This window comes from Archocentrus centrarchus, chromosome 13 (assembly GCF_007364275.1).
Source record: "Archocentrus centrarchus isolate MPI-CPG fArcCen1 chromosome 13, fArcCen1, whole genome shotgun sequence".
Taxonomy (NCBI): Eukaryota; Metazoa; Chordata; class Actinopteri; order Cichliformes; family Cichlidae; genus Archocentrus; species Archocentrus centrarchus.
The window spans coordinates 24,681,666-24,825,844 of record NC_044358.1 but is presented as its reverse complement, the minus strand read 5'-3'; the positions used below and the strand labels follow the sequence as shown (position 1 = coordinate 24,825,844).

Here is a 144,179-nt window from a genome sequence, read left to right as displayed (position 1 = left end):
CTATTCAATTAGCGGCCCGGGGGCCACATCTGGCCCGCGAACCCCCTTTGACTGGCCTACCCCTGACTGACCCAACGTAAGCTGCAAAAACGCATTTAAATCATATTTGCTGTGACAGTTTTAAAAAATCCCGCCCTTCCTCTTGTACTTGAACGCACCACTAGCAACGCCAGCCCAGAATACTCTCTCCAAGTGCGACAACCGCCAAAATATATCACTGACAGGTCAAAAACGTAAAATTGACAATGAAAATCACCGTTTTAACCCTTGGACTGATAAATCTGTTTATTTTACCCCAAAGACTGAACTCTAAGACTGAACTCATTAAGTCAGCATTACTTTGAATATGCAGAAGAAGCTTTAATTTTACAGTTATTAAGTGTTCACTTGGTGTAATTCTTTTGTTGAAATATTTAATGCACTGCATCAGTTGGTCTTTCTAGTTCAACAAATGCACTTTTGCAAATACATCTAAAATGTTATAGAAGACTTTACTGCTGCAAAAAGTTATTATTACATTTTTTTTTTATTAAACATATGTGTGGTGAATAGATGCTTTGTTAAAAATCTTCTGGTCAAGGTTTGGACCAAATGTTAAAATTTGCAATGCACTTGAATTATTTGCTCATCAATAAATGATGCAGTATAAAGCCTTTATTGTGAATGCCTTTATTTATTTTTATGACTTAGTTCAGGTGTTAGCATATTTAGAGTTAAACCTCAAGAAATAATATAGGTAGGGGTCTTCGGCCCAGTGGCATCTCAAAATTTTCAAATCTCGCCCAGAAGAAAAAGTAATTGAATAGGCCTGGTTTAGAGTCTTAGTTTGTTTATTGTTCTATATTTGTTAGCTATAGTTAGATTTGGTTGGTTTCATTGGAACTCTCACTTTTTACTTCATAAATTTTTATATTTATTTTTTCCCCCTAGAAAATATATGGTACATTATACTGAACATGATAATTGTTCCATGTTTCTTTTTCTGTCCTTCCTTTTGTTTGTTCTTGACAAATTAATGACTGGATTGTTTGGAAATTTAATAAGTGCTCTCTTAGGAAAAGGAAAGGCTTTCATTTTGGTCTCTTCAACCTTTTGATTCACTAACACTTAAATATCTGCACAGCATTTGTCATTTAAAAAGTATTTTTAAAAAAGATTTATCATTCTTATTTAGATATCCACAGCAGATAACCATATGTTAAATTTAATTCCAAGTTTTGTCTTCTTGGGGTGCAGCAGGCCATCAGTTATCCATACCTTGCTCCCCTCTCAATTTTCACACATAATTATGAAACAGTGCAAACCTGTAAGTACACTCAGTACATAACACTCAGTTTGACCCCCCCCCCCCCCCCCCCCCCCCCCCCCCCACACACACACACACACACACACACACACACACAGACACAGGCAAAGAAAAAGCAAACAAACAACAAAAAAAAAACCAAAACAGTATGAAGAGTTTGTGAACTTTTTAGAACTGTTCCTAGTACAGGAATTACCATGAAGGAAAACGATTAATTGCGTCTTTTCCTTTTCTCCTTATTCAACACACATCCTCTGTAAATTCCTTATGGTTTCACTGCACCATGTGAAATCCTGGGAAAGTTCAATGGAAATAGAAATATCCCAGATGTATTTCTCATTAGGTCAATTACAGTGTATCACAAAAGTGAGTACCAATGCACCCCTCACATTCTCACATTATTTTCCAGAAGTGCTTTAACTCTCCTGGGCATGGAGTTTACCAGAGCTTCACAGGTTGCCACTGGAATGCTTTTCCACTCCTCCATGATGACATCATGGAACTGGCGGATATTCAAGACTTTGCTCTCGTCCACCTTCTGCTTGAGGATGCCCCAAAGATATTTTATTGGGTTTAGGTCTGGAGACATGCTTGGCCAGTCTATCACCTTTACCCTCAGCCTCTTCAATAAAGCAGTGGTTGTCTTAGAGGTGTGTTTGAGGTCATTATAATGCTGGAACACTGCCCTGCGACCCAGTTTCCGGAGGGAGGGGATCATGCTCTGCTTCGTTATTTCACAGTGCATATTGGAGTTTATGTGTCCCTCAATGAAATGTAACTCCCCAACACCTGCTGCACTCATGCAGCCCCAGACCATGGCATTCCCACCACCATGCTTGACTGTAGGCATGACACACTTATCTTTGTACTCCTCACCTGATCGCCACAACACATGCTTGAGACCATCTGAACCAAACAAATTAATCTTGGTCTCATCAGACCAAAGGACATGGTTCCAGTAATCCATGTCCTTTGTTGACATGTCTTCAGCAAACTGTTTGCGGGTTTTCTTGTGTACAGACTTTCAGAAGATGCTTCCTTCTGGGGTGACAGCCATGCAGACCAATTTGATGTAGTGTGCAGCGTATGGTCTGAGCACTGACAGGCTGACCCCCCACCTCTTCAATCTCTGCAGCAATGCTGACAGCACTCCTGCATCTATCTTTCAGAGACAGCATTTGTATGTGACGCTGAGCACGTGCACTCAGCTTCTATGGACGACCAATGCGAGGTCTGTTCTGAGTGGACCCCACTCTTTTAAAACGCTGGATGATCTTGGCCACTGTGCTGCAGCTCAGTTTCAGGGTGTTGGCCATCTTCATGTAGCGCAACAATTCGTCTTTTAAGATCCTCAGAGAGTTCTTTGCCATGAGGTGCCATGTTGGAACTTTCAGTGACCCGTATGAGAGAGTGTGAGAGCTGTACTACAAAATTGAACACACCTGCTCCCTATGCACACCTGAGACCTAGTAACACTAACAGGTCACATGACATTTTGGAGGGGAAATGACAAGCAGTGCTCAATTTGGAAATTTACGGGTATAGTCTCTTAGGGGTGTACTCACTTTTGTTGCCGCTAGTTTAGATATTAATGGCTGTATACTGAGTTATTTTGAGGGAAGAATAAATTTACACTGTTATATAAGCTGCACACAGACTACTTTTCATTGTGTCAAAGTGTCATTTTGTCAATGTTGTCCCATGAAAAGATATACTTAAATATCTGCAGAAATGTGAGGGGTGTGCTCACTTTTGTGATACACTGTATCCTTGTGATCAAAGGCGTAGGAACCGGGACGACGTGTCCCCTCCAATATTGGTGGCAGGCGCATTTGTCCCACTCTATAATTACACAGCGGAGGAGAAAAATACCTGATTTTGAAATCTTAAACTTGCGTACTTTTATTTTGAAGGTGAAACATAGTGTCAAGTCACTGCGCTCCTCTGGCCCCCTTCTATACTGGATGGATGGATGGATGGATGGATGGAAGTATTGTTTGTTTGGGAGGATTGCCATGAGAAAGCATCTCTTTGAGGAGAGCATGGGCCTTGCAGCTTGCAGTCACTGCCTTCCTTTAACAGGAAGAAAACTCTGGCAGAAACAGGTTCAGGGTGGGGCAGTCATCTGCCACAAACGGTTGGGGCTAAGGGCAGAGAGACAGGACAAAAGACATGCTGTGGAAGAGAGCCAAAGATTAATAATAATACAGAGTGGTGTATATATAAATGCAATAAAAAAAGAATTACTAAAACAGAACTGGGATGAGGTTTGTGAAGAGGGGGATATAAACACAGCATATGATACATTTCTTAAGATATTTAAAACATTATATGATAGGAATTGTCCTATAAGGCGCTGCAGTGGTGGTCAAAAAACAAACAAAAAAAAAAGCCCATAGATCACTAAAGGTCTGAAAAAATGTCTGTAAAAAGAAAATTACTCTTTATAGGCAATTTATAAAAGATAGAACAACAGAGAAAGAGAGGCAATATAAAATATATTTAAAAATTAACTAATATAATGAGGATTTGTAAAAAGCAATATTACAATGAATTATTAGAGAAGAATAAAAGTAGGATTAAAGGTATTTGGAATGTGTTAAACAGCATTATTAGAAATACCTCAAGTAATGCAGCTTATCCTTAATATTTTGTTGAAAATGAATCATAAAAGACACGAAAGATATAGTTAGTGGTTTTGATACATTTTTTTTGTAAATGTGGGACCAGAGTTGGCCAATAAAATAAATACCTGGGTATCAGCAGGGTTTGGGGGAAGGCTAGGGGAAAGAAATACTCATTCTATCTCTCTTAGAGCAGTAGAAGGAAAAGAAATCATAGAAACTGTAAAACAAAAAAAACAATGCAAGAGTAAAAACTCAACTGACTGGAATTGTATTAATATGGAAATAGCAAAAAGAAATACTGAATAAATTGAAAAACCACTAACACATATCTGTAACTTGTCTTTTTAAACTGGTACATTTCCAAATCAAATAAAAATAGTGAAAGTAATACCTTTATATAAACCAGGTGACAGACACCATTTTAAAAAATTACAGGCCTGTTTCTCTGCTGTCTCAATTTTCCAAGCTACTGGAAAAAGTCTTTACAGACAGATTAGATGACTTTATTGAAAAACACAAATTGCTTACTGACAGCCAATATGGATTCAGAAAGACAGATCAACATCTTTGGCATTAATAGAATTAATTGAAGAAATCTCTAATTCTGTAGACAAAAAAAGTATGCAGCAGGAATATTTATAAACTTAATAAAAGCTTTTGATACCATTGATCACAGCATACTATTCAACAAATTGGAAAGGTATGGTATCAGAGGGGTTGGACTGAATTGGGTATAGAGCTTCTTAAGAAACAGGCAGTAGTTTGTAGAAACAGGTGAATACAAATCAGCCTGCATGGATAAAAACTGTGGAGTTCCTCAGGTGTCAGTGTTAAGTCCAAAACTATTCATAGAATAGAACAGAATGCCTTTATTGTCATTATACAGGATGTACAATGAGTTTGGAGATTATACATAAATGACATATGTAAAGTCTCCAACATACTGAAATTTGTACTATTTGCAGATGATACTAATATTTTTTGTTCAGGTGACAGTTTACATCAGCTTTTAAAAACAATCTCAACAGAAATGAATAAATTGAAACAATGGATTGATATTAACAAATTGTCAATAAATTTGAGTAAAACAAAAATTATATAGTTTGGAAAACAACACCTAACTGATCAAGTACAAGTGACAGTAGATAATGTATGTATAGAAAAGGTGTATGAGTACAAATTTCTGGGTGTAATTTTGGATCACAAAACTACTGGAAGCCTAATGTTAATCATGTGTAAGCCATCCATCCATCCATCCATCCATCCATCCATCCATCCATTTTCTTCCGCTTATCTGGGGGCAGGAGCCTAAGCAGAGAAGCCCAGGCTTCCCTCTCCCCAGCCACCTCCTCTAGCTCATCCGGGGGGACCCCAAGACGCTCCCAGGCCAGCCGAGAGATATAATCTCTCCAGCGTGTCCTGGGTCTGCCGCGGGGCCTCCTCCTGGTGGGACATGCCCAGAACACCTCACCCAAGAGGCGGCCAGGAGGCATCCTAATCAGATGCCCGAGCCACCTCAACTGGCTCCGTTCGAGCCAGTTGAGCCAAAGTAAAAGTAGCAAAAATTATCGCCTTGTTAGGAAAAACAAAGCATGTTCTGAACCAGAAATCACTAGATATTTTATAATGTTCAATGTGTTATCTTATTGAATTACTTTGTGGAAATATGGGGTAACACATACAAAAGCACACTACAGACACTATGCACATTACAAAAAAGAGCAATAATGTCGGATATCTGGAGCATACAAACACTTTATTTTTTAGGTCAAACATGTTGAAATTTATGGATCTGATAAAATTTTAAACTGGTCAAATACTGTACAAAGCAAGAAACAATATGTTGCCAGAAACCATTAAAAAATGTTCACAGACAGAGAAGGGGGTTATGAACTGAGGAAAGAGCTATATATTAAAAGAACATAAAGTAAGGACAACAATGAGAAGCATGTGCATAGTGGTAAATGGACTAGTTCTTATATAGCACTTTTCTACTCAGTATGAGCACTCAAAGCACTTATACAACCTGTTTGCATTCACCCATGCACTCCCATTCATACAAGCACTTCCATTTTTACGAAGCTAAGTGCTTTTTAATTACCTAACATTCACTCTCATTCATACTCCGACAGAACGGTCGGAGATCAACTTGGGGTTAAGTATCTTGCCCAAGGATACATTGGCATGTAGCCCAGAGTAGCCAGGATTCGAACCGCTGACCTTCCGATCAGTAGGTGACCTGCTCTACCTACTGAACTACAGCCAAATTCACTGTGGAGTGAATTTGTGAAACAATTTAGAAGAGAAATTGAAAACATGTACCAATATAAATCAGTTTCAAAAATGAATGATATATATATATATATATATATATATATATATATATATATATATATATATATATATATATATATATATATATATTAGGGGTGGGACTCGATTAAAAAAATTAATCGAATTAATTACAAGCTTTGTAATTAATTAATCGAAATTAATCGCATTTTAATCGCATTTCAATATTTGACATGATAAATATTAATTTAAGTTTAGTTGATGAATGAATCAATATACATATATACACTTCAAAATTTTGTTTATTTTCCCACCAGTCTACTACACAGACCAATGAAGGGTGGAAGTGCTCCTGTGATAAGCAAACTCCTGAAATTAAAGTTAAGCATCATAACTGGATAGTTTTATTCAACATTAATGTCTCACTTGTTATAGCTGGAAATTAATCATTAGCTCAGCTGTATTCCTTGATGTTGAAATGTGTTATGCTTGTTTTAACAGCTTATTTTGAATTAAAGACTTAAAATTAAACCACAAAAAGGAGAAAAAGTTCGTTCTCCGTTTAACAGCTGCTTTTACACAGCTGTGCTTCGCACTCACGGTTGCTAGGCGACATGAGCTACGCAGAGGTGACGGCAGCTGATATGAAGGCTAGCCGCTCACTTCCGGCCTTTGTGGTGTTCGTGGGCTGCGAAAGACGTGGGCCGGGTCCTTCGCAGGATGCGGCCCCTAATTTGGACATTGTGCGTCGATATAATCTGTATGCCGGGAACTCGTGCACTGAGAAATAGCTCTGTAAATAGCTATACAGAGCTATTTAAAACTATTGTATGCTTCTCACCACCATTGTGTGTACTGTCATATAGGGATATAAGGAATCTAAATATCATTCTAAATATCATGTTACTTTTGACCTCTGACCTCTTCTGGATAGAAATATACTTTAGTATAATATTATTCATTACGCTCAATTTATTTACAAATTAATACCTATTATCCATTACCTTCTCCTTCATAATGTTTGTGTAATCAAAGCAAACATCTCTCATACTATCCTTATCTGACTTTTATTGAACTAAAAACTTCTTAATGTACTTTTAAACAACAACGCAAAGAAAATAAATATATACAAAATACTGTTCCATTAAAAGATAGAAGCACTCTCAGAGTGCTTCTTGTTTCATTATTTTTATTTCCTACAAAAAAAGAGACACTTTTTGGGGAGGATGATAGAAATCTTATGTATGATTTTACGTGCTATTACGATTCTCACATACCAAACAAAACAATGACCTGTAGTGCAGGAAGGAAACGCAACAGATCACTGACATGGCAACCGTAATGAGTCACATAAAAAGTCCAGTGTATGCCCTTGGGAAACTAACGTCTAACAACACTAACATCCTTTAAGAATTAGTCTTCAGTTTTAAATAGCCAAAGTGTGGTTGCATCCTGAAGCGATTTTAATCAGTAAGTAGCAGAGTTTAGACAGAGAACAGAATAGTAAGGCAGTTAACTGATTCTCAGAGATGAAACTGGTTTTATGTTTATCTTAGACACAAGGTTGTTATCTATAAAGTCAGGTAATAACAATGTAACCCCCTGCTTAATTTTACCACAACAGTATCACTTCATGGGTCCTATTTATCTGTTGAAGTTTAAAGTATTGTTTCCATAGTGTGTGCTACTGCCTTGCATGGTCATGATGAGATGACAAGCCACGTGGAACTGTGTAATGGGCCAAAGCGAGCAGACAGCTGATTATCCATAAGTGGCTGGCTGAGAGGGAGTAGCTGTTGGCTGGACATGAGTAGAAAAAGCAACTGTGATCTGAGACTTGAAGGGACAAAACATACTTCCTGAATCACCCTGAGTCCCTGTGTGTTTGTAAATTGGGAAAAATTCACTAGTCAAATGCTGGATCACAATCAAGGAGATGTTTAACACACGTCACACGAAGTGTTACAGAGTACTCTGGTTCAGAATTGTCGAAGCTGCCTAATACAGTCAGTCCCTGCAGCTTCACACAAGTCTGACACCGCTCTCTATCTTAGTCCACTCTTATACACAGAGTTCGACAACCCTGTTACACAGTTATTGAAATATGCAAGATGCTGCCTTGTACAGCGGGGTACATGGAGCATGCTTATCAGTTCCTCCTTCTGTGTCCTTTGCTGTTGCCAGTTAACAGCCTCATATTTGTGTCTGTAGACACAAAACATCAGACCAAAAAAAACACACATTCTTTTCCAGTAACTCATCAGCATGTGATTTTGTTGTTTCTCTACTATGCGGTTTTATTTCTGTCTCCTGTGCCGTGTTATTTCAACACCTTCACCTTGTTGCGAAGATTAATGCTGTGATATGCTACTTGATACTAGAGTTCTATTTAAATTGTTATATTTATGGTATGTCTACTGTGTAGCTTATTTACACTCCTTCCTTCAGTCCCCCTTTTGACCTCAGACATCTCTGATCAGTGATGCTGAAAAGCTAATTCATGCATTTATTACTTCTAGGCTGGACTATTGTAATTCATTATTATCTAAAAGCTCCCTGAAAAGCCTTCAGCTGATCCAAAATTCTGCAGCTAGAGTACTGACAGGGACTAGAAAGAGAGAGCAGATTTCTCCCATATTGGCTTCTCTTCATTGGCTCCCTGTTAAATCTAGAATAGAATTTAAAATCCTTCTCCTCACATACAAGGTCCTGAATAATCAGGGCCCATCTTATCTCAAAGACCTCATAGTACCATATCACCCCAATAGAGCACTTCGCTCTCAGACTGCTGGCTTACTTGTGGTTCCTAGGATACTTAAGAGTAGAATGGGAGGCAGAGCCTTCAGCTTTCAGGCCCCTCTTCTGTGGAACCAGCTTCCAGCTTGGATTCGGGAGACAGACACCCTCTATATTTTTAAGATTAGGCTTAAAACTTTCCTTTATGATAAAGCTTATAGTTAGGGCTGGATCAGGTGACCCTGAACCATCCCTTAGTTATGCTGCTATAGGCCTAGGCTGCTGGGGGGGTTCCCACAATAGACTGTTTCTTTTCATTCACCTTATTTACTTTGTTTATACTCCACTCTGCATTTAATCATTAATTGATATTAATCTCTGGCTCTCTTCCACAGCATGTCTTTTCTCTCCCTTCAGCCCAACCGGTCGCGGCAGATGACTGCCCCTCCCTGAGCCTGGTTCTGCTGGAGGTTTCTTCCTGTTAAAAGGGAGTTTTTCCTTCCCACTGTCACCAAGTGTTTGCTCATAGGGGGTCGTTTTTGACTGTTGGGTTTTCTCTGTATTATTGTAGGGTCTTTACCCACAATACAAAGCACCTTGAGGTGACTGTTTGTTGTGATTTGGCGCTATTTAAATAAAATTGAACTGAATCGCTACCTACGTCATCATTGTTTACAAACAGTAAAAGGGCCTATTAGCTGGCATTAGTGAAACTCTCTTTGAAATAGATCTGACATTGTTGGGCTCAGACACTTCGCGCATAAAACCAAATTGTTTATCAGAGAGGGAAAGTTTAATTTTTAGAACATTTGAGCCTAACAATAGCTGCCATAACATCAGCTTATAACCACCTTTTATTGTTGTTTACTAACTGCAACAATATCGGGAATATAAACCAGATTGTTTTTGCATGTTGTCATGTGTTAGAGCCTCGAGATGCAGAGATGAGGCTTGAGGTGAAAAGGAATAAGATGGTATTTTATAAGTTTGACAAGTTTGCATTTTTTTGGAGAAGGGGACCTCTTCTCACATGATAAAACATGGGTAAGATCCTTCATATCTTGAGTCTGAAGGTGGAGATATGAATAAAAAAATGCCTCTACAGCACGCGAATGTCTGAGTTCTCGTCTGGCTTTGGCACACTATTTATTTAGCCGTTTTTAACAACATATATAAAATACAGTCGTGGCTTCCACAAACCTTGCCCACTCCAGTGTATTTTTATTGGGTTAGTTCCTAATTTATGAGAATGCATTACTTTGTTTTAAGATGTAATTACACACTAATTTATGTATATTTCTGAGTACAATATTATTTTTTTTCTATTAAATAAACTCAAAAACAATTGATTGTACCTTTAAACATAAACATATAATATAAAATGTTATATCAGCAAAAGTCACCACACAGAAAACAACAGAGTATCTTGAGTTTCCCAAAGACAAACAGGAGAGACATTTTGTTTTGATGCAGAAGTAGATCAACAAACTTATCACACACAAGAACATTTCTCTGTGAGCAATACATTGATTTCATTGTAAGAAACAATGATCCACTGCTGCAAACACAGAATCAAATCTCTTCAAGAACCTACAGTACAAAGAGAACCTGGGACCCTGAGCAATTTTCAAGGTGAGTATGCCAGCTGTGCAGAAATATGATGAACTAGCTTTTTATAAAGTTCTCTTTGAGTTGGTTTTCACCAACTTTGTTGCTAGCTTTTGCAGTTCTTAAAGAAGATCATGTTTATGTCTTTCCTTCTTTTTGTGTAGGCATCTGTAAGTTTTAGTGTTAGATTGCTAGCCAATGATAGGATGGTGCCCATAAAATTATGGTATTAGGCATTTCTCATTGCTTTTTAATTAATTTTGGAGAAAATAATTTTACATAAATTGTCATGCTAACAGTGTTGTGGAATACATCAACATTGACCATGTATAGATCAGCCAGTAGTCTAAGGTGAACACTTGGAAATAATAAAATGGAGTGACTGAAGAACAGCCATGGATGTTCAAGATTTAGGGTAGGGATCCTCACATCCAAGCCTCGAGAGCCGGTGTCCTGCAGGTTTTAGATGTGTCTCTGCTTCAACACACCTGAGTCAAATATAGAAGTCATTAGAGGACTCTGGTAAACTTGACTGCATACTGAGGAGGTAATTCAGCCATTTGATTCAGGTGTGTTGGATCAGGGATACATCTAAAACCTGCAGGACACCAGCCCTCGAGGTCTGGATGTGAGTATCCCTGATTTAGGGCAAAGACAGAGCTTTCACTTTGGTCTGCTTCCCACAGACCATCAGCACACTCCTGAACACAGTGCTCCCAAAGACACACTTTCCACAGTCCCGATGTGCACTAAACAGAAAGACACACAAGCACATCACATTACAAATCCACGTGTTCATAAACAGTATATGTTCTGGTATTTTTAAAAAAAAAATCTAAATTATAGACAATATTTGACTTTCTTTGAAAAGATTATTTTTATTCTCATTATTCACAGATAGAAGTCTAGATCCTGAAAATGAACATTGTAGACATATTAATGGTAAAATGCAGGATCTGGGCTGTGCCATCAAGTTAAAATGACACAAAATAAAGTTCTACTTTGTGAGAGAACATCTAACATCTAGCAGTTGGTAGGAATACAAAATGCTTTCTTGCTGCCATTGCTGTCAATAAATGTACCTGTGGCTTTTGCAGAACGGATCTGCAGCATTCATGCTTCTCTAATGATGCCAGCTTGTACAGCGTTCCTGCACAAGACTTCATCTGCGGGTCTTATTGTCATGGCCCTGGGTCTCCCTGTGCGTGCGCTGCCAGTTTTTGCTCTCTCCCCCTCTCTCTCTCTCTCTCTCTCTCTCATTTTGTCTCCTCCGCCCTCCGGGCACTCTTCCACCTGGAGGCTAGGCGACTTATCTGCTCCCGCTCTCATCAAGACCAATATTTAAGCGAGCAAGCTGTCATTAGTCTTCACTGGCTATATATATCACAGTTAGTGTTGCTGGCTCCCGTACCAACTTTGTCATTGTTGCTATGCTTATTTGGTTCGCTACTTATCTGCTTGTTTCCTGTCGCTCAGATCATCGGCACTTAGAGAGGAGAAGCCTGCCACGAGAGGAGAAGAAACACTCAAGGATTACTAAATCTGGACTGGAGCAAGAATACCCAGACCCTGGAGGACAACCACATTATCTTTTGATCTGAACTCTGTAAATAAACTCTGTTAAACTTTTATCTGGAGTCCTGCTTTTGAGTCCACCTGCCGTTGGACATGTCCGTTGTACACTTTAACCCAACAGCAGTGAATGTTTTCTGATTTGGGAATGTTTTCGCTGCTGGGATGTCTGAGTGGAAAACAAAGGTAGTAATTAATATCAAATAAGAACAGTGAGATAAAGAATGTAAGTTAATTAGAGAGTAAGTTAGATGAGTCCTTATGTGTACTGTTTCATGTCATTTAGTGTTGAGGAAACTTCTTCATCTCCTCAACGCTATTTACACAGGCTGTGCACTGAAAGCAGACTGTCATCAGGGCTGCAGTTTCAGCTCCCCATCAGAGTCTACACAGAATCCATTCATACCCAGCCGTGCTGTTGTCACCCACACTTTGACAGCTACTGCAACTGGAAACGCACTTGTTGAGAGCAGCTAAGGTTCAGACACAGAGCTAACTATAAAACTAAAACTGAGACGTGACCATGAATAGCTGCTGAGCTGGGTGATCATTCATACATTAATACTGGTTCCAACCCATATGTTGATGCAAAATACTGACTGGTGCAATAACTGATATTCCTAAATATATTAGCTGTATTACAAAAATCTGGAACACATGAATCATGACCAGTATAAACGCAGACAGGCTGTAACAATAAACTTAAACTCAAACGGCACCAAACCTAATTAAAGACCAAGACAGACGGAGACAGAGAAATTCTTTGGCAAGCTTTTAGCTCAGTGGACTTCAAAGGAAACAAAGGTGGGACAGTATTTGTGCATTACTAACAATGCCTGTCTCAGAAACCATTTGGAATCTGTTAAAAAGGATTTTTTTTTCCCATGCCGCTCCAGTGCAAATAGGTACTATTAGATACCAACTTGATAAAAAAAAAAAAAAAAGTAGAAATTTCCTTTCACTGGATTTCATCAGCAATAAAAAGGAATTATAAACAATACACACATGCACACAATCATCTCAGCATGAGGTCAGTAAATTTCTGTCCAACAGCAGCATTGTCCAGCACTGCCATGAAACTGAAAACAATATATAGTCCCTTTCGCTGGGTTGTAAGGCAAACCCGTCTCTGAACATTCCTCTCCATCTTCTCTGTCCTTACCAGGGTTATTATAGTTAACGAAAACGAACGAAATAACGAAAACTGAAATTGAAAAAACATTGTCGTTAACTGAAATAAATAAAAACTATAATTAAAAGGAAAAAACGATAACTAATTAAAACTGAATTGTGAGTTTACAAAACTAACTAAAACTAACTGAAATAATCGATAAACTTACTTTCATTTACTTGTTTTTTGGGGGGGTTTTTTAAGCCTTGTGGATTGATATGAAATCTTTGTTTCCGCTCTCCGAGTTTAAGCTGGGAGCGCCACAGGACAACTGTGTGAGTGCGCATGTGCGTGCGCTCACCGCGCTGGTCCGCAAAGTAATGGCTGCGGTCTGCCTAGTCCCGTATGGAGGTTCTTTGAGTACAAACACCTGCACACGACCACAAGGTAATTAACACACACAATCCAGCTACACAAGCATAAATGCGGACATGAGGTCGGCAACTTCTGTAGGTTGTGTACAGAGGCCGCAAAGACCCTGCAGGTTTAATTAGCGAGCATCTAACCAAGCTAGCTCCAAAACAGAAGCAGCTTCAGGTGGTGAGAACATCAGGATGCAGCTGGATTTGAGCTTTGACTCCTTCAAAGAGTTTGTTTTTGTTTAACACCACATGTAGGCGTTATTAATCTGCTGCACTGATGCTGAAGTTTATTGTGGAGTTTATTGTAGAATTTATTGAGTTTGGGAGTTCATGTTTTTCTTTGTTTCTCCCTGGTTATGCTCATGTGTGTCCTTAATATTACACAAATTTAGCATGTCTTGTGAACAGTTGGTTGTTGACTATATTTCTTTAAACTGTATCTTTTGTCAAGTTTTCATTACACAATAGTCACTTTTGCGCCTTGAATCTTGCACCTGATTAGGTATGAAAATACTAAAACTAATACTGAAACTAACTGAAACTAACTAAAACTAAGCATGAAACCAAAAATAAAAACTAATAAAAACGAGCAAAACCACTCTGAAAACTAATTAAAACTAACTGAATTAGAGAAAAAAAAGTAAAAACTAACTAAAACTAAACTATAATGTAAAATCCAAAACTATTATAACCCTGGTCCTTACAAGATCTTATTACAACAGAGAACTCCGCTTTGTTCCGAGCCATACAGCGTCTCTCCGCAGCACTTCAAGAATCAGAAATAATAAATTAAACTCTGAACATAGAAATGTATGGACTCCTCGCATTAGTGGTAACCACTACCTATGCTTTAGACAACTTTTACACATCAGATAGAAAACACCCTCAGTTAGTGTATAAAAGAAGCGGGGTGGAGCTCCAAGCTGCATGAAAACAGTATTTTTTTTTCCCTGGGATCACTTGTTTTCCTTTGCTGTCAGTTCTCTCCATCTTAATGTCCTTTGAATAGAATTTAATACAAAGTGTATGTGCTTACATTTACAAATTAAGTTCATTAAAAATCTTGTCAGATGACCTTAATACATTTTTTTTTTCTCTTTTTAGGAAAACAATCTTTTCAGCTTATATCTGTAACTAGAAAATATGGTTTGATTTTTCCACAAAGATTGAGAGTAAAACTGTTGATATTTGCACTGCACTGAAACCCAGCCAGCTGAACAGGCCTGGGAAAAGGAAAAAAAAAATATTACTTGATCTCTACCACACGGATACGCATCCATCACAGCTGGCTTGTGCACCTGGGTTATACACAGTGAGTGTGATCTTGCTTTGACCTCAGTGTGAGTTTAGAAAGGTGAAAAAATGTGAGGAGTTAAAGTAAGGAACCTATCAGACTGAATATGTGGGAATAAATGACATCTGGAATAGATGGCTCACAGGGTCTGAGAGACAATAAAATTAAAATTTACTGAGATTAAAAAAAATTGAAAAAATATGCATGTTTACCAGTTAGGGTGCTTACTTGCAGCTGCAGTTTCAAATAAAATAACCTCTTTATTATACACAGCTGAGAGCCTACATGCCTACATATTTTCCCACCATTTGCACCATATTGACTATAAAATGAAGGAATTCAGCTCAATGGTGTCTGTGAAACCAACACCCAGCAATCAACAATCTGATCTTCTATCCCTCTCCTCTGCCCCTGTGTTGTTATCCAACTTTTTGCAATGATAAAATGCCAAAGATCAGGTGTTTTTCTGCTAATGTATCATCTATCTATTTTTTAAGATCCAGGTTACTACAAGAGCAAGATAATTACTGTTTGCAAAAAGCAAGCACCAAGTAATCAAGGAAGGGCAGAGGTTAAGGCTGCACACCCTAATGACATTTTCTGGTGACCCAACAATATTTATAAAATCAGAGACAGAGCGGAGCAGTGGAAAAGTGTGAAAGAGTGAAAAACATCTTGTGGACAGAAGTTAACAGTTGGCTGCTCTCTGGGTCAACATGTCACAAGCATCTGAAGGAGTTCAGATTCTCAGACAGTTTTTGAACAGTCCAGTTGTTGTTTGCAGTGCATTAGTCAACATTCTTTCTGACATCTCTCATTTTTTTTTTTTAAGTTTTATCAAAGAGGTTCATTCACATCCTATCAGTGTCAGTTTTCAGTTCATACTATGCTTGTTTTATCTGAAGGATGTTGATAATCTAGTCAGTCATTTCCTTACTCTTGTACAACAATGCACTTGGTCATTTTTTAAGGATTCATATTTCTCTCTCTCTTAATCTACCATTATTCCTTTTTATTTATTGCAAAGATTGTTTTTCAGGGTGGCGCAAGAACATCCATGTAATCAGTTGTGGTTTTCGTCTAGGCCAATATACCGGGGCCACTTTCGTTGACACGGTTCAGTCCTACACTAACGCTGCACATAATGGCAACATTTGTATTGCAAACATGTTCTCTTAAAACAGGTGCTAAAGGATTCTATGCCTGTATCCATGCAGAGAGAAAAAAATTTCAACATATGTGGGTTTGTTTCCAAATGTTTTTCGGTCTATACGCTGCTATTCATGCATACATCACCTGCATCTTCCCTGATGCCGATCTTGGCAAGACAGACAGTACTTCACTGTCTGTAAGTAGGAAGAGACATACTTCACTGTCTGGACATTTCAGGGGGGTGGAAGGAAGTCAGGCAAAACAACTCTTTCCAACTTTCCTCCTCTCTGTTCATTATTCCCAACAACCCCCCAAGAAACCTCAGCAAACAAAAATGTTATACACAAAACCAAGATCAGTGGTTTGACCCAACTTGTTCCAGTTGAACCTCTTTGTGCAAAAATCATTTAGCTTCCTTTCAAAAGCCATTAACATCCTGGCAGATTTGAGTGGGCAGGATGCTTTCTGGACATGTTTATACCAGTCTTTACTGTTGCTTCCTCCTACATGCTGCTTTTACTTTTTTCTTTAAGATGACATCATAGTTGAATATGTATATGCATTAATTTCATTATAATTAATAGCAGCAGCAGTTCTTAATGATTTGGTGCCTAGAAACAACTAATTTCTACAGTTACTTGAACTCTATTTATGGCACGAAATATTGCTCTTTCTTGAGTTAAAGCATCAAACCACTCATCAGTGCTTAGCGCTTGGGTAACCTGCCCCATGAAAGTCCTATTAATGCTTAAAAAAAAAATAAGTGCAGGATTTGGAGGAACTTGCTACTACATAGAAAAATAAATCCAATTTCTCATTTTCATAATTTGATATACTGCCATGGTATAATTTTATATTTTACTTAGTTTACACACAAGATTAAAAAAAATGCTCTAACTGCTTTACTGGAAGCCACATAGTTGGTACCATAGGCTTACACTAAGTCCCATCAGATAGTAACTGACAGATAAAGCAGCTACATATCAAAACAAACAAACATGGAGATACTGATACCTGAGGCGCAGAAATAATGGTGCTTTTGTATTCTCTCACAGCAGCGATGTTCTTTTGGATTGTAACATAATGACCCACAGAGATGTGTGTTTGGTACAGTACTGCAGATGTACCACATAAAGTAGTATGGACACTTTTTTTTTTTTAAAGTGTAGGCTACTGAATGGAGAAAATATTTATTTTGTGTATTCAAATTTCATGCCACTAAAGTCAAACTGGCATAAATGAAATGTGTAATTGTCCTCTGGTTATGTTTGACCTCTAATAGTGTTATAGATTTATTTTCCTTAAGTAGCTTTCATTTTGCTTGTCTTTTGAAATTGCACAAGGAGTCTAGTTGGGGTGTTTATCACTATTGTTTTGAACTTACCAGTGACACATCTATCACTAATCATTCAAGACATCCCACACTATTCCTGTTCTATTTTTTTCTATGAATATAAAGAGCAAGAATATATCCTTTATCAGAGGCCTGGGAGTTTGAAGATTCTGTGCAGTATCTTAGCTGTTCCTAGGACTGCCCTTTTCTGGAAGGAGACCTCTGTGTTGTGTTATATATAATTTCCACGACTAAGGCCATAAGTTCTGGGACTAAGGCTGTAAATATAGCTTACACCGCTGCACAGCAAGATGAATTCTTTAAGATGAATTCTTCAGCTGTATCTCAGCAGCATCATTCTTCCAACAGCAGCACTCAGTCTTGGTGTTGTACTGGTCATGATGACAGCACTCTTGATCTGTGAAGTTCTTCTTAAAATTAATCAGACCACAACACACGTCATACGCCCCCATGGAAAAGATCCAGATACCCAAAACTGAAACATTTATGCTTTAATCATAGCTAAGTTGATGTTATATTTGTAGGGTGGTGTCCAAGGGCGGAGGCCCTGGCAGACCGATCCCTGGCTATTGAGACTGGCTATTGGGACATGGAATGTCACCTCTCTGGTGGGGAAGGAATTTGAGCTTGTGTGTGAGGTTGAGAGATACCAGCTAGATATAGTCGGACTCACCTCAATGCATGGCCTGGGCTCTGGAACCAGTCTCCTGGAAAGGGGCTGGACTCTGTTCCAGTCTGGAGATGCCCTTGGTGAGAGGCGGCAAACTGGGGTGGGTATTCTTTTATCCCCTTGGCTTGCTGCCTGTACATCTGAGTTGTCACCAGTGGATAAGAGGGTTGCTTCCCTGCACCTTCGGGCCAGAGAATGGGTCCTGACTGTTGTTCGTGTTTATGTGCCAAATGGCAGTTCAGAGTACACACCTTTCTTGGAGTCACTGGGCCGGGTATTGAGGGAGTGTATACCGTGACTCCATTGTCCTACTGGGAGATTTCAACGCTCACTTGGACAATGACAGTGAGACCTGGAGGCGTGTGATTGGGAAGAACAGCCTGCCTGGTCTGAAGATGAATGGTGTTTTGTTACTGGACTTCTGTGCAAACTATAGTTTGTCCATAACAAACACCATGTTCAATCATAAGGATGTCCATAAGTGCATGTGGCACCAGGACACCCTAGGTCACAGGTCAATGATGGATTTTGTAATTGCATCATCACATCTGCAGTCACATGTTCTGGACACTCGGGTGAAGAAAGAAACTGAGTTGTCAACTGGTCACCAACTGGTAGTGAGTTGCATCAGGTCTCGGGGGAGGATGCTGGACTGACCTGGCACACCTAAACGTATTGTGAGGGTGCACTGGGAATGCCTAGCAGAGGCCCCACAGACCAGATAGTGTGCTCCAACTATTGGGGGATCACACTCCTCAGTCTGTTATTCGAACCTCAGATTCAAGAGGAACAATGCATTTTTTTGTTCTGGTTACGGAACTCTGAACCAGCGCTTCATCCTTTCGAGGATATTTGGGTGTGTGGGAGTTTGCCCATCCAGTCTACATGTGTTTTGTGGACTTGGAGAAGGCATTCGACTGCGTCCCTCAGGGTATCCTGTGGGGGGTGCTGCGGGAGTATGGGGTGTCTGGCCTGTTGTTGTGGGCCATTCAGTCCGTGCACCAAGAGAGCTTGGTCCATATAGCCAGCAATAAGTGGGACTTGTTTTTAGTGGATTTTGGACTCAATCATGGTTGTCCTATGGCACCAATTCTGCTCATAATGGCTTAGCCAAGTGGTGGAAGGCTTCCACCTTGGTGGCCTCATCTCATGACTCTCATCTCATCTCTGCTTTTTGCAGATGATGCAGTCCTGTTGGCTTCATCAGGTGGTGGCCTCCAGCTTGCAGTGGAACAGTTTGCAGCCGAGTGTGAAGCGGCTGGCATAAGAATTAGCACCTGTAAGTCTGAGACCATGGTCCTCAGCCAGAATAGGGTGGCGTGCCCAATCCGGCTCAGGGACGAGTTGCTGCCCCAGGTGGAGGAGTTTAGGTATCTCAGGGTCTTGTTCGTGAGTGATGGGAGAAGGGAGCAGGAGATTGACAGATGAATTGGGGCTGTATCTGCAGTGATGGGGATGCTGCGTCTGTCTGTCATGGTAAAAAAGGGAGCTGAGCATGAAAGCAAAGCTGTCCATTTACCGGTCAGTCTACATCCCCACCTTTACCTATGGTCACGAGCTTTGAGTTAGTGACTGAAAGAACGAGATCGCGAATACAAGCGGCAGAAATGAGCTGCCTCTGGAGGGTGGCTGGCTTCTCTCTTAGAGATAGGGTGAGGAGTGCAGTCATTCGGGAGGGGTTCATAGTAGAGCCACTGCTCCTCCACATCGAAAGGAGCCAGTTGAGGTGGTTTGGGCATCTGACTAGGATGCCTCCTGGGCACATCTTGGGTGAGGTGTTCCATGCATGTCCCATCAGGAAGAGGCCACGGGGCAGACCCAGGACACAGTGGAGAGATTATATTTTATATAATGGATGGACGAATGGATGTTTGTTTTGTTTTTTCAAGTGAGATACTTGGTTTACATGTTTTTTTATACATTATAGCTTTTCAATACTTATTTTTCCCAGTGAAATGCATGTTTAGCTCTACGTAGCTTTATCACATTTGTATTTCTGTTGAGACTTGTTAACAACAGTCAGCACAGAGGCATCTAAATAGCATGATCTTTCTTTGACTGTCAACTTTACCTATTGGATTTCCTCAAAAGTGCAAAGGAAAACAGAAAATACAAAAGTTTCTAAAAGCTAACTAATTACAAATCTGCCTTTTTTGACATATTGTAAATCATCTATTACTAAAAGTTATCATTAAGATAAAAACATGCACATGGATGAAGTAAGACTATAATTTTTTTTTATGACTGCATATTTTCTAGTCAATCAAATGGATTTCTCATCTTAGTCCGACATGCCAGTATAACACCAACTGCAATAATTTTCTTTAGATCTGTCCCACACAGTGTGACAAGCAGTTAAGTGCTGAGTTGACCTGAAATGGAGTCCTTGAGGCAGCAGGATGAATTCTTAGATTGTATTTGCAGAACATTCTCCTTATTCGGACAGTAGCACTGAGTCTTTGTGTCATACTGGTTGTGACCGCAGTACTGATGGTGGCTGGAATTCCTCATCAGAATCATTAATCGGACCACAACAAAACTGCTTGTCCTTATCAAAGTTCTCTGTGGAAAAGACCATGGTGATTTTTTTTTTTAAACTTACCTCAACCATTACTCAATCGTTTTTTTGCTAATAGTACTACTAAAAAATAATGTTTCTGCACAGCATCCGCATTTGTTCAACTTGCTCGTGTCTCACATGACATGTAATCTTGAACCAAAAATCTTAGTACTCACACCTTTACCACAATATTCAGCCATTGGTGCAGGTTTTGCTGTGATGGTAGACTGACAGCATATTTCACTGACTGGGCTGTAGGCTTTCAGATCACAGCAGTTGGACACCTTTTCACTCAGGCCCTGTAAAACACTGACTGTAAAAACAAAATACAGACACCAACACCACAGTGTAGCAGCTGGAAGTGTGTTATAAGTGCATTCAATCACTGCTAGGAAGTTTACAAGTTTAAAGAGAAACAAAAAGTTCAGTCTGAATTTTTTTTTCTTTTAGCAGAACTGAGTCATCCACAAAGAAGCCTCTTGGAGACCTGAAATAAAATATGTTGGCTGAGGATTGTGGTGTACTGTGACCTTAAAGAAGCTCTGGGAAAAAGTGGGGAACTAGGAGAAGTAGCTGTCTAATTTCCTTTCCTCACTGATGACTGCATATGATGATGATAATAAAAATGTATGAACAGTCAGACCTGTGTAGATTTCCCCCTTATGCTTTGTTTTACTGCCCTCTAACGGCACAGCAACACTTTAATAGCACGTTAGAGGACACGGTCCATTTAACGCCAAATATTCACTCATTACTCCTTTATCTCTTTAAACTTAATTCTCCGCATGTGTTATTTCTTGCCTGTACAGCACTGACTAAAATCCTGTAGACATCCCAGTTAGAAAGCAAATGCAAAGGTGCACCACTTGGTGGGCACAGGCGAAAACGAACCAAAGCAGCTCTAACATCCCTGAAACTGAGGACAGACACATTTTTCTTTTGTCTGTGTGCTCAACAGTGTTAAATATGTAACTGAACAATACACATTGTAAATGATCACATTCCTTATTTAAAGTTTATTTGGTTTTAAAAAAAAAATGCATTTTCTAATTGTAGTTACCATTAAAAAAAATAAACTGATTATTCTTTGGAAACCAAATGAGCAGAGTCTTAAGAGAAAAAGAAAATCTTTTATTTTCAGATTTCCTGTACATGTGTCTTATATCAGAGCTGCTGAGGGAATATTTACATTGTTGGAGGTTTTTTTCCTCACTTCTGGAACTTCCTTATGCAAGGCTGTTAAACGCAAAGCAGGATAATCCATATGTGAAATAAAATAAAGCATTAGTCCAAGATAGTTTTTTTGTGTCACTTCCACCTTTGTGCCCTTCCCAGAAATAAATAAAGCAGAAACTTCAGGATTTTTCCCCTAGTCAGCATCCAGGAACAGCAAAGAGGTGGTTCAAACTTTCACCAAGATCCGAAGAAGCTTCACAGTTCAACCTACTAAATTTTTCCGATTACGGAGGTGGTTCAGGATGTCACTTATTCTCTATGAGATGTGGTTCCAGCAGTTTCTTGATGTGCAGATCCTCCGCCAGCTTGTCCACATAGACCTTAAACAGAGGATCAGGCTCCTGAAAGACAAGAACAAAAACCACAATCAGGAACTGCAAAACAGGCGAACCACAGATGTGAACATGTGATTACTTTAACTTAAAAGTCAAATACAAAATTAAGAGGCTTAAGGTAATTACATTTCGGTATCACTTTGAACACAGTCTGAATTTAATGTCACCAGGTTCACATCAATGGCTGCAGCAGCACAAAATCAAACATGCAGAGAAGTAAAAGCTGATTTTTTATTTCTGGTAAATCTCCCACCACTTTGAAGAGTACTGTTGCTGTCAATTAGGGAGCAGTAATACAGTCGAGGAGTTACTTGAGTTTAGTCAGGAGTGCAGGAGTTGATGACTTTGAGGAAACAGTTAACTCAGACACATCTGGCCTCATAAACCTTTTCTCTGATCTACTGAGAGCTCCCATAAGAGCCCACACCCATTTCTCCTTGAAGGAAAACTTATTCAGACATTTCAAAAATCTTTTTACAGGGCTTTCAAATTGTTTTGGAGTAGCAGGGGGGCATGCCAAAGTAGCAGGTGCCTTATGAAGCCATGACGGCAGCAGACAATATGAATAGTCACATGGCAGTCACATGGCAGTCGTGAACCAATAAAATGGCTCAGATTGAAAGAACGTAAATATTGCCACATGTGTCCACATGGCGCTGGAAATGGAGACAGCGGGCGGTGAAAAGAAATTTTTTTAGGAAAATTAAAAAGCAGATGGCGCAGAGTGGTGGAGTAGGTGGAAAATGCGCCTGCCGCCGGCATAATTTGAAAGCCCTGTTTTTAATTAAAAACTGACTTCCTGAAGCTTTCCTGAACATGTGAAATAGGTTCTTATGTTAATATGAAACAGAATAATTTCAACTTTGATCTTGCTGGTGACAATGTGGGTTTTAATATAAAAAATAAAAGTCCAAATCCATCAGTAAAGAGTTCAGTGAGAAAACCGGAAACACTCTTCCCTTCTGAGTGCTGTTTTCCTTCTCCCTCTTTTACTGCTGTCTGAATATATGAACACATAAAAACTCTAAAAATGACTCATTACCTTGTGCTCCAGCTGCCGCTGTTTCTCCACAGCCTCCTCCAGACTCAGGCCAACCCATTCCGCCTCCTCTTCTGGGATCTCGAACTGCTGCTCACACAGAAGTGCAATAAATAAAACTTATTTTTTTTTGCTACTTCTTAATAGCAACTATCAATCACTGAGAAGTTTCTCTCTCATCTGACCTACCTTGTATTTCTCATAAACTTGTTCTCTTTTAATGGGGTCATTAGGGTAAAGCTCTGTTTTTTTGCGTGCCAGACGAAGCAGCATGGCCCTCTTCAGGTCCATCCCCAGTTTGGAGTTCAAATCCTCCTTTGGTGTCTACAACCAGCCATTTGTTAGAGACACAAGGAAAGCACAATGGAAAAAAAGTCCTGTTGAACCAGGATAGTTTTCTCTTACTTTGAGAATATAAAAGTCAAAGCCGTAAGCAGCATCGATGAGGTCCAAAGTGCGTGTTGTGACTGTGATGGTGAACTTGTGATCGAGGATCTCACTGTAAAGCTCTCTCTTGAACACCTGCGCTTTCCAAGTCTTCCTCAGACGAGTGGACATCTAAACAAAGAGTTTGGGCAACAGTTAATCAGCGGGATCAAAAATCTGCCAGCTTTGTGCACTGAATAAAATGTTTTTGGGACTTTGAAATAAAAATTAAAAAAAAAAAAATAAAGACAAGCATTTTGGGAATTTTGTTAAACAAAAGAAAGTATGATAAACAGTCAACAAAATATTTAAGCGTTCAGAAGGTGAACCACCAAAGGTTTCTTAAGCTAAATATTGAATAATACCACATGAGGTGCTTCACTGCAAGTATTTTTATTGCCAAGAGACAAATCAATCACTGAACACAATCAGCTGCTTCTCCAGTGAGTCTTTCATCAAATGAATTACAGCTCCACTACTTTAAACTACAGCTAAAATCCTTGCTCTGCAAGGGTGAGGGGTGCCACAATGAAGGCTCTGTCCCCAGAGGTATGGAGATTGGTGCGAGGGACAGAAAGCAGAAGGCGTTAACATCATCAGGGTCCAGACTTGTTGCGGATGGGAGTCACTGAGGCAGTTTTGAACTTGGAGCGTACCACTCATGACTCCAGGGAAGAATTGATTTTGTCAACTGTAAGGGGGCACAGATCAGGTAGATCTGCTTTGACCAGCAGTGTCAGGTGGAAGTACTTGTACTTGGTGACCTGAGAGGAATTCACAGAGAAGAAAGAGGAGAAGGAACACTGAGGTAGATGTCCTACATGGGGGATGAATTCCTGAAGCTGATATACAGATGCCAGAAGCTGCCAATGGCTAGAGTAGTGGTCCAGGAACTTGTGGAAAAATTCAGGGGCACCCGAAGGGTGAGGTGGATCAAAGGGGGTAAAGTTAGCCGGTGGATTGCAGAACAGCAATCTGGGATTACTTTGCTGTTGGTGAATGAGGGGAGACTAATAAATCTTGGCCTGAGAGAGAGCCGCTTTACAGGACTCAATCTTTTTTTAAGCCTCATAAGTCAGCAGCCAGTGGTCTTTAGGCCATGGAGTTTCATCGTAAAGCATGGGGCAGGGTAGGTAAAAGAGACAGTCCAGGTTTTGGGAGGGGCAAGGCAGTTGAGGCTGTTGGATATGGTGGGGTTATAATGGTCAACAAGCCCGTCAAACATGGCGTTGGGGGAGTCTGAGGCCAAATGCCATCGCACCTCAGCCGTCGCTGAGGACTTCAGCTTTTATAATAATTAGCTAGCGATGCGGCCATTAGCATTAGCATTGGTACGCATAGTGGAAAAGATGAGTGCTCGGACCTTTTGTTTGCAGCACTCTCTACAGAATACATTATTCTGCTGTTCATCTGACACTTCGAATCGGAACCATCTCCAAATAATTGAGCTTTGTTTTTCTTTTTACTAACCAGCTCCTGTTCAATAACTTTGTGTCTGTTTACGTCTCCATGCTGTCACTGTGTCACTTCCTGCATGATTTAAGGGTGAAGCAGTGCAGTGCGAAGTTGTACAGAGACAAATTGGGAGAAGAGAAAGGTGAACTGGTGGATCTACAAGTATGATTGTAACGCAGCATAGACATGTATGATAATATATCAATATTTTTTTAAAAACTCGATATATCACCCAGCCCTAGCTTCTAGCAAATCCTGTTAGCTGAAGAGTCTGCTACACCAACAACACACCATTTGGCCACTATCATTTTAACCTGCTGCCATTCAGGATAGCTTCTGCACTTGAGCATTTATAAAAACAAGGACAATGACAGAAGTAGCTGAAGGCCTAGATAAAGCAGTGTGTCACATGGATGATGTGTTGGTCTTGGGACACTCACAAGAAGAATATGATTCTCACCTACATGCAAGATTGGCAAAGGCAGAAAATGCTGACATAACCCTAAACATAGAGAAATGTGAGTTATCACAAAAGGAAGTCAGATTCTTTGGTCACATGTTATCAGAAACTGGGGTCAAGCCAGATCCACCCAAAACAGCAGCAGTCAGAAAAATGTCCAAACCAACTAATAGGAGTGAATGGCGTAGTTTTGCTTGCTTTTCTGGATGGCCTTCAGTAACAACTCATTATGTTTTGATATAAATCAAATGGAGCAAACTCAGTAACACAAGTCTACGATGTACTCTCGAGCTTTTGTCTACATTTTCTGTTCTTCAACAGCTGATGCCTGCTTTCATACAAACATCTGAATGGTTGTGTTCTGATAGTAATTGATCAAAAGAGGAAATCAAAATAAGCGCAGAAAAAAGAAACAAAAAATATCCTTATGGAGACTGACTTTGTCATTGTTGGCATATCTGTAGCCTGATATCCAGCCCTCTCCACCCCACAGGCCATCCTGGGACTCTGGAGGGTAGTAGACGGGAACTGGGACATCCTGCACCCGTTCCTTCAGCCCCGTATTGGGGTTGGCTCGGTACTGGACTCCCAGAGGCCTCCAGTGGACAGGTGTAGGCTCTTTCTGCTCGAGGGACTTGAGATAGTGTTTGGGGAGACGAGCGTAGATGCCCTGCTTCAGTTTAAGGGCCTCCCACACTTTAGGTGAGTACTTAAGAAGAGGCATTATGACCCTTTTTCGCTTTTGACAGTCAAATCTGCAAAACAGAAGGAGGGACAAAACGTGAAACTTAGTTACAATAGCTACTGCGAGCAATAAAGAAAATCAGCAGTACTGAATTGTTTCCAAATGCAACAGCTCTCATACATGCAGAAAATAAACTGGTCCACAAAAGAAAGAGAAAAACATTTCTGCCTCTTCTTTGACAGGATGCATTATTAAAACAATTAAACATGAACTGTGATGAAGATCAAGTAACTATTACTTTCTTCAATTAAAACAGTCCTGTTTCCATTACAGCTCAGTCTATAAAATCCCAGAGAAATCTCTACTGTAATTTCAAAGCTAAAGGTTTTCTTGAAATGTTTTTAAAATAAATACAAATGTACAGGAACAGAATAAAGTTTAATGACATTAGCAGATCGCTAAGGTAAGCAAGCCAACAACAGTTGGCTATTTAATGCCAACACCGGCCTTTTTAGTGAAACAATCCCTCCATATGAAGTTTTACCAGCACGGCCAAAAGCCCTTACCAAGTAATTAGAAAAAGGCGATACCGCCAAACACGGAGAGAGTTTTTAATCCACGTTTTCTCAACATCAAGCAGGCAAGGGCATCGTGTATTCTCCGCTACAGGAAGGGACTTCCGCGACAAGCAAAAAAAGCATGTCGCATGTGATTGGCTGAGAAAGATGTCACTCATTCTGTTTTTCCGGCTAAACCGGATGTACATCCACAGGCAGAAAAGCGCTGCTTATGGAATAAAAATCAACTTTAGATTAGATTAAACCAAACAAATATTATCAGTATATATAAATGTGCAAGCTTATATATTTTTTCTGCTTTTTTGCTCCAAAAACTTCCTTTGATAATAAGGACTGTTTTGCTCAATGTTTGGTGGAAGTTTTCTGAGAATTGAATAAGAGTGTTGCAATCCTTTTCGTTCATTTTTTTTAAATTAAATGTACAGAAACTTTACGATAAACGTACTGAAATTATCAGACACTGAAAGACTTCATTAAAAAATTATATATCAAATGAAAAGAGACAACAATGTCTCCGTAGCAGGAATTTTATCTTATTGTACTTTGTTTATTTTGTTGAAAGCACTCTGTAAAGCATAGTGAGTTTACTTAAAATAAAACATGCTATGTGAAAATATTTGACTAGGTTTTCTGTTAAGTTGTGAGTATATATAACCAATATTTTGGCATTGTAGTTGATCAGCTGCAGCATTGTAACCTGTACTGTCAGTATTTTTTTTTCCAATAGATAGAGAGATAGATAGAAAGTAGTGCAAACGGCATTGATGAATACTACGTACACTATAAAACTAACAAACAGCAGGAAGATGGTTTGATACAGAAATGTGTGTGAGATCGGATGTCCTGACAGGTCCGTTCATGCCAACAAAAGGAGGAGAGCTGTTGTTCAGGAAAGAGTGAAATCTTAATGAGTTCGGCAGCTCTTGCTTTAAGAGTGCAATGATCAAATACTGCAATAAAGAATTAAATTGCCGTACCCTAGTAATAATAATAATAAGAGAAAGTGAAGTCTTTTATGTTGTAGTTGTCAGGCTTTTATTTTGGAGAGCAATGACAAAACTTCACATGAAGTAGCTCCTAACAGCAGAAGATACCGTACGACAATTTCATGCAAAACATGTATCTGTTCACTTAGTTGGTAATTCAAACCTTGCCTTTCACGTTTAGACGCCCGAAAGGTGGAATTGAACCACTCTGCCGCTAAGCAGCTACAGGTTTGAAGCCTGCACCCCGGACCACCGAGGATCATCCGGGCATTTCAAATGTTGCGCTCTACGTGTATAAATACCTCATATGGCCGACATTTATCTAACTCACGGTGTCGCACAAAATGACTGTCTTTGACTTGCATTTAGCAAAGATAGGTGATAAACACAAGTATCGCCCGCATGCTGGATGTTTTATTCATATTTCTGTGAGTTAATCGCATAAGAAAAGACATGTCATCGGGTCTGTGCGCTGCTATGCAAAACAGACGCGTTTTGATTGGCTGCCTGAAAATATAAAGGCGGAGACACACGACAGAGCTACATAACCACAATTACGTCACAATCCAAAACAGACATCTATTTTGCTGTGTGACGGTAGCAGATGACATTCAGATTATAGATAAAATATTAAATATAACAAATACATAAAACGTATTGATGAGATGATGGAAATCAGATTCTACAGGCACAGTTAGAATTCTCATTGAGCTTATTTTAAATAATCTAATATTTACAGCATTGTAACATATTTTCATTTAGTTCAGTTTATACACATCATGGAATTATAGTGAAAAACATCTGTAAAAGTCCAAATCTATCTTTTCAGAATAAGTTATAACTTATAATAGTGCAATTATATTTGGTGTGTCTCAGTAAATTCACTTGCTAATGAAGTAAGTATAGGACCATTACAAGCAAAGTTTTTGCATATAAAATAAGTATTTAAAATACATTCTCATTTTGCTGAAAGGCCTTTAGTATACCATCATATTACTGGAAATATTCAAGTTTAAGTTGTACTTTAACGAGGTATTCATGTCATTTTGGATTGAACAATGTAGAGCAGTGCATCATATTTTATTACATATGACTCCTCAGTTTCCCAGTGTGAGATCATTAATGTTTATAGGATCTTAAAATAAAACAGGCACAGATTACAATGAGGATTTCTTTTATTTTAAAACTTGGAAGCAATAACAGACGTTCCAGGTACAAATGAAGCAACACACCGGATTAAAAACAAAGAGAAAAAAAACTAACTGATCACAGAATTTTGTTTGATATTGCATAAAATGTCTTGGAGTAGCACCACAATACTATTGAAGGAGATTATTCAGGATTCTTTGTTTAGGGTCAGAGGAAGGTGTTTTCAATGACCAAAGTCTGAGGCTCTTCCTTTGTTTCTCCACTTGGTGGCGCCAGGAGGCCCCAGCTCTCCTCATCTGGAGGAGAACAGCACATACTCCTGGCACAGGCCTTTCCACAGGAGAGACTGCAGGCCAGTCGAGGAGGCGGTGAAGGGTCCTCTCTGTGGATAACAGGGGACGCTCCACCCTCACTAACTAAGGAGGAATCAAACTCTGGCTGAACAGTGCAACAGCTCACTCCTACACTCTGCAGAACGTTAGTGACTCCTGACATCACTTCAGCACACCTGGATATATATGAAATGATTCAGTATTAACAAAATGTCCCATTTTTTAATTTAGAAAGATCATATTTATGATAACCAGCCAGTAGTGACATTTAAGTGAACCTATTGTGCTCATTTTGACCACTGTTATTATTCTTAGACTCTACTGCTTTGCACTATGCACAATTCAAAATAATCCTTATTTATTTCATATCGGGCCCCGCACAACATGTGTCAGTGGGTTTGTTGAGGGGCTGTAGCAAGGCCTGATATAAGATAAATTTATATAAATTATGGATAATGCAATGCTATTAGAGTGAAATTCAAGAATAACAGCATGCTGTTGGAAATGAGCATAACAGCTCCTCTTTAAATACATTCAGAACAAATTACTAACCACTGACTCTTAGAAACACCACTGCCTCACCTGTGTGCTGGAAATCCTGCGTAGCAGTGCACATGAACAGAGGCCACAAGAAGTGATTCAGTTAACTGCCAGATGTGGAGATCGTGCACAGCCTGCACTCCAGGCACACTTGCAATCCTCCGTCCGAGATCAGACACACAAATGTGTGGTGGTGTGGCCTGATGTAACAGAAGCCCATACCTGTACAACTACAGAGTGAAGAAACGGTGAGCACAGAGGCCTGTACTAGAAAGCAGGCTGAAAGAATATTACTGTCACAAGGAAAAAGCTGCAATCGATTTTTGTCAAAGAGTCCAAAATCAATATATTTTAACTAGAAAAAACTGGATTGATTATAATGCAGAACACAGAGTAGGTGCAATGATGTAGTTTCATAAGGATACCTGCAAAAAAGATCCTTTCTTTATTTCATATGTGAGCCTTTCTAAATCCTGTTGACCACAGACTAATTACCAATATAAATAAGTTTATTAGACATAAAAAAAAAAATGCAAACATTGACTGTTGCTTTAATTTTATATATAAACCCTTCAAAATCCTGTCGAGTGCACCCTATCTACCAGCATAGATGGGAATATGACACATTTAAAAAATGCACGCAAACATCAACAATCACCATTTTTGGAAGCTCAATCAGACCTCAGCATGGAGGGTAGTGGATGCAACTTTATTCCTTTATTTATTTATTTTCCCTGATGGCTGCAAACAATTTTACAACAGCTTTGTTGTTCTATAATGAATATCTGATCCTAGAACAGAGTACTGATTTGTACTTCCTGACCTTATATCAAATTTACTATGCTGGCATTTGAATTCTATTTTCATATTTATTCTTTATTTGCTCTCAGACCAGCAAACACCACTGGGGCTACATCTGAAAATGGTCCTTTGCACATTGATTTAATAAAATATTTGATTATAATCCACCAGATTCTCTGTATACTGCTTTTCCTCTCACACACTCACACTGCTGATTTGTCTGCAGTAGCTGTATTGCTTTCAGTATGTATTATGTGTTTAACCACGTCGTATTTTTCCCATAATATACTTTAACTTTCCTTTGTAAAATCAGCTGCTCTGTTGCCAGTACACTTATCCCTGTCTGTGATTGGTCAGATGCTGCCAACACTACCCCTCTTTTATGTGAATGGGTGGAAGGAACCATGAGTTATCTTAGTGAGTTGATAACCAGCTCATTGCTGATGTTAGGGTAAGTAAATCCACATAATGGAAAGATGCTGTGGTTGTGCTGAACTCACTTCATAGTATAGGCCTATGGTGTGGATGCAGCAATTATTAAAAAGCTTGATAATGATGATAATTATAAATGTGGTCTTCAGCTGAATGTCTCAGATCAATAGGTAAGGTAAGGTAGTTTAGTATGACATAAACACACAGAGCCTGACCTGTGGCATAGTAGTGCCAATCAGCATAATGACAGCCAGCAGAGAGAGGCCAGGATCCAGGTAAACCAGGAGGCTACAGGCTCCAGAGCTGTTGAGGACCTCTGGGGGGATCAGTAGCATCACCAGACTGTGGATCAGGGCCAGAAGAGACGTAAAAAGTCCCTGACTGACAAAGATCAACGACAGGAGGCTGATGGGCCAATGGCTGCTAGGAATAGGCCTCTCAGTGTGTGGTAAAGACTTGCAGACTGCAGAGGTTTTAGATACATTTTGACTCTCTGAAATGGGACAAAAAACGCACAAAATAATCTTTGGAAAACTTGCTGTTGTTCGGGCACAGCGAGAACACACACAGGACAATGACCAGAAAAAAAGTGGACAGGCTAAAGAACTGAACTCTTACCACGATGTCCCGTGCTGGTGTTGTGTTCAGGGCTCTCTATGAAGTCTCTGATATCACTCTCACACTTCCAAGGCTTCACACCCTCAGCACTGTTCACCACTTTACATTCATGCAGGTGGACTTCTGGCTGTTGAAGTGGGCTTTTGGAGTCAGTGTCAGGGATGCTGGAGGTTACCGGATTGCAGAGGACAAGAGCCCCACTGTGGAGCACATTGTCCATAGCAGACTCGACTTGCGATGGGCTCACGTCTTTGAATTCCTCTTGGCCTATGGATTGCTCATCAGCCAAGACTGTGGGAGTGGAACACAGGAATGAAAAGCAAACATGGACATCGTTTGATCTTCCTTACAGCTACATTGAAGTAACACCTGCTCAGGCCTGTTGATCCATTACACCTCTGGTTTTCTTGAACATATTTCTGAAAATAAGAGTTTTGATGTGTGCAGCAGGATTTAAATGTTTGGAGTATTTAAAATAAAATTATAATGAAAATAAAATAATATGTATGAAAGGGTATCACGATATATGATTATTAAGTATAACTGATATTTAAAAATAAAATATTGATTTATTGATTGGGGTTTTTTGTACAATTACAGTTACAGTCTCTTTACTGACTTTCAGCCAAAATATAAAGTAAAAAAACACACAATAATCAAAGTTAAGAAGTTCTAGTTGAAATTTGAAAAGTATTTTGGGGATCAGGGATGGGTTGATATTGCTTTTTCACCAACACAATAGCAGTCATTATTGTGAATTCCTTTGACCTTGATAATCATATACAGAAAATCAGCAACTGGGACAGCCCTATCAAGCTGTTACAAATGCAACACTCTCCATAATGAATAAATCCTCGCAACCAACATTGCACCAACATATCTTATTGGCCATTAGAGTTTAAAATGTTGAAGTACAGTGAAATGTGTTGTCTACTACTGTGTCATTTGTAAGGGGCACCATTTAGTATATTTTGTTAACTGTGAACTGAGCCAGTCACCCTCTATTGCGTACCGATCTCATTATTTGAAATTTTAGCCATGTTTGATATGTACGTATATGTGAGTGTAATATATATGACAAATTAAGACACAGACAAGCCTGATTAAAATAACAGGTCTCAATTTGTTGTGCAGTTTGAAGCTTTGAATGCAGGATTTATGTGATCGTGCAATAAGCCAGGCAGTCGTGTGAAGGCAAAACAATAATCTTCCCACAACCTCCATTTTTTTGCTCTTCTTCCGTGACTTTTTGCATATGTTACCTTTTTGATTCACTGGTAGGGAAGATTCACTCTCTCTTTGCTGCCTGCCAAACCTGGTCTCCTTATGCTGCAGACTCAGCCCAAATACCAGCATCTTATAGAGTGTGCAGACTGCTCCAACCACCACAGCTAGCTGGGGTTGATGCACTGGGTGTGGCTCCAGGAAAAAGTGGATGATTTCCATGAAGTACGAGATACACAGGGAGGCCAGCAGGAGGGTGGAAATGAAAACCCTCACAACCTGAACCCTGCTGTTGGGGTAGGACAGACCACAGTTCAAAGCTGCAGGGGAGATCTTTGGGGAGAAGTGTTGATGAGTGTTGATCAGTGAAGGTTTCTCATGATTAGGTTGAGTACTGATTCTCTGGGTACCAGCCAGAGGTTCAATGGAGGACTCTGCAGACAGAGAGGCGGGAAGTGCAGCTAAAGATGAGGAAGCAGCTGGAGGCGATGCAGAGGGCTCCAAAGAGGAGGGCGATGCTTTAATTGTGCTCGCATTCTGAGGAAGAGGAAGAGGAAGGGCCAAGTGCATGAGGATGAAAAGCGTGTGGAAACCATCTACGAGGGTGATGAGGGACTTGCACAGCTGACTGATGGCGACCTCGCACATCAGCAGCAGAATGGTCACTCCCAGCATGCACCAGTTTAACACCCTCATACCTGCAATTAAGAATACAGACACATTCAAACACAGAGAATCTGTTCACACTGAGGCATTGTGTTTTTGTGAGTGTGAGATCTCAGGGTTACACGTGGCACAAGTGTCCACTTGGAAAGCTGATTAGAATTTGGTGGTCAAAGGTGGCCCCACAAAACAATTTTTTTTTTTTGCTTTAAGTCAAGAATTCATATGTTATGGCATAAGATAAAATAACCAAGTGATGACAATTTATAGCTCAATCTGTGTGGCGAAGGTACAGTGATGTGAAAAGAAAGCTTTCATAGGAACGCCATGCAGCACTGTGAAAATTTTACACCCTTAATGAAGGAATTAGGAGGTTAAGTAGCACCCCGGTGCTGATAATCAAATGCACTTGATTAACTAATCATCAGCAAGTGTGACCACCTCTATAAAAGCAGAAGTTTTTGCAGTTTGCTGGTCTGGAGTATTTCGGTGTGTTAAGACAATGCTACAATCTTCCCAGGAGTGGTTGTCCCAGCAGATTTAGCCCAAAGACAGACCATGCAAGGCTGAGAGAAACTGCAAAAAACCCCAAGAGCTACATCTCAGACTCTGCAGGGACAAGACTTCTGGAACAGATGACACCAAAGCAGAGATGTTTGACCATGATGTACAGCACTGTGTTTGGTTTGCAGCCACAAGAGCTGGACACCTTGGGTTGAACATAAATGCCTCTGTATACCAAAGAGTCAAATGTAAGGCCATCTGTCCAACAGCTAAAGCTCGGCTGAAACTGGATCGTGCAACAGGACAATGATCCAAAGCAGCCGATCTACAGCTAAATGTTGAAAAAGAAGAATCAAAGTGCTGCAATGGCCCAGTCAAAGTCCAGACTTCAATCTGATTGAAATGCTGTGGTGGGACCTTAAGAGAGCCGTGCTTAAACAAATGCCCACAAGCCTCACTGAACTGAAGCAACTTATTAAAGAAGAATGGGCCAAAATTCCTCCATAACAATGTGAGACTGATGACCTCATATAGAAAATGACAATTTCAAGTCATTGCTGCTAAAGGTACTGAATCATAAGGTGTACCTCTCTTCTCTTTCTTTTCTTCTGAAAACTTTCTTTTTAACATGACTATATGCAGGGGTGAAAGTAGTTTTAAATTCTTGCCGGTACTATGGCAAAACATACACACACATATATATACATACTAGGGGTGGGACTCGATTAAAAAAATTAATCGAATTAATTACAAGCTTTGTAATTAATTAATCGAAATTAATCGCATTTTAATCGCATTTCAATATTTAACATGATAAATATTAATTTAAGTTTAGTTGATGAATGAATCAATATACATAAGCTTAAACATCAAAATTTTGTTTGTTTTCCCACCAGTCTACTACACAGACCAATGAAGGGTGGAAGTGCTCCTGTGATAAGCAAACTCCTGAAATTAAAGTTAAGCATCATAACTGGATAGTTTTATTCAACATTAATGTCTCACTTGTTATAGTTGGAAATTAATCATTCTCTCAGCTGTATTCCTTGATGTTGAAATGTGTTACGCTTGTTTTAACAGCTTATTTTGAATTAAAGACTTAAAATTAAACCACAAAAAGGAGAAAAAGTTTGTTCTCGGTTTAACAGCTGCTTTTACACAGCTGTGCTTCGCACTCACGGTTGCTAGGCGACATGAGCTACGCAGAGGTGACGCTGATATGAAGGCTAGCTGCTCACTTCCGGCCTTTGTGGTGTTCGTGGGCTGCGAAAGACGTGGGCCGGGTCCTTCGCAGGATGCGGCCCCTAATTTGGACATTGTGCGTCGATATAATCTGTATGCCGGGAAGTCGCGCACTGAGAAACGTTCCACGGTGCAAAGTGCGATTAAAATGCGTTAAAATTTTTAACGCGTTAATTTCCCCATAATTAATTAATCGAAATTAACGCGTTAAAGTCCCACTCCTAATACATACATATATATAATATGTGTGTGTGTACTACTGCCTGCCTGGATAAGGCAGATATTAGAATCAGTTGACAATGTGGAATATATTTTTTTGTTTTGTTTTGTTTTGAGATGTTTGCACACACTGTACACTAGCACAACTGATGACCACCTCCACGCATTCTGGCTCTGTCCACCAATACAAAACTTCTGGAAAGAAATAACCACCAAACTCTCTCAAACCTCAGTCCCCTTGGCTACCACTGTTTTGGAGGTGAATGCGGTCTCATGTAGCGAAAATGAAATCTCCGGTCATAAGCAGTGTTTTTAAGCTGTGCTGTGTTGTTGAACTTGAGCAGAATAACATGAAACACAATTAATGAATCTCTCTTTGCTTTTAAATGGGATATTTTATAACAAGCACACCGACATTAAGCGTAGCGATGAACGTTTTAACCTGTTAACTGGCCGAACCAAAATCACCTGAAAAAAATTATTGGCTCTACAAAACCCATGTCGTTACCTTTTAACTGGCCGCGTCCTGTCCGGTATGTAGTGCATTTTATATGGCAGGCTAGACCCTCCCATTGTGATTGACACTTCATTCGGCCAATCATTTTAAGAAATGGGTTTTCCAGAGCCAATAATAACCACGGGGCGTCACATAGCTTTTCGGTTGATTTTGGTGCAGCCAGTTACATGATTGGCCGGATGAGCTGTCAATCAAAATAGGAGGGTCTAGCCTGCTATATAAAATGCACTACAGCCGTCCCACTTACGGGACGTAACTCTCCATGTCTGAGGGGAGAGAAGCTAGAGACTCAAGGCTCTGGCATAGCACGAACAGTTCAGAAACAATTTGAAATGAGGAAAAAAAAAAAAAGCTCTTTGTTAATTGATTAAGTCATATTTTAGACTGCTTATTGCTAGCGGATCTATTGTGACTCAAAGTACGGACGTGACTGGTTATGAATGACGATTTTACAGCAGACAGCCGCACCAACTCTTGCCGGTAAGCAGTACCGGCGCAGAATCTTTTAGTGGTACGCAGTACCGGACAGTACCGGCTTACTTTCACCCCAGACTATAGGCAATTATCCATCCATCCAATGGTGAGATGTGTTACTGATCCAAAATCTATGGAAAAATGGAGGAAACTGTGAAATTCAGAAAGAAAAAAATATACAAAATATTAAAAACCAGCCATGTGCTTAACCACTGATCCAGTTCAGGCCCTGTGATAGCTGGAGCAGCTATCGTAGGGTAAGAGGCAGACTACATCCTGGACAGCTCACCATCCATCGCAGGAGCGTTACAATCATAAGCTGGTAATTCTAGCATTTAACAAAAATGAACTTTTCATAATTAAAAGCTGAAGATCATAATTTTCAGCTTTTAATCTTTTTTCAATCATCTTAAGTTTTGTCCTTGTCCTGAACACACTTTGTGTTTGGATCATCTGTTACACTCAAGATCAGGATGTCAGCTGTGTCAGTCCACACAATTCACCGCGTGCCTCTGTGCCGTCTGATGCACTCATGACTTCTCTCACTGATGAATAAGTAGAGTTCACTATTTTACATGAAACAAAGCACCTTGTGAGTGCTTTTACTTTTACTCATTTGAAGCCTTTCTTCTATTTAACTAAAACTTTGAATTAAAGGCTTTAAGACTTTTCTATATTGGAACAGTTTTACTTTTCCAACCTTAACTTCCACAAAAACAACAAACATATTCTTAAGTTTATTTACCCTGAAACAGTGGACGTCCCGCAGCCAGCAATAAAAGGCAAGTTGGATTCCTGGATGTGATCTGTGCACCAGAACCTGAAATGTGTCATTCATGGTGCTCACCATCTCTCGCTCTCTCTGTCCCACCACACTCCTCCTCTGCTCTAATCACAGTCATGTGAGCAGGGGAGGGTGTGGGTGTGATCGTCCTCTCCGGGGTTATCCCTGTTTTCATTCCCTCTTCAGCTCGTTGGTGGGAGAAAATACATTCACATAGCCCACCCACCCATACTTCAGATACCATCCAAGCAGATCAAGTGAAGCTAATTTGCACTAACTAAACCTCCCATTGTGTTGTCAGGATTACATAATGCCATCATAAGGCAACACCTGCTTAGCTCTTCTAGCCCTTTTAAAGCATTTGGGGTCCAGTAAATATTATAGATCCATTACTGGTGGGCTTGATGCCTTCACCTGACTTGTCTGATTATAGTGGGAAGATCAGGCTGCTTAACACTTTCTTATAATTAGAAATAAAACAAATCAATAATCTGTACACACTCTCTGACACCTATCAGTAATAAAATATTAATTCAGGTTGGCTGTCAGGAAATATTTGCAGAATGTATATTGATTATTTGTTTATTTCTTGGTAGAGTTGTCAAAGGAGGCATAAGCCTCACGTTTATTGGGATTCACATGTTCTTTTATTTATTATATATAAGAATAAGTTTATTGAGCCCAGAGGGAAATTCATAGTTCATCTGCTATTTGAATGAGAATTAAAATGCCTGATGGCTGTATGTCTACATACTACCTAGAGCCCATTACTGGGGGGTGGAAAATATTTTTCGCCAGGAGATCAGTTTTGGTGGGCTACTATTTGGATTCCTCATCCTTTTGGTCCACAGGCGGTGGGGTAAACAAGTCAAACAATGTTCAGATCACACAGAAGAGTTTTGTAATCTCACTAAGAAAGTGAGCACTTTAGTGTACTCCCAATAATTATCAAGTATCCTTTTAAATTCTCCCTGTTTTTGTGTTCATTAGTACTCGCGAGCTCTGTGGATGTGCTGCACCCCCTCAGTCTCCCTCTCATGATCCCACAATGACGCTGCAGTCCCATCGGCCCCTGCTCCTTAGTGTCAGCATGAAGGGGGTTGTTTCAGTCCACTGGACTGTGGATCAACAGGCCAGATAGGGGTTGACACCACAGATAAATCCCTACTGTTTCACCAGCATGCCAGCACATTCCTGAGGCGCGGCTAAGCCCAAGGAAAGACCCAGGAAGGAAGCATTTCGATCACTTGTCGCTGTCGCCACACAGAAAGAGGGAGCCAAATGCCTTGCAGCGTGGTTAGCAGCCACAAAGTTTGACATTCTCATTTCTACCACCTCTATACTTTAATTCTGGGACTGCGCTGGAGTAGCTTTGCATGTTAAACTGACTCTTCAGTACTGTTTTTATTCATGGGTAATGAGGGTTAGCGTCCCACTCATCAACTATCTCATATTAACAGGTTGTGATGACATCAGTGGTTTGCAATCTGCTCAGGAGCATGTGGTGGTACTTTTCACACAATATGTCTGTATGAGGGCACATGGCTGCACAAAGTTTTCTAAACCAATTTTCTGCACTCCACGTGTTTCTGATCAAATACTGTGATTTCCTTTTGGCTCCCCTGACTGGCTCTCGGACCCCCATCCTACTAAAAATCCAGTGATGACCCCTGAAACCTTGGATTTTTGACAAAGTATGCACATTTCAGCCTGTGCAGAGCAAACATGTAATCGCTAAATATTTTACCACATTTTCTTAATAACAACTGAAACATTTTAACTTGGAACATTAAAGTCTTTTAATATTAGATACAGTTCAGCTGGTTTCAGTTAAGTTTTCACTTTGGAATCAGCTCATGACAAACTATAGCTGCTGGCTAAAAACAAGAAGCTTGCTAAAACACATTTAAAAAAATGAATGTATGTGGCATAATTATCAGTATACATTGCGTTATTTATTTATGAAAAATAAACTTTTAAGACCACAGTGAAGTTTTTAGAGGGGTGTAGGTAATCACCCAATATAATACAAATTCAAAGTATAAAAAATATTTTCTATGAAAATGGTCATGCTGAACAATGTTACAGGCAGCATTACGTTCTCCACGGCTTCTCCAGACCCTTTCACGTCTGTCACATGTGCTCAGGGTGAACCAGCTCTCGCCAAAATTTACCTGTTTAATTCTGCATCACAGTGTGCCAGTGAAAAGTAATTTCCTTTGAATCTTTCTTCATTCAAACAAAATGCAGTCTATGTCCATTTATTTATCAAACCACACACCTGGTCCTGGTCCTTGCTGTGGGCTCCTTGCTGAGGATATTAAACATCTGTGGACTGATTCAATAAAACTTCACTCTGATGGATTCTTCAGCCATTCACCCTGAGGTGCACAATCACATGCTTCATACCAAAGCGGCGAGCACCAAGCCTTGGGTGTTTTTTTTTTTTTTCTAGCCATATGATAAGTCACTGAAGAAGAGAAAGCAGGAAGCCAGCAGAACATTAGGAAATGTTTTATTTCAACCAGAATTTTTCCCACAGCTGCAATAAAACCAAAACTCTGTGCAGCGACAGTGTCACACAGTTTGTGTCCCAGCAGAGTCCAAACTGAACAAAACCCACACAGAACACGATCACACTGAACTCACGGTGGGCCGGGTTTGGGTGTGTCGTCGTAGGATGTTTTGTGCCAGCTTAAGACTGATGGCAGTATTCAAAAACGATTCGCTCACAACGTTTTGCTCGAAACACACAAACAGCGATTGCAGGAGAAGAATAAAGACTGAATAAAGACAGTGGCTCCCAAATTTGGGGGGCTGGAGATAAAATAAAAGATTCTTCTCTTTTGAAATAATCAAGTAGTTTTATCGTGTCTGGCCTCTAAACACTGTGGCCATGCAACACTAGCTTTTGTATTAATAATTTGTATTACTATTGTACTATTATAAAACACAAAAATGATTCAGCTGAAATGCAAAGATCAGCCATTTCTTGCATTTCCTTTAGCATTTCAGGGATAAGATCATTAATTAGAAAACCATCACTATGCTCCATCTATTTGGGACTTTCACCACTTTAAAATCCTAACAAGTGGCCCCAATGACTTCAGGCTTTCTCACAATCCTTGTATCGTTGGGCGGGGTGGATTAGAGCAGAGCTCCCATCGTTATCCACACCCTCACTCCAGGAGAACCTCCTCCTTCCCCCCCTTGTGATGTGTCAGTGGGGGAGAGGGGTGAGGCGGTTCACACAAGGGAATAATTTCAGGAGAAGGAATAGTTTCTCCTGGAATCAGAGTGCCTGTATCTTTGTCGTGTTCTAGTAATGACCCCATGACTCATTTTTATTTTATACTTACTTTTAACGGCATAAAACATAAATAACCACAGGACAGGATGAGAAAGAAACAAGGATTTTAAGTAACAGAAAAAGCACGATTTTCTTTTTTTTTAAAGCCCAGTTTTAACTTATAGGCTGTGAAACTCTGCTGTAGAGAAATGGGATGTTTGTTTCTATCAGTCACTCCCCAGCTTTTATCAGCTTGCCATGAAACTTCATTCAGATGATAAATCAAACGTATCCCTAGAACCAACTGGCACATGCCAGCAGGTTCATTATCCACAAAATAAGAGAAACCTTTAGCAAACTGAATAATTACCATGTGGACATACTATCAGAACCATCACTTTATGTCTTCTTGAAGTTATTGTAAAATGCTACTTTTAGCTTCTTCCTTTTTCAGGAAGCTCCACATTTGATTTGGCAGATTATTTTTAAATGCCAGGGATTGAACTGGGGATCTTTTGCTTGTTTTGTAAATGGAGTCAACATGTCTTCTTTTCTTAAGACAGGTGATGATATTGAAGGCCCTGAAACCAACCAAATACTCTCATCATGTCACATCAGTCAAACCACCACTGTCCAACAGTAGTAATATATGCATATGTAATGGATATGTTGTTGCATTTAATCACACAGTATTTTAAATCCTCTGTACTCGTGAAATTGAAACGTGGGAATCTTTTCTCACCACGTTTGCTATGGTCTGCTGTTTTTGTGACAAGCTTGAAAAGTCTGTGGATGCAAATTGAAAGAAACTGATTAAACTTAACGAAACACAAGACCTTCAAAATGCAAAAATAAATAATAATACAGCTCCTTACCTTCACATAGCATCATTATTAGTAACGCGCATTGGTTTAAAGTGCCTGTGAGGAGCCGCTCAGCAGTGCTGGGGGGTTAGGAGGGGGCAAAAAAACCAAAACAGCAATAACACATTTTGTGATGCTTTTAGAGCAGTTGTAATCATTTTTGATTTTGCCCACTCCACTTTTTACCATTTTAATTACCAGTACTACAACATAGAGTCTAGTCTGTTATTACATTATTGGGAATCCTGTCATTCATGCATTCATGTGCAGCATTCAGACATTTGAAGCCCCAAAATGGAGCATTCTCCATTGAAACATACATTCAGTCATATTATTAGTTATTACATGCATTTATTTGAGGAACAAATTTTCGCCATACATATCTTTGTGATTACCAGCACAGTTCAATTAAGTTAACAAATTATTCTCTTAAAAAAATTCTAAAAATTAAAGCATTACAAACAGTGGGAGCAAACTATCTGCTGGGTGGAGAAGAGCAGGAGGGTTGAATGCTGCTCCGTGTGCACCTTCTTGTATCTGCATCAGGGAGGAAACATCAAAGCAGAGAAACCCATTTAACTGCCTTGCTCTGAAAAACAAAGGACTGGGGTTGGACTTGCACAGGCATCAATAGATGATGCTGTTCAGACTGCGGGCTTGTTTAGGCCTGTGGGAAAACAACCAGCACTGCCCCCTTGTGGCCACAGCTTCACACAGCGCAGCTTTAAAATATGATTACTTGTGCCTGCTCCTTTCTTGTTTCATTACTGCACCCTGGCTGTTTCTAATCATTCAATCTTATTTACCTTTCCTCAGATTATAATTAGACCCTCTCCCCTCTCAAAAACACAAAACTAGATATATCCTCTAGTGTAGTATGATATATACATCAAAAACCTTAAAGCAACCCCTAAACATGAAAGGAAAAGTAAAATAAGGGGTGGGTGAAGAAGAAAAAAGGGGGGAAATAAATCAAAAGGCTCATAAAATAAATATGAAGTAACTGATTTCTCAAAGCAGCCAAACAACAAACTCTTACCACCCCCACCCCTGAAAAAAAAAAAAAAATTAATCTGAAGTAGTGAGATTGAAGGCAACATGAATGTGCAGCGAGAGCAGAGGGGAGAGATGGCACCACAAGTACCAGTGGAAGACTGAAGGACAGGACGAAAGGAGAGGGGAGATGACGACTGAGACCAGGCTGCTTTTCTTTACACCTAAACACAACAAAAGACCAATTGAATGAAGCAATCACTGAGCTGCAGAGAATCAAGGAAAAACTGCTTTTCTTCCCTCTAAATAAATCTACTAAAAGCTGAATTTCTGACATTCACTGAAGTTCTGTTTTCTTTTTAGCGGGGAACAAATTACAGACTCAGTGACCTCTAAAAAGCAGTTTTATTGTAGCAGAAGCAAGCGGGAGATGGTTGCAGCTCCTCCACGTCAGATCTGAAAGGTCTGGCCAGAGGTGGGGACGCGGATTCCTGAGGGGCCAAAGTGAGCGGAGGAAGAGAAAACAAAGAGGAGAGGTCACTTTGACAGATGTCCCTTAGAGTTTAGAGGAGAGAGTGGGAGACACGCACAAAATGTTGACACTTAAACAGATACATTAACGCCTTCAGCTTCCTTGGATATAAAAACCTTTAATAGCGACCTACTCCACCCTCAAGTGTTTAAAGCCAGCAGGTCTGATCAGCAGGGTCTGCCACTGTTATTTTGTCACTTCACATCATCACTGTTGTTGTCTTTGTGTTTGTATGTTACAAAAAAAACCTTTTAAATTACTAGTTATTTTTTCTTGGTGGAGAAGAGCGCAAGGGGCTGTGAGAAAGGTCCATCTTTGGTTAGTGTTTCATCCTCTCTCCTTTGTCCACCCCCATCTCACTTCTGTGTAAAGATTGTGGACTGACAAAATGTAGTGACAACAGGGTGAACTTTATTACTCTTTCCCCCCTTTTCGCATATTCATTGTGCATATGCATGTGTTTCAGTGGTTGGTGTAGTGTGGATGTAGAGGGTTCCTTATGTCACAGCTGAGCTCCACAGGCAAATTTTGTCCTTTCAGTCTTTTCCATGATTTGTTTGCATTTTCCTGTATCGAGCTGAGTGTGTAACACTGGGTCTTCTGTCCTTTATGGAAATGCTGTGTTGGTGGTTATGACAAAAACATTGTAGGAGACATTGTAGCAGAGCCAGACAACTTATGTTGTTTTGACCTGTCCTGATAGTCCCTGTGGAAGCAGAAGATAAAAAGCTATATTGACACATGAACTTTCAGTTATCTTTTCTCACATGCAGCAAACACAGAAAATGGTCCACTTCAGATGCATTTGCACTACAAAATATACTCCGTGTGGTTTAGGAGAGGGAGATGCCTGGATAGTGTGTGCAAGACGCAGCATACTTGAGGCCTAATCCCTACCATAAATGAATGTAGCGGGCACTTGTCTTCGCACATCAGCACAATCCATCATCACACACTCATTACTTGGGAGCTGGCAGGCTAATGTCTGATCCGACTACATCCGACATTTGTGTTCTTACATGTATCTCGATTAGGCAAGTCTCTGAAAGCCTGTAGTGCATGATGCACACGTGGCAACAAGTATGTAGGGAAATTTAAAAAAAGAAAGAAATTTCAGCACCATTTCATGACCTGTTAAGTCATGTCAGGTGACAGATCACCTGACAGAAAAGTCTTTGGCTGCACCAATCTGTGCCCATACTGGTGTCTGCAGCCTTTACAATATTTCTGTAGTATTGCAGCTGCAGCTCTGTGCAGCAGCCTCAACAATGGAGGTGCGGAACATGATCCATTCAGCCATGTCCTCAGCCTCCCTTGGAATGGCTGTCAATGTTTTGCCGGAGGAGGGAGTTGAAGATCTCGCGGACTGGGGCCTCTACCAGGCATTTCCAGCACACCGTCACTATATGTTTAGGTGCACCAGGTCTGTCCAGCATCCCCCCCACCACCTGATCCAACTCACCACCAGGTGGTGATCAGTTGACAGCTCAGCTTCTCTCTTTACCCGAGTATCCAGAATATACGGCCACAGATTGGATGACATGATTACAAAACTGATCAACCTGCGACCTAGGGTGCCCTGGTTCCATGTGCACTTATGGAAATCCTTATGTTCAAACATGGTATTTGTTATTGACAAACTGTGGTTTGCACAGAAGTCCAATAGCAAAACACCTGGCTTAACATCAGGGAGTCTATTCCTACCAACCTTGCCCCTCTAGGTATCACTGTCATTTGCCACGCGAGCATTGAAGTCTTTCAGTAGGATGACTGAGTCACCGAATGGAGCACCCTCATCACCTCGCCCAGCAACTCCAAGGAGGCTGGGTACCCTGAACTGTCATTTGGCGTGTAAGCGCAGACAACAGTTAGGACCTGTTCACCAGCCTGAAGGCACAGGGAAGCAACCCTCTTGTCCAAAGGTGATGTACAGGCAGCAAGCCAAGGGGATACAAGTATGCCCACCTCACTACCTCTCATTGAAGGCAACTCCAAAATCGAACAGAGTCCAGCCCCTCTCCAAGACCCCTACAACACCTCCAGCAGGTGATGGGCCTATAGGAGGATGTCTTGGGCGGCCAGGCCCCACAGGCTAAGGCTCAGTCACCAGATGCACCTGATTTCAATGACTTCACTGTTTTAAGTGACCAAAGTTGTCAAACACTGACTCAAAATGAAAACTGTAATTAAAAAAAAAAAAATCTTCTTTGCCACACTTTTTTCATGTATCTGAATATTATCTGCACACTTGCTCTCTTTACTGTGTTGTAAGCTGCTAAAAATGAAACTGTAGAGTGAAATATTAGAATTCCAGAGATAGAAAAAGCAGTTATTTCAGGGGGCATATCAGGCCTTTTGTAATTTTCTGCCATTTATATACCATTCTTCTACCAGAAGGCGAATGTGCTGTGGAAGTGCTACCTACAAATCAAAAGGTTCATCAAAATGCTGCATCCACTCCCCCATTGTACTGACAGATTGTCTGCAGAGGCACATTCTGTAGCCTTTGCTGCAAAGGCTGCTCACTGGATGGTTGGCCTTCAGCATTCACATATTTTAGAGGAGAATACGGCTCAAACAAATCCATAAGTATATGAATAGCTGACAAGTTGTTGAATGAAAACAAGAAGTTGGAAAAAAAAGAAATCCAACTAGCATTCTTTGTTTTGTAGCCTCCAGAGCTGAATGAAGTCTCCTGAAGGGCAGTTTTGAAAGACGGCCGATCAGAACTGACTAGGCTCTTTAGGAGGTAAAACAACTTGTTCAGACAGAGGCTGACATGAGGGGCTCTTACAAGGCTAGCAGACACCCACAACAAAAATACAAAACTGGAAACGTCAATATTTCTTCATCAAAGAAAACAAAACAAAAAAAAACTCCTCTGCTTCCTTAATCATGTGTATTTGCTGATTAGGACATTTGTGTCAAAAAGGAATTTGTAAATTTGTTTAAGGATTGACAGCATTTCACTTATAAGCAGAAGAAATGGTTTGTATTGCTCAAATGATAAAAACTCCTTGAATTCACTAATATGCAAACAGGAATAAGTCTTGAAGTTGTTCATTCTTAAAGTTGTAGTCCCTGCTTCAAACTTTACAGCAGAGTAACAGCATGATGATGAATCTATACCTCACGGTGAGCCTTTCCCAGTCTCCAAACTGGCTTCTAGCAGCAGCTCCTCCAGGTCTGATCCACAGCTGACACTCACTACACGAGTGACACATAAGACACTTTTAAACAAGCTTTCTACAACCAAAACCTAGTGAATGTGACCTTATTTAAAAAAAAACATCACATCAGTGTTCACACATTCTCACCGTGCTCCATCACACAGCTGCCAGGCTTGGGGCTTTCAGTGTCGAGAAGATGGAGGGAGAACTCAGGTTTCAGGCCATTGGGCAGAGAACAACCGACCGCCTCCCCCTCCAGAGCCTCAGCAAAACTCTCTCCCTCATCTGCAGAGCTTTCATCAGCCGATTCCTCCTCTTCGACTGGTGGATTAATTTCAGCGACAGCTTCAGGCCAAGATGGGGCAGGGTTGGGACTCTGTGTTACATCTCCTGCTTGAGGATTTGACTCCTGTGCCCCACCCTCAATGACAGCTGGTGCCTGCCGATCAGTGTGGACAGAGAGGAAAGACTCCATTTCCTGTTCATGTGCCTCTGTTTGCTGCTTTGGTAATGGTTCCTCTTGGTTTGGCTGTTCTGTCTCTGCTAAACTGGGTTTTTCATTTTCTAGTAAGCTGACCGCCACTTCCTGATTCTCTTTCTGTAGAAGTGTCTCTTGTGTTTGGTGTGGTGGGTGGGTCTCCTCTGATGCAGAGACTAGGTCATTCTGTAGCTGTTCCAGTGCAGATGTTAACAGTTCCTGCTGTGGAGGTAAGCTAGTCTGGGGCGGATTCAGTTCATCTGACTGTTTACACTCTTGGTCCATCACTTGCCTATCATCTCCTACGGGACATCGCTCCTCCTCCTCTTTCTTTTTGTTTCCTTCTACACAAGTAGGATCAGGTTGGGGGCTTTTAGGGCTCTCTGTTACCTGCACTGATGAGGAATTTAAAGGTGACTGTAGACTTGGATGTGCCGTGGCTTCTGTGGCTTCAGTTGTAGACTCTGACTGTAGTTTGTGGGTTTGTGTAGTATTTAGTGCTACAGGACTCTGCTCTGTCATTTTACAGTCTGTCGATAGAGCAGGTGAGTTCTCCTTCATGCCCTCCTGTGTCAGTTGTGTTTGTGTAGGTGTTTGAGATACGCGTGGGGGCTGTGTCTGCTGTGTCATGTCTACAGGAGTCTTTGAGGGCTCTTTAGACTGGCTGGGAACAGCAGGTACACTTATCTGGAGCTGCTGCTGCTGCTCAGGGGGGCTCTCTACCCGAGTTACCATGAAAATCTTATGACCCCTCCCAGGGCTTGAGACAGATATGCAGCGCCCAGGAGATGGAGGTGTACCCGGAGGAGCTGCAGATTCTGTGACGGTGACCGAAATTACACTTGGCCCTCCAGAAGATGAAGCTGAGGATGTACGTGAGGCACTGAGTTGGGAGTGTGCAACCCCTGTTAGGGTTTGATGAGCGGTCTGGTTTGAAAGAGTGGAGGAGTTTGAAGCGGGAGAAGACTTTGTTACTACCTCACTTTCCTCCTCATCCTCAGTGTCAGAATCAGACTCCATGTTTGTTTGAGGAACATTCGAGTCGGAGCTCGCTCCTGACTCGCTGCCTGTCTGCACTGCATTTTCTGCTGTTTCATCCTCTGTGTTCCTGCTCTGCTCTGACGCTGATTCTTGCTCCTCCTCTTCATCTTCCCCGGTCCCATCTTCTGTGGCAATTTCAGCCATGGAGGTTGACTGCCTCATCTTCTGCTCGTTCTCCTCCTTTTCTTTAGCAAGGATGAAATTCCTCTTGCAGCCATTCTGGATCTCAGCCAGCAGGGCACGCTGCGTTTCAATGAAGCTCTTCACCTGAGAGACAACAAACAAAAAACAAAACACCACATTTCTAACATGCAAAAGAAACACTGTCAACGGGACTTTATTTCCTTCATCCCTTCCTTTGTACAAACAAGTATTGTGAATACTATAACAAATTTAATCCAAAGATTTAAACAAAATCAAACTCCCTCGGCCTTCTCTACTCAGGCAGCAGCACTCCACATCAAGCTTCTTGTGAAGACATAACTCTTTAGCAATAAGACAGATGATTTCATTAAAATAAAAAACGAATATTGTGCTTTTGTTGACAATCAATTAACAACTGAGATTTGTTCCCCTGTCGAGTACTTAACAGATGCCCTGAGGGAGTATGTCAAACTGGCTTGAAAAATTCAGTGTGGTCAAAGCAGTGCTCATATCATATCATAATATCAGTGTGGATCACTGATTTGTTTTTATAGTTTTTCGACAACAGTAGAGGTCGTTGGCACCATACAACAAGAAAAGCAAAGCTAAACTGTTGCAGGGTCTGGTCTCCTCATTGGAAGATATATATATATATATATATATATATATATATATATATATATATATATATATATATATCAGTGACGTGCAGTCAGGGGAGCAGGTGAGGCACGGCCTCACCTGTCATCGTGGAAATATAAAATTAAAAAATAAATTAAATGGTTATATTCATTCAGTGATTTGTATTTTAAAGATTCTTTTCCATTTAACTACACCATTTTTAGATTAGTTTTTTTCAAAATCGCTGAATTTTCGCATTTGCCGGTCAAATACTAAGAGACGAACGGTGAGGCACCAGCCCGGCGAGCCGCACCACGGATTGCGCAATCCGTGGTGCGGCTCAGTATAGTCATTGCCAATGACTACTAACTGTGCTGGCATGCTATGCAGTGAGACCGGATTACTTTCCCTTTGCATGTGGCTATTAAAATGTTCTAACACTTTTACTATATGAACTAAATTTCTATATTTTAGCTGGTGTATATAATGCACAGTTTTTTTTTGTTGTTTTTTTCATTAACAACTGTATGTGTGTGTAATGCATTCTTGTGTTGAGCGATCATGAAACTGCTGCGAAGAGACACTAGGTGAGGCACGCAGTTCTCGTGCCTCATGGTAGGGGGCGCTGGTGATCCCAGGGACTCTACGACTCCTCGGTGGCAAGCTACCATAAACAGTTAGCAAGGCCAGTTAGTTCTTCCTGTTGCTTGGCCTTATGTTCAACATGGAAGATTACATAACTCAACTGAAAGAATTTTCTAAACTGGACTTTCAATCGAAGCAGAAGATAATAATTAAAGGAAGACCAACACCGGAGCGAAAAGGGGGGCGCAGACGCGGTGAAGGTGAAACAAAACAAACGGGGCCAATGCAAAGGGGAAAAGAGAGAGGGGTGGAAAAGGAGGGGAGGACGGAGGGCCTCACCAGCACGACCCTCACCGCACGCACGGAGAGAATGGAGAGAGAGAGAGAGATATAGAGAGAGAGACACAAGAGAGAGAGACAGAGAGGAGAGAGACACAGAGAGAGATACACAGAGAGAGAGACACAGAGAGAGCACAAGAGAGAGACACAGAGAGAGAGACACAGATAGAGAGAGAGAGGAGAGAGGACACACAAGAGAGAGACACACAGAGAGAGACACACAGAGAGAGATAGAGAGATAGAGAGCAGAGAGAGAGATAATAGAGATAGAGAGAGATATATACCTATATATATGATATAACATATATATATATATATATATATATACATATACATATACATATATATATATACACACACACACACCAATCAAAGATGAAAAAAGTTGACACCTGACTGGTCAGAATCACATTTTCTTTTTTTTTTTTTTGCCAAAACCAGGCGTGGGTGTATGGGTTGCAGTTTTTAACAGAGCTTAAATGTGTTTTTCAGCCCTGATAATGTCATCCCCTGTCCTTTTGAAGCACCAAATTTCAACCCACCACATTGTATTTTGAGGGACTTTAACTCAGAAAAATGTAGTATTGTGGAGGCAGCACTTTGCATGGCTTCATAATATTTATACTAAAGTTGTTGTAGAGAAGAAATCAGAAGAAGAATTTAGGACTGCTCCATTTGTGCATGCCAACAAACATATTTGCACACAGCCAACATGAGATAATGCTGCAGAAATATTTGGACTACATTCCCCCTTCTCTTTCCTTTACCCAGTCCCCCTTCCCCATGCCTTATTCGTGTACTCACAGTTTCTTTCTTGGGCTCCCGGTCAAGGTCGAGACGCAGCAGGGAGGTGTTAACCTTCAGGGCAAGTGACAGGGCCATGAGGCCACCTGTTTTAATCTCATTCTCTCGAAGGTCCAGGCGCAGCAGTCTGGGGCTCTCAGCAATGAATTCAGCCACAGCTACAGCTCCTACAGCATACACCACCAGCGAGGAGCGCAGTCAGAAATGCCAAACTCAAAGACAAGAAACTACAGCTGAGGCACAGATATACTAATTCCCACCTTCACATGACAGCTTGGTGGAAGCAAGGCCCAGCCTGAGCACAGAGCGGTTGGCGATCAGCCCATCTTTCAGCTTGTGGACTCCTTCGTTACCCACCGAATTATGGCCGAGGTTCAGAGTCTCCAGACTCTGTGTGCATGGCTGACAGAAACAATATTCAAATTAGAAGTGAAATTAAGAATGACTCACAAATTCACATTGTTTTGCTGTTTAACAGCACAGGAATAAGCTTTGAAGATCTACTGTAATTAAAAAAAAAAAAAAAAATAAAAAATTAATCAACATTGTACTTTATTCAGGATTTAATAACCAAATAAAGTTTGACCTTTTTTTCAATCACATGAATCTGCCTGCGCTCATCAGGTAGAAGGGGATTATAACAGAGCTGCACTCTACCCTCTCTAAAAATAGCACTTGTCTCCAATAAGATGTCCTTATATCCTCTTTTTCTGAACTCAAAAAGCGCCACGTGACACAAGCTGCCAATCCCCCCCACCCCCACATTAAAGACACATCCACACTAAAAACCATTAACATTCAACCTCACTTAGAGAGAGGATGAATCCTTGATTTTGCCAATTACGTGGGTCCAATAGGAAACGTCTCACTAGCTGCAGAAGCTTTCATGTATTGAATGATGGGAACTGGCCATTAAAGTGAAATTCAAAAGCTAAATTATGGGTTAAAAATGTGTCATAAATGAGAAACACTGAATCTTGACTACCCAGCCCATAATGAACATAATTACACCAAGTCAACAAAATTAAACAAATCTCATTAAATATCATCAATAAACTGGAAACAGTGAGATCAACAAATGTGTTGCAGTAGCTTCACACAATCATCTGTTTTTTTTTTTTGTTTGTGTGGTTGTTTTTGGGGGGGGGGTTTGTTTTTTTTTTAATACTGACAAGACGGAAAATGTAATTACTCAGCAGAGTCTAATTCAAATATTTGAGTAATAACAATAAAATGATGAAAGGAAAGAAAAACTGCGAGATTCTGACATTCAATCACTCAAAGACTTCAGCAACAAATTATCTGTAACAAACTGCTATGAATTTATTCCAGGATAAATGGTTGGAATTGGCACAACCACAACATGAGCTCACATTATTCAGTTAGTGAGATACGACAACACAAAATGTCAGGTGTATTAATGACAAGTTTACACAGAAATGCCCAGTCAAATCAGACGTCATAGCATGTGTTTACACAGCACACTGGATCCACCAACTATACAACTGATGGAAGCGAATAGCACTTTCCCAGAGGATATGCAAATATGAATGCCTACGTGACAATAAACACAAAGTTCTCAGCCTTATTTGCCCAGACATTAAGGGGTGTGAAATGCAGTCTGTGCAACCTGAGGAAAAACTGGATCCCTCCCTGCCTCACTACTGCTACTTCAAGCAAGGTGCTGGATGTGACTCACCAGTATTCCAGTAAAGGCGACATGCTTTATGCGTAAAATCTGTTAAAATAATTAAATTATAGTTGTACCCAGTGACTGAGGTAGAATTAAAATGTGCACATGTGGAAGTAAGCTGAGGCCTGGGTGCAGGACATGAAGAAAAATTAAATATAACAAACAGCACGTGTCTATTTTGATCATTTCTCAAACAAGAAAAATGTTTTAATTATGTCTCCAAGTGCATTTCTGTACCCATAAACTCTTAAAAACCTTGATAAATGTGTTTGCAGACTGGCTTCATTGACACAATGAGTGTGTGTGTGTGTGTGTATACCAGTGCAGCAGCAAGGTAGCCCATGCCATTGTGCGTGAGCTGGTTGTTCCATAGCACCAAGGTGACAAGGCCTTTTCTCTGTTCTTTCAGGCCTTCACACACATAGGCCAGACCTGCGAAGACAGCGACAAACACAAACCGAGTTGTGGTGAGCATATTTAAGACAAGTGTAGAAAACAAAAATGGTGATGAAGAAAGTGCAGTGAGAAATGTTTTGCAATATTATTAAACTGTTAAACTCAAAATAATATCCCTGTGCTGTATCAGTGTCTAGAGATAAAGAAAATACATTTCAGATATAAAACCTTTTTAATGCCACTTTAAATGAAATCTAAGAGTAAACTTGTCACACCCCAAAGGAAAAAATACGGTTAAGTTATGATTAGCAATGTTTTACCTTTAGTTGTTCAGCTAATATCTGTCCACTTATCACAGTAGACTTAATCATTGATCACTATGTGCACTAACTGTGATTCAGTGCTCCCTTTTCCAAAAATATCACACCCTTAAGGATGCAGTAGCATCGTGTGACCTAAATGTGTAGAGGGTTAAAAATAACATTACTGTGTGCTGGAAATTACTGTGGTCCTGTGACTAAAATATTTTAAATACTTTTTTAAGGTCCTGCAGTCACTCCGTGTGCTCAGCAGTGTCAAGACCATAAACCTTTCACTTTGCTTTCACAGCAAGGTTTTCCCTGCGTAAGATAAATTTTGACAGCCACTAAGGAGCTTTTGTCCTTTCCCAAAAGTAAAATCACGAAGATTGTAATATATTTTTACAGTTTCTTTAAGTTGAGTTTCATTTAACCAGGCTGAATTCAAAGACACCCCTAAATTCAAAGTGAAAAGAAAAAAAAAAAAAAAAAAGATGTGGCATTTCATAGCAGCAATTTAAAATGATGCACAGCGGTTTGTATGGCTCCCATGTGCTTATAATGAGATGACAAATGGTGTGCTGGGGGATGTCCTCCCAGATCTGAACCAGGGCATCACTGAGCTCCTGGACAATCTGAGGTACAACCTGGCAGCGTCAGATGGACCGAAACATAATGTTCCAGAGGTGTTCTATTGGATTTAAGTGAGGTGAGCGTGGGGGGCATGTCAATGGTATCAAGTCCGTCATCCTCCAGGAACTGCCTGCATAATCTCGCCACATGAGGCCAGACATTATCGTGCACCAGGAGGAACCCAGGACCTACTGCACCAGCGTAGGGTCTGACAGTGGGTCCAAGGACTTCATCCTGATACTTAACGGCAGACTGCCTTTGCCTAGTCTGTGCTTCTCTCCATTAATATGCCTCCACAGACTGACAACCAAACTGGTCATGCTGAACGATGTTAAAGGCAGCACAATGTTCTCCAGGGTTTCTCCAGCTCCTTTCACGTCTGAGACGTGCTCAGGGTGAACCTGTTTTCATCTGTGAAAAGCACAGGGCGCCAAGGGTATATGTGCCAATTCTGGTATTCTATGGTATTCTCAATAAGTTTGGCTTACTGTGCCGGGCATCAAGCACAAGGCCAATTAGAGGACGTCAGCCCTCGGGGCACCCTCATGAAGTCTGTTTCTGATTGTTTGGTCAGAGAAATTCACACCAGTGGCCTGCTGGAGGTCATTTTGTAGGGCTTATCCTGCTCCTCCTTGCACAAAGGAGCAGATACCAGTCCTGTTGATGGGTTGGTCTACTTGCAACCTCTGTAGGGTCCAGGTATGCTACCAGCAGTGACACTGACCCTAGCCAAATCCAAACTCAGTGAAAAACCAGTAAGAAAAGATGAGGAGGAAACAAATGTCAGTGGCCTCCACCTGTAAAACATTCCTATTTTGGGAGTCATCTCATTGCAAAGTAGCTGAAACTGATTAACAACCCGCTCTGCTACCTAACCGACCAGATCAATATCCTAAAAGTTTAACTGACTTGAAGTTATACTCTGACTAAAGTGTTCCTTTAATTTTTCTGAACAGTGTACATTCAAACCAATCACGCTTAGGTGCACAGTCACACCTTAAAAGCCCATTTTAAGCAATGAAAAAGCCGTGGACTTACGGGTCAGACCACACCCATCTTTGAACTCATACCTCCTTTTGAGCTAAGCTACACACGTCTGTCAGGTTTCATGACATGTGTGGTTATGCTGCTATCATGTTGACAATCTGTTCACAGGCAAAATAAAAGTACTTAAAGATCACCTCTGTGTTTTTCATGATGACACATGTAGCAATTACAGCAGCACAACAATCTGTCACAAGGAATCTGAATTTAACTAAAAACAAATATTCAACTGCGTTAATGTTTAAATCTACCTAGTTATGTTCATCAAGAAGACATGCTAAAACCCACAGTTGCCATTATATGAAAATACTTCTGTCCCATAGCTAATAAATACAGAGTGAATTTACAGACTGGAAATAAGAATGTGCCTTGTTTTAACGGTTTGTGCTAGGCTGAATGCTACAATGGCTTTAGCTTATTTGAACTTTATTTGGCATTTTGTTTTGTTTTGATTGTTATACAAAGTTTAAATATCTACTTTTTTTTTTTTTTTTTAACTTTTGTTGAAACTCCCTACCTTCCTCGCAGGGATTGAAAAATTATATCTGATTTTGTGAAAAGATATTATGGTTCACAAAACAAACAAATCTAACAAAGAATTCCACCCTGAGAAAACAAAACTGTAAAAAAATAAAATCATGTGTCAGAGCGCTATCACTGCTTCTTACCAGAGTCCAGGATATGGTTATTGCGCAGATCCAGGATCTGAATGTTGTAGTTGAATTTGAGCAAGTTGCCAAGTTGGGCTGAGTCCTGCAGGCCATTGAGCTTGTTGTCAGCAAGGTACAACTCCCGCAGGTTCATATTCATCTTCAGAGCAGTAGCTGTACCAGCAAGATGAAAAACAAAACAAAAGTGAGGGAAGAAAAGGCAAAGAGGTTAAAGAAAACAGTTAAAAGAATAATAATTCTATTTTCAATCAGATAAAAAGCTTCTCTGAAGGTGAAATAAGGCTCCACTTGGCCATTGTACATCCCGTCACGCCCTAGCACTTTGGCTGCCTTACCCAATAACATGAGTGGTCTGCCAGAGAGGCCAGCATTCTCCAGGTGGAGGACTGCCAGGCTGCCACTGATTCTGAGCGCTCGTGCTACAAAGGGAGCAGAATGGTCCAGCAGGGGAGTGTTACGGGCATCAAGATACTGCAGAGAGCTCGTCTGAGGGGGAAACACCAACAGAGGTGCAAATTATTGGATATACACACCAAAAGGGTATAAGCCCAAAACAACCCATATTACTGTGATGAAAACAATTTTTGGGTGCCTCTTGAAGTGCAATAAAATACCACTGCAGTGGCCAGGCAGGATAAATATGTACATGACTGTTGAATAAAATACCCAAAATACACATAAAGCATGCAAACTTTCAGTAGGATTGATTTGATTTTAACCAAAGCCCAGACAAAGGTAATGAGATGTTATCATTTATTTAACCCAAGGCTCATCTTTAAGGATTTAAGGACATGCACTTGTCAAAGTATTTGCTAATTAGCTTCTCTTTGCTTTCTTGAAATGAGTTATTACTTTTAATTGACAATCTTCAAGATGAAATATACAGTGGATATGGAAAGTATTCAGACCCCTTTAAATTTTTCACTCTTTGTTTCATTGCAGCCATTTGCTAAAATAAAACAAGTTAATCTTATTTCTCACTAATGTACACTCAGCACCCCATCTTGACAGAAAAAAAAATGTAGAAATTTTTTGCAGATTTATTAAAAAAGAAAACTTAAATATCACATTGTCATAAGTATTCAGACCCTTTGTTCAGTATTGAGTAGAAGCACCCTTTTGAACTAGTACAGCCATGAGTCTTCTTGGTAATGATGCAACAAGTTGTTCACACATGGGTTTGGGGATCCTCTGCCATTCTTCCTTGCAGATCCTCTCTAGTTCCGTCAGGTTGGATGGTGAATGTTGATGGACCGCTATTTTCAGGTCTCTCCAGAGATGCTCAATTGGGTTTAGGTCAGGGCTCTGGCTGGGGCAGTCAAGAATGGTCACAGAGTTGTTCTGAAGCCACTCCTTTGTAATTTTAGCTGTGTGCTTAGGGTCATTGTCTTGTTGGAAGGTGAACCTTCGGCCCAGTCTGAGGTCCTGAGCACTCTGGAAGAGGTTTTCTTATATCTCTGTACTTGGCTGCCTTCATCTTTCCTTCAATTGCAACCAGTCATCCTGTCCCTGCAGCTGAAAAACACCCCCATAGCATGATGCTGCCACCACGTTTTATTGTTGGGATTGTACTGGGCAGGTGATGAGCAGTGCCTGGTGTTCTCCACACATACTGCTTAGAATTAACACCAAAAAGTCCAATCTTCATCTCATCAGACCAGAGAATCTTATTTCTCATAGTCTGGGAGTCCTTCATGTGTTTTTTGGCAAACTCCATGCAGGCTTTCATATGTCTTGCACTGAGGAGAGGCTTCCGTTGGGCTACTCTGCCACAAAGCCCCAACTGGTGGAGGGCTGCAGTGATAGTTGACTTTGTGGAACTTTCTGGAGCTCAGCCACAGTGATCTTTGGGTTTTTCTTTACCTCTCTCACCAAGGCTCTTCTCCTACAGTTGCTCAGTTTGGCTGGACGGCCAGGTCTAGGAAGAGTTCTGGTCGTCCCAAACTTCTTCCATTTAAGGATTATGGAGGCCACTGTGCTCTTAGGAACCTTCAGTGCTGCAGAAATCCTTTTGTGACCTTGGCCAGATCTGTGCCTCGCCACAATTCGGTCTCTGAGCTCCATGGGCAGTTCCTTCGACCTCATGATTCTCATTTGCTCTGACATGCACTGTGAGGTCTTATATAGACAGGTGTGTGCCTTTCCTAATCAAGTCCAATCAGTTTAATTAAACACAGCTGGACTCCAATGAAGGAGTAGAACCATCTCAAGGAGGATCAGAAGAAATGGACAGCATGTGAGTTAAATATGAGTGTCACAGCAAAGGGTTTGAATACTTATACTTACTTCTTTTTTAATAAATTTGCAAAAATTTCTACATTTCTGGTTTTTTTCTGTCAAGATGGGGTACTAAGTGTACATTACTGAGAAATAAAAGGAACTTTTTTGATTTTAGCAAATGGCTGCAATGAAACAAAGAGTAACAAAATTAAAGGGGTCTGAATACTTTCCGTACCCACTGTATGTGTGGCAGTGCTTCATTATTCAGACAGTCAATGCTCATAGAAAGTGAATGCCTTTTGGTGCAAACTCTGATCAAAAGCCAAAGAAGTTTCTCACAGAGTCAAGATTTTGATTACAATACGACTGCTCTACACAGTTACCACAGAATCACTGACCATGATTAAGAATGGGCCATTTTCCCTCTAGGATTGCACTAATGACCCAAATATAAAGATCGAAACAAATAAGTAGGCCACAATATTAATAATAAAGCGTGCAAAGTGATTTGTTGCTCTGCAGATAGATTAGTGCTATTTACTGCAGTACACTAATCCAAAATATGCATAAATAACATACTCAGCCTAATACATTCAAAAACATTACTTTTTCATAGTATTTTTTGTATAGTTGATTTCATTTTATGTTTTTGTCATGACTCTCACCTTATACAAATGTGTAATAACTTTGTTGTTAACATATCCACTCCTCTGACAGAAACAATACCTCCACACGATTTGGTTTTTGAAAGATTAAAACAGCAGCTGTTCACATCCCTCTGTTTTCTCACATACGCTGCTGTCATGCTGATAAATCAGTGTGTTTAACTGGCAATGATTTGGATTCTTAATAGTAATAAGTGATGACTGACATCAAAGGGTGACTTATGTTTGTGCTGACAGAACAGCAGCAATGACATGAAAGGTAGGAGATAAGAGACAATAGGTGCCCTTGTCTTTTCCCCACAGACACAAAGGAATGACTAAAAAACATGGAGAAAAGAAGCAAAAATACATGCAGGCCACAGTTTGAGCTACAGCCTCAAGTACTTTCTCACTTCTCCCAAAGACATTTTACATTTTTCGATCACTTATGTATATTATTTTCAGTGACTTTTATGAGGACAGATTTTTCCTGAGCGGAAGCAAATGGATGGATGGATTTTTCCTTTCAGTAGTTCCATCATTTTCTGTCACAGTTCAACTATTATTTATGAATATAAAAAAAAAAAAAAAAAAAAAAAAAAAAAAAACTAAGCACGCCCTCTTTTAATTTTAAGGTTTTACAAACTGGTTTTACTGGTCCTTGGTGGGTCTTTTTTTTTTTTTAAATACAACTTCAGATAAATAACACCAGGACATATTACACTGTCATTATTTAACAAAAACTAAAAAAAAAAATATAGAAGCTGAAAAACACACCAGTGATTTAACAGCTTGTAGATTTTGTATGCTAAATGTTCAATATTTTTATAGATCTTTAAATATAACAAATCACATTCCCACCCTGATCCGGTTCTCTGCAGACTGTAGTTGTTAGTGTACAGGAAGATGATCTCTCACCTTTCGCATCATGTGAGCTGCGGCCTGCCATCCCCGTGTTCCAATGTGCTTGTTGAAGGAGATGTTGAGATGTGTGGCTGACTCATAGTACTCTATCATGTCAAAGAGAGCTGACGCACCCTGAGGGGGGATTAGGAGAAATATATTACCTATTGTGACAGATTAAAATCTAACAGTTTAAAAAAAGCTCTCACAGCTGGTTCACAGTGTTAAAAATGCAGAAAGAGATGTTATAAGATAGTAAGGAGCAGCTGCAGTTGCCTGGGTAACAGTCTCTCAGGACAGGTGAGAACTGCTGAGGTGTTACAGGGGGCTTCAGGTGTGTGTAGAGGTACTATAGCTGGAAAGACAAGCTAATGTGCTTCTGCAACTGTTTACTCTTGAAAAAAAAAAAAAAAAGATTAAGATTCAGCAGGATTCAAAAGAAGTGAGAACTAACTTTTTTCCGATTAGGGTTGCAACTGACAGTAAAAGAACCAGACAGATTAAAATGCAGCAATATTACACTGTAAACTGGCTGAGGTCATATTAGTTTTCTTTATTTTCCAAAAGCAAAGATTTAGATACTAAACTGAGTCACCGGACCACTGCTTTGGCACTCAAAACCATTTGAACAATTGAGAAAGAAAATATTCCTTATTGGAAGTACAAACAGAATTCTGACAGACTGAAATTTCACAAGGCACAGTGGCTATATGACTACTGTAACTATGAAATATAATGAATTTCATGTAGTAAAAGTATAGTAAAGTAATGTATGTTTCTGTTCAAACATCTAAAGTAAACCTTACAATGATGGAAAAGGTTTGAACCCAAAATTCTGCAACTGACCAGCTGCATTTCACCTGCGCAGAGAGCAATAATCAGCGTCTCTGTAAACTGACCCAACCTACAGCTCTCATCGCTTGTGACTGGGTCATGCACTGTGAATTCATCCCCCAAGATGAGACTGTGCATGATGAGCTCAACTGTAACTCCCTGAGCTGTCAGCTGTGTGTTTGGAGTAAATGACCCATGGCACCGACCCGTTGTCCTCCCTGCAACTTTAACCTTTTAACAAAAACAAAGTTCGAGTTGAAAGGTTACCGTTTTGACACACTGGAGGTGATCCAGCACATACTGCAGACTCACATGTCTCAGTGTAAGTAAAAAAAAAACAAAAAAAAAAACAGCAGCTTTGCTCTAAGCGGTCCATTCCTGACCATGAAGACAATCTTAAAAAGACAGATTTGAGAAATGGATATACACATTTTTATTTTTATAGGTGGACTAAGAGAACTTTATGATCACATATCATGCAATGGAAAAGAAAACTGGAAATATTCACCCTTTGAATACTTTGAAGCTATGGATGTGCTGGTTTGATTGAAAAGTTAAAAAGAAAAAAAGATTAACTTGACATCCAACAAGCAACAGCATCATGTTATTTCTGAACTATATCAGAGTACTGCACAAATATAAGTGCTATGTGACAGTGAGCCTTAAATGTGTGTGGTTAAGAAGAAGACTAAAATAAAATACCAGGTGATTAAGGATAAAGTCAAAGTGCCCTCACGTGATCAGTCTCAGCAATTACTGATGTACCCGCTACATAAAGGTGATGACACTGTAGTGAAGATAAATGTCCGGTTCTTTTGCTTTTTTGCCTTTTAAAACATCAGCATCTTAGCACATCAACAAGGTGCTGGGATGCCAACTCATGACTGGATTCTGTTTCTCCCATCTGTTTCAATGAAAAAACACCATACAATAAACAAATAAATGGGTCCTGCAACTGATCAACCAGCTGCAGGAGGTGATCCAGATTAAATGTGAGATCATCCCTTTCTGATGCTGATAAAAACTAAAAGTCAGAAAGGCTACTGCATAGCATCTCCTAGCCTTTCTGACTTTGCGTGTGTTTATACTGGAAGACTACTGAGTATACACCAATGTGTTTATCTACCGGGTGGGGGAAGATGAGTCATATTCGTCCAATAAAAGCCATCCTGTGATACTGCTTCCCATGCTTGCTCCTCCACAGGCTTCTTAAAGCACTCTCTATGACCATTTTTCTCCTTTCATCTTCTCATTTCATTCCCAACAAGATGCCATTGGTGCAGAGACGAGTCAAATATAAGCCAGATCAAGGCATCTACTGTATACCTCTCACACCCACTCAAAAATGAACCCAACCTCTTCCCCATTCGATTTATTTTCTATGCCATCTTCCTCTAATCCCAGCTCAACCGGCAACACTTGTTCAGTATTTCTCCTTTCAGAGTTTCATTTCATCTCAGCCCAAGGCGAGACACTTGTCTGAGACTGAAAAGCTGCTCTCTGGTGACTCATTCACATTTCTGGGGCAGTGCTCCATGTTGGGTGGAAAAGAAATTTGCATGCATCACTCGGCATTCGTTTAAATTTTTGAAATCTTTTTTCTTTCTTAAGAATTACATGTTGAAAATCTATTCTTAAGCTGGAGCATCGCTCATGCGAATAAATGTTTGCGATTTATTTTGTGTACAAACACAGCAACCTGCTGGTCTTCTCATCAGTAATCTATATCAAGAATTACTAATTTGAATTTTTTTACAAGCTATAATCTATCTCGAATTTATAGATGAATTAAGGATTCCTTTAAATTTTCCTCACAGTAACATAACATCATCTCTGCCACAGGTTGGCCACTTGAAAGATAATCCATTCCCACTGTCACTTCATTTTTTTAGTATTCATGAGTTGTAATATGATGATGTATTTTTCACTGTATCGAAGTTCTGGAGCTGATAATACAGCCTTTAAGCCCTACACAAAACACCTGTCAATATCAGGGCAGAAACCCTTCAGCACCCATAAACACCTGGTATTAAAATATTATCCGTCTGGATGTCTGGATATGTTATCTAGAGTATACTTACAAATGATATTAAAATGTATAATTGTCATCTGGATTGTGTCAACATTGTGATTGGACCTCAGTAAGCAAATTAGTTAGAGCTGGCAGACTTGCTACTGAAGATGGTAGGGCTGTGCAATTAATCGAAATTTGATTTCAATTTCAATTTTGGGACCAAACGATCACAAAAACAGTGTAATCAACAAAAAACGATTATTATTAAAACAATTTTGTCAAATTACATTCTGTATACTCTTGGCCCTGGTTTATTCTGCAGCTTTGTGTCGTTGCGGCCCTACAGCTTAACCTACATAAGTGGCATGATGTTGCCGACACTTATGCTTGTGCAGGTGCATTATGTGTTAATTACTGTTAATTACCTGACCTGCAACCCTCAAGAAATATCAAATAACGTCCATTGTGTCCCTATAATCAAGGGGGCATGATTAGCAAGGGACGGCAGGGAGATGCCCCTACCAATATTTGCTCCGCAGTCGTAATTAGCACCCCACTGGAACCCGATTGGCCTTAGAATGCGTAATATATATTTTATTTATAGATTCTGTATTTTATTTTACATTTAGTATTGATTGTCAAGAAATTGTAGAAATGCACTAGATTTCAAAGTAAAAGGCCCGTTTTGCCAGGCACCCAGACTTCAGTTTTGGAGTGTGTGTCCTCGTCTCCATTTAGACTAGATTTCCAAGTAGTCACTGTTCTTTAAGTGCAATAATATGTGTTTTCAAAAATCAGTAAGTAATCGTGTTAAATTAATCGTGATTTCAATACTGCCCAAAATAATCATGATTATGATTTTTTCCATAATTGAGCAGCCCTAGAAGCTGGTGCAGTTGAGGTCATGTGAAGCAAGTTAATGAATGGATGCATTAACTTTTAAATTGCTTCTGCATGATTTGGAAAACTTGCTAGCTACTATTTGCAGTTTCTTTTTTTTTTTTTTAAGTTTGAAACTGTAATGCAGAACCTACTGCTGGGGGGCAGTGCAACTGCAGATAGGGCATGGATGACGGATGGAAACTAAAGTGAAACCAAGCTGAATGAATAGGATTTGTGTTGTGGAAATAAACAAGAACTTAGTGGTGCAATCATGCTGACCTTTATTTAACTAAAATAAACTTGGGCAACTTTTGTTGTCAATAACTGATAAATATTCTGGGGTGTGTAGGCTAAAAACAGAAACATATTTTAATATTTAAAGTAATCTATGTTAATTCTATATATAAAACACACACACACACACACACACACACACAGACACACACACACACACACACACACACACACACACACACAGACACACACACACTCGTTCCATCCTTCATCCTTTTTTTTTAAATTAATTGACCATGAATAAATAAAGTGAAAGATGTCCAACACCCTCTAGGTTCGAAGTCTTTCCAAGACTTTAAGGCCTGCATGTTAACTAACAGACTCTGCCAGTGTGCTGAAAAACAGCAGGCGACAGGAAGCTAAATTAATTCTGCTGTTAAAGACTGAAAGTACTCACACAGTTTGACAGACAGGAATTAAATAATGAGCACTAATTAAACTAAACCTTCTGGTCCAAAACAAACTCTTCCTGTGTGACTCTGGCAGCAGAGCTGTGTGATGGAGCACTATACATCATTTTGGGGCTCTGAGAGGAAGTGGTCAGGACCAGTGCCCATGTGCTCCACACTACAACACTGTCTATCTGTGCATGTCTACAGCCCAAACATTTTAATGTTGTTTACATAAGTGGACATCTGGGGTAATCAGAAAACTCATGACCACATACTGCATATCCTGCTAGTCCAGTAATCGTGGAAAAGATGATGGGAGTGTAACTGAAAGCAGGAATCCAAAGTGAAAGAAGATGAGAGAGGAAAAAAAAAAAAAAGAGAACCAGATATTAAAAGTATCTTACATCTTCATCCAGGTTGGTTTGCTCCAAGTCTATCAGTTTAAACTGGACCCTCTTCAAAATCTCTTCCAGAGACTCACATGCTTTGTAGTCCAGCTTCTCACCTAAAATGTATCCACACACACTAGTTAAATGTACTATATTGTGTGTGACTGTTGTTGTGGGTTTTTTTTTTTTTTTTGTACTTACCTTTCAAATCTAAGCATTCGTTTCGCTGTGTCAGGTCTTTCAGTTCCTAGAGAAACAAAAACAAGTGGTGTCAGGAAGGGCTGACTTGCTGTATTTCCCTACACTGAAGCAATCTTTGCTTTTCACATGTTGAAGCCCTCACATCATTCAGCAGTCAATTCACTTAATTGCAGGTAAAACAAAAATCAAGATAAACAATTGCTGCAAAAAAAAAAAAAAAAAAAAAGGAAAAAAAAGCATTTGCAGCAGACATTAACTCAAGGCTCCCCTGGAGTATTTTTCTACTGGTTTTGTTTTGGGATCCACTGAAAGGGACTGCTGAGTCAACCTCAATGATGATAACTTTTGCTGGATCACAGCATATTACATAAAGTTTATAAGACTACGTTTTACAATATGGATGGGAACTGAGTACAAACTCAGCTCCCAAAGTACAAACATGTAGGCATGTAAAAGTGAAACTAAACTCTAAACCCCAGTGACTCATTTGGAAAGTAAAAAGCACTGAAAAATACACAAAAATACACACACACACACAAAATGTAAAAATCAAATAATTCCCCATTGAGTGGCAGTAACAGTCTGTTTGCGGGCAGGGGATGATCATGTGCTGAACTGTGTGCGGTAAAGTTTGCATTCACGGCTAAGCGAGTGGAGGCATCAAATGTAAATTTTATGTGGGAACTGATCTTTTTAAAACCACAGCACTACCTGCCAGGTGTCAGACACACAAGTGGGAAGTACAAACCTGAAAAAGTCTTGCGCAGACCTCCTTTAAAAATTAATTAAAATAAAATGAATGAATGAAAGAGGTCTAAATCTAGCACATTACAAGTCTACCATAATTATTTATTTGAGAGTGGTTTGAGGTGATCTTCAAAGAATAATTAAACAGTTCCCAGTGAAAATCAAAGTAGTATTTTTAGCTTTAAATGCACATCTCTACTCTTAATGTGCGTTTTCACCTTTCATCTGTTCTTATGTTATGCAGAAAAGGTGAAAAACTATTTCTCCTCTTGCTAAAGTAAAACACCTAACCACCCACACAAACATGAAAACAAATAGGGTGCTGCCCTCAACACTATGTACCAGCAAACCCTCTCTGTAGCTGACTGCCCAGTCAATTCAGCATGAACTCCATAACCCCAGCCCTCCTTTCTCACTGTCATTACTAGTGTGTGTGTTGCTGAAGGTGATGACACTGGTTTATTTGTACTGGGAATTCACTGCCTAACATATGACTTAACAGTTCCTCAAAACACATAAAAATCATGTGGCAAATGCCTCAAAAATGTCATAATACAAACAGCAGAAAATGAAATGAAACTAAATAATCCAGATGACTAAGCTGTGGCATAAGATGAAAAATACAGATAAATGTCATATTCTTGTTTGTTTTGTTCCACTTTAGCATTAATAAGCAAGCAAAAATTTCACCAACAATTAACACGGGCACCTGTCAGTGAGAATGGTTTCATCAGTGCAAATTCTTTTCTGGCAGAATTGCCAGAACTCAAAATAGTGCATGACGCAGCATGTGCCTCTGCATGAGTGGTTGTATGGGTGTGCACGTTTGTGTTGTGGGAGGACTATATCAGGCTATGTTCCAGTTTAACATCTTGTTCATTACACCCTTTGTAGTCCCCCATGTTATCTATACCTTATACCACACAGTCATCTAGTGTAAGGATTTTCTGTTGACCCAATTTCCTACCAGCCTGAAATCAAGAAATATGACGCTTGTTTTCATAGCCAAGGGGCCTTCTCCAAACCTGTTTTCCTATTAGCCTGATATCAAGACAGATATAACATCTGAGTACTCATAGCCAAAGGACAGAGGGTGATGTATGAGAAAATCATTCACTTCTTCTCTAAATACGGCTGCTACAAGGTCCTTGTTGTGAAATACACACTGACTGCACCATATCACAAAAACAAGTTAAGGTAGCAAAGACTAAAGCCTTTCTATAACAGTGATGCATGTTGATTGAGCTTTGCTGTAAGACAAATAAGTTGATCATTTAACATGTAGTCTAGCAGTGTTAGGAGTTTAATGATTATTCCTTCCACATAACCCGCATTTTCTGTGTTTAAGTGTATATTCAAAACACACAAGCACACACATATAGTGAAGTTTATGCAAGTCTTCTATGACTTGCACCTTGAAGCAACTATCCATATAGACAAGCATATAAATAGAGCAAAGTCTAGAAAGAAATACCTATATATGCCCTATCATATAACATTTTTAGACTTCACTTCATTTTACAGCTATGTGGTCACAAACAGATTATGCGATACCAAGTCGGTGAGTCCATTAACTGAATTATAGGCACAGGTGCCTACAAAGCACATGCATCCTTACTGCAGAGATATGGCACCAGACTTCTGTGCATTCAGAAGAAGCAAGGGTGCATCTTAGCTGCATGTGAGACTTTGTATAATAGGAAAACTCATCCTCCAAGGAACTGCAGGAGAAGAAATGTGACACAAGGCTGCCAAGTGTCCAGGTTTTAACATTTTGGTCAGAGTTAATGCAGGAACAGGCATTCAGCATGTAGCTACTAAATGGTGACATCCCCCCAGCCCTCCTTAAAACTCAAAGTCACACAAACAACTGACCAGAAATTCACATGAAATGAATGTAAAGTAGGGCCACTGGCAAAGTGCCACATGTACCTGGACTTAAGAAAGCCCTAGAGTGAATGAGGAAAAACAGTAAACGGTTGAATACCTCTTGCTAACCCCCCTCTTGCTGGCCAAGCATTTGGTCTGTTTATGTGGCTGGTTACTGCAAGGGTGACTAAGCAGAAATGAGAGGGGCAGGAGTGGACCAACAGCAGTGGGGAGGTGCGGAGGGAGGCCAGACATGAGCAATCAAAATATGAGGGAGGGAAGAGGGGAGATGAGCCACTTCTGTGATGACGAGACATCCAAGTTCAGTCAACCAGTCAGCCAGTGGAAATGTACCCAGACCAAAAGACTAAGTGAAGCTTACAGCAGCAGCTTAGCACAGTGATGTGCATTTCCACAAGTAACTGTGATGTTAGCCCAACCTCTTTCAGCTGACCAGGCATGTGAGGAGCCCTTGAATCACAAATGTGTTTCCATCTGAGTGTAACTTTCCTTTAACTTCATCACTCGCAAACTAGCAAATACAAATGTGCAAATGTCCAGAGGAGAGGCCCACTGAAGGGTTTACAGTTTGTGTGCTGCAGTGACTGAACAAACAGGAGAAAGTGTCTAATGTGTCCCTGCTGCCAACTCCTAAGTCCTGTTAGTCTGGTAATAAGGGAACTCGCTTGCTGATGGGATGTTCCTACACAAATAAAGAGCAGGAGACAGGTATTCACATGTTAATAACATAAATACAGTCCTGAAGTATTACAGCTATCAGACTCACTACTACATGATGACTAGGGCCTTTATCTACAGAAGAAAGTCAATATAAGAGACAGGCCATTACTTGTATGAGCAATTATTCTTTCTGAAGCATTCATAGAAAACACACTTATTATTGTTCAAAAACATTTTAGAGTAGTAGTGAAAGTCTTGTAATACAATATAAATATTGTCAGTCTGACAATTACATGGACAGCTTTCTCTCTTGATTCAGAAAAAGCCCATCCTATCTCTCAAAGAGACAAAACAAGGAAACCAGAAACGAAGAGTCTTTATACTTAAGTATGTAAAATATATGCCCTCCTTTCAATATCAGGTTTCCAGCATCATCATTAAGACTGGTTCATAAGTATTAATTTATGTAAGGGTTTTCCCTTTGGTTTACTCTGCCCATTCATCTAAGTTTCCTTTCTTTTCTGTTCTCTCGAACAAAAACACATCTTAATAGAAACAATTTATACATGATGAATCTTTCAAAAATAGTAACAATACAAAAAAGAACACGTGTACTAACACACATACAAAGGCACGAGGTTGGCAAACTATAAAAAATAACAGCCTCAAGGCTTCCCCCACTGGATCTGAAGAGGGATTATGAGACACATGACTGAGCAGGCTAACCCACAGAAGGCAGCCAAAAAACACCCGTGTGCCTGACAGGGAACAACCACCCTTACGGAAAAAAACCACATCTACAGGATACTATCTCAGCGCTTGTCCAGAGTCATGCAATGGTGCATCACACCATGCCCTCAAACCACATTAACAGGCTTTTTAAGTGTTTTCATGACAAGAAGAAAATGTTTCAGGATGTAATTTTTGGAACAAAATTTTGTTTGACCTCACAAAAGATTTCTGGGTGGAGCCCAAATGTTCAACTGATGAATGTTTTTCCAGTTCCTGGTTGTAGAGCGCAGCCCAGAGCTGCCATAATTTGAACAATTTCAGTTGTTGTATAGTATATCATTTATGTCCTATAGCAATAAGGATTGGTATAATGTTCTTATTAAACAAATTTAGAAAGGCATTATGACACTCCACTAGTAGTGGTGAATTAAACAGCGTTTCCCCCAGTTTGACTACTATTGCCAAAGGTCCATGGGAGGCCAACATTTTTATTTATTTTTTTGGTTAAAACTTTGCATTATTCTGTGCAGAAGAAAACTGGAAGGATTACCGGAAGGCACTTGCTGGGAAGCTTGTCTTTTTTTTCGCCCAGGCATACATCTACTATATAGATTGCCAAAATAATGAGCCAGATGATTTGCTGTTGCTGAACGATACACTGGTTCATACGTACAGCATTTGTATTTTACTTTTTAAAAGTTAAAATTGCTGCTTTTTTTGTTTCCTTACCCTAACGTGGGTTGCTAGCTGGTAACCTTTACTATTAAAACCAACTCTAGAAGAGCTAGAAGGACAGATTGCTGTAAGGTTGCACACACAGTACACATCATCTGGATAGCTGTTGCACTGAATATATATCTATATCTACATCTAGAGACTCTATGGTGAACAAAGGACCCACGTCACACACCTGTGACTCCTTATAGGGAAAGGCTCAGTCGGTTACGGCAGTTGCTCTGCGATCCTGGATAAGTAAATGTTCATTCTCAAGAACTGGGAATCTTCAAATGGCACTTGAAAACACTGAACCCTAAAAATCTCAAGGTGGATGGGGCCTTGTCATTTATCATCCTTTCCTCTGGCATTATTTTTGTGACTTTGTGACCTTTTAAAAAAAAAAAAAATACATTTTTCTTTTCCAACAACAGACAAATCCAGTTACAAAAATATCCAAAGCCTGTGCCGGACAGGATCTAAAAAAATATATACTTTATCAGGACTGGGCTGATAACATCACTGTGTTAATCTGTCTGTGTGTTTGTTTTAAGTTGGGCCTTACCTGTATCTGTTTGAGCACTTTGGGTATAGGTTTACAGTTGAGTTTTTGACAGGCCTGTTTATAGGATGAGAGGATCTCCTCCACGGTCACATTCTGAGCTGCAAAACAGAATACATTCAAAAGGTTAGGATTGTTTTTATGAGTGCTGAAATTCAAAACGCACCACTTTATGTATTCCCAGTTACACTACAACCTCTATAAATGCCAAATGGAGAAGTGGCTGCACCAACATACGCTGTCATACCGTTAAGCAAACTGACACCTATTAATTTTAAGAATTTTGCAGTTGACTCACCAGTAAACTCAATTATCACTGTTGCCAAGTGTCTCTCATAGCAAATTGTTGGATAGTTGAAGTTCTCTCTCCGGTATACCCTAGCAGGGTATTCACATTACAATATAAACTGCCTGGAGATGAGTGCTGTTATGAACCAGTGCCATAATATAAATAAAACTTAACTGACTTAAACTTCACAAAGCTATGTTATTTCTAAAGCCAAGGGTTTTGGTGGTTCTGGTAACCTTTATTAACAAAGCAAGCAGATAAAGCACCTAAAACAGATACAAACACTTAGCCACTTTGTTAGGTACACCTTTTCAACTGCTCATTAACACAAATATCTAATCAGTCAATCAAATGGCAGAAATTGCATTTAGCCATGAGGACATGGTCAAAATCCCCTGCTGAAGTTCACATCAGCACCAGAATGGAGAAGAAACATTATTTAAGTGACTCTGAACATGGCAGGATTTTTGGTCCAAGACAGGCTGGACTGAGTATTTCAGAAACTGCTGTTCTACTCAGATTTTCCCTCACAACTATCTCTATAGTCCAAAACACATAAAAGAAAGAAAGAAAATACCCAGTGAGGGGCAGTCTTTTGGGCAAAAATGCCCTGTTGACATCAGAGGACAGTGGTCAGACTGCTTTAAGCGTATAAGAAAGCTGCAGTATCTCAAACAAGTGGTGCCAGGCACAATAAACCCTGCCCCGGAAGATGTTTTAGCTGATTTTAACATTGTTAGTATCACAAACTTGTCACTGTCCTAACACTAAATCACTTAGATAACACATAAGTCCTATTTGTCCATGCCCATAATTTTCCTTTAACCTTTACCTTAAGGTCAAAGTTGCCAAGAGTCAAGCTCATCCACGATTTTTAGTAAATGGATCTATGGTGTGAATTTGAACATCCTACCTCAAATCGTTCTCAAGGTCACAAGATTTTCAGAAAAATTTGACCTCTAACCCTGACCCAATTACAGTAAAAATTTAATCAGCTGATCTAGTGGTCACAGGCAATCTTTTATGTAAATTTGGTATGAATCACACTGGGAGTTTTGCTGTAATATTGTTAACAAACAAACAGACAAACACAGCAAAACAATACCCCATTCCTGCCTCTGGGGGCGGGTTAATAAACACACGTTACAACCCAAGAGCATCTCTGAAAGCACAACATGTAGAACCTTGAAGCAAAATGGGCTATAACAGCAGAAGACCACATTGGGTGCCACTCCTGTCAGCTAAGAACAGGACACTGGCTACAATTTGCACGGTCTGATGAGTCTCGACTTCTGCTACGACATTCGGATGACAAGGTCTGAATTTTTTCAGATCCATCCTGCTTCGTATTAACAGTTCAGGCTGCTAGTGGTAGTGGAGGATATTTTCTTGGCACACTTTGGGCCCCATAGTGCCAACTGAACACTGTTTAAATGCCACAGCCTATCTGAGTATGGTTCCTGAGTATGTCCATCCCTTTATGACCACAGCGTACTCTTCTGATGGCTGCTTTCAGCAGGATAGTGTACCATGTCACAAAACTCAAATTATCTCAAATTGGATTCTTGAGCATGACAATGAATTTGCTGTACTAATATGACCACCACAGTCACCAGATCTCAGTCCAATAAAGCACCTTCAGGCCATGGTAGAACAGGTGATTCACATCATGGATGTGCATCTAACAAATCTGCACCAACTGTGTGATGTTATCATGTCAGAATGGACCAAAATCTGAGGAATGTTTCCAGCATCTTTTTTCATCTATGCCACAAGAATTAAGACAGCTGTGAAAGCAAGAGCTGGTCCAACCAAGTACTAGCAAGGTGTCCCTAGTGGCTACTGAGGGTATAGCATTGAAATACTGATCAATCTGCCCTGATGCTGATCCTAGACTCGACTCTGTGACTCAAAACTGAACATAAAAATGTCTAGGACAAGGAGACTTATTCTTGTTTCGTGTGAGCTGTTTGTGTTGCTCCCTAAGGGAGCACTCTCCTGACAGAAAGAATCAAAGATTGCAACCCCTTTAAGTACTTCCCTACTTAAGTCAACAAAAAGGAGGTATTGTTCTTAGTCTGTGTGTGGGTCAGCCGCTGTTGCCATCCCAGACTGTTGCAAGGGCTAACTCCAGTCAGATGACTGGGCAGCATTCAAACCTGTTGTTCTGGCTGAGAGGCTCAGCAGAGAAATGAAGTGAGGCATTCAAGCCAAAAAAAAGTAATAGAATATAAGATGAAAAACACCATATAGAAGGGGCTTTGATCAGGACAGTAAATTAAGTTAACACAAACAGAATGATATCCATTCTACTTGCAACCAGTGCATCTGCCCTGCAGAATGTAGTACAGTGACACTTTGGCTGCTCTGACTATGTGTGTGTGTGCGCATAACTGACTTTTGCTGCAGTCAGCATTTTGATTTCTTTTGCCAAGGTGAGAACTTGTCCACTTCACTGTTGGCCTCATCGCCACTCTCCTTCATCTCCCACAGTGTCCCCTATCAATTTAACTTACACTCTCTTAAGTTCATTAATCACCTATGACAAAAAGGATTGAAGTACCAGGAGTATGCACATGACTATAGCATTCACTTACAAGAGGCTATTACCAGGCAATATGGACAAAGAATCAGATCTCTATTTTTAGGCAGGATGGCAAGAAAAAATTTTTTTTTCTTAAAGTGTTCTAAATGTTCAGTCTTAGATTAAATCCAAATATAAGATGTCACAAGCAATTTTATTAAAATTGACTGATCAAAATTCAGAACATAGTTCCCAGAGGCCACATTAAGCAGCTCGTTTCTCATCCAAGAGCAACTGCAATTTTATGAATATTTAATATTCTGAAAATTCTCTCTCTGATTTTATATCAGATCATTTAACATTCTATGATGAACATATTTCACTAGGTACATAAACTGCTTTCAGTCAGTATTTAAGCACCTATTGTGAATACTTTCAGCACCTGTAACATGAAAGCACGAGCAGACATGCAACAAAATCCAAATGTCAGAAGGTGATTTTGCCGTACCCTTATTTTTAGTGATTCCTAAATAAATAAATAAACTAATTCAAAAAAGACTCTCCTACAATTTTTACATTAAAGCGCTGTGAATGGTTAAATGATGGTGTGTGAGAGAGAGAACATTAAAGGGAAAGTTAAAATCACATGAACACAATATGAACAGTAACCACATCAGATCTAGACCAAAAAATACCCACAACTAAAAACAAGTCTAGACAGCAACTGTGCAGCAGACACAGATACACAGATTGGTTAGATGAGAATACGCAGATACATTAAACACTGGTCAACAAAAGCACAATTGTGCCCAAGTACTCGCTGCATCAGATAAAAAAAGTTTATCACATAAACTGCATCACAATCATTTTGTTTTATAATTTTCAGCCACTGGAAAACTGCATCAGCCTTGAACGGTTAACCATAAAAGGTCAAACACTCACAATATCTTTAACTGTTTCACCACTCTTTAATCAAGTTAAAGAAAACAAAAAAAAAAGTGAACAAGTAAATCTAAGTTGCTGGTGTTATGTATATCATTGTGACAAGTCAAGCTTAGCGCAATTACTTGTCTAAACCTTATTACGTTATCCCCACTAGCTGGCACATAAATACTAGCTGGTAACACTAAATATTAATTTTCCCAATGCACAATGCCAGTTAACTGTTAGGTTATATGGGCACCTTCATTGGCTCTGGTTCCAGCCTGCACAGTTCATGCAGCTCTAGAGCCCCAACAGACAACAGCCCCCTCTCTCTGCTCAGGGGTCTAACAAATACGAATAGCTGGTGAAGCAGCAAGGAAGCAGCAAGACAACTAGTCTGGCTTCAAATGTGCAAATCCAGTAAGAGGAAGCTCCCATCCTCTTCAAGACGAGGATGGGAGCTTCAGTCCTGCTGAACTCACGTGCTCTTAAAAATGTATCCTAATTACTGCTGTTAAACATAGCCAGCAACCACACGCTCCACTAGACTGCTGTTAAAAACTGACTAGAGTCCATGACTGTATGAGGATGCCCTTTCATTACCATCATGTCTTAACTTCAGAGTAATACTCCATCTAAATCTTGATAACCCTATAAAGCTGTATCTGGATATTTGACTACTTGGTCATTAGTGCACAGTGAGAGAGCACCTAGATTGAGGTTGGACACCGTGTTGGCAAAAAGTAAAGACTCTTAGTACGAGATATTCTTGTGTCTTCTTAAAAAAAAAAAAAACTTATGAATATAGGTTTTTTCCAACAACAGACTATGTATACTAAATTGAGTGTCTGCATAAAGGGACATATTAACTTGTTTTTTAGCAAAGTGCTTCCACGCTTGAAATTTTTATCAGAAAAATTATTAATTGCAGGTGGATAATTATTTATTTATTTATTTATTGCTATTGAAGTGTTGCATTTTCCCTCAATTAACAAAAAACAAACACTCTTCTTAACATCCTAACTGGCTCAACTTGACATGTAATACATGCGATTTCTCTGCTCCATCTCCACACATTTCCTTAACATCCCTATTCCACCAATCCAATTAAGGCAGAATGTCAAAAAGATAATCCACAGGAGAACAAAGTACAGACACATATCGCTTCAGATACCTTAACAAAATAAATAGCAGAAATCTAAGCCAAAAATACAACAAATACCTTTTTTTCCCCTATAGAAACACTGTTTTACAAACAGGAATAAATTCTAAAAGAAGAGAAATTAAGATATTTTTTAAATGAGTAGAAAAACAGATGCAGCAGGGTAACAGACTGGTCAAGAAAAGAGTTATGTTAAGTCACAATGGGCAATTTCAAATGCCACTTTTCCCACTTGTACCTACTCAGCTCAACTCGACATTGAGGGTTTTTTCCATTAGGTGGTAGTGCCTGGTACCAGGTACTTTTTTTAGTGCCTACTCAGCTGGGGTTCCAAGTGAGCTGAGTCTAATGGCTACACACTAACAGACATTTTTGTGCTTGGTGGCTGACAACAGAATCCAGAGGAAGCTAGACGGAGGGACCGTTTGTGTTTGTGTCACATACAGATGATGTCACAGGACTTCCGGGACAACTTGCTGAGGCAGTATTCAATTGTAATGGAAAATAAACAAAACAAAGTAGAGTCCAGTTGAGTTGGAGGTGAGTCAAGTTAAACCAAGTAGGTACTAGTGGGGAAAAAAAGGCAAAAGACTCTAAAATGTGATGCTTTCTTTTAGGCTAATCATACTTCCTTTGCTCTGCATTAATGGTGTGGCTAAAAAAAGACTTTTGCCAGTGCAGTTTCATTAAATACTGAAGATGAGTTACAATCAAGCACCACTCTTAAGTACACTTTTCCAGGTTGTGCTTTAATTTGACCCAGTTAAACCTAATTTACATTTTGCTTAATCTACAAAAACCATCTGGACACGAACCTGTGGATTTACCCTGAATGTCGCTTCTACCAGCGTGTAAGAGAGCAGTCTTGTAAATTAGTCCAGCACATTATGTGCGCTCCAATGAACACCATGTCCTTGGAAAAGAGTTATTGTGCAGAGTCACAGTGGAGCAAGTGTGTGTAAACATTTCCTGAGGGAAGGTGGCGGTCTGAGGGTGGGGAGGGTCTCATACTTACTACATAGAATTTTTACACATTCATTAGAGAAAGCAAAGGAATAAGAGAGAATAAGATCATCTAGCACTGCTGTACTAAGTGGAAAAGAAAGCTGTGCAATGAGATTTGGGATGAACACCTCAATTAAAAGAAAAAACTGTGTGTACATAAAAACTTTAAAAAGGAAATACATATAAAAAAAATAAAAATGGAAAAGTAGAGATACTTAGGAGTAAACTGCATGAGAGAGACATATGAGATCCAGCCCTGCATGATCATTAGGAGCTGAGCTACAGCTGCTGCCTGTGTTTCTGCATGCTTTGTCTTTGTTTTATAGCACTCCCTCCAGTGCTGCTGGTACATCTATGGAGGGAGTGGCAATGAGGAGGTACACAGGAATAACAAGTAGAAAGGGGAGAGGACTGTTCCAAACATCTTTGGAAACCAAATTAAAAGTTAATGGTATGCAGAAGTTAATGGTGGGCCAAAAACAAACACACACAAGGGGAAAAACACACAAACAGAAAGAGAAATGCTCTCCATGTAAGGCAGCAAATACAAAAACATATACAAATAAGGAAAAACATGCGAAAAGAAGTGCTCCCGGATGCTGTGTGGGGGCAATGGACTTTATTAGATAAGCAAAAACATTACAGATAGATATGCTCAAAGCTGTTTTGTCCCTTAAACAGAAAAAAAAGAGGAAAAATTATATATATAAATAAAAGGTGTACAGTGTATGCAGTGGATTTCCCAGTTCAAGCCCAACTGGCTGGACCTTTGCTGAATGTCATTCCCCTGCTCTGTTTCCCCAAATTTCCTGTCCTTTTCCACTTCCTGAATACAAGTTAAACAAAAAAAATGAGTATACAGTATTTATCTAGATACTGGCCATTCTAAAACCTGCTTAAACACTTGCGGAAATGGGAAGATACGACTGCAGGGTGAGGCAGCCTGGTTATCTCAGCAACTAACAGCTCCCAAGATGATAGATCAGAGACAGAGACATTTAGCTACTTTGATATTTCAGGTGTAGACACAGGAGAGGGAAATGATCTCTGCTCTGACTCAGCAAATCTGCTGAACCAAGCACTACATCCCTTTCACTCTGTTAATGCCATACACTTAATCACTGGCTGCAGCCATCGACAAGGCGGCGAGCTAAATTAAAGGGGTGGAAAAAAGCAAGATGCTGCCACAGCAGCCCCTATCTTGCTAACTAAGATCAACAGAGGTGAATCAAATGCTGCAGACTTTATGATTAAGAATAAGGACGTGCTATTAAACACTAGTCTGTAGGTGGAGATTTACTCCTTAGTAGAGCAAACATTTTGAACATCATCATCAACATCAGGCAGGGGTAAAGCAAAGCCTCATAAATGCATGCTATACAGAAAATGGTCACTGATGTTTACAAGCTGACACGTAAACCATCACATCATCACATTTTCTTTATTTCTAATCTCCACATAGATGCTTACTCTCAGACATGATTTAAATAGAACCAGATGTAGCCAACAGCAAATCAATCCAAACCAGATGAACTCTTCTGACAAATGAGTTCAAGGTAATGTGATTCCTTAGGGCATGCCCCTGTAAAAGCCAAATGTAACACCAGTGTGCCAAAATATACAAGGAATCCAGCTTTACTTTGACCAACTTCTTCGATAAACTGTGTCTATTTTAACAAAGCAACACGGCTGAACTCTGAAGCAAAATGTGGAAATACAAGGTACAATGCACCTGCTTTTTTCAGTAAGTCATTGTAGTTTCAATCATTACATTCAGGCCCTCTGATAAATGTCCTGGTTGTCATTTTGGAAATTACTGCACTGTCAATAAGACCTGAAGGCTTTGGGGTCCATTGTGTGGCTGTTGATTGACAGCTGTGGTTTACAATTTAGTCAGCTCCTGCTTTCCCCCTGCTGCTGGACTTGCCCTGACTCACACTTTTAAGCATCTGTTTGAAGAGTAAACACAGTTATTTCTGTGATCCAGACAAACAGTTCTACTGTGCTTGTCAGGGCTAAAAAGACCCTCGTGGGAAGCCTGTACACAACATTTAGGTAAGGTTAATGTTTGCACTTGATTACAACAACTGCCTTTTTAGTACAACAAAGCCAGAAGTAAGTCACGCTCTGTTACATCTATGCTACAATACACAGCCAGCAGGGATGGTATTTTGGGGCAAGAAAAAAACTGCCAGAAATTATAAATCAATTACTTAACCTGAACAACTGGCAGAGCTGCAACAAGTTCAGGCACATTTGTGTAGAGGAGAGGCACTGAATGTGAGGCACTGCTCAATAAGAAAAACCTGCTACTTCATTTCACACACCTTAACTATCTAACTAGCTCTACAGAGCACAAAGGAAGAGCAAACAATTTTCAGAGCCGGTACTTCAAATAACACACCTGAGGTACGAGGAATAGTTATACCCTCAGTAGGTACCACGTTTTCAGTATACTGCAATTTAATACAAATACAAAAACATCCAACCCTTGTTTTATTTTTTTAACTCACTACCAACCAACCACCAACTTTAGGTTCTAGCTTCAGGCAGCTGGAGCCTAACCCAGCAAGCGACTGGAAGGATTTCCTCAGGACAAGTTACCCATGAAGATGCCAGTACATTGTGTCACGAGTTTAGCCAGCTGTGTGCTGATGAGAGAGGCTCACAAGCCTTTTTTAAAACTCTTGATAATTCTGTTACGTGAACAACGGTATGAAAGTCTTCCAGGAGTAGGGAGGAATCAACTGTTAAAACTGCGATTATTATTTATTTGTGATTCCTTTTGGTTTTTTTTAATAATCTGTCTTGAACTCTGTTGACCTTTAAACTACACTTTAAGTTATCCTTTTTATATATATTTATCCAAGTTTCAAAGGACCCACACATTCAACTGCACATTCAACTTTCAGGGTTTTTTCTGTTTGTTTGTTTTTAATGAGGAAATGTATACCGTTAACACCACTCACTACAGTGATCATTACGCTTCAGTTCATGTTACTGTTGCCATCCTAGCAACTTTTCGTGGCCCTTTAGCAATGTTTTCTACAAAAAGCACCTACTGACGTATCTTCTGGGTCTGAAAAGTTAAGCCAACACAAAAGCACCTTGAGCTTACATTTTTGTCTAATGGCCATCAGGACATGACTCAACTGGTTACAAAAACAAGAGGAAACAAGAAAATAGCCTCCCTTAATCTGTAAACCATTTAAAAAGAAAAATTGCATTCACTTAATATGCATTGTTTATTTGATATTTATTGTGATGTCACATTAATGTTAAAAATACATTTGATTAGTTTCAAACTTGTATTTTTATGGGTCATTACTTTAATTGTGAGACGAGACAACAAGGTGATATTCAGTTAGGCTTGAACAGGTGAGGTAAGATTGGAAGAATCATTGAGTAATCAAAAAATAATTGACAGATTAGTCGACTACCAAAATAATCTTTAGTTGCAGCCCTACTATAAAGAGTGCTGTACACAACTGTGTATGTAGTGACTGAAGGGGCTATGTTAAAGTTTTACCATATGAGCGTGATGCGTCAGATCCACCCCTCATTAGTCACATCCACATTTTAGGGGAAGATAAAAGCACCAGCAATGAAAAGCTCAGGTTCACAGCTTCACACCAGGACCTCACTAACCAGCAGGTAATGTAACGTGGCTACATCCATCTTTTTATATTGAGTTTATGGGTTTGAACTGGACTGACTTGAAGAATCGTTACAACAGATGCTGTTGTATGATCCCCCTGTTAGCATGACCCCTAAATGAGCTGTATGCACAAGTGCAGTGTTGTGGATTGTTACCAACCACACTTTACAAAGTGTGAGACAAAAATAAATAAATAAACTGCTTTACAACATTTTCTCTAACTTGTACAACTTAAATCAGACATATTTTTTCCCAGGTCACATCCAGTGCATGCCCAGTTCCTGCTACTCTTCACTGTATAAACGACTTTCTATGGATTAATACCACCCAATACCTAATAAGCATTCTGCCATGAAAGTATGAAAACCAGAAATTACATCATCATTAATAAATTCAAAATCTAAAAATGCAAGAGATCTCTTCTCATTTGTACCTGCACAACAACATAACATTGCTGCAGTCAAAGCCTCTAAAACCACCCACAAAAGGTCAGGATGGATCGACCCACAGAGTGCCCACAATGCGAGCGTGGGCTTTAGTACCAGACTTAGTTTGAGCTACTCTTACTAGGACAAATGAATAACTATCATGACCACGGCATGCTATTATATAAGATGGAAAGCTAGAATTCTTAATTTGTTTCCACTTTTTAAAAGCAGCAGTGTTTCTACGGTGAGGTAAGAAGCTATTTTTTTTTTTGCACCAGTTAAAGTAATAGTTCACTTATATAAGATAAACATTCCAGTGAAAATGGCCAGTATAATAACTGATATTATTAATCATTGTTACCTCTGGTCAAGATTTCTCTACTAGATTGCTGATTTTTACTAGACGTTCAGCAAAGTTTAAGAGCTCTCATTTTTCTGCAGTTTATCTTCTACCAGACAAATGTCTGGTAAATTGGTCATATACTCTTTCTTACTATCACAAATACATCAGTTTTGCTCCTTTAGCTGTATGCCACTGGTCTACTGTGTAGGACTGTGGGGAGTGTGAGGTAAGGAATTTATGAGGGACTTGGAGCTCTGATCATTTATTTCCCTCATATTCATACCTGGGCAATCACTGTCCAAGCCCTAAGGGCAGCGCACACTTGGTTTTGTAAAGACACAAAACAAACTGGGTAGTTAATTGCCCTCCCATTCCCCAAGCTTTTAGACAGAGGTCACTAGACAGACTAATCTCTCACAATGAGGAGACAGCCTACAGGAGAGAGGTCTCCCGCCTGGAGAACTGGTGCCAGGAGAACCACCTCCTGCTCAACGTCAGCAAAACAAAGGAACTGATCGTGGACTTCAGCAGGAAGCAGCAGAGGGACTACCATCTTGTCATCAGTGGTGCTGAGGTGGAAAGAGTGGACACTTTCAAATACCTGGGAGTGACCATCTCACAGGACCTGTCCTGGACTCATCACATAAACATCACTGTGAAGAAGGCCAGACAGCGTCTCTACCTCCTCAGGCGGCTGAGAGACTTCAAGCTCCCACTCAAGGTGCTCAGGAACTTTTACACCTGCACCATCGAGAGCATCATGCGTGTGAGCATCACCACCTGGATGGGAAACTGCACCAAGCAGGACTTCATGGCCCTAAAAAGGGTGGTTCGTTCAGCTGAACGGACCATCAGAACCACCCTCCCCAACCTGCAGGACATTTACACCAAGCAGTGCAGGCTGAGGGCCATGAAGATCCTAAAACAGCCCAGCCACCCCGGACACTCTCTCTTCTCCCTGCTCCCATCAGGCCGGCGTTACCGCTGCCTGAGGGCTAAGACTGAAAGGTTGAAGAAGAGTTTTTACCCACAAGCCATCCGTCTGCTCAACTCTGAGCCCTAACTGGACCATTATTGCACAATGTAAATATTATAATTTAAAAAGTGTGTATAGTGTATAGTATATAGAGTATAGTGTATAGTGTGAATTACTTTTTTTTTAATTTTTATTCTTCTTATTTATATGTTTGTGTATATATGGTTGCAGGTACAAAATACATTTCACTGTGCATTGTACTGTGTATAACTGTGCATGTGACAAATAAACACTATCTTATCTTATCTTATCTCTTACTAAATTCTTATGAAGCTCTGTAAAATCACTTGATGTTGAAACCAAACCTAGAGGATCCATATGCAGGCCATCATCTTTTAATGCGATTAAATGGCTTTACATTTCACCTACTTAAAAGCAGCTGTCATAGGAAACCCTGCCTAACATAAGTCAACAATCATACAAAATAACCCAATTCTTGATTTTGCTGCACATTTTTGACAAAATGTTGGTTCAGAGACAGTGTAATCTGCACAGACTATCAAGTAGGCCTGTGAATTGTTTAGAAGACATTTTAAGTCCAGCCCAATTTCTATACACATCAAAGTCCATTAATCATCCTTAGCCTTGCCACTGAACTGATGTAAAAGGAAGTACAGACAGACACTGACACTGTGATTTCTCTCCTCACTCCAGAAGCAAAGGGGAAACAGGAAAAGACAAGTGTTTGCGTGTGTGCAGAAGAAGAAATGACAGCATCTGCCGAGTTAGCGAGACGGCAGATTTGGCACAAAGAGAGGATTCCACTGAAACTCCAATGACCCACACAGTGTGTTGAATTTCACTTGTCTGACTTCTCTACACATACTGGCTTTGTCAGCAAAGAATGGCACAACAATATCAGCATAACAACAGCGCAAGACAGACACTGGATCTGACTTGGAATAAGGTGAAAACTGTGTAAGCCTCAGCCAAACAACTGCAGATAAAACTAGCACCTGTACACATCTGTGGCTTTAGCAGAGAATAATGTTAGTTATGTAACAACAAACTAAGAGAGGACTGGTCAAAAAATAAGGTTATCCTGCCTTTTAATTGGCTTACAAAGTACTTATTTTTGGATCTGTTGTTATGTAGTGCATATTACTACCCTACAACAACTCAGAATTAGCTCTCTTGAGGAAAAGTTATGCGCACGATCTTTAGAAAAGATCTAGGGTGGACTGGCTAAATGTGAAAGGTAAGAACTGGGAAACCAGTGCTGACAGGTTACATGCTTCAGAGGAAATTATTCCCAGCTAGCAGTTAAAAATAAAGCTGTGCCAGTAAAGAAGACTGGATACAGAGTGTAGAACACATGGATGCCAGATGCAAAGTGCAGAGAATTGAATCCATATTGTTTCAGCTGGAAGCCTAACAGCTTCAGCAGTCTTTGAAAGATGTGTTGCCCAATTGACCAAATCAATTTAAGTCTGAGAGTTCTTTATAGCCAGTCAGTTATGTTGTGCTTGCAGGCTGCTGTGCCACATTAAAACAAATAGGTGCAAATGTTAAGGGATGGAACACAGAAATACTGCCAGCTCCTACTTAACATCCAAGTGCCAGTGTTCAAAATAACCCCCTCCCATTCTCCAGGTCCATTCGTTCTCATTTCACACTGCTGTGTTGTGGACAGTGGCAATAACGTCATTCACACATGACAACTGCCTGCCTGGTCGTCAGAGGTGTGGCAAAAAGGCACAACTTGAGGCACTGCTGTTGTTTGCTTGTACAAGTCTCCATAACAAGAGGGTGATAAAGCATGCACAGAAGAGATACAAGTCTGATGTTCAAACATGAGCTGTCTTCCATTTAAAAACAACCAAGCCCAAATGTTTAAAATACCAGCTAAACCCATTTTGGGAAACCTAAACCATTTTGTTCCAGCCCAAGATCAGACAGAAAACAATAGCGACTTCTAATTTCTGGTGTAATTATTGTTAAACTGAGACTTAATCTGTGATACAAACGCTCCTGGTCTCAACCCACAAATAAACTGAACTGTGTCATGTGCCATCACACACATGCAGTGCAATGAAAATGCTGAATGTTTTGGCCGCTCCAACAAGTGCTGGCGAATTAATTAAACCCAAATCAGAACCTCTAATTGATGTAATTTTGCCTATGTCGCCCAGTCCCCCCCCCCCCCCCCCCTCCTCCTGTTAATGCTTCCCCCGGCGTGTGTTTAAAAACATACTGACAGGTATTGTCAGATGACTTTGTCCCGTCCACTCTGCAACATGGAAGCATCATGGAGGAAAACTCAGAGTAGACTGTGCAACTCAACCAGCTTATACCAAAGTAAAATGCTGTGTTGTTGTTTGGGCACTTTTTTTTTTTTTTTTTGCGCTTTAGTAAAAACAAACAAAAACAAGAAAACAGAAAACTGTGGAAAAAACTGTTTCAGCACCAAAAGGCAATACTAGCAATCGGTCACATCACTGAAGCACAGTCACATTACTGAAAAAATATCCTACCTTTAATAGTTGAGCATATTTACAGTACAAAGCCTATCAGTGAACTATGAGGGCAAGAAGCAAATAATATTTGTTCATTAATCATAAAGTAAAATGTTCTTTAATAGTGATTTTGATTTGACTGGAAAAGTGCACCAGCAAGTGTGGACAAAACAAGTCCTTTAAGGAGCACTCTAAACATTGCAGAGGTGCTGTGAGCTGTGTTTAAGTACAGTTTCTTACTTTTTGATCACACCACATACTCGAATCTCTAGAGGCACATCTGATATACATGGTCACCTGGCCAGGAAATTATCATATTGTATAACTCTCTGTCATTTAGAGTTCTCCTCTGTCCTAGGTCCTACCTTACGAGGTCAACAACTTTTCCGTGAAAAACCTGCAAGGGTTTCTTAGAAAACAAATAACCCGCACAATACCTGTCCTCATATTTCAGGTCATTGCATTACAAAGACCTCTGGTGTCTTACATTTGTTTGAACATTACTGCAGACAATGCAACTATGCACCTATTTCAACACAGGGCTGCTAAATTATAGAAAAAAAAAAAAAAAAAAAAAATATATATATATATATATATATCCTAATTAGAATTATAGTGGTGAGCATTGAGATCCAAATGAAGAAACAAAAAGAAATTTGCAGGACGTGAACTCAGACTTTTTAGAGAGGTAAAAGTCAAAGAAAGGCATGTGCTGAAAGGCACAACAAGAAGCTTATTGCAAAACAGAAAGCAGCACAATAATGATTTTATGTTGATTATCTTGTTTTAATAATCAGTGGAAAACAAAGTTGTAATTTAAATTAATAATGATCATTGCATATGTATGTACATATCTATATGTACCGTGTCCTCCTTAACAGGTGGGCCAATCTTGAAATTTTCCATGAACATCATCACACATACAGCAATTATTAAAATCTATGTTTAAAAAAAAAAAAAAAAAAAATTATAAATCTCAATTATTTAGATTTTTGTATATATTACATTCATTTCATCATCCCCCTGTGAATGTGTTGCTACAGTTACAGTTTACATTTCTTTCACGTGTCACATTCATCGTACGTCGCCCATGCATTCCTTATTCAGAATGAAGAATTAGAAATAAAGTCTCCAAATATAACAGACATATAGCATACAGACGCCAATTCATTTCAATAAAGCTGAACACATTTTTGACTGAACCCTGTGGCAAGTACTGCTGAATTTCATTTTTAAATGTTTTATGTGCAGTTTGTCTACACAAGCACAAAGAGGCGGAGCTGTTATAAAGACGATGAGCTCAGGAGGAGCGAAAGTAAATGTTTTTCTACTGTCCAAAAGAAGCTTTTTTTCCCCCTGTATCCACCATTAAACCTTTACTGGGAAACAGCTGGAGGTCCTTCATCAACCATCTGATCAGCAAGTCGCAGATCGCTATTTGTTTCACACAGCAAAAAGCTGCAGTACACAAGTTAAAATATGCATAATGCTGTTAATACGAAAAAAGCATTTCTTATCCGATTACTCTAGTAATCCATGGAATAATCAATAGAATACTTGATTACTAAAATAATCATATATCTATATCTATAGATATAAATATATATCAGTCTTTTGGTGTTTATAAAAAACCTATATACAGCGGTATAACAAAGGTATTAAGAATAAGATAAATTAAACACATTTGTGCCACACACGAGTGAAGTGAAAAAGTGCTGCAAGCCTGCCCACAGGACAGGTTTTTTTTCTAGTTGAAATTAATTTTTGATTATCTACAAAGCCCTATCACTACATGTAGATTTCATGCAGAGGCCCTTCTCTTGATCTTTTAGTATGACACCAGAAAAACAAAACAAAAACAAAACCGTGAAGTCATTTTAAGCTCACACCCACATGACTGCCAGATAGAAAGCTGCTGAACCAGATGGACAGTTATGAGAGAATGACAGTTGTATGATCCAGTTCTTTTTTTGAGGGAGCATTTTGTACATTTGTATAGACAGTGTAGGCAGCGTTTTACTTCCAGCCTCCTCACGTGTTAAAAGAAAAGGTATGAGGGAGGGAAGAGCAAGGAATTCCTGTTTGACAAGGATGGAAAGTCTTACGTAGATGTTTGGAGAGGACCAGAAAACCACACCACTTAAACGAGTATGCCTGTTCTGCCATTTATAAGCAATCATCTGCTTTTTTAATGATACAGTACAGATAAGCACAGAGTCAAAGGGCAAGGTTTAGCACAAAGCAAACACAAGCATACAGCATAGACAGTGGGAAATGCATAACAGATGAATTTACAAACTAAAGACACCCTAATGGGCTGGTGTTGTCTTATCACATCACACAAACATCTGTGTAATGTGAGCAGGAGAAAAAAAGGCAGAAAAAAGCACTAATTTTGAAACAATGTGATCATTAAATAGATTTATCCAAGTATCTGTCTTGCTGATATGTAGAAGTACCTAGTTCTTCTGAGAATACTCAGTTCTGCATTTATACGGTCATTCTATCAGCACAAATTCACAACACATGCATTCACATGCACAGGCTTGAAGGATACTAGAATTTAAATTGTTTCAAACAATTTAGGCTATGATCCTGTTCATTTTTCATTCAGTATATTTGCATCTTAACACAACTGCTATCAAATTCCACATATAGTAAAAAGCTAAACCAATGCTTTCAGCTTCTTTTTAATTAAGATTTATTCTTTGCTCCATTGTGAACTCACTATACATGTATATCTTACGGTTTTATAGAGATCTGGATGTTAAGGACATCTACTACACCAGACTTGATAATGTCAATGTGGCTGATTTAATACTCAAATATTCACAGCTATTTGCTTCCATCAGAATGAAAAGGTATCTCCGCACACCTAACTGTACAAGTCTGGCACATCACAGGGTATAAAACACTGTCATCACACAGTCCAATTATTAAAATGGTATGTTATGTTTTGATCAGGAAACAAAATCCTCAGTTGTTCCAGAAAATTCAGCTCGGCTCTGCTGCTCATGCAAAGTGAACTAACTTCTAGGTTTTCAGATCCTTTGTTCATGCTCTACACTGAAAGCTCTGCTTATCAGTTTGTAACTTGGTCCAGAGCCACAACAAATAAGATTTCATGGGTCATGGAGTCTCTAATAATTTGGTGCCAAGTGGGCCTTGGGTCTGACACAGAACAACACGTAGGCCAAAGAGCTTGGTTGCATCCAGAACAATTAATTGTTTATTGACTGCATTGCAATTAGCAGGCTTTAATTTATTTTCACAACTGGATTATAATAAGGCTGCTACAATTTTCCTTTGTAGTACTCACTCTAATGCTATACCTCTACAGTTGCACTCTATTACTAATAATTAAGCTTTGGTTTAGTCATAATGCAACAGTGACTGCAGTGTCTACAAAATGACTTAGAATATACTTTCAATATGATCTAGGACTTGTGTGTTTACATCCATTGCTGAAAAGGTTACCTGCACTTACGCTAATCTGGCTACTCAAGAAAGAGGAGAAATTCACAGGGGGATGTGGAGGAAGGTGGGGTAGCTATGCAGCATGTTGGGAAGTTCAAAAATCTCAGGATATGATGTAGTATTTGCTTAGGCCTTAAGGGGAGAGAACAAACATCCCTCAGGTCTTGACTAAGCAGGACAAAAAAAAAAAAAGTTCCAGGAAAATTACCCAACTCAGAACAAAATGATAATTATATATTTTACATCTTCTTTATTACATTTCAGAGAACCTCAACAGAATCAGAATAGCCCGGCTTACAGCAAAACTCAATCACTATATTTTACTTTTGAAACATCGCTTTGGCGGATTATTTTTACTCTCCAATTAATTTAACTCTCCTGTCACAGCCTTGTGGGCAGTGACTCTGGGCTTTGAGGGAAGGGTGGAGGTACTATGCCATAAACAGAGAGAGCTGACAGAATGAGAGAATCATTGAGAAACAAAAGACTTTATCTCAGTTTTGAATACATGGAAGCTAAAACCTTAATTGAAAATATGAGTCATGCACAGCCCTACTCAAGCAAAATATTACTGCCGTAGCTCTAAGAAAAAGAAAAAAGTGATTGTCAATACTTTCAGGTTAATCCTAAAAGCCACGAGAAAGTGAAATATGACAGCGCAGCTGGCTATCGTCAACCCTCCCGAGAAACCCCAACAGTATATTTTAAATTGCAGACTACATGACGTTCACTCCTTTCACAAGTTAACTTTCTGGCAGCAATAACCCAGGTATCAGTTCCTTTTGTCAACACCAACCTGAAATGTCCCTTCTTCAGCCATCACTCTCACTGCTTACAGATGAAGCTCCAGGCTGCGTGAGTTCATTTCACTTTTAACTTTATGACAGATAAAATAAGACAGTGAACCTGACACCAGATCTGTAGAAGGGTTCAGATGGACAGTGGATCCATTGTGGCATTGTGCATACACTAACAGTGCCTGAGGAGCCGTAGTTAGCATTCAGACAAGATAACTCAGAAAAATATGCCGAACAGAACTAAAGCCAAAAAAAAAAAAAAAAACAGTCAGTTAACTGAATACTATCAGGCTTTTTTGGCAATAAAAAAGAAAAATGGTGTGAAATTAGTGTGTAAATTTCTGGTAATTTACTTGTATTTGCAGCCAGTTTCCAGTTCAACATGTAGAGAAGATCATTTAGTCTGGTGGCAGTCTGTTTTAGCTGGGCCATGTTTCACGACCTGCCTTTTTAGAATAAATAGTGTATTTCAAACTGTCTTTTCAGAGTTTTTACATCCTTCATCCACTTTATGTTATTACATTCTCCTAATGGTTACTTTATAATTTTCTTAATCCTGGATATTTACTGCTCCCACACAGTATGAGCACCATCTCCTTTGATATACCAGTTGTACGACAGTTGATGTACAATAAAGTTGATGTCACATCCGCTGTCATAAGCAACCGTTTCTGTTGGTCACGTACCTTTCGATTTTTTTTAACCTGCCATGCTGTACCGCTGCCAACACAGTTGGGCTGGAAACACGAGTGTACAGTTGTGTTGGTTTTTACTGCTGTTTTAATGATCTGTCAGTACAGAAGCTTAGAGATTCACAGATTATAAAACCATTTGAAAAGATGCGACTTTGTCGAAGGAAACTTTGAAAACAGAAAAAAAAAAAACCTCAATTTCTTTGCTTCCAGCTTTGACACCTTCTCCTCCTGTATCAGCACTAATATGGAGGTGTTATCTGAGGGTCCAAAGAATGCAATTGCTTTGGTCCACACCCAAGAGCGATTACCATGTTCACACCTACACAAGCAAACTGCACCAAGGACCCAAAACAAATCAGACTTCAATTTAAACAGACTAAACACCGTATGAGTGAAAACAACCATAGAACAAGGGTACTCAACATGTGGCCTGTGGGCCCTTGAGCAGGATTATGCATCCATAGTTTATGTCATACTGTGACAAGAGAATATGTCTTAGGGAGCATTGTTCATAAACTTCAACTTGCCTTTATATTGAATAAACCATCATAACACTGACAACAGAACATACAGAAGTATTTTCTGTACAGACGCTTGACAAAAACTAAAAGTACACGACGTGTAGATTTTTTTTTCTGTTTTTCCACCTTGGATAGCCATTGAGAAATGCAGTCATTCATTTGCTAATTGCTTTCTCAATTTCCTGATTAAACATTTTGGTATTCAAATGTCATAAATAGTGAAATTTAAAAATTGCAAATTTCTCAAAAGTAGAAAAGTGATGCATTTTTTTAAAATGACATGAAAAGGAAGAGACTAAAATCCTCGTATTTGACTGGCTGAAACTTGCCAATCACATGCCTACAGTGATTATGACAAATTATCAATGTCATTGATAACATTTCTGTGCACTGCTGCAACTCTTCAGTCGGATCACTTTAGGACTTCACTACCCTCAACTGCCTGCCCATCTTTAAACCAAAAGCACAATCAGTTGGACCTTTGGAACTAAACCTCATGATTAATTGCCTCTGATAAAGAGTCAAACCCCACATTACAGTCATCTAGATACTTTACTGTTAATCATGTGTTTCATAAGGGTGTAGAAACTTGGCTAACTGGCTGAGACTTTGTCCTGATGGAGTCCAGCTAAAGATATTAATGTCCAGTTTACAATCAGCGTGACTGCCTGGCATGTGAACTGCAAAGAAGAGGGGGAAAATAAATAAATAAATAAAATCAACACATCTAAATTCGACCTATCAGGGAAATGGGTTAAAGAAATGTGCAACTTGTTTTAAATGGATATAATCTATAGTTACAAGTGGGTACATGAATGCCACAAAGGAAAACTGTTTTTCTGGGTGGCTGTCAATTGCAATTGAGCTGTTAAAACATTTTAAATGAAGCTGACTGTGCAACAGTACTATTCATGCTCATTAACCTTTCTGGTTTTGTGCTTTATTTCTACCCCTCTCCCTCACATGTTGCATCACTAAGTGTTACCTTGGCCTGGCCTACATTTTTGTTTTTTTAGACCATGAAGGAAAAAAAACCAAAACAAAACAAAAAAGATAGTCCCTGGCTTTGCCTTTAAATATATGTGAATATGTCACAAATAATCATAAGGCTGGCAGTATACAAAATTTGTCATCTTCTCAGACAGCAGCAACCAGTGTAACTATGCCAAATGCAATCACAGTACGTGTAGGTCTGTTTATTAAAAAGCATCCTTTGGCCACACCAGATGAAGAAGCGTGAGTCATGTCAGCTCATGATAGAATAAAAAAATGGAAAAAAAAAAACAAAAAAAACAAAAACAAAACAATACTGTGCACTGTACAAAAATGCATAAAAAAGAACTAGACTGCAAAAACAACAAATTAAACCTGGCAATATCAGATCAGTTAATAGCAACAGACTGAAACTAGTACTGCAGTTAAAAAAAAATAATAACAAAAACATCTTTGGGATTCCTACAAATTTTAATTTAAATACCAACAGAGAATACTATTTTAAACTGAAAATGCTTTACAGTGTATTTGTACTCCATGCAATGACAATAAAGTTAATTTTAATATGACTGATGATGATTTTAATATGTTAAGATTCAAGTAAAGGCAGTTTTTAATCAGGACAGGTAGAGCTTGCTATTGTTTATTTGCATTATTCACATATTCATGCCCAATGGACAGATAATAGTTACTGCTTTCTATCTGTATATATATATAACTATAACTATTCATTTGTTTTATATTGTCTTTAGTATAACATGACATTTATTGTATATTATATCAACTGCCCACATAACACAGGGACAAAAAAAAGTGAAAATATTATTTGATTTCCTTGTAACTTTAAACACTAGCATATGTCATTGTCAAGATGAATCACAGTAAAGGCTGTGTCATGTCCTCCATTAGGTCCCTAAGCATGTTTTCACTGGGTACACAGGAACCTGCTGTGGTAAAAATGACACACTTCAAGGAGTGGTGGAACTCAGTCACAATACTGCATACAGTACATCCCCTGGTTTATATTTAGAAATACTGTGTATGGTACTTTGGCTGCTGGGGTAAAGCCAGACAAAACTGTTTAGTTATACAAGTATTTAAAGTAATAATCCTTAGTTTTAAAAAGGGGCGGGAGTGGAGGTGCTGCCTGAGGACTAAACAGGCAGTAGTGTGACCCTGCAAGAGATGACAGGCTCTGACGAAAGAAATGAAACAAACATTCCTCTGTAAGACAAGTACTCTGGCATGTCTTACATATATGAGTGTCAGCATCTATCCAATAATGTTTAAGAATATGTGAGAATTATAGCAGCATGACAGGACATGCGGACAGAGTCAACTGCTTTGTAGCCGTAGAGCTGAGGGACAAATTCTGTTAAAAAGCCTAAGAATAAATTCCAGCAAACCACAGTGAACTGACATGCTCATACAGGCACAACAAACAAGCATAAATAAGTCATTCACACATTCAAACGGGTAGAAACAAATAAGTATTACCATGTCTCCAGGGGTCCTTTGGCTCCACTGCTCCAGATATTATATCCTCGTCTGAGGGAAATGTCACCCGTTTGCCACTTTTGTGTTTACTGTCCCCCTCCTGCACTGAGGGATACAGTCCAGCTTGATCTGTGGCAGACGCTTCTGTGCTGCATGTCTGGTTTGCATCAGACTGGCTTTCTGTAATGCTGCCAGCTGGGACATCCTGAAGAGTGGACACTGAGTCTAAATTACTGTCTGAGAGTGATCTAACATTTACAGATTCAGCTTCCAGCACACCACTCTCATCAAGACTCAGATCCACACCTATATCCATGTCCCCACCATCATCCCCTTCTTCCACAACAAGCTTTGCAGGATCACTGTCCTTGTTTTCCTTCATTTTATCCTCACCGGTGTCATCCTTGTGCTGCTCACTGTTAGAAAAGATCAAATCAGTGGGATTTACTACCGCGAGTGGGTCCTGGGCACTGTTCTTTCCATTTCCATTGACTTCATCAATTTGCACTACATCTTGTGCCTGCTGGTTGTTCTCCTCTGCTGCCTGAAGGTTGTGAGTGAGCTCAGGCTTCAGGTAAGTTTCAGAGGCCTCCGTGGGAACAATGCTTTGTTTTTCTGTATTACTGTCAGTCATCAGTTCAGAGATCCTGGGGGTGACCCCTTCCGTACTGTTGGTAGTGTTGTGATCATCGTCCACATTGTTTTTCATCTTGACATTGCACAAATCTAGACACTGCTCTTCGATATTCATGCTTTCATTTCCAGTGAAACTCAGTCTTTAACTGTGCCGAACAGCTGGGATATCGGGTTAAACAGTGACTAGGAACCAAATGACATGGATAAGGCTGTCTCTGCCCTGGTTCATAACAATATATGCATTTAAACCCTACCCAATAACTTCTATACAAGTGCTGGTTTTTTACTTGGGGGGGGTGTCACTAAATTGTAGTTTTCACTAAACCCCAAATCAAAGGTGCCTTTGGTGCATCCTTAAAAGTCAGCTCAATAAAGTGCAACTGCACAAAGGTATCAGTAATAGAAAAATGCGATACCTGCGTGAAATAGATACTGTTACAGTAACAATTCATACACCTAGAGAACTTCGCTCAACTATGACTCGGGCAGGTAATCACCATTCAAAAATTCCTGCCAACCGCGTCCTATTATTCGACGAAAGGCTTCCTGGTCGTCAGCACATTGCCAATAGTATTTTAAGACGAGCAGGACAATCAACTGAAACGAACAAGTCACTCGGGGTGCCTCCTTTACGCTAGCAAAGTGCGATTACCGCCCGACAACAAACCACTTCACCTGCATGAATTAAAGCAAGCTAACCTTCGCTAGCTGGCTAAAGTTGTTGACTAACAATGACTTCCAGGCCCTTGTGCGGTCGCATGCCCGCTTCTTTGCGTGACCCCGTCTGATTCTCCCCGACAAAGTTCATTTTCCGTGTCAAGATGAATATATTCCGATTGTAGCTCTCGCCTCACCCTCTGTCGTGCTGCAACTCGGCTCGCATCACAACCCTCGACCAGCGGCAGCAGGGAAAAAAACAGGCGTCACACTCTGAGCAACAACGAGCATGTTTGTGTTGCTAACATTAGCACGAGGGAACTGTGCCGGGCTACACGTGACGATACCAACGTTGCTAATTGTTAGGAGATAATGTATAAAATATTCCGACCGCCCGGGTCTTGTAGGCGCCTTTGTCTCCGTGAAAAGGCAAGCTCAACCTGTTCTCCTCTAGCGTTATCCTTCGCTAGCTTGTTGAAGTCCAACAACTGTTTGTTGTTCACACGTCTTACGTCAGCACGTCGTTACCCACAGGGATACGTTCAGCAGACGCAATGTTACAGAACAAACATAGATGTGTATACATGTCTGTGTCTATAGGGCTGAAAAAAGGGCAATATTTTAAGGTTTTACAGAGAAATCCTTAAATCTTAAGTGTATTGCTTAATACTTACCGTCCAAAAGGAATGCTTAATGCTTTGTGTATAATGCACTTTTTTATTCATTTGAAGTTACACAAATGCAATGATTCCTTGAAAACTGTATATAGGAAAGACTCAAGGATACTGAAAATATTTATTCGAGGAAATGTGGGAGTGCTTTGTTTTATGTCAGCTGGCCGAGGCACGCGGACTTAAGTACAACCAGCAAGGATGTTGACTTGCAATCATAATTATTTTTCTTTTTAGGTGAGTTTAGTTTCTGGTGGTTTTCAGAGTGGGTTTACATTTTTTTCTCCTTACTTGAGTTTGATTAATTTTAATGTAAAGGGTATTCATCAGGGGGCAAGATTTTAGCTCAGATGCCCAACACACACACACACAAAAAAAAAAAAAAAAAAACTGTAGCAGGTAACTAGCTCATAGGGATACCAACCTCCAACCTATACACTAAAATTGGTCTGTTACCATTTTGGCTATTTCTAGTTTAACTATAATAAACTTGAGTAGAGTGAGACTTGAACACTAACCCTTCATAACCAGGCAGCCATTCTGAATTAATTTTTCCCCACTTTGTGGGTTCATCCACACTAATTTTACTTACCGGGTTTCCACTTTGTATAAATCTTATTCCACTGCAAACCTTCTGCAACTAGAGATTTGTAAAGTATGTAGGTTTACATGTTGGCTTGCCATATTTGATTGATTTTGTCTTACTGTGAACACAAGATGCTGGTGAAACAGTCATTGTGGCCCTCCTAAGTATTTTTACAATAAAAACATTAAATGTTAAATGAAGAACTTGCTGTAGTTGATCTTCCAGGAATTTAGTGTTGCAGCTCATTTTGCAAGACAGCCACAGACCCAATGAAAGAGTTGAATTCATACCTTGTACAAATTGGGTTCACAGCAGAGTGCGACTAAAGCTGCTTTTGTTCAAGGGATGAACCTTTCATGGCTACAGGAAGCAGGAAATGAACGTTTCCTTACTGTTCAGAGAAATTTGCTCTGCTTTATACAGCTACCACCAAGACATCTGGTTCCCTGATGGACAGCTAATGTAAAGCTGGGGACTCCCCCAGAGGACTGCTGCTTCCAGTTGGCTTAAAGAGGTTTAAAGACAAACATAATTTATAAAGTTTACTTTATTGAAATAAAAACCTTTATAGAGTGGTACCAGTCATAATTAAAACTCTTGTGACTGCACGTCTTTAGCAGAGTTGTCATCCTTTTGTGCTTTGGTCCTCTTGGGGAGAAGGCTCGCCTGGATATTTGGGATCACACCACCATCTGAGATTATGACCCCTGTCAGCAGCTTATTGAGCTCTTCATCATTTTTCACTGCCAACAAAATGTGTCGGGGAGCGATACGTGACTTCTTGTTGTCACGGCTAGCATTTCCTGCCAGCTCCAGAATTTCAGCACAGAGATACTCCAGGACAGATGACAGATACACTGAAGCACCAACACCAACCCGGTCAGCATAGTTGCCTTTCCTAAGCAGCCTGTGAATGCGGCCCACTGGAAAAGTAATACCTGCTCTGGAAGAGCGAGACACAGAAGATTTCGGTTTGGGTGCAGCTTTCTTTCCTCGGCCAGACATCTTGCACTTGAGTTTGAAGAAAAACAGTGACTAGAGTGACCAAGAAGACAATATGTGAGTTTTAAGCCAAATTACTATTGCTCAGTAGCAACACAAACACCAGCTTTTACTTCACAGCTGAACACTCACCAGTACTTGTGAAACAGCAGATATACAGTGAAACACAGGATAGTGCTTTTATAGGAGTCACGCAGGAGGTTGCTGATTAAAGGCACCTGGGTACTCTCTTGCACCTGTGTGAGCTGATTGTGAGGGGCAAATGAAGGTAACATAAAATACTACTTAATTCTACATTTAGAGTATGAGAGTGGTAGTAAAGTTAGCAGGCTGTGTTGAAACATAATGTTTAATAATTGGTAATAGTGGCGATGAGTGGGTGGGGGAAGGGGGCCTTGCATAAAAAGAAACATTAAAATTTGAAGTTAAGCTTCAGTTGCAGTGAATGAGGGTCAGACTGTGCCTTTTAATCAATGAATGAATAGAACGCCAAGCAAAAGTTGTATTTATAACAGGAAGTGCTGGTATACTAAAAACATTACTACTGTGCTTGAAGTATTTAGACACTTTCCATACTTGTGTGTATGATTGCTACACTAACATTCAACATTTCAGTCCCAAGCACTACTAATTATTAGAATTTAATACACCTAACATATATTTTACATTTTATGACTTACTAAAGCACTAAACTCCATCCCCTAAACCAAATGCTCATTGAACTGATCACTCTTGCTGATCTTATTTATTTACTTATTTTTTGCAAAGCTCTAAGTGCACTCTCACTCACTCACACAGTGGTGTGCTTGTGATGGTGGTAAGGTGGCAGAAATTAAATACAGTTACAGTTAACTCACAGTTGTTCAAGCTGTTTGGGCTGGCTGTCGCTCAGGAGGTAGAGCAGGTCATCTACTAATCAGAAGTTTGGTGGTTTGATCAGTCAGTTGGTACTATAGTATGGAATTCAGTTTCCTGTTCTTAGCTGACAGGAGTGGCATCCGGTGTGGTCTTCTGCTGTTGTATCTGCTTAAAGGTTCAACATGCTGTGTGTTCAGAGATTGTCTTCATACCTTGGTTGTAATGAGTGGTTATTTGAGTTACTGTTGTCTTTTTATTGGCTTAAAGTATCCCGGCCATTCATCTCTGACCTCTGACATCAACAGGACATTTTCACTCCAAGAACTGCCACTCACTGGATATTTTCTCTTTTTCAGAACATTCTCTGTAAACCCTAGAGATGGTTGTGTGGGAAAATGCCAGTAGATCTGCAATGTTTGAAATACTTAGACCAACTCATCTGGCATCAACAACCATGTCATATTCAAAGTCAAAACAAAGTCTTCCCCATTCTGATGCTCAGTTTGAACTTCAGGGTGTCTCGACCATTTCTACATACCTAAATGCATTGAGTTGCTGACTGATTGGCTGATTAGATATTTGTGTTAACAAGCAGTTAAACAGGTGTACCTAACAAAGTGGCCAATAAGCTGTTACTTTTCCTGGCTGTGCGTTTGACCTGAAAACGTTTGATTCTAATTATTTGGTTTTGCTGGAGAATCAGAGCTTTCGAGAGTGTGGTATGAAAATTAGGTTTTGTGTTAGCAGTTTTGGCTGGTATTAAGAAATCAGTTGTTTATCAGGTGTGTTAAACAATAACTAATATGAGGAAGAAATTATGGTACATGTGTCATCAACAGGACACAACAGCAGGGAAGGAAATTAACAGCAGATGGCAGCATATACTTCACATTGAACTTGGAGCCTCTGGTAGAATGTCTGCTACTTTTTTCCTAAAGTCACAAGGCTTTATCAGTGAGGGAGCACCTATAAATCCACATTTAGTGGTGTCATGAGCTTCCACTTTATGATTAGGTGCTTGCTGTGTCTGGTTCCCAGAGTGCCTGATGTGCTTACTAACTGCTTGGGAAGGAGTGATTGCTCATCTCTTGCCTAAAATGCAACTGTTTCATTACAGCATTTTTAGAAACAAAGATAAAGTTTAAGGTTTGAAGAAGGCAATTCACGACTGGTCATCCAACTTTAAAAGTCCATGTTATATATCAGTATTTTTGGTGACATCGCCTTTTCCAGTCGAAAAAAAAGCACGTGATCCATTGCTTTTACTAGCTTTTCCAACCAAATTCCATGGTCCTGTAGTAACTTCTTTGTATATTTTATTCATCATAGCATATCAACAGGTCATAGCCTCCTTTTTAGCTCCTAAGCTGCATTTAAGTAACACAGCTTTATATGGCTGCTACCATGGCAAGGTCTCGCTTGTAAAAGAGAGTTTGATTTCAATTTTACTTCCAGAAAAGATAAAATTTAAGTCAATAAAATATAATCTGTTCCATCAGAATGAAAGATTTCCTCATCTGTGACATGGCTAAAACCTTAAAACCCATACACAGCTTGTTGATGTGACTGTGATATTAATTTGTTTTCTTTCTGATAAAGAATTAGAAACCATATTTTTATATTTTTTAGTTAATGTGTACCTCACCAGACAAGGTTTTCAACTGCCTGTGACACACATGAATTTAGCAAAATGGAGAAAGAAAACCTAATCATGTTATTTAAAAGTATTTAAATGTGTGATAAATATCCTTTAATTGAACAATGGGAACCTCTGTCATTGTCAGTATCTTCAGTGCCAAATTTGAAGGCAACACGCTTCATCCTTTGTACTATTTGCCTTCTACTCTGTGTACCAAGAGTGAGAGATGGAGGGGTGAGTGAGAGGGAGAGAGACATTTTGACTGTTAGAATTCACTTTAAAGTATGGCAAAGGGCCAATTGACAGAGCAGCGGGAAGACAAATTAAGCAGGGACCTTCCCAGCAGGTCGTCCTTGGACAGATTGGATGTGATTCTGTTTAACCTTTCAACATCCTCCCGACACGAGGAGGACAGGACGGGACTCACGGGCTGCCACAGAGCAGCTCCCAATACATACCTCTGCAGCCTGACTTTCAAGTAAAGTCTAACAACAGCACACACATTGAAGGGATTCTTATCACAATTCATTTGCATCTAGTCGAGACCTGAATGGTGGATAAGACTGTAAGCTGTAGTGTTTCATCATACGAGTTGTCATCATTGACAGAAGCCATTTGTTTTTGTGAGGTTCTCCTGAGGATCTTTGTCTGGATAAAGGCTACAGGCCCTCTGTATTTATTAGCAACAGTAGCTACTAACACTGAAGTTTGCAGTCTGCTGCCGAGTGAAGAAAGGAGATGAAAGAAAGAGCAGAGGAAGCCGAGAAATGATCCAAACATACCATTACACTCAGAGATTGAAGGCAAAACCAGACACCAAAGCTCCTAACAAGATTCCTTTTGTGTTTGCTAACTGCCAGTAATTTAAATAACACAGCTTATCACTCCCTTGTATGCCATTTTTCATAAAAGTGACTTTGTGGTTATGTCTTATCCTCTTCCTTTGCACCAGGCAGGTGGATAGGTAAATAGTTAAGGCGGCCTCACTGTCTTTAGCTGACACACAGAAGCCTGTTTCTCTCTTCCTGGAGCAGCAATAAATCTGTAGATGTGGCTTTTAGGAGGATTGTGCTGTTACTCTGACTTCTAGTTTTTCCTCAGCTTTATGGAGATGTCAGTGGTGGCACAGGAGACTGTGCCTCATCTTTGCACAGCAATCAATCTTCTACAATAAACTCAAAGGGTCATCGACTTCTTTGGTACGTGCAGACACACTCATACGATTATAGACCTGCTTACGCACAGAATGAGTGGTGTGATGTCTGAATTACTGCCAGTTTTCAAAGGGCAGTAGCCCGCAGAAAATGACCAAATGTTAGAAATTTTTCATTGTGACTGTTCACCTCTTTCAGTGGATAATAGCCTATTCATCATTAACTACTTTTCTCTCATTTATATATTCCCAGATGACAGCGACATTAGCAACATACTCTGTCTTGACAGCAGAAAAAAGGTGGTGGATCCATCTGGCTCATCCAGTAATTTGAAGTTAATAAAGGAACAATTAATGTGAGGTGTCCACGGACAGTGAGTCATTCTCTGGATCCACTTTAATTATGAAACCTTTTGGACACACACAGTGCAGCTGGGTGTTCAGAGGTCCCAGGATCCTTAGGCGCTTAAAGTCTGTCGCCTCTTGAAAAAAATGCCTGTGAGGCTTTGATTGTTTTTCCATAACTGTTTCAGCAACAGTCTGGGCTGTTAAATGAAAGAGAAACCGCTGTGAAAGACGGTTATTTCCAGTTAAATCCAGCACATTCTGCGTTAATGTGTTTCATGTGTAACTTTTTTTATTTGCGTGATTATTACTGACACTGTTCTAAAGTGTGTGTGTGTGTGTGTGTGTGTGTGTGTGGGGGGGGGGGGGGGGGGGGGGTTGTTAAGACAAACACTAGAAACTAGGGGTAACAGCTGACCTCAACCTGCCCAAATGTGCAGGTACCAATGGAGGGCCCCAGGCTAGTTGTTTCCTACCATTTCCAATTTCTAAACTAAGATCTTAATATTTACTACACCACTAAGAGCATTATTGATCTCCTCATTTAAATCTAGCAAGAAAAGCAGTATGTATTAACAAGAATGTTAAATTTATTCCTTTAAATATAAAAAAAGCAGAAAAGAAGCGGCACTAAATGAGAAGGAACAGGAGGAGATATGCTGTTTCAGACCGTTATATACACGACATACTGTAAACAACTGAGAACAAGAAAAGGCCACTAAGTTACAATGACAATGTGCACCACAATTTGTGGTTAGACAGTTTGTGGTTAGAACACTGTCTGCTAGACTAAACGTGCTGCAGCTAGTGAAATAACCTAGCTATTAATTAGACAATGTCTTTGTTTCATTTGGCAGATTAAATACGCAGATCTTGTTTTTTTTTAAGAGGACACCTGAAATCCTTCATTAAATCCAAGTATATGTAAACTAACCCTGAGGAGTTATTTTGACTTTCTTGTAGCACGATGAGCCGCCACAGTTGCTTTTTTTCATTCAAAACAAATGCTGAACATGCACTTGCTGAACCTTTTTTGTAAGCAGAAGAAATGAGATTCAGTTCATATTCTGACAAGCGCTGATAACTTAAAGCCACCTGGGAAAAAGAGGCAAGAACTGATTCACTGCACTGAATTTATACTAGTGTGAAGATGATGATGCTGTTTATATATATATATATATATATATATATATATATATATATATATATATATATATATATATATATATATATATATATATATATATATATATATATATATATATATATATATATATATTATTTTTTTTTTTTTTTTTTTTTTTTTTTTTTTTCACGTGTGTGTGAAATCAGTCAGCTTTGCAATTAAATGACCTCTCACGTTAGTGTCACTACATTAGTGGCACAGCCAACATGAAGTGTTTAAAGAAAATAGAAACGTTCTGCGGTACCATCCTCTCTTCTGTTCTCCTCTTTCTCATTGCTTGCATCATCTGACATCCTCCTCATGTACTAAGCCTGCTGTGATGGCTACCTTATGTCCACTGGTTTCCCAATTAAAAAAAAAAAAAAAAATACCATTTCCTTTTTTAAACATTATAAAAATACAGGCTGGATCTTGGGAGATATAAAATAGGGGTAGGATTTGGCACTGAATGCCCGTGTGTGGGGATTGACCAGCAGAAGACAGGCACCGCAAATCCACTGCCACGTCATTAGAAGAAGGGGAAAGAATGAAGGACAAAGAGATTTTTCATCATCTACCCAGCCACCCATCCATCCATCCCACCTGTGCAAAACTCCCAGTCCTCCCTACTTTTAATTCCTCCATCTGTTTTTCTCTCTTTCCTTTCTGCCTCTTTTTCTTTTCAGCTATAACTTGTTTTGGCCCTCGGTCACAGAATTCTCCACAGCATTATTATTTTTTTTTTTTTACTTGTTTCTTTGGTTGGTGTTTTAAATTTAAAAAAAAAAAAAAAAAAAAAAAAAAAATTCTCTTCCTGTCTCCCCGCTCTCTCCTCCATACACACTTGGTACCTCATCATCCAGCACACACGCACGCACGCACACACGTACACACACTTCATTTCTTTAAATATTCATTTCCGTCTGTCTGTGATGTGTTTAATGGAGTTTCCTGTTCCCAGCCCTCCTGCTTCCCTGAGAACCGCCATGTAGGAAGTGGCAGTCCTGGCAATGGTTCCTCCTGCCCCCTTTAACTGGTCACATTCCCACCTTATAGAGACAGACATAGATGGGAAGAGAGAGATGGACCTATGCCATAGAGGTTACCGTCCATTTAATATTACTGGCTTTTGGATTCCATCACAAAAATTCTACTTGCAATAGTATTTTCCCACACAATATACACATCTTGTCTGGGCAACCTGCACAACTCTGTTCTCTAATAAACTCAGCATATTACTCTGTTTCACAGCTGGTGGTTTCCCAGAATTTCTCTAATTCTTTTGACAGAAACAATTCCCAGGTTGTCACTGAGGAAGTTATATGGCATGTTTTTTGTTTTTTTGGGGGTTTTTTTTCCTGAACATAAACATGGGAACTTGAATCTGTACAATTTGTTTCACACTGAAAAGTATAAGCTTTCATCTGACATAGAAAAGAATAATTACCTCTAGCAGATGGGTAACATTTTCAGGGTCCCTTCTTGTGGTCTGGAGCAAAGTGCTACTGAGAAGTAAAAGGGAAAAATGATTGAGTTTACTGTTATAAGGTTAGGTTACACAACAAAGTGACAAAGTTAATTTATGTGTTTGATAACAGTTTGGTCTTAGAGGCCAATTTCTGAGCTAGTTACTAGCTGTACTACTCTGTGTAGTTAACTGTTAGCAATTAAATACCACCATGTTAACTTCCTAAACTAATTTTTTGTCCTCTGAGCTGTAGACACTATACATATTTTTTTCGACCACCACATTGTTTCTGGAGCCAGAAGTGAGCTGGATGAAATAGTGGAGTGCTAATTTATCTTTAAAGCTAGAAAGCTTGGTTAGCAAGCTGCAATCATGAACTGCACAAGTGCAAAACACAGACACACACACAGCTACTTACTGCTAAGTAACAGACTGAAGTTTGTGCTTCACCAAAACTGAAGCACAAACTTCTGGGATGGTCTGCAGCACACAGCAAGCCCAGTATTAGATAATCTGTTAAAATGCCCCCAAAGACACTAACAGCACACTGTGAGGACTGATTCCTTTTTAGAATCAGTCTCTGGTGGACACTGGAGGAACTGTATTTGCCACTAGTGCATTGGCATCATTTTCTTTCCTCTGGAGCCTAAGCATTACAGAACAATGGATGTAGCTTCCAGATTAGAAAAATGAAGCCAATGCAGAAGTGCCTCAAACCTGCATTCTTTCTGAAGGCCACCAGATAGAGATGTTGCAAAAAGACTTCCAGTCTCCTAGAAGTGCATGAGCAAACAGCTCTCTGTCTTCTCTCTGTCTCTGTAAAGATTTTCCTCATGGATTTACGGGCCTAATCAATCATTTTGTATAAAAAATATAAGTCTTATTTTGTGAGCATGTGATATGAAACCACATGCTCATTGGCTAGCAAATCATTATGTTTTTAGTGCAGCAAATAAGTGGCACTGATTTATATGGCAACTATCACCAAGGTTAAGTAAACAAGAAAAACTCTTCCTGCATTTTTGCCCTTAATGAGCAAATCTGATATTTTATATATCTGTGATGCAGTTAACTGTGCCACATGATTATGAATGAAGCTGTATTTTGGAATATCTCCTTTATCGTCATGGCCTGTTTTTTTTTTTTTGTTTTGTTTCCATCTTTCCTGTTTTTTGGTCAGATTTGGTTCTGCCTTTTACTGCTTTACCACAATTTCATTCTTTCCTCCCATCTGAACCACACAACGCCTCAGGGTCCCTCCCTGTCTGATACAAAAATAATCTGCTGTATGTTTCAGGCCCCTGTGATGACAGCTCAAGGCCGTTCTCAGGTTTGTGTTTGTTTGTGTGCATGTCTGTGTGTGTTTGTGTGTTTTTGAGGGAAGATGCAATGCTCTTGGACAGCTTCAGGCTTGGTTTTCTCATTCTGGCTCCAAACAGACCTGTTATTCAGGTTATTGTGTGAGACTGGAAGAGGGATAGGGAGACAGATCCAGGTATCAAGACCCCAGGACAGAAGAAAGCGATTGCTCAATTGTGGCTTGTCATGAACTTGATATTGACCTTTGGTTTAGGCTTGATCATTGCCGGTCAATAGGCCAATATAAATGCAGTATTATCCAACTAGAGTCTCAGGGGACCTGGTGTCTGTCCCAGTTGACTAGGACAGGTGGGAGAGAGTTTTCACCCTGAACAAGATGAATAAGTAGTAGATAACGGGTACTTATGTTATTGAAGCATACCTTCTAAAAGATAACTGCAATCCATTTGTTGTCCCAAACTAGATTCAAGCAAGGCCAGAACTCCAAAAAGAGCAAAGGATTTATGGATTTATGATCACTGTTTCATATATTTTACCCTACATGGTCCTCGTTAATGAGATACCAGTACCACTCTTTCTAAAAGACATTTGATTCAAAATAGAGACACAATTGAGAGACCTGTACACACAAGAACATCCACAAAACAGCAAACAGAAAGAATTCAGGAGTAACTGTGTATAATTAAATAGCCATCAGATTCTGCTTTTGTGAAAACTGTAGTGATTTAAAATAATAAGCCCAGTTTGGGTAGTATCGATTCAGCTTGTTACTTTATTGACCTTAAATTTTTACTCATAAAAGCAAGCAAACAAACTCAGATTTCTCCTGATGAATGAGAAGCATTAAATGATGCCTGAAATGATTTATTGTACTCAACAGCTCAGACTCTGGCTGTTTCATACATTTTATTTGCTTTAAATTGGCTTATTTTTAATAATCTTACCATTTTATAACTGGACAGCAGTTTTGTCAGGTTGTCAGTGATGGCTAGTTTTTCTTGCTATTCTGCCTATATGTTGATATAATGGATATACTCACACTTCCTCCTCCTTTTGTTACCATTGTGGGTGATTTTATAGAGTCAGCCCTCCCAGCCTTCAGTTCCTGAACAGCTTCCTAAATAAATTAATTCAAATGGAGTGTGAAGGATGTTTATAAGACATGTTTTTAGTGTTTCCATTCCATGACCACACCACAATCAGGACGTCTCTTTCTCTTCCTCCGAATGAAACATAATACTATTTAATTTTAAGTAAAAATTTCGACGTGATTTTCACTCAGTTCTATTGTCAGTGATCTTCAGAATAATATGGACACCTGTTATAGTGCTCACTGGTATTACAACAGGCTTTGTTGATGTCCCGTAAGCGCTGAGATGGAACTGCTCCATGGCCTCTTGGCTGGCTTCTCCTTTCTTCCTTCCTACTAGCTTTTGTTGCAATCTGCCAAGCACGCATACACACACACACACACACACACACACACACACACACACACACACACACACACACACACACACACACACACACACACACACACACACACCTGATCTTGACTCAGACCAGGTTTAGGGAAGCTGCAGGACCATGTGCCGGCTTGTTTTTATTTAAAGAGGGTACATGCTTCCAGTACTCTCAGCTGGACATCTGGTCAATGGTGAAAAGCTGGATTTTCAATTAAAATGAAGTTTGTGTTTTAGTACAGACGGAGAAAGATAAAAACAGAGAAGGGGAAATACAACTGCTAAATAAATAAGATGAGCTTATAGCAGACCGTGAAGAATATTACGTTTCAATGAAAACATTATTTTTAGTGTGTCCAGCCACAAACAGGTAGTCATACCTGGAAAACATGGATATATTAAGTAGGGCAGGATTCCACATGTAAATATGGCACCTGCTCACTTTGACTCAAAAATCGATAGTTTATCTGATGCACTACATTAAAAAAAAGTTTTCTAACTTAAGTTTTTCTGTCAGAGCCTGTATTCAGAGAGTCTATGCACTTCCTATGAATGGCATTGTATCAAAATGGGCCTCAACATACCTAAAGAGAGCTTGCCAGATAGTCAGCAGTGAATAGGAGTGAATGGAGCAGGTGGTTTTTATGGTTAGCACTGACTGCTGTTGGGCGGCTGCTGCATCCATCCATCCATTTTCGTAACCACTTATCAGATTCAGGGTCATAGGGAGCTGGAGCCTATCTTACACAGAGAAACACACAATCATTCACACACTTTCAAACCTAACATCCATGTCTTTGTGGGAGGAAGCTGGAGTACCTGGAGAGAACCCAAGCATGCACAGGGAGGACATACAGACTGCACACAGAAAGGCTGCCACTGGTGGTAACCACTGTACATCCTTGTCCTACATTGTTACCATTCAAAAATCACAATTCTATCAAAAGATTATCAGAAAACCTCAGGGCAACAGAGCCCTAATCATTCCGGACTATCTCATGAGTGCCTCATTAGAAATGAAGTTTCCAAAAGTGTCTATTTATCCTCTGCTTCTGTTCTGTGTGTGACTCACTGCACATCCTCATTTGTATTTCTCTCACAGGGCCTGCTAGTTTATGCTCAGCTTATATATACATGCTAGATTTTACATCATATAAAATAATAATAATGTAATAAAAGTATGAAACCTTAAAGGATTAAAAATGCAAATTAGAAATAATCAAAACCAAAATTTTTATATAGGTCATGAATGGTGCAGGTCTCTTAATACATCTTTAGTTACTTACTACTTATTTGTATGCTTCTTTGCATGTCAAGCAGAACTGAGCAGATGAGTTAAAATCAGGCCGTTAAAGAGCATGCCAAGTTCAATTTTCATTTGGAATGGCACAATTTCCAACACAACCAACTCACCTGTGCTTGGTTAATTACACAGATGCTGCTAGTTTGTCACAGATGACAACATAATAACAACTCACATGCCCTAAAACTTCAACAAATACATTCATAATGAGATGTAGTCAGATCTGTAATGGATGTATTCTTTTCTGAGATACTTGCTGCAGAGACACAGTCAAAGAGCTGGACATTGCTTTTTATTTAGTGACCAATTAGATTTTTTTTTAGAGTTGTTGGGTATGTCAGTGAGCTTTTCTTGCAATATCACAGTTTATTTAAGAATACATGAAGTCCAAATATGTGGTTTTGGATTAGCATTCCTGTGGTCCCTCAAGAGTCTCAGCTCATCTCTTCATTATCTGACAAAATAATTGAGTCTCCACCAGCCCACCAATGGAGATTAGAGGATATCAGTCTTTCCATCGCTTTGCCTTGATACTGTTTCCACCCTTCCTCCCTTTGGAGTTGCAGCTTATGCGGCTGGAAGCAAACTTCCAGCTACAGGGGAAAGGAATGGAGGAAACCCTTTTCCTCCAAACCTGGCCAATGCTTTCTTCCCAAAGGGTACATAATGGTGATGTGAACAGTGGAGGCATGCTGTCCCTGGCCTTCACTTGCAGGGCTGGAAGAGGGTGTTTAATGTAACACACATTATCAAGCCTTAAAACCCCAACCCTCCGGGTGGGTGGGAGTGTTGCTAGATTGGTCATATAGAAAATTTCCATATTATGCATACTCTGTGTAAATTGAAAAACTGGAGCTTCAATGAAGCAACCACATCACTCAGTGTGGGTTAACTACCATAACTGGCTATTAAACTTAACAAAGACAAGAAAGAAAGAATACAGACGGTCTAGTACCATAGGTGGGGAAGCCAGCCGCCTACTGATGAAGCACTGGGAGTAGTCTGTGAAAAATATTATGAAATGTTAATAAAACACTACTAAAATAAAACACCACAGTGCTAAAATGTGGAAACACAAACTATGTCACCATCAAAAGTGTGTGAACTCCCAGCAACACACCTGCAAGTGTATTTACTGGCACTCCAAGTAATAAAAGAGTAGTTAAAATATAAATATACAACAAATGATGTAGAATTCAGAGGGCACACATTCTTTATGAAGCTCTACTTCATGACTCATTCCACAATGGGTAAAAAAGACTAAAAAGAGAAATGCAAACCTTCAACAAAATATGTTAGCAGGCTGTCCTAAAGAGCTGCAGCAAACCAGATGATCGCTAAACTTGCAACTTTTATCTCAAGATTAGATTTAATTAGGCTTTGGCAATTGTAAGGCTATATTGATGGGAGAGAAGCTAGCAGTGTCCACTTTTGTAAAGTCATGTGTTTTCAGGCAAAGATTAAAATCATCCTTCACGTAACAATTCAATTTAAAACATCAAAGAAATCGAAGGCACTCTCTTCAAACCTTCATTCTCACAGTATGGTCATGTTTAACCTAAAAAACACCAGTCTGTTTCAGTGTACAAGCCTTTATCAGGGAGTTAAACAAATTATAATTAATGGGTCTTTTCTAGTGGTGTTCCAGTTTTATGTAAAAGTGCCTTGGAATTTTTTGATGTTTACATTAGGCCTCAGTCGCAGTGGTCTAGAAAGCTGTCAGTGAAACTCTGGTTACCAATCAGGGAAAATCTCTTTTCCTCAACTGGTTGCAAGTGGTTGCTAGTAGTTGCTGTGAAATTGATTGCTAAATCCCCATTCACGCAGGCCTAGAGACTAGTCAGTGACCCCCTGGTAACCACCAGTCACTAGGGAAATGTGTGCCTTCTGTCAGTGGTTGGCAAGTGGTTGCTGCAGGTTGTCTGTGTAGGTTCTCAGTCATCCAGGTCATAGTAGTGTCTGGAGCTTGAAAAAAGTGGTTGGAATTCTGTACTTTTCTTGAAAACATGCTGCAGGGCAGTTGCTTAGTGGTTTCAAAGAGGTATATGATACTGCACCTAAAAACTTCCTTGCAATTTCTTCCTTGTTTTGAGCAAGTTGCCGTGCCATGCAGTAGTTTGCATGGAAGATGCTGACTTGTCTGCAGATACAAACTACTCACCAAACGGTAAAGAAACTGTGAAAAGTGCAACGCAAACTGGAAAAGGAGCACAGTTGCCTTCAAAGGAAAAGTTGCAACTTTTGAAATAGTTTTGTCGCAGTGGTAAGGCATAACTTTTACGTTAAAGGGGAACATTGTCCATTTCTGGTCTTCTTTGCACTTTTTCAAGTTTCACTACAGCTTGGAGAGTAAATGGCAAGTGTTTGTAGACAAGTCAGTCAAACTACAGGTGACCACAGCAGTCTGCTACCAACCAAAGCAAGCACAAGGAGCTTTTTGGTGTGGCACACTTTTTGACTGATTTTGGGCAACAGCCAGTAACCTTAATCAACCACTTGCCAAACAATCAGGGAATACACATTTTTCAGTTATGACAGGAGGTTGACAGGATGACTGAGGCCTTATACACACAGTATCCTTTCCAAAGAGGATCACAAATAAAAAAAACAACAACTTTGAATCCAGAAAGCGCTCCTTCTCAAAAACTGTTCAGTTAATTCAGTTTCTTTTAATATGAAGGTATCATGAGCTCCTTTATGCCTTTACTGTAGACATGCTTATATGACAGCGTGCCCATGCAGCTTACTGTCTAGCATATCCTGGCTTATACATATCCTTGTTTGTTCAGGTTCATAGGTTGCAGTCCTTCAGTTGTATAGATTTTAAATGTTTTGTCTGTTAGGACCATCACTGATTATGTCTTTTGATGAAGGTGGTGAGTTGCTGCATGGAATTACTAAAATTTCATGCAGCAACTTTATTTAATAATGACATTATTAAATAAAGTTTAAAGTATGTGCCCCTGGTTGTGCTGTTATAAATGGTATACACCTTACAATGCTAATATTGCTGGCAGCAGATTTTTACAACTATAGGCACTACACTGAAGCTGAAGTGAGGAGGAATGAGAAATGGAGAGCAGGGATGGGAAGGTGGAGGAAAAGAAAATGTGAGATCTGGCTCATATCTGTGGGGGGAGCGGTAGCTTGGGCCGGACGAGTTAACAGATGTTTTAAAGTGCTAATCTAATCTTTATGCCAGGCCTTCCCCCTCCTCTCTCTTTTTTCTTTCCCCTCTCCCTGTCTCAGTTTTTTTTTCTTTGCTCCCTCTACTTTTTCTAGAGGGATGCTGGAAAGACTCCAGTCTGTGTTAATGCATCTCAGGAGCATCATGTACTGCTGCTGCTCATTGCTGAGCCCTAGTTATTCATGCATCTGTTATCAGCCCTGATTTCAGACTTAGACACATGTGCAATAGCAATGAAGGAGTGTGGAGTAGAGAAGAAAGTATGGTGAAAAATAAACCTACTGTGTGAAAATGCCCAGGGATGAAAGGAAGGCTTAAAGGAAGGTAAAGAGCAGGGAATTCTCACCCTGACACCTTTTTGATTTGTAGACTTTGCTGTTTACACGCCACCAAAAAGTGTTTTGCGATGTTATTATATGGCTCTGACACTGGATGAAGGGAGATTACACTGACCTTTTATGTTGGTGAAACTAATAAATTTGAGGCTTACTTTGAGTTTTAACTCACGTCCTGCTCTTGTCACTCTGTTCCTTGAATTTCCCTTTTGCTTTTCCTGCCTTCCTCCCTCTTGCTGCCTGATAGGAGGGAGGCTTTGTGTCAGACAGTACCTACATTGAAATATACTGACAGCTCCCTCAGATTCAGCGGATGTACTTGCACGGGAGTTAATCTGACTGCACACAATTTAGCAGCTAACCCAAATCCTGTGATTAAAACCTCATGCTAGACAAGAAACAAAGAGGCATTGCCAGCAAAATCCCCAGGTCACAAAACCTGGAAACAAAGCCAGAGATTAGAAGTGCATGCTGAAGCCTGGGAAGAAATAAAGCACCGATATTTATGATGACATAAGTTGTTAATCACTTGTAGGTCAACAGATCATTTCCACAGTTTGATTTTCACATAATTTATTTCACTTTCACTTTTTAAATATTACATATTTTCTTGTGTATCACGTAAATTTCAGAGAATCAGTGAACGCGATGTCTCACTGTTGAGCCTGCTGTTTGTTTCTTCTCCTAGGACATGTCCTAATGCCAACTCCTGGTTTGCCGTCCATGCAGCGCTTTGAATGTGCAAGTCATAAAATACACTATGATGAGTTCAGCCTGGCAAAATGTACCGGGGCTTCATTCACTCACATCCTTCTGCTGTGTTCTCTCCCTTTTCCTCTGTGTACTACTAAGCATCTGGAGAAGAGTGATATGCTCGAAGTAAACACAGCAACAGCTGTCAACCAGCTTCGCTCTCTCCTGTTGCCATCTGTCTCTCCCTTCATTGCTTGATTCCACCTTATATGTCCTGTTTCAGTCATTGTGTCCCCTCCTCTCTGTTTGTTTCTTGTCTGCTGGCTCATCAGCAGGTAAGCACAAGTGATGGATACATTTATGCTGTTTCTCCCTTCTGGTCTGGGCCTTGTAAAGTGAGTGATGGAGGACACTGAGGACACAGACTGAGTGATGGGTTTGGTTAATGGCGAATACTTCTTACTTCATTAAAATAATTTCCTGGGAGTTTGAGAAAGGATGCAACTTGAGTCTTAATTTTGCATTTTTGGCTTCCATTTCAATATGTCATAACACTGTACTCTACACCTCTAAATTGCTGGGAGTTTGGAGTATGGCAAGATTGTGTAAGTCTGAAGGGTGCAAATACAGAATCAGAAAGGTTTTAAATGAGGATTTATGAGGGATAATCTCACAGAGTGACTGGGTACTGTTACACGCAAGGTCATGTTTTACATCCATAGGTAGCACGGGTTCTGATGAGTAGAACATGCCAAAATCAGTTCAAGGAAATTGTTTTATGAATAAATTTGACTAGTTCCACGTAACCAAATGTAATTTAAAGGAATGACCAAGGCAAATGACACAAAAATTTCCTGATTCTACTTGAATGAATGTACTCTATGTAAATTTTTATGCTTATTATAAGCTACTACAGCCAAAAATTTAGGCTCACTTTTAGGTTTCCTTTAAACGTCAAATGGTTTTAATATTAAAGCTGGACAGTTGGCTTGTTTGCAGCCTTTTCCTGGGGGGAATTAACATTTCCTCCCTCTTCTCGACTTCAGCAGTGCAGTGTATTTCCCTGATTGCATGCCTTGAGTGTTAAAAGCACATCAGTTGTGGTGAGAGAAGGAAGGAATAGCAGAAAGGAGGGAAGGAATGAGTGCAATTTCCATTTGAGCAAGGTCAGCATCTGCATTGTGAGACACCTGTAAAAACATCATTTTTCATCCTTCAGTTGTAAGGGAATTGGAGGAGGTAAGGTAGAGGGGAGAAGACATGGAGAGACGGACACAGGATCAAAAAGAAGGAAAAAAATGGGTTGATTAACATATCGTGCTTAAAAACATTTTCACTTAGGAAAGACCAACAAAGATGAATTTTGAACAACAGCTGGCCCTCATGGACCTCTGCATCACTACATCAAGCTCACGTGCACACACCATTGGAGAATGGGAGGCAGACAAACGCAATGGATCTCCCTGACTTCAGGGGTCAGTGTTCTGGCTCGTGACTCGCCTTCTTCCGGCCAATCCACCTGGTGTTTTGACTTGCTGCACCTGCCTTGCTCTGTGACCCAGAGGTCTATTTTTCTTCATTCAGTTTCAGCATGAGTCTTGCCTTTGAAGCTCAGAGGTGAAACCCAAAACCTTCGCTATCTGTTTTATGTGTTCCAGATTGAAACCACCAACTCAGCAGCAGCACCAGCAGCAGCGCATAACTGGTAGATACATCCACATCTGCTATAGTAATTTGAAACACTATGATTTTATTGTATGACACACTATATGTATCAAAATGCAATTTAGTGTACTTAAGGGGTTAGCATGATTGAAAACTGTTTCTGATGTCCAAAAGGAAATCTTTTGTGCCCATTAAGGGTCTTTGACCCCAGCAGTATAAAGCAATGCCCTGAATCTTCTCTTGCTGGTATATCACTGTCATCTTGGCTTTTATTTATTACAGCTGTTTAAAAAACCTGCAGGCACACATTATATGTTCCTGGGGCTCTTTGCCAAATCCATAGGCTTTCACAAATACAACAGATAACTTCAGAAACATGTGAAAAACAAAAGAGTGCATTTATGATCTGTGGTGAAGCAGAATTGCCATCAGAGTTATCAAATTCCTTAACCTTATTGTTTCCGTAGAGTTTATTTGTATACACACATTCAACATTTATTCAGGCATTATAATAACATTTAAAGAATGTTAATGCTTGTACTGGTAGTCATCCAAACCATGTCTGTGTACAATATACAGTGGGTGGGCTGTACAGTTGACTTGGAAGTAGTTTCCGTAGACCAGGTAGGGAACAGGGGACACCAGGGATTAACCAGGCTTTCTCCATCTGTGTCTCCCCTTGGCTGTGTTGGTGTGAGTGGAAATAAGCCAGTCATCGTGAACTCAGTCTGCACTGTAGTAAACCAGGAAGCAATCCCCATGCCTGAATGACATTGCTTATATTTGACAGGTGGTATATGATACTGACGAACTTTGATGTGGTCCAAAGTTCAGCTGTAGTGCTGATTACTGACACAAATTACATTTACACTTGTAATGTCCTGAACAGCAGTGTTTTTTTTAAAGACGATGTTTTAATGGCAAATACTGTACCACGCACTGCTGCCTGAAAACAGCAAGCTTCCTGTAGGTGTGGATGTGGGTTCTGTCTGTCTGTGTTGGCCCTTTGATAGACTGGTAACCTGTCTGGGCAAAGGTGTACCCTGTCTCTTACTCAAGGTTGGTTGGGATAGGCTAATGCCCTGAACTGGATACTCAGTTAAGAAAATATGCATCTGGTTCAAACTGCATCAGTGGGTTGGGGGCACTCTTATCTACATCTACAACTACCTTTAAACTGTGGTGCTTGTACTTCAGTGAAAACAACACTGAGTTGAACTGCATGGAGTATGGTGCCATTCTGCGTGGAGTTTGCATGTTCTCCCTGTGTCTGTGTGGGTTCTGTCCAGGTACAAAGACATGCGTGTTAGGCTAACTGGCATGTGAAAATGAAGGGTTGTCTGTCTCTTTGGTGATGTGTCCAGGGTGTGTCTCTTTGGATAATTTAGTGGCTGTTGGCATTTCCTTTTCACAGTTGTTTGAGAAAAGTATTTTGACTGTGTACTATAGTATTATATTTTAACTATGTATGTCTCCAGGGCATACACATAGACTTTTAAATGTGACTTAGCATTAAAGATATCATCAAAGGAAAACAGCAGTCTGTCCATTCATCCATTTTCTGCTACTTATCCAGATTCGGGTCATGGGGGCAGCAGTCTAGGCAGAGACGCCCAGATCTCCCTCTCCTCAGCCACCTTCTCCAGATCTTCTGGGTGGATGTGCTTAGAACATGTGCCCGGGAGGCATCCTGGTCAGATGCCCAAACTACCTCAACTGGCTCTTTTTGATGCCAATTAAGATGGCATCTCCCCCCCCCTCAAAAGGAGAAAATGAAAAAAAAAAAAAAAAAGTTTGGACAGCAGAAACTGTGCAAGGATGGAAAATCACTGAAAAATCACACGAGAAAAAAGTGAGGCTGAATAAAATGTAATTTGCAAAGAGGGTGCTGAAGGATCAGAGTGATAAATGAGGCAGCAAAGGCATAATAAGGGAGGGGTTGGAGGTGAAAGAGTGAGTAGGGGTCATGAAATAAAAAAGGCCAGAGGTTATCGCCCAACCACTGCATGAACAATGATGTGTTAGAGCACATGCTGAAATATACTGGCACTAACCCAAAGTGTTTATTGCTAGAATGCACACTCTCTGTGAACATGAGATAGTAAAACACATGGGATGTGCACATCTTCAGCTACCTTTTTTCTTTGTACTATTTTTTTGTCTTGTCTTTCTCACACACACCTACCTGTGCACTCCGGACAGGCGTTGAAAGATGAAATATGCAGGGGAAATGGATTTATAGAGTTTCAGCTGTACACTCTGGGGTATTACCACCAAAAGCACAGCAGCAGGGCTGCTTCACACTGAATACACATGTGCAAAATTATTGATGTAGTGCAGATATCTGAGACCATTTATTGACACCCCCCCGCCCCCTCCCGCAACACACTCATTTCAAACATATATTGCTGTGTCTGTCACTATGACCTTCTTCATTTGTTTGTCCACCACTACGATGTCGGGTTGGTTAGCCATCACAAGTTTGTCTGTCTGTATCTGGAAGTCTCACAGGATCTTAGCTCTGTTGTTCTCAACCACCCTTGGGGGCATGTCCCATTTTGACCTCGGGACTTCCAGGTCATACTCGGCACAGATGTTCCTGTATACTACGACGGCCACTTGGTTATGGCATTCCATGTATGCCCTGCCTGCTAGCACCTTGCACCCTGCTGTTATGTGCTGGCTTGTCTAAGGGGCATCTCTGCACAGCCTGCACCTGGAGTCTTGCCTGGTGTTGTAGACCCCAGCCTCTATCGATCTTGTGCTCAGAGCCTGTTCCTGTGCTGCCATGATTAGTGCCTCTGTGCTGTCTGTCAGTCCAGCTTTGTCCAGCCATTGGTAGGATTTCTCTATGTCAGCCACTTCTTTAATCTGCTGGTGGTACATGCCATGCAGAGGCCTGTCCTTCCATGATGGTTCCTGTTCTTCCTCCTCTTCTTTCTCGAGTTTCTGCTGCCTGAGGTACTCACTAAGCATGTGATCCTTTGCGGCCATCTTCCTGATGTGTTCATGGGTCTGTCTGTCTGTCTGTCTGTCTGTCTAATAGACTCCAGTTTGTTTGTGTAAATGGGGAGTCTTCTTTACATAATAAGGTTCATTATAAAGTTCACAGGGTTCTATGCTGGGACCAATCTATTTACATTATACATCCTTTTTGATCAAGCTTATAGTTAGGGCTAGATCAGGTGACAATGAACCCTCCCTTAGTTATGCTGTAATAGGTCTAGGCTGCCGGGGTTTTTCCACAATCAGTGTTTCTGTTTCACTCACCTCTTTTCACTCTGTCCTGTCTCTCTCCCCTCACCTCCAGTCATGGCAGATTGCTGCCCCTCCCTGAGTCTGGTTCTGCTGGAGGTTTCTTCCTGTTAAAAGAGAGCTTTTCCTTCCCATTGTCGCCAAGTACATGCTCAAAGGGGTCATTTTGATTGTTGGATTTTCTCTGTATTACCTTACGATATAAAGTGGCTTGAGGCAACCTATGTTGTGATTTGGCGCTATATGAATAAAACTGAATAAAACTGAAATAATATAATCTGCACAATCTAAAATCTCATGTTTTCTTCTTTGGAGGCAGGCCTGTGAAAAGTAAGGAAATACAATCTGAAAGCCTGGATCTTTGCAGATTATGTAAACAGGAGTAGATACGTACTTTTAAATTGCTGTTGTCAAGAAATACGTATCAGTGGAATGAAAACAGCCTTTTATTTAAGTGAGGTGCAAAGCAAAAGGTAAAGGATTCATTTATAAATTTAACTGGCTTAATGCAGATGTTCTTTTGGAGAACAGGGTCCTCTTTTTAAATACAAGAATGGAAAAGGTCAAAGAAGCAGTTTCAGTTAGTTTGACCTCTGAATTCAATCTTTATGCATTTTCTTTCTCTCTTTCTATCTCCATTGGTAATATCTTTGATCAGATGCATTTGTGCAGTGTTAGTGCCAGGTGAGTGGTTCTGGTTTTGCCAAAAGGACGTGCAACAGAGGGAAGAAATTTCCTTTTTTGTTTAAATTTGAACCTACTTAGTCACAGTAGCATACACAAAATACTGCAATTTTTTTTTTGTTTTCTGTGGGTTCTCTTTTTCTTGCAATAAATCTTCTCTAAGTGGATGAGGAAGAATGTATGTATTAAAGATATTTCATGCATTTTTTGCCCCAGAAAAAAAACAAAACTGTTTGATGCAAAACAAAAGTGTCCTGACAGTTGTGCTGTTCGCTCTGTTTATTAGAGGTATATTGTCAAACATCTTACAAGCTCTTGTTTAAATGTTTCCATTTAGAAAAAAAAATGCAACACTGAAACATTTACCAAGCTCAGCAGAGAACACATTTATAGCCCCTGTTTGAAAGGCACTAAAGTCCCAGTTTTAATATCAGTCATCCATTTTTTTTGTTTTTAATCTTGACACATGCAGACACAGCTAGCTAAGACACCGGTTGTTACACACGTCAGTAGCTACAACACATAGAGGTTCCAAGTGACTTGTTAGTTGAGCTTTTGTAGCAACACCACTCATGTCCGCTATTGTGTGTTGTACACCGAAAAGTGTGCAATGATAAGATGAGAAGATAAGACTGTTATTTCAATACACTGAACATTTGTATGGATGTAAAGCTACCATAACTCACTTCATGTGGACGGCAGGCTTTTAATATGCTGTATGCTCTATTGAGTGCAGGTATTTTAAATATGTTTAAGATTAAATACACCATATTGCAGCTATTTAAATAGATAATGTGTCTTTTAAGTTAGAATCAGGATTCAGTGGAATTATATATAATCACAAGACAACCGTCACTGGATTTACTCAGTCTGCAAAAGAAATCTACAAAAAAAAAAAAAGAGTCTCTTTTTTTAAATAATAGTGTTAATAGTACATTCAAATAATAGCATAATAGTTCCTCAGCATTATTGTTGTGGTTTTAAATAGCTTGATGAAGAAGTGTTTGTGAAGGGGTCTATTATTTTATTACCTTTCAAAAAAATATATGAACCCTTCCTCCCGGTTCAAATACTGCAGAAACAACGCTGTCACAAAGTCTGGATGCCATGCTGGTGCCATCGTCGTGTTGCTAATGTTGTTGATCATCAGTAAGTCCATCAGACCAGTACAGAACTGTGTAAACCCTTCTCTAAGAAAAAGCTAAGCACATATGCATGTGCCTGTCAGACAGTTTTGTCAGCACTAGATGAGTGGCAAACATGAATATACACCTGCTGTAATAGCAGCCAGTCAGTTGGTGATGTGCACAGTTGCATTGTAGCTAAATGGGAAAAATTAAATGTAATTCCTGGCAGTTTACCTGTGTTGACCATATTTCTGCTAAAACTTCTTGCTCTGCTATTTCTCTAATCATTTGTCTTTTTTATATATAAGGTTCTGCCTGTTTCTCACTTTTTCTTTCCCTTTCTACTATACCCATTTCCCCAAACGCTCTCTCCCAACTCATCCTTTGTATTATGCTACATTTATCTCTATCACTCTGTCTGCAATTAGCTAGCTACCAAAGTCTCTTCTTGCCACTGTCTACCTTTCCACACTTCTATTTCCTTCTTTCCCACTGACCACGTGAGATTGTCCCTGGGTCTGAGTTCTTTATCTCACTACCGACAGCCGCAGCCCTCCACCACCATGTCCTGATAATTCTTCAGCACTACTCGGTCTTGAGAGTCCAGGTAGAGCAGGGCAATTGGACTGAGAGAGGTTGGGACACAGCACGGCCGGGGCACTGCTCCATTTACAGAGTTTACCAGAGTTTGAACCATGGCATGGCTTGAGGAGTTCATGTGGTCAGCCAAAGGAAAGCGACACTCACCCAGGCAGAAGAAGGCGTCATAGCCACTGGGTGCAATGATCCACTTGTGCCAGCCCACATCGTTAAAATCTACATACAGAGGATGGCGGCGACATCTATTACGGGAAAGGCGTTTCAGTTTTGCAGAACGGCCACCATTTCTTTTCACTCTTCCCCGTTCTCTCCAACTGATTCCTCCTTTATCATCCCCCCAGCCTGGCACAGTGTACCCCATTTTTTTGGCTCTTCCCCAGACTGGGTTTCTTTTGAGACCGTTGCTGCTGTTCTTGGACCTAACGTTTGCTCCTTTTTTCCCTCTAATCCTCTGGCCATTACCAGGGTTTCTCCTGCCATGTTTGACCAGAGGTTGTCCACGGCCATCGTGACTATAAGTCACCAAGAGCGGTCTCTCTTGGGCCCAGCTATGATCGTCCTGTCCCACAGATCTGCATACCCTCAGATGTGCCTCTTTTGATTTCTCTGCCCCCTCATCTGCAGCAGAAGAGAGGTTCTGCTCAGTAAGTGAGGTGGTGCTGTTTTCAGGTCTGACCTCCAGGAGAAATCCTAGTCTGCCAGTCCCAGCATGGGCCTTATGTAGGAGCTCTGCGCTAAGACTAAAAGCCTCCCAGAAACCTTTTAATTTGTAACCGTGGAAGCCATTGGTGAGTAACCTTGTGTCCACCAGAGTGGGCTCAGGGTCCTCCTGGTGCTCAGAGAGGTATAGGTTTAGTCTGTGGGGTCCAGGTCCCAAAGAGGCTCTGTCACTGCGAAGGAGCCGGAGCTCAGCAGAGAGCACTCTCTCATCCTGAGGGATGGAGGAGATATTGAAGGAAATGTGCACTCTGGTATGATCCTCTGCTTTGAGACTTTCTCCAGGGGGCTCTAAGTGGAAGAGAGACAAAAGCATACAGCAGTTTAGAGAGACAGTTTAGAGATTTATTTGAGCATACCGGATAGTGATATCAGCAAATAACTTAAAGTTGTAACTTTTTTTCATTTAAAAAAGTTCAAACTGAACTGTGACAGTGGGATATAGTTTGGCTTTCACATATTCATGGAGGCAGCAATTACAGTGAACAACTGCTGGAGCCTACTGAGCTGACATAGGGTGTGAGGCAGGGGACACACTGGACAGGTCAACAGAGAGACAGACAACTATATGCACTCACATTCATACCTATGGCCAATTTTCAAATCTCCAATTAAGCTAACCCCATGCATGTCTTTGGACTGTGGCAGGAAGCCGGAGTACACGGAGAGAACCCACACACACATGAGGAAACAGCAATGCAAACTCCACACAGAAAAGCCCTGGCCAGATGGTGAATTCAGATCCAGGACGTTCTTGCTGTGAGCCAACGGTGCTAACCACCACTTCACTGTTATGCCCTACTTGACATTTATGCAGGTAAAAGGTTTCTTTTTTCCTTAGAAAGTTGCATTCTAAAAAGGAGAAATGCAAGTAACTTTACCAAACCTTCACCCATAAAAGTCTTAAAGTTACAGCACATTTTCTTTTAAATTTTCATCACTAAAGTACAATATTAACTAATATCAGCCTCTGTATTGTCAAATAGTTGTGTTGGCAGAGGTTGGGGATTCCTTTAGTGCTGCTACAGGATTACCTGAGTCCTGTCATTAGACTATGTGTGTTCTTCTGTTGTCATTTTCTTAGGTTGGACAAATAGGGTTGACAGGAATTTTCAGTTTTAACTCATTGATATCTTGCTGATAATGAAACCATAATAAACCATTACTGCAGGTCTGCATTTTCATGATGGCAGCTCTTCATTTCGAGGCTTTTATTCTAGCTTGTTTGTGCTCTTATTAAGGGCAACCTGGTGGCTACTGTAGTGGCTAGGAAAGGCCACTACAAAGGCCCAACAGCAAATGTTTGCCCTGGTGTCCGCTGACAGGTTAATCCAACTATAATTAGAAGGGCAAGAAGAGTCCAGAAACCAATTTTCCTCTTACTGTGATATACACAAAACTAACTATCTTATTTGGACTGTCAAAAAGTGATTTGCAAATATGTGCTACTGTCATATGTTTAAAGCCAAAATATATTCAAACTGATACAATTCATATACCTTAAATGTTTTTTTTAATCAACAGGAATCAGTTACATGCCATCTGAATGTGTCAGTAATCTTACCGTTGTGGTGGAAGCTGCGTATAGTGTTGGCCTCCTGGATGTGCTGGCTGGGGAAACTAAATGAAGAGTCCTCTACAAGATGGTACTGCTGCTGGTGGAAATGGTAAAGATCCAGGAGGTATCGCGGCACCGGCACTCCAGGCCTTGGGTCAGGCTGAGACTGCAGCCCCAGTCGGCTCAAAAGGAGACTCTGTATGGTCTGAGCCAGACTAGGATCCCGGAGTAATGGTGACAAAGCGGAAGGTGTGGGGGACACCCTGCCATGATCAATCTCACTGGTGTCTTCACCCTGGCGACCAGACGAGGCATGAGGTAGCAGCAGGACCATGAGGAGCAGCAGGTTAGCAGGGAACATGGTGGACCTGGGGGGAGATGCGGAGGTGAGGAGAGGTGATTAAGTAGATAAAAGAATAGAGGAAGCGAAAAAGAAAAGCTGGACAAAAAGCACCTAAAAAGCAGCCTGAACATCAAAGACAGAATCTGTGAATTCAGGCCATGCAGTACTTTGTCCTTCCTTCTGTGTGTTTTAAATAAGAATTTAAATCATCTGACATAATGACACAATATAAAGTATTGCTTGAAATCTGCAAAAGAGATAGTCCCAAAGAGATGCTCCTGGACTCTGTATATTATGCTTATGTCTTCTCCTTCCTGGACACACTAATTTCTCATCAGTCTTCAGCCTTCATGTGGCATATGTTCAAGAAATTTACCAACCATGTATCCATATGAAGTTGTTTTCTTACTATTCCTGGTGGTAGAAATGGTGCTACTTTGTTTTTTTCTTTGTTAATTTATGGCACGCTTCTTACCCCCAAAGACCCATATATCTCAAATGACACCTAAGCAGGAGTAATTAAACAGTCTCTATCTGTAATTTAATCATGCTGCATGTTTGCGCTTTTAGTGCTGTGTATGTGTGGATGGCTGTGGACTCCAGTGATGTGTTAGGGGCTTACAGAGGCCTGACACAGTGATGTGTAACCAGATTTTTTTTTTCTCTTTTTGTTTTCAAGTGACTTTAGAAAATACTTATTAAAAGTTTAAGTAGCTTTTTTTTTAAATTTGAGGTCGCACTTAATTAACTCCGTAATTACAGGAAGATTGAAGACATAGCTCAGGTGCCATAACAGATCTAAACAGAAATTACTGAACACTGAAAATGAAAACAATAACAGCTCAGATGTAGTTTTCTCATGTTATCAGTTTAGTCTGATATCAGGGTTAAATTCTGCATTTTGAATTCTTGTATTCTCATATTCAAAAATGTTATACTGCAGCAATTATTGCTGACAGGCTGCAAGCCGATCAGATAATTGGTCTCTGTAATGTCACAGTTTTGAAAAGTGTGAGGTTTGCAATGACATTACTTTGTTGCTGTAAAATTTAATATGACTAATTACAAATGTGCATTGGTTAAATCATGATTTATAGGTTGTCTTCATGTGCAAGGGTGTCCACCACATAGATACATGTGATGTCTTAATTTGCAAATAAATGGAAAAGCAAAGAAATACAAAAATGGGAAATGGGACACTGGTGATTTCATCAGATTTTAGGTGTGCATGCGCTGATAATGGTGTACACACCTTCTATTTGGCTCCTCCAGAGTTAAAATTATTTGCACCTGCACCTGTCAAACATTTTACTATGACCTGGGTCACACAAATGCTACTGTGACCTGGCTAACACCCTACATCTCTGGTACAGGTGTTAATAAGTACGTGAATAATTACAAACCAGCAGGATAATGGCTCGCTTGACCTGAAAAGGTTGAGGTGAGGTGTTAAAGGGTCAGTGCAAAGGTGTAAAACTTATTTACCAGGCAGAAGAACAATCTGGACTGCAAATATAGAAGAACTGCTACACAATAAAGTAGAATAGAATAATAAACCTATATGCATCTGAATTTATGTCTTTTGAAGGACTTTAAGTTTTGTTTTACTGCTTTTCTTGTCCAAGTGCTCACATATCTCTCTCATTTGGGCTTCTATCTCTTTATCTCATGTCTCTAAGGGACAGAGAATCGATTAGGGCCTCTACAGCTAGATAACAGAGGAGTTTATGGCTGAGCAAACACATAATGATGCTGTAATGACAGCTAATCTCACCACACTGTCAGAAAAGGGGTTAAAAGGAGGTCACAGGTGTGAAGGTATATATTTTTTATGTATATGAGACTGTGGGTATGTGTGCTGTGTGTGGTGCATGGTTCAAAGGGCAAGCCTGGGAAAATAAGCCATCTCTAGTGTGGGATTGTTGCTAGCTATCATTAAACTCTTGCAGCCCCACCCAGTGCTGTTTCACCTGAGGCAATGCAGCAGAGGACAATTACAGATTAGGAACTGCTGGACAACCTCTCCCATATATTGTGGAGGCTTGTAAAGCAGATTAAGGACAACAACACCACATCTCTCCTGTACTTTCCTCACCTACAAAACCACCCAGGTGACTCTGAGGTACAAAGGTTGTCACACAAAAGGGTGTGTCGCAGCTGTAGCGAGGCAGAGAAACAGGACAAAAACAGAGAAAGAAGTTTGGGAACAGTGTCCTAGATTGCTTTGTCAGGCTCTTTTTTTTTCCTTCTCTTCCTGGGTGTCTGTGTTATGACTGCTTTCATCTACTTTCAAAAGGGCAAAGAGGATCGAGACTCAATTTAGAATTTTTATGTGTTATGCGCATCTGGGTGGGTGGCACCCAGATGTCAGCTCATTCAAGTTGGCCAGAAAAAACGGACATTTTTATGATTACATCCCCTCCTTATTTTATCTCTGACTTTTTTACTCCTTTCCTCTGGCTCAAACAATGATATGTTCTGGAAGGATAAATTAGGAGAGCCATATAATGAATGGGGTTAGGGATAAGGTCATGGTATGGACTTCAGCAGCAGTGTTTGTGTGTCTTTTCCCTTTGTGCATGCATGCGACTCAGCCTATTAGACATATTATTTGTGACCTGACCTCCTGAGCAGACAGCTGAGTGACCCTGGCATGCTGCGGACGAGTGCCACTGCTGGTCTGCCCCGTGTCTTTCTGAACTCACTGATTAAAACCTCTGACCTCTGACATCCGTTTCTCTTTCTGCCTCTCTTTTTATCTGTTTATTTCAAACTCTGCTCCCTTTCCCCTTCCTCCTTCCTCTTTGCATTCCTTGAACTTTGTCCTTTTGAGGTCATATAGCACCCTATGTAAGTGTGCTATACTTTTTTAAAAGTAAAAGCTCTCATGTCCCTTTCTAACCATTTTTTACTTTTTTTCTCCTCAGTCTTTTGTCCCTGTTAAAAAATGTAAAGTTTTCATGCTGTTCTGCATCACTTTCCCATTTTCCTATCAACTTTCTCCCTCTCTTCTCCCCTATTAGTTTTGCTCTTTTTTCCTAAGTCTTAAATGAATGGTGTTTTTGCGGAAGAGTGTGGCAGACTGCTGCCGGGCCATGGGGCCGGAGTGTCACCACAGCGGGCTGATTTATCCACTGCTGCTGTCTTCATGTTACGCCTGGTCCCTCAACTTTCCCTTCCTGTTGTTCTTCCCGTGTTTCTTTTCCCAAATTCCTCCTCTCACTCTCCCTGATTTCTCTCCCCCTCTTCGAGCTCTCATTTTTCTATGCTGCCGTCCCATTCTTTCATAACATGATACGTGCAGCGTACATGCCACAGGGTTCATTTTCAAGCTCTGAGCTAACTCATATTCTTGAAACTATGCCATGTCAGATAGCCTCATGAGTCTCACTATGATGTGCAGTGCATGTATACACACCTGGGAACACTTCTGAGGATGCATCTGTACCAGCTAACACATTTTTTCCTACTCAAATGTAAGAAGTGAGCATGCAGTCACTATATTTAAAAATGAGGTTAAAACTGCACCATACTCCCCCTGCTTAACTAGTCATTAATGACTGACTTTGGGCTGTGGAGTTAATACGTGATGGGAGGGGTGGGGGTGAAAAATGTCCAAAACAGTTGCAGTTGTGGTTCTGCTTTTTGAGGCGTAACAGATGAAATCATTAGAACAATATTCCAGGTAGGCTGCTGTAGAGTTTTATTGGACTCTATTAGAACAGCACTCTAATTCATCCCAGCTGGACTGATTAGCTGGTTAATGACCCAGGCGTCCATTTCTGCTCTACACATGCAGGACATACACACACTTGGACACAAATGTGTCCAAGCACCAAACACTACAGAGATTAAACACAGGCTAACAGCCAGGCACGTAAAAACATGTAAAAACATGCCAATATATATAGATTTACCTCGCAAACACGCTGTTTCCATGGCTTAACTGCAAATTGCTTTTCCTGGCTGCACACACACACACACACACACACACACACACACACACACACACACACACACACACACACACACACGTACTGTACATGCACTATTTTTTTTTCTTAACTCCGCTTTGTAAGGTAGAACAGAGCATCAGTAGTTCGGCATGTATTGACAGCTTGTCTCTTTCATCCTCACACGGCTCTGTTCCTCAGCCTGGGATGCTGCTCACAGATCTCACAAGTGCATTGTGGTTAACAGGAGGCCCTGCTGAGGCACAACACTGTAACAGCATCAGTGGAAATACTGACATATCTAACACATGACTGCTGAAAGCTCAGAGACTGCCCTCATTGTGCGTCTGACAGCTAAACCGATGTGAAATACAGAACAAAAACACACCTCTGTTTTTCACATTAAAGCTGCTGAGCATTAACACTGAGGGCCAATTCATACTTTGCATGTTGCACTGCGGTGGTGAGTTACGTTATGCTCTTTGAACTCATAATGGGCGCATTATTCTCGGACAAGTTGCTTACCTGACAAGAGGTAGATTGAGCAATACAGTGTGCCAGCAGTGTATTCATGTGCATGAGTGTGTGTGACTGTGTTTTTCCCAATGGAGACTAATGATTTCAGCAGTACAGTTCCTGTGGCCTGTGGTTTGACAGGCAGGTCTGTGCGTGTGTGAGAGAGAGAAGGACAGGGATGTAGTACTCACGTCCAGGTGTAGTGGGATGTATGCAGAGTCCATGGTTTATCCTTGAGCTCCAGTGTTACGATCCCTCGGCTCTCGCTCCCGCTCCTTAGGACAGAATGGACAAAGTGGACTATTTACCTTTCTCTCTTTACCTCCCTCAGAGAAGCCAGTGCATGTCTTTCCTATGTTTCCTATGCGAATGTATTGTAGGTAAGGCCACTTGCTCCATGTTTCTCTCCCCTCTCCTCCCTTGCTCAGCTTCTCATCCTGTTGTCAGTGTCAGATAAGCAAACTCTTAAAAACATCCACTGGCTTCCCCTCTGCCTGCCTGACCTCTGCTAGTAGGCAACTCCCTTTCTGTCGCCTGCACTTCCACCCTTAGTTGTTTAAAACAGACTGGTACCGCTGCTGGAAGCTGCAAGAGGAAAATGAGTTGTGTGTGTCTGTCTGTACTGTTTCACCGGCAACAACCCCTTCTTGTTCCTAAACCTCCTTACTATGGCTCTCTCCTTTCCTCTCCACAATGTTCCTCCCTTTTGTATCTCCTCCCCTTTCCTCTCTCTCTTTTTCTCACTCTATCTCACATAGATACACCTACACTCTCTCTCTCTCTCTCTCTCTCTCTCTCTCTCTCTCTCTCTCTCTCTCTCTCTCTCTCACTCACTCACTCACTCACTCACTCACTCACTCACTCACTCACTCACACACACACACACACACACACACACACACACACACACACACACACTTTTTCCTTCTAGTGTCCAGCTGGTAAACTCAGTTTAACTCTAATTGACTTTCCTGGCCAGTCAGATCCTCTCAAATAGTGATGTCACTGAGACCAGCCTCAGTACATTTACAGGCTGTTATCTCTCTCTCACACACACAAACACACATACAGACACACACACACATTCACACAAATGAGCATGGAAGCTCAGAGGCATACTAAGGTGCACACATCACACTAAATAAAATAAAATAAAATTTTACACAAACACACACAAATACATAAATGAAACATGTTCCAAAGAACCTTTAAAGTCAGAACACACACATGCAAACTCCTTGTTTTCCACGCTTCCTCCTTTACCAAACTCACCTGCGGCGTGTCGTTGGCAACATTTTACTTTTCCGCCAACATGCTCGCAGACAGTCTCGCCATCATTATAAATACAAGGCCCCATGACTCTGAATGAGTGCAAACGGATTCAGTTACAAGACAAAAAAGCTATGAATGGATGACTCATAAGAGTGGTCATGAAGTCACCAGAGCTGAGTGCTGTGATTGGATGAAAGTAAATGTTGAGGTTAAAAAAAAAAAAGTCTGCACTTCTACACTATGCAAGGTGCATTCGTCCTTCCAGCACAGAGCGGGTGGCGGGTTGAATTTGTATTCATGGGGTGGACCCATGAGAAAATGTCTCTTTAGGATGCACCGTCTCACATATTAGATCTCATTTGGAGAATCACTTGCCCACGTTCCTGTGCTCCTCCTCTCTGTACCCTCCACTTGCTCTTCTAGTCCATTCTCGTACAAACACACACAAAAAAAAGCCCATTCACAGAGCTCATTCATCCCGAGGCTGAGTGATTGTCTCTGTTGCATGGTTGCTTTTCTCTTGCAATACACACTCCTTTGGTCAGAGCTTTTAGTCGAGCCTTTCGGGATGCTTTTGTAGCCAAAGAGTGTACACGTGAAAGAAGAAATTACATGATGTGAGAGATATATTTATTTCCTGTTAGGAGGTTCTCACCACCTCTACTCTAATATTAGAAATTGGAATCAAAACATCTGTATAAGCAGACCTTCTGTGGTTAACGATATGATCAAACAGTCCAGCAATTCAATTCAATTCAATTTATTTTAATTTATTTATATAGTGTCAAAACACAACAAATGGTTGTCTCGAGGGGCTTTATACTGTGAGGTAAAGACCCTACAGTAATTACAGAGAAAACCCAACAATCAACATGACCCCCTATGAGCAAGCACCTGGTGACAGTGGGAAGGAAAAACTTCCTTTTAACAGGAAGAGACTTCTGGCAGAACCAGGTTCAGGGAGGTGCATTCATCTGTTGTGACCAGTTGGGGCTGAGAGGAGAGAGACAGGACAAAAGACACAATGAGGAAGAGCGCCAGACAGGGCCGTATTACCGACCGGGCGAGTGGGGCTGGCGCCCCGGGGCCCATGGATCCAGGGGGCCCAACAACAATCCAGATACCGATGTCGATGCTGATTGCGATAGAGCCCTCTATTCTAGGATCTTCTTTAGTTGTACTTCTTTAGTCTATAAGGGTTAACTGAAATGGGCTGGGGGGAGTGACAGCAGTCAGAGGGCCCTCGGCCACAGGACATAGGAACCAGAGGGCCCCTGGGCCATGCCGTACAGCAACCAGAGGGCCCCTAGGCCACGGAGGACGGCAATCAGAGGGCCCCTGGGCCACGGGGGATGGCAAAGGGCCCCTGAACCACGGGATATGGCAACCAGAGGGCCCCTGGGCCACGGGGGACGGCAATCAGAGGGCCCCTGGGCCACGGGGGACGGCTATCAAAGGGCCCCTGAGCCACGGGATATGGCAACCATAGGGCCCCTGTGCCACAGGAAACGGCAATCAAAGGGCCCCTGGGCTATGCGGTACGGTGACTAGAGCGCCTAGGGGGACAGCAATCAAAGGGCCCCTGGGCTACAGGATATGGCAACTTCGACTGTTCTTGACTCTGCCAATTACGAACTGTGAAGGGGAACGGTCATTCTCCAGAATGGCTCGAATAAAAAATGAGCTCAGGATGAAAATGACCCAAAATCGTCTGAACTCCCTCTCACTTCTTGCAATTGAATCACAGTTTGTGCAACAGCTGAACTTTGATGAGTTGGTAGATGATTTTGCACGAAGGAAGAGCAGAAAGAGACTTTTATAGGGGAGTGTGTGTCGGGGGGGGTGGGGGGGTGGGGGGTGGGTTGGTATGGGCTCGGAGCGGGAGGTGGGGGGGGGGGGGGGGGGGGGGGGGGGGGGCTTGCAATCTCCTTGCCCCGGGGCCCAGACCCACCTTAATCCGGGCCTGGCGCCAGAGATTAATAATAACTAATCATTAAATGTAGAGTGGTGTTAACCCCTTAACTGGCAGCAAATAAAATCACCTGAAACAACTACATAACACCCTGTGGTTATTATTGGCTCTGAACAACCCATTTCATAGCCTATTAATCGGCTGCGTCTGGTCCGCCTGCCGAATGAAGTGCATTTATATGGCAGGCTAGACCCGCCCATTTTGACTGACACCTCATTCGGCCAATCATGTTAAGAAATGGGTTTCCCAGAGCCAATAATACTCAGAGGGCGTCACGTAGCTTTGTCAGGTGATTTGGTGCAGCCAGTTACATGATTGGCCGAATGACGTGTCAATAAAAATGGGAGGGTCTAGCCTGCCATATAAAAGGGACTACAAACGGCCCGTCACCGGGCCCTTGCCAGTTAAGGGGCTACAGAAGTGAATGAAAAAGAAATACTCAGTGCATTATGGGAACTCCCCCAGCAGCCTAGGCCTATTGCAGTGTAAACAAAAGGATGGTACAGGGTCACCTGACCCAGCCCTTACTATGAGCTTGATCAAAAAATTTTTAAGCCTAATCTAAAATAGAGAGGGTGTCTGTCTCCCTAATCCAAACTGGGAGCTGGTTCCACAGAAGAGGGGCCTGAAAGCTGAAGGCTCTGCCTCCCATTCTACTCTAAAGTATCCGAGGAACCACAATTAAGCCAGCTGTTTGGGAGCAAAGTGCTCTATTTGGGTGATACAGTACTATGAGATCTTTAAGATAAGATGGGGCCTGATTATTTAAGTGAGGAGAAGAATTTTCAGTTCAATTCTGTATTTAATAGGGAGCCAATGAAAAAGTCAATAAGGGAGACATATGCTCTCTCATTCTAGGCCATGTCAGGACTCTAGCTGCAGCATTTTGTATCAGCTGACAGCTTTTCAGGGAACTTTTAGGACAGCCTAATAAGAATGAATCACCAAGAGAAGAGAGTAACACTACTGAGAGACTGGATTTTGCTTTTTCACACTGTGACATCTTGTCAGTTATAAGACATTTTACAAGACATAGTTAATATGTTGAATGTTACACGCCTGAGGGCTTACTTTTTGAAAGGAACCACTGGAGAGCATCAAGGTGTTTCTCCGTTTTTCTCTTTAAGGCACACCGTTTATGGCGTTCCCTCCCCCGGTCACTGGCATCAGGTGAAATGTGTTTATTGGCAGATCATCATTTATATTAACTGTTGGATGATTTCTGTGGTGTATGAGAAACCATAAAGTTTTGTAACTGATCCTGCTGACATGTCATCAATCTACTTATCCCTCTTGTATGCTATTTGATTTCACCCCACCTCCATCTTTGCATTATCTGCCATTCCACTTATTTTTCTTGTTGGTGTTGGTTGGTTGGAAGGCAGTCATTTTGGATTTTTAAACTGATTACCCACCTTCCAGACAGCTATTGTTTTTAGTGAATTTCAGAATGAAGTGAAACTCAAGATGTATATATATGGCAATTATATCATAATAATCATAACTGTCAAATGATGTGTCTTGAAAACAATTTCTTTTTGGTGCACGTAGGGAAACTCTTAATCTGGTACTTGAGATTAAAAAAACATGTTTTAGTTACAGCAGATTGTCCAGGAGATCAAACTCAGAAGAAAAACAGAAAGAAAACATAAAGCACAGACTCACAGACCCTTAAATGCACCACTAGGGAGAGTCTCTTAAACCTTACTGACCCACAGATGGGCCTCTCATTGCAGACTCTCTAATTCAGGGCAGGTTAAATTTAGGACAAATGTGTACAGATGATAGCGAGGAAATCAAGAATGTCACCTATTAAAGAAAACGGTACAGCAGTGAGTTTGAGTATTTCTTCTGTGGTAGTCGTCATTTAGCTCAAGCTAATCAAGCATGTAAACAGGATCCACAGTATATGGAACACTTGAAGACAGAGGGGTAGCTTTACAGATAATTTTCAACATTAAAGTAATAGTTAGGCTCAGCCACAGCTCTGGCCTCACTGAGTGCCGTCCTGAAATGAGCAGTAATCCCAGCCTCCAGCTTTCCCATCCTCTGGAAAAGCTGTCGGCTGCCTGTCCCGCTGACTTCCGACGGGGGTGGAGAGAAACTTTTAAAGTAATACCTCACCGCCCTCTTAACAAGCCATCCATCCGTCCTTCATCCCAGTGTTTCCACCTTCATACTGCTCCATCCCTCCATGGACACAGAGATTGAGGCCTCATCAGGAGAGGAGGGGGAAGAGGGTATCTGGATTTATTCCCTTTTCAGCCACCCCTTCCCTTCTTCTTTTCTCTCTTAGCAAATTGTCACACATAATAACTCACTGATTGACGTGAACATCAGTCATTAGGTGGGAAGGTGAGTATGGATAGAAAGGTAATTTGGCCTCACAGTGATAGTAGTAACAGCTGTAAACACACGCACGCACACACACACGCACACACACACGCACACACACACACACACACACACACACACACACACACACACACACACACACACACACACACACACACACACACACACACACACACACAGAGTTGTGTGTTTCTTTGTGTAGTAAATACTTCCCAGGTGATAACAGGGGAATTTATGAGTCTTTTTATTCCATCAATAAATGCCACAACAATCCACATTATCTGCTCAGCTAAACATCTGCTTCTAAAACTTTTCATGAAACTGACTGCAGATTGTCACTGTTTGTTAGAATTGTGGTTATGGATTTTTTTTAACTATGTAAAATTAACAATTATTTATCTGCATCTATGGCACAGCTTTTCTGATGGATAAAATCAAGTTTTGCATTTCTTTTAAACAAATCACAATCATTTATACAGTCACAATGCATACAAACTATTATGTATATGAACTCTGGGCTCAGCATGGCCATTGATGATATAATATCTTCTGTATATGGATTTCCATCATACAAGATACTTTGCAGCACATTGCTGCATTTAACAGGGGACAGAACAGCTTTATCCCATGGATATATAATGGTTTCAGTAAACCTCGTTTTAACAGGATAGCTGACAGTGAAACATCATCTCTCTAAAGCTTAGACACTCTTCGGTCTGCTTTAGTTTTGCTGTAGGTGTTTACTTGATCACTGAAGTGATCATGAACTGCATCAAAACACCAAATTTGCATTTGCTTTAGTTTCCACTGCAGTTCAGAATGACCTTTTTAGGAAGAGTAACAGACAATTTATGCGGTATATTAATGGTGGAAGAATTTGGTGTAGGGGGGGGGGGGGGTCTTGATTGTGTGCATGCTGGTTATCTACTGTGGCTCAATGGGACACTTAATGGAACTGAGAAATAATCGGCTTTGCCTATGCTTTCTATACTGTCTGCTGTGAACAAAGTCTACAGGCTGAAATACTGCAATGAGCTACTTGCAAATATTTGTGCTTCAGGCCCCACCTTAAATCTCCTGAACTTTTAGAAAGCACTACCTACTTAGGTCTGAAAAGAGTTACTTTAGTTAAAATGCTCAGAGATGCTAGTATTTCTGTTCAGTTCACGAAGTAACTAACAAATCAAACCAAGAGGTTTTTATGCCGAAATGTAAATAAAACAAAGTGAAAAAAAAATAATGGCCTCATGCGGGGGTTAACAGCGTCTCCAGGTTGAAAATCTCTTCGTTGTCTTTTTAAATGGTAAGGAATTTGTTCCATGGAAAAGAACATTTATCCAGGAGAATGCAGTTTACTCATGTGGAACTGTGAGCATCAGGAAATAGGTTTGAAGAAAGGATTAGAAATTTAATGCAACTTTACAGTTGTTGGAACAATCCATTGTATTTTGGTCTTTGTTTAGATGAAAACCTTTATTGCAGCGGGAAATTGTTGGAGAGTCACACATTGCTCTGAATAATCAATCCAGGCTATTAAATCCCCTAATATAAACCTGTGTGAAAAGGAAAATCACTTTACTTTGAACCATGGAAACAGTTTAAAAGAATGAATCTGACTATTTACGATATTGTATGTAAATGTTTTGTTGTGTTGCAGATGATGTGGAAAGCAGTTGTAAAAACAAAGCTGTTATAAAAGTGAAACCATCAAAGTGACACTGACAAATTCAAACTTATGTAAGGTGTTTATAGAAGTTATGGGAAAAATAGAATTTTATTACTTGGTCATCTGGAGCCTTTTTCCAAAATCAAATGTTCTTTAGAAGAGCAGTGATTGGAACATTAGAGAAAATCTTCTTGCAACTGATGCCTAACCACCTCAGTTTGGGATTCACCTTTGGTTTGAAGAAAATTGTCAGGATTGAGTAAATTGAATAAATAATTTTCTATGTGGAGTCTCAAGTTTCAGAAAGATTTGTTAATACTGACAAAAGGACAGCCTGGGCTTCTCTGCTTAGACTGCTGCCCCCGCGACCTGGCCCCGGGTAAGTGGAAGAGGATGGATGGATGGATGGATGGATGGATGGATAACATGCCCTGAGGGCAGTTACTTACTACTAATAGATTTATCTATAAATAAGCTGGTGTGCTTGTTGAATTACGAACAAGTTTCAGGAAATATACTCTATGTTTGAACTCTTTCAGTTCTCATTTTTATTTTTTACTCTAATACATTCACCGGTCACAGTATTAGGTACACTTTGCTAGTACTAGGTTGGGCACCCTGTTTCCTTCATGCTGGAAACATTCCTCAGAAATTTTGGTCCACATTGACATGATAGCATCACACAGTTGGTGATTCGCATACATGAAATAGAGACATCCTCTTATCCTTTTATCCAGCGTTTTGAGGGGTTGTAGCCTATCCCAGCTCTCATACGCATTGCTGACCGTGCACCATTGTGCCACTCTACAGATTTTTCTTACTTACCCATCCAAAACACAAAAAATATGAAAGGTAAAAGACAATGCAGTAGCTACAGTACAGTACAGTATATCAACCTGAAACTGCTTTGCAGGATGAAATGAAGCTCTCTGACAAAATAAAAAAAATTTAGGTGCCATATTTACTGTGATTGATTTGGTGGATTTAACTATGATAATAATCATAATAAAGGACAACAGCTGGATTTTTCTTGAAGATTGGAAAATGAGCTTGGACATTTCCTTAGATGTCCACGAAGTTGTTTTGTTAAGCAGAGATTTCCACAGGATATGTGGGAATAAAAACATACACCAAACACTTCTTTAGAAATTTTCTTAAGAAGTGTTTGGTGTTTCTTTCATGGTGTTTTTGTCATGAGCAATATATATATATATATATATATTTTTTTTTTTTTTTTTTTTTTTTTTTTCATAAATCCTTTTTCAGACATTGAATGCTTCCAAACACCATGGTTGCTTCTTTGGACAAATTATTGAATGGACAAATTTAATATGGGGCACAGCGGCTCAAGGAGTGAGACAACTCCTGGTCTTATCCTAGAAATAGGATAACTGTGTCTGTTATAACTGATCATTCTCACTCAGGCCAGTGCTTGAGATTCCACCAGAAGCACTTGAAAAATATCTCAGAAGAGGGTGTCCACTCTGTTAAGCTAAAAGAGCATGCTGCCTGCACAGAGCAGTTGAGGAGGCGGATGGGAAGTCAGGAACCGCAGAGAGCATCTAGGCAATTTAAAATAAAAGACCCCATGTCTAAACACTGCTGCTTCTGAAACATTCCTGGTGTTTTCTGTGTTAACTTCAACAGTTACTTCCTCCAAGCCATCACCATGATGATGCTTTGAGTGCTCAATTAGAGTAGAAAGCGCTATATAAGAACTAGTCCATTTACCATTTACCTTGTCTATTGGACCCCATTTCTACGAGACTGCTCAAAGAAATCCTTCCATTAGTTAATGCCTTGAGCTTAAATATGATAAATATATCTCTATTAAGGGGCTACATACCACAGGCCTTCAACGTGGCAGTAATTAAACCATTACTTTAAAAAAACCATCACTTGACCAAGCTGTCTTAGGTGTCTTAGCTAATTATAGGCCAATCTTCAACCTTCTTTTTAAAATTCTTGAAAGAGTAGCTGTAAAACAGCTAACTGATCATCTGCAGAGGAACGGTTTATTTGAAGAGTTTCAGCCAGGATTCTGAATTCATCACAGTATAGAAATGGCATTAGTGAAGGTTACACATGATCTTCTTATGGCCTCTGACAGTGGACCCATCTCTGTGCTTGGCCTGCTAGACCCCAGTACAGTGTTCAATACTGCTGACCATAATATTTTATTAAAGAGATTGTAGCATGCCATAGGTAATAAAGGTACTGTGCTGCAGTAGTTTGAATCATATCTTTCTAATAGACTCCAGTTTGTTCATGTAAAGGTCTTCTTCACACGCAAAGGTTAATTATGGAGTTCCACAGGGTTCTGTGCTGGGAACAATTCTATTTACATTATACATGCTTCCCGTAAGTAGTATTATTAGAAGGCATAGCATACATTTTAATTGCTATGCAGATGATACCCAGCTTTATCTATTCATGAAGCCAGATGACACGCATCAATTAATTAAACTGCAGGAATGTCTTAAAGACATGTCTTAAAGTCTTGGATGACTTATTTTTTTGGATTGCTTGAATGGCTTCTAATTTTCTGCTTCTAAATTCAGATAAATCATCAGTTATTGTACTCGGCCCTAAAAAGCTTAGAAACATGGTGTCTAACCAGATTCATAGTCTGGATTGCATTACCTTGGCCTCCAGTAACACTGTGAGGAATCTTGGAGTCATTTTTGACCAGGATATGTCTTTCATTGCACATACTAAACAAATATGTAGAACTGCTTTTTTTTTTTACATTTGTGCACTATCTCTAAAATTAGAAGCATCCTGTCTTAGCGTGATGCTGAAAGACTAGAGAGTGAGCGCATAAATCCCCCATACTGGCTTCTCTTCGTTGGCTTCCTGTTAAATTAAAATAAAAATCTTTCTTCTCACATACAAGTTCTTGAATAATCAGGCACATCTTATCTTAAAGGCCTAATAGTACCGTATTACCTCAATGGAGCACTTCGCTCTCAGACTGCTGGCTTGCTTGTGTCTCCTAGGATACTTAAAAGTAGAATGGGAGGCCCTTGATACACTGAGTATTTCCTCTTCACACACCTCTTTTCACTCTGTCCATGTTTATACACCACTCTGCATTTAATCATTAGTTATTATTAATCTCTGGCTCTCTTCCACAGTGTGTTTTTTGTTCTGTCTCCTTCCCCTCACCCCAAACTGGTCACAGCAGATGGTTGCCCCTCCCTGAGGCTGGTTCTGCCAGAGGTTTCTTCCTGTTAAAAGGGAGTTTTTCCTTCCCACTGTCACCAAGTACTTACTCATAGGGGGGTCATCTGATTGTTGGGGTTCCTATATATTATTATAGGGACTTTACTGTACAATATAAAACATTATTGTTGTGATTTATAAATAAAATTGAATTCAGTTGAATTTAATTGAAACCATGCAAAGGTTTGCAACAAACCCCAGTATCATAGACCAGCATCCAGTTTATTCCAAGTGTTGCATCTGCCACAAAAAGACATGAAACAACTGAAATAACAGAAGAGATGTAAAATAAACACAGTGAGACACAGTATGGCTCCAAAGAGATGCCAAATGACCAAAATTTGATACAGGTGAAAACCAAGAAATGCAAAAATTGCTATTATGCAAAAGAACCACAGAAAGATGCAAAATGATCACAAAGAGATACAAAATAACCAAAATGGGACACCAAATAAAAAAAAAGCCAAAAAAGCAGACATGATCAACTTGCATGGGGCAGGTTGGATCCATGCAAGCTGCGAACCCTTACCTGCACAGACTTGTTACACAACCTGTCAGAATTCCTACTCTATCGCTGCAAAGAAAGAGTGTGTATCCAGTTTGATAGCTAGATTTCTAACTGAAATTCAGAATGATAAACCTTTTCTCTTTAGTACTCTGCTGTGCTTTTCAACACATTTTTGCAATGTCTGTAATGTAATGTAAACCTGTTGGAACTGAACCAATAAGTGTATAAATAGAGAATAAGCAACATGATGAGTTGTGTTTAGATTGCCTGTTGCACACATCTAGTAAATTCTTAGGCACGCTTCAATGTTTTTAGATGCTGAGTGTGTTATAGAGTGGAATAACAGAAAAAAACAGGATGATCTGTGAGTGCCTCATGCTGGAAAGGACAAATGGATGTCAGAAAAAGAAGTGAGGAGAAAGAGCACGGGGACAAAGATGAGATTTCATTAGAAGCCCATATGAAGGAATCCACTCAGCTGAAATGAGCACACATCCTGCGTGAATATACACAGTCATACACTCACAGACTTTACACAGACACTGTCGCAAAAACAGAGTCTGACTCTTTTTTTCATTCACCAGTAAAGAATTCCAGCGTGCGATAAGATTTCATTCTTTTGTTCTGAGCTCAGTGTTTCTAGTTAGACAGTGAGAGAGGTGTGTGTGTGTGTGTGTGTGTGTGTGTGTGTGTGTGTGTGTGTGTGTGTGTGTGTGTGTGTGGTTCATGCCATCACCTCGTGCCCTCTCTCCTGCCCACACTGAGTCACTCTGACATACCAGAAACGACAACAGTACTTGGCTACTTGCAAATCTTTGATTAAAGGCTGGTTCTGTGAAGCTGGTTTAAGAGATTAGGGTGCCAGACAGCAGCAGTGAAGGAAGGGTCCAAACACCATCTGACACATGCTTTTAAACTGGTGTATAACATATCACAATGAATAATATTCTTTCTGGAACAACACCTATAACTAAGAATCTGAGTAGCTTTGTCTTATTTGCATTTCCATTGTCTGCATTTGTCACTGTGCTAAATCCTTAGTATGTATTTCTATTTAAGCAGTATATTGTAATATTATAAAACTGTTTTTAAATGATGTTTTTCAGCTGCTATAGATTTCCAAAGTGAATGTTGCTCAATCACTTTGTAAATCCTTAAAATCATGCATGATATAACTGCATCCATTCATCCATCCAGCTGGGTCCAGGTCATGGGGCAGCAGTCTAAGCAGAAATATCCATACATCCCACTCCCCAGTCACCTCCTTCAGTTCTTCTGGTGTTGGTTCTGTTTTTATTGTGAACATGTGCTCTATCATGCACCTCACTGTGAGGACTATGTATCTTGCTCTTCTTTTGATGAAGAACTAGTTTTTGCTCATTAGTTGGCTTCTCAGAGCTTTTCTTAAGTGCAAGTTTTATAAATAAAGTTCTTTATGAGTCTCTGGCCCATAGTCTCTTTGTAACTTTCTTACACTAACTTTAGCCAATAAAAATCTTAACATAAAAATTCAAGTTGGCTTTTCCTTCCATTTACACGGCTTACTGGCCAATGAAACAAACTGATGTTTGGTTTAAAAAAGAAGTATCTATAGACCATTATGTTATTAGAATAAACTTCCCCTGTTTTTGGAACATATGGAAACTGTAATATTCATTACAATTAGGATATCCTAAAGATCACTTAAGTTAGGTCCGTTACACATTTAAAAATGTTAGATTTGTCTATAGGGACATCTGCATTTAAATACAGGGTAAGTTTCCAATAATAATGTAATCATGAAATAAATTATAATTAGTAGTTAATTACATTGTCTTTCCAAGAAAAATATTAGCAGTGAATTATTTGCAATTTGTGGACCCATAAAATTTAAACTTTACCAGGTCGTGGACTGAAACAGACATAATACAGATACAGCATTACAAGGGCATATCAGTAAATCAGAGAAATAAAATGAGAACAAACTTGAGTGATCCATCTGATTCCTCTGAAATGGAAACAGGAAGTCTTGTGGCCACACTCCTCCATCACAGAACATTCAAACCAAGGTTAATGTAGAAGCAAAGATGGATTTAGTGTGTGTGTTTGTGCATGTGCAGTGTGTGTGACAGAGAGAGAGAGAGAGAAAATCCTATGAGCTGGTATGCATTCATTTTCTTGGTCAAGGGCAAACACCCACCTACCCACTCCACAAACTACCACAACTGCTGCACAAATGCATTCACACACACAGACATAAACACACACACACACACACATACACACTTATAAACTAACTCTCTTCACTGGTGCCAACTGAAGGAGAGCTCTATGTTTATCTAAGGTGGAATCCATCATATTTAGGTTCATGTTATATTCTTTGGTTGGTGTTTACAGATCCAGGAGGAAGATTTGCCATAATCATTGTAACACTATATTCTCGTGTAGAGACAAAGCTGCAGTGCGTGCCATTTTCTGACAGTTACAGTATTTCTAGATGTCAAAACAGAGTTTTCTCTCAGATAAATGTAACATAAATGTCCCCAAGCGTAAAACATTATTGTATTGGTCTGTGTTAGTGTCAGATAGATTTGCTGTTTAAATAATTATAATTTTTTCACTTGTCAAGCACTTTAAAGCACTTTAACTCGCACCAAAATAAATAGTATATATTGGTCTATTGGTTGAGCAGCAGTGAGATAGCTGAAACAGATGCTATTAAACAATGCGAATTTAAAAGACAAGCCAGTGTAAGGAGAGTATGTTTGCAGATGATTTCATTTCTGCAGCTGCACAGGTTCATGTTCTTTGTGGAAAGCAGATAAGCATGCATACGGGACATATCTGGTTGTTGCATGCTGCCACTTAATTACAGATACAGTATATTACAGGTTTGTATATACATACGTGTGTGTGTGTGGTCAGTAATAACAGGAAGCCAGTCCTCCATGTTGACACAAACCTGCCTGGGTGATTGGCTGTTTAAAATAAATAAACAAACACACGAGTGACCCACTCAACCCACAAGCAGCAGAAGCTCTCCACGAGACTAAAAATACGAAACGATGAGCGCTCCACATCGTCAAACCCAAACAGGAACACCTGCAGCTCACCCCTCAGCCCGGCCCCGTTGTCACGACAACCAGCTGCACTGCATGCAAACAGTTTATATTAGGGTAAGGAGGGGTGGGAAAGATTTTACAGATGCCGGAGGATTCAGGTGAAGATAATCAGAACACAGTTTGCAGAATTGCAGTGGAGTTTAAATGAAGTCAAGGGGAGTGAAGAATGAGGACGGTCATAGTGATGGGAAAGGGATGATAAAAAAAATTAAAGAAACTGGGAGAGACTCAGTCTGGGATGTGGTTTGAGTGGGAACTGGTGCTGTTTTTAGAGTCAGCAGGTGGCTGTGGAGCACCAAGGCCACAAGACTGACAGAAGAATGTATGTGTATACAAATATGACTGCAGTAAATCATGCCACAGTCTTCCCAAAAAAATTAAAGAATGTGAACAAACAAAACCAAATTTGACCAACAGACTGGAGTTTGATTCACATCTGGGAACATTTTTAAGTTTCACTTTCAGTCACTGTTAACTCTGGTTTTCACTCACTGTTTGGTTTAAGTTTAAGCACCAAAACTACTTGGTTAACAATAAAAAGGATGATGGTTTGGATGTCAGCATGTCAAAAAACCATCTGTTAATCTCTCATAGTGAGTAGGTTTATCAGCAAAAAATTGACCAAACAGAATTGTTTTCCTGTAATCTTTGTTGCTACGGACTTTCTTTTTGTTTGCACTTATATTTTGAGTTGCACTGGTGTTCCAGCATGTACGGACCAATTTACAGTTTGTTTTCAACACCTCCATGGTGACAAAGGGGAGGAGGTGCATAATAAATAAGCTTACCTTCATGATAAGCATTTGTGTTTTTCTGTAATGATATTTTACAACCACACTCCCCAATTAGTTGGGATGCTGTGGGGGAAAAACACAAATACCACAACACCATATTTTATTCCGAATTGAATATTAAAATTATGTCAAGTGTCTAAACTGAGGCATTTTTTCATGAAAAAATGTTGGCTCATTTTGAATTTGATGCCCCCCTCCTCCCCAAAAAGTTTAACTAAAAATAAATGTATAAAATTTTTAAAAACAACTGAAAGAATGAATCAGGTAAATTGGGAACAGGTCAGCAGGTGGCAGAGTTTCTAAGAAGTAAAGCTGGGCAGAGATTCACCAATCTGCAAGAAAACAGCATGCAGCATTTACAAATTGTGGGACCACTTTCAGAATAATGTTCCTCAACATAAAACTGCAAAGACTATGTATCTCATCGTTTTATGGCTCAAAATACCATAAAAAGATTCTGAGAATCTAGAGAAATCTCAGTGCGCGAGGGGCCAATGCTGATGCCTGTGATATTTGGGCCCTCTAGCAGCACTCCATAAAAGCAGGCATGATTCTAATAATAAAATATGGGTTTATGAGATTTACAAATCATAGCAAAGCTCATAAATCATCATTATTTACATTCTACACAGCACCCCAACTTTTGGGAAATTGGGTTTGAACCTCACTGCTTCTTTTAGAAACTTTTTGTTTTCTAACCTATGGTGTAGTTATTGTAGAATTTTTCAGAAATGCTGTCAAACCATGAAACTGATCTTTACGAACAGGGGCAGAGGTCACCCACAAAATAATTAAGTAAGATTTCCTAAATTTGACCTGCTTTAAAATAATGCTAGCTCAGTGTGAAATTTGCAAACGTTAAACCACTAAGTGGAAAGATGTTCTCTCAGATGGCAGATGGTGTCCATGTGCATTCATTTTTGTATCTATGGTTTGAACTTGAGGGAAGCTCAGAGCTTTAATTCAGGATGTGCTGTCTGGCACAGTTAGTGGCCTCTGCTGGGAGGTTAAAATGCCCTTTAGCAGCTGCGGCACCTGCTCAGATTTCTCTGTGAGACAGTGTGATAAAACACAAGTCTCCCTTCATACATAAAACAAAAATGCAGACTCACAATTCATCTGGAGTCATGACTTAGCATACATTTTGTTTTCTGCATGTGTGGACACATTACACATATGTACTGAATGCATGTGTGAGGACATATGTTTGTTCTTTGGTGAAGGAGCGCAACTACGTTTGTGTATTTCCCATGAAGAAAATACTGTACACATGTGAGAGTGTTATTTATGCATCCCCTCTGTGTCTGTAAGTGTGTAAGCTCCAGATGTGTCCCAGGGTCAGAGCAGGGCTGCCCTCCTCAGTCCAGATGTGTTCAGGTGTGGCCTGCAGTTTCACACCAAACAGAATCTTCTTAATGTCAGAAATAGGTGATGGGGTCAGACACATTTTGAATTTCTGTCTGTTTCAGAAGAAGAAATTGTGAAATAAAAAATAAAATAAACAACATGTGACAAGCAGGTGCACAGATTTTACTGGACTTGTGGTGCTAAAATGAATGTCTCTGGTCTAAAGTAAATAGTAGTAATTCATTTCTCTGTTACTATCTTTGGTAGGATGTGACTATCTGCTCAGTCCTTACGGCTGTGTTCATTGATGTCTTCAGCAAGGAGAACAGGGCTGAGCTTAAGGACAGAGATCTGGCAACTTTACAACAGGAAAAGGGCACTCAAGTCTTACATTCTCTGGCGCAGCAAATGGAGAGAAAGAAGGAAAGAAAGAGACAGAAATAGAGTTACTAAAGTTTGAAAGAATTTTAAAATGCAGATTTTACTGGGGGAGATGTGAGTAAAGCACAGGAAGAGATTGGTCTTTGTTAACTGTAAGGATTTGGATTTCGGGGGCATCGAGTCTGTGGTGGGGAACATAAGGAGAAAGGGAAAAAGGAAGATGTGCTCTACTCGTTATCTCGCCTCACTGTTTACTCAGATTCCAACTCACAGATAGCATCAGCAAATAAGCTGTGGCCAAGTCAACGTGCTGTTACACCAAGCCAAAACTGACCTTCTGCCTCTGTGAACACACACACACACACACACACACACACACACACACACACACACACAACATATACACATGCAATGCTGATGTTTTCTACATTCTGTGCAGTTATAAACACCAAGCATCAGTGGGAACAAAGAAAAACAAGATCCTGATCCTCAGCAGATTTAGATACATCAAATATCATAAATACGAAGCTTATATTTTAAAAGGCACTGTGATCATTGCATTAAAGATAACACATTTAAATCCTCAAATGCAGTCACTAAACTACAAAAGTCTGAAAGAAGAGTTGCATTAAGGGGTCACAAAAAAATCATACAGCTAATATTCTTGCAAAATCCATATTTGAGCTGTTCACAGGATCTTGTGTGGATTATACATCCATACATCCATCCATTTTGGACTTGGAGCTTATCACAGCTGCTATGAGGTGAGAGGCACGGTACCATGTTGCAGGGCTCAGATTATACACTGTATATAATCCATAAACAGTAAAAGCGATTTAACACCCAGTAGTTCCATAAAGTGCATTCTTGATCGAGGATTTCTGTTGTGTCATGTATACTGCCATTCCAAGAAGTCAGAAAGTAATGTTGTGATGGATGCGATATGCTGCATGAGGATGATGTGCATTTGATTTTATTCCCTGCCACATAATGGAAACTAAACTATTTGGTCATTAGACCTTTGCCAGGGCTATCTGGGGTGGTGACACCTCTTATTTCATCTCTTTTTGCTCTGTGGCCCTGGACAAATTGATAAGCATTGCATATCGACTCAATTTCACCCTAAACAGAGATCTAATCCACCATAACTCTGATTTTCATAATTGTAAACCGTACTGTCATATGATGCATAGATATCCCAGAAGTAAGAATTTTAAAAAAGAGGGTTTTAATATAATTTAGGATGACCACCTGCCACTTGGTGTCAGTGAAAGTTATAACCTGCTGATGAGCTGCAGGGGACCTGCTGAAGCCCTGTGCTATCTCAAGTCCTTTTATTCCACACATAGTTGATCTGAATGAGATCTATGGGATTTCAACACGTTGAACTCATGCTTCTCAAACAATTTGTGCAGTGTTGCAAGATGCAAGCTAAAAGAAATCACTGCCATTGGGGAAAATCATTTTCATGAAGAGGTCCAGCAGGTCTCTAACAGTGTTCAGTTAGATAACATCAAAAATGTGGCCACAGGAGTTCCTTAACCCAAGGCTTTCCCAGCAAAGTATTGGTCAGAACATCATTATCCCTCTAGTGGCTTGTTTCCTTCCCACAGTACAACCCTGGTAGACTTACTCACCTGTCACATGACATGAAAAAAATAAGCTTTATTTTACATCACTGCTAATGGGGGAACCTCTCATCATGCCAGGAGTGCTCTAACTAGGTTATCTGACCAGTGATAATGGTTGGATCAGGGTTTCTAAGTCCTGTTCACCTGCCTATGCAGTGGGTATAAGTGCTGGTGGTTAATTTACTGTCCAATATGTCCCAGACCATGACTTTCACTGTGGCTGGACTCTTGGTAATTTACTACAGACATTACAAAATGTACTATTTTGAAATGGATGAACCAACCTTTTTAACTCCTTCTCTGGACCTGTGCTGGACCTCGTAGTTGATTTTAGGAACTTGAAAAAATGTAGCAAAGTAATGGTGGAGTAAAATCTCCCGTGTTTTTGTAGACTAATGAAAAGACTAAAGTCTATTATAATATTACAGCAGCAGTTCGATGAAGCAATAGGAGTTGGTGAGCTTTGATTTCATTATGTAAGCATTACTGTATCTTTCACGAGCCCCATATTCTCGTAACTTCCCTCATTCATATTCAGCGTCTCCCTCTCTTTGTGCGACACAGTGGTGTGACAGTAGAGAGCAGACAATGTCGGGTTACCCTGGTAATTTAGGAAGGAGGACGGAAGTATCCTGGACAGGCAGTCCCTCCTCCCAAGAGTCCCACTGATGATTCACCAGCCTGCATGATGAAGGTTGGTGACCCCAATTTGAGTAAGGCAGGAGGAGGTGGAGCGGGAGAAGAAGGCGGATGAGGAAGGGGGGATAATAAGCAAGAGGGGATGGCGATGCCTACGTCAGTGGCACTCGCTAATAGGCAGATGTCCTTGTCCATGACAGAAGTAAATCATGTCTCTTGGGGGAAAGAATACAAGAACGAGAGGAGAGGAAGGGAAGAAAAGCGTAAGACAGAGACTAAGATTGCTGTCTGGAGAAGTGAAGTGCTGGGCTGGACGTGAGTGCGTGTCTAAGTGAAATTATAGGCAATTAGTTCAGCCTCTAAGCCCACTGTAGAAATGTTGTTTTGATGAAGACAGAAAACAAGAAGGAGGGAAGCAAGAGAAGGTGAAATGACTCAGTTTAAGTGTTTTAAGCTGTTTAGGTTGAGTGGGCCGGGTTGCATTGAACTAGAAAAGAGCATAGGTGATCTGAAGAGACAGAGGAAAATAGAAAAGGGATTTAGTAAAGCAAGTGTAACAATAGCACACTATGAAATACTCACATGTATGTTATGTTGCAATTAATAGTATGTACAGAAAAGCAGGAGAAAAATGCAACAAAGTTGCATCAAAACTAAAAGCACTCATGTCCCTGTTCCCCAGATGACATCATTACATAATATATTCTTTATATTCAATTAATATATTTACTTATTCATCCATTATTGTATCATTTTCGGTCAGCTGGTCAAAATTGATATCTTAAAAACCTTGTATACTTTTAGACAATTCATCAGGAGTGTTGTGTTATGCTTTATAAGCTTCTCTTATGTTTTGCATGAAAAATCAATTTGAAAAAAAATGCAACTTTTTGAAGCACTACAAAATTGATCTTAGATGCAGTACTTAAGAGTCCCAAAGACTCAGCTAATGACTACAGGAACATCAACTTTTATGGGTATGTGATCTACCTCTTGATTAAATAGCTGTATACCCAACAACCACCCCCACTGCCAAGGAAGTTTCTGCTTCACAAAAATCATCATCAAAACACCAGAAACACATATTTTAATAAAAAGCAATGCAGTCATTCAAGGTCATAGAAACATTTCAGTCAATGTTATGAGAGGCTGATAATAATTTGATCCCTTTTGAGGGTGGATACACACAACCGAAAACAGAATTTTGTCTGGGGTTTTTTGGCCACAGTGGCTTTTTATTGACAGGAAAGCAGAAGGAGAGATGGGGGAAACACACAGCAAAGAGCGACAGGTCGGGACTCAAACCTGTGCCTCCTGCTTTTGCTTCGCGGCATACGTGGTCACCGGCTCTACCGCTGAGCCACCTCGGCACCCATGAAGTGTGTTTTAAAGAGAAACTAATTCTCAAATACCGCAAGACTTTTTCCTATTTTTGTCTAATTAGCAAACTCATGTCTGTGGAAACAGTGTTTCTATGGAATGGGAGCGTAACAGCACCCAAGAAGGTC

General features: G+C 40.1%; 5 protein-coding genes across 7 annotated transcripts; all 5 read right to left on the bottom strand.

Moving 5' to 3' along the window:
- Positions 1–21,814: 21,814 nt before the first annotated feature.
- mrpl28 (mitochondrial ribosomal protein L28) lies at positions 21,815–27,040 on the bottom strand. Of its 2 annotated transcripts, none has more exons than XM_030744697.1 (6): positions 26,907–27,040; positions 26,095–26,410; positions 23,720–23,872; positions 23,504–23,638; positions 23,318–23,404; positions 21,815–22,281 (listed from the first exon to the last, which is right to left on the bottom strand). In XM_030744697.1, the coding sequence occupies exons 2-6, from the start codon at positions 26,377–26,379 to the stop codon at positions 22,186–22,188; spliced, it is 756 nt and encodes a 251-aa protein (XP_030600557.1). In that variant the 5' UTR covers positions 26,380–26,410; positions 26,907–27,040; the 3' UTR covers positions 21,815–22,185. The 2 variants fall into 2 exon arrangements, with proteins under 2 accessions (XP_030600557.1, XP_030600559.1); XM_030744699.1 differs by having other exon boundaries at positions 23,504–23,558; positions 23,826–23,872.
- A 2,056-nt stretch (positions 27,041–29,096) lies between these two features.
- Positions 29,097–37,529, bottom strand: LOC115791053 (uncharacterized). Of its 2 annotated transcripts, none has more exons than XM_030745140.1 (6): positions 37,365–37,529; positions 33,039–33,698; positions 31,777–32,067; positions 31,374–31,651; positions 29,968–30,155; positions 29,097–29,561 (listed from the first exon to the last, which is right to left on the bottom strand). In XM_030745140.1, the coding sequence occupies exons 2-6, from the start codon at positions 33,694–33,696 to the stop codon at positions 29,261–29,263; spliced, it is 1,716 nt and encodes a 571-aa protein (XP_030601000.1). In that variant the 5' UTR covers positions 33,697–33,698; positions 37,365–37,529; the 3' UTR covers positions 29,097–29,260. The 2 variants fall into 2 exon arrangements, with proteins under 2 accessions (XP_030601000.1, XP_030600999.1); XM_030745139.1 differs by lacking the exon at positions 37,365–37,529 and adding an exon at positions 36,137–36,218.
- A 2,404-nt stretch (positions 37,530–39,933) lies between these two features.
- On the bottom strand, positions 39,934–92,666 carry ppp1r37 (protein phosphatase 1, regulatory subunit 37). The gene is made up of 13 exons (XM_030743907.1): positions 90,882–92,666; positions 69,080–69,177; positions 63,772–63,817; positions 63,586–63,686; positions 58,781–58,900; positions 55,334–55,484; positions 54,996–55,151; positions 52,275–52,387; positions 50,523–50,664; positions 50,263–50,429; positions 46,398–48,036; positions 46,210–46,287; positions 39,934–43,786 (listed from the first exon to the last, which is right to left on the bottom strand). Exons 1-12 carry the CDS (start codon positions 91,630–91,632, stop codon positions 46,211–46,213), a joined length of 3,561 nt encoding a protein of 1,186 aa, XP_030599767.1. The 5' UTR covers positions 91,633–92,666; the 3' UTR covers positions 39,934–43,786; position 46,210.
- A 1,339-nt stretch (positions 92,667–94,005) lies between these two features.
- On the bottom strand, positions 94,006–94,465 carry LOC115790820 (late histone H2A.2.2-like). The gene has a single exon (XM_030744784.1). The coding sequence runs from the start codon at positions 94,434–94,436 to the stop codon at positions 94,020–94,022; it is 417 nt and encodes a 138-aa protein (XP_030600644.1). The 5' UTR covers positions 94,437–94,465; the 3' UTR covers positions 94,006–94,019.
- A 20,754-nt stretch (positions 94,466–115,219) lies between these two features.
- Positions 115,220–124,446, bottom strand: bmp16 (bone morphogenetic protein 16). The gene is made up of 3 exons (XM_030743514.1): positions 123,972–124,446; positions 118,975–119,336; positions 115,220–117,701 (listed from the first exon to the last, which is right to left on the bottom strand). The coding sequence occupies exons 2-3, from the start codon at positions 119,327–119,329 to the stop codon at positions 116,629–116,631; spliced, it is 1,428 nt and encodes a 475-aa protein (XP_030599374.1). The 5' UTR covers positions 119,330–119,336; positions 123,972–124,446; the 3' UTR covers positions 115,220–116,628.
- Between the last annotated feature and the right edge of the window lie 19,733 nt (positions 124,447–144,179).

Excerpts from the sequence above, each read along its gene's own strand:
- mrpl28 (XM_030744697.1), bottom strand. The coding sequence starts at position 26,379 with ATGCCTCTTCTTAAGTACTCACCTAAAGTGTGGGAGGCCCTTAAACTG. Across the intron at positions 23,873-26,094 it reads GATATGCCAACAATGACAAA|ATGTCCACTCGTCTGAGGAA; the intron begins GTCAGTCTCCAT and ends CTCTTTGTTTAG. Across the intron at positions 23,405-23,503 it reads AAGTTTATGAGAAATACAAG|CAGTTCGAGATCCCAGAAGA; the intron begins GTAGGTCAGATG and ends CTGTGTGAGCAG.
- LOC115791053 (XM_030745139.1), bottom strand. The coding sequence starts at position 36,218 with ATGAAGTGTCAATCACAATGGGAGGGTCTAGCCTGCCATATAAAATGC. Across the intron at positions 33,699-36,136 it reads AGGACGCGGCCAGTTAAAAG|GTATGAGGGTGTTAAACTGG; the intron begins GTAACGACATGG and ends TCTTAATTGCAG. Across the intron at positions 29,562-29,967 it reads GCAGGATTTCCAGCACACAG|GTGTGCTGAAGTGATGTCAG; the intron begins GTGAGGCAGTGG and ends ATATATATCCAG.
- ppp1r37 (XM_030743907.1), bottom strand. The coding sequence starts at position 91,632 with ATGAATATCGAAGAGCAGTGTCTAGATTTGTGCAATGTCAAGATGAAA. Across the intron at positions 55,485-58,780 it reads CAGCTCACATGATGCGAAAG|ACGAGCTCTCTGCAGTATCT; the intron begins GTGAGAGATCAT and ends TTTCCCCCTCAG. Across the intron at positions 46,288-46,397 it reads CAGCTGTGTGATGGAGCACG|TGAGTGTCAGCTGTGGATCA; the intron begins GTGAGAATGTGT and ends TCACTCGTGTAG.
- LOC115790820 (XM_030744784.1), bottom strand. The coding sequence starts at position 94,436 with ATGTCTGGCCGAGGAAAGAAAGCTGCACCCAAACCGAAATCTTCTGTG.
- bmp16 (XM_030743514.1), bottom strand. The coding sequence starts at position 119,329 with ATGTTCCCTGCTAACCTGCTGCTCCTCATGGTCCTGCTGCTACCTCAT. Across the intron at positions 117,702-118,974 it reads ACGCAGCTTCCACCACAACG|AGCCCCCTGGAGAAAGTCTC; the intron begins GTAAGATTACTG and ends TCTTCCACTTAG.